Source organism: Amblyraja radiata, chromosome 6 (assembly GCF_010909765.2).
Source record: "Amblyraja radiata isolate CabotCenter1 chromosome 6, sAmbRad1.1.pri, whole genome shotgun sequence".
Taxonomy (NCBI): Eukaryota; Metazoa; Chordata; class Chondrichthyes; order Rajiformes; family Rajidae; genus Amblyraja; species Amblyraja radiata.
The window spans coordinates 24890466-25012361 of NC_045961.1; the positions used below are offsets into that span (position 1 = coordinate 24890466).

At 40.3% G+C, this 121896-nt stretch overlaps 1 protein-coding gene and 2 long non-coding RNA genes across 6 annotated transcripts; 1 reads left to right on the top strand and 2 right to left on the bottom strand.

Annotated features, from left to right (window-relative positions):
• Nucleotides 1–4321: 4321 nt before the first annotated feature.
• LOC116974148 lies at nucleotides 4322–23122 on the bottom strand. Its single transcript, XR_004412293.1, has 3 exons — nucleotides 23007–23122; nucleotides 5594–5730; nucleotides 4322–4639 (listed from the first exon to the last, which is right to left on the bottom strand). It is a non-coding gene; the product is annotated as an uncharacterized LOC116974148 (long non-coding RNA).
• LOC116974149 lies at nucleotides 15309–22272 on the bottom strand. Its single transcript, XR_004412294.1, has 3 exons — nucleotides 22260–22272; nucleotides 15537–15540; nucleotides 15309–15341 (listed from the first exon to the last, which is right to left on the bottom strand). It is a non-coding gene; the product is annotated as an uncharacterized LOC116974149 (long non-coding RNA).
• A 15899-nt stretch (nucleotides 23123–39021) lies between the features above and the next one.
• tpp2 (tripeptidyl peptidase 2) lies at nucleotides 39022–120074 on the top strand. 4 transcript variants are annotated; one of them, XM_033022320.1, is made up of 30 exons: nucleotides 39022–39244; nucleotides 46910–47038; nucleotides 49380–49475; nucleotides 50240–50344; nucleotides 50799–50923; nucleotides 51208–51371; nucleotides 52786–52940; nucleotides 54109–54185; nucleotides 55862–55989; nucleotides 57524–57623; nucleotides 63126–63274; nucleotides 64116–64231; nucleotides 66138–66309; nucleotides 71546–71703; nucleotides 72589–72665; nucleotides 74249–74355; nucleotides 75205–75359; nucleotides 75464–75580; nucleotides 77097–77197; nucleotides 79136–79232; nucleotides 83259–83405; nucleotides 85319–85563; nucleotides 87517–87595; nucleotides 88672–88710; nucleotides 104570–104721; nucleotides 108210–108306; nucleotides 110429–110559; nucleotides 111111–111318; nucleotides 115492–115611; nucleotides 117190–120074. In XM_033022320.1, the coding sequence occupies exons 1-30, from the start codon at nucleotides 39083–39085 to the stop codon at nucleotides 117277–117279; spliced, it is 3798 nt and encodes a 1265-aa protein (XP_032878211.1). In that variant the 5' UTR covers nucleotides 39022–39082; the 3' UTR covers nucleotides 117280–120074. The 4 variants fall into 4 exon arrangements, with proteins under 4 accessions (XP_032878211.1, XP_032878212.1, XP_032878213.1 ...); XM_033022321.1 differs by having other exon boundaries at nucleotides 83259–83396; XM_033022322.1 differs by lacking the exon at nucleotides 88672–88710.
• Nucleotides 120075–121896: the final 1822 nt, after the last annotated feature.

Sequence of the window (121896 nt, forward strand, 5' to 3'; positions counted from 1 at the left end):
GATGATGAAACAGCAAAGTCTAAAGAAACACCTGGTGAGATTGCCAAAGAGACAGGAACACAGTTATCAACTTCTGAATTGTGTCTCAGTAATAGTATGCAAACAGCTAAAACTACTTACAGTAATGTAACAACAGTGAATGAAAACCCCTGTGTTAATGCAAACAAGCTGACACCTCATTCAGTGGTACAAACTCCAGTTTTCTCTTCACTTACTCCAATGTTGACACCAGAGGTGTTTGAATCCATTTCATTGTCCAGTAGTGATGGGTGTTCAGAGAATAAACAAATAGAATCATTAATACATTTGAATGACATCTATCACTTGGAGGAAAAAATTGCAGAGATTAAAAATACTGATTTTGACGCATGTCCATTAGATCAGGAAGTTGCTTTTTCACAAGAAAATTATGAAAAAATTGAGTTCATCCAGGTCAAAAATGGTTTTCAATCAGTTGTGCCATTGGTTGCAGAACATTTGGAAATTACCAGAAGTAATCAGGGAATAACTGATAAAGATTGGCAGACAGAAAGTGGGGTTTATCAAACAATGAAATCTGAAGCACCATCATTCGATGAAAGACAGGTTACTTGCTTCAATATAAATTTGGGGAAACATGTAACTCACAAATGGAATGGTCTTGTTCAATATTCTGCTGAAACCCAGAAATCTCCAGAAGTTCCTCTTGACGATGATTCAATTGAATTAGTTGAAATTAAAGCATACGATGTTGAAAAATCATCAATATATCATAATCAAATGTCTCGCTTTGAAGTGAAACTAGCTGAAGACAAAGTAAACTCCTTTGAAGACATTAAAAAAATTGGTAAAGCAAAACTCAATGAAAACAATGATTATCAGGAATCCCATTTGAGAAGGAAAATTCTGCAGAACGGATCAAACATTTTTGGGATCAAACAACAATTTGAAGAGTTGTCTAATTACCATACTGCTCAAACCATTAATGAAACTGATGCACTGCAACAACAATCGTATTCAGCACATCAGCCAGCAAAAATAGAGTCTGAGCTGTTGAATAAATCTGTTATACAAGAAATGGATATTTCAAATAAGACTATTAAGATTATTAGACCAGGAAGCTTACCATTTATTAAGAAAGATGCTATTAAATATATGGAGAGGAACTTTAAGAACAGACTCATTGCTAATTTCTGGGAATATTCAAGTAATACTGAAAAATCAGCAAGAGCGATAACTTCCCGAGGAGCCTTAACTGTAAGGAATGTCCAAAGCGACCCAGTTGTCATGGATGAAAAAATGAGAAACTGTCTCAAATGGCAGATCGCACAGAGAGAGTTTCAACACAGCTGGGATTTATCCTCCGATTTTGAGAAACCTACAGAGGAGCTTGTTTCGTCTTCACCAAAATGTATTCCTATGCAGTTAATTGATGGTGGTATTATTAGCAATGAATTGCCATTCATAACTGTAGAACATAAAAATATGATTGAAGGAAATGTGAAGAGGAAAATTGCAAGTAATAAATTTGATCTCCAGCAATCATTGGATTATATTATTGCTGCACCACCACAGTCAGAATACCTGGAACAGAATAACTCATTGTTGGGGGACACTGATAAACAATACCCTTTTAAAATGATTCCTCATCAGGAAGATATTAAGGGAAGGGAAAAAATCTTCCCATCTCCTGATGGTGGTACTAGGGATGGAGAGAGAAACAAGTTAAAAGAACTATCTGTTACCACATTAAAGCCAAAAGGGACAAGTCAATTAGATATATGCTTGGCAAAACAGCAGGTGGAACTTGAATTAGATGGTTTACTCAATGTGGTTAGGGAAGCAGATGAACAGTTTGATTGTCCAGTAACAAAGCAACGTTTACCCAAGTTAATCTGTGTTGGGAATGGATATAAAAAATCAAGACCTTTGTCTATACACTTTATGGAACGTGATGCTGTTGATCGTATAGTAATTAACTTAAGACAAAAACTTATTTTGAGTGTGTGGGATTATCCCAATTCATTTGAAAGGTCATTGGAAACAATGATCCCGAAAGCACCACCTGTACCTCCCCCAATTAAAGCAAGAGCAACTAAAATCGAGCTCATTGGTATGGAAATAGATTTCATTGAAAAGAAAACTAGAAATCATTTGGAAAGGCACATTGTTCGAAGAAAACGTGAACTTAATGGTGCTGTACCATCAGCAATTCAAAGATCAAGAGATATATTCATGCCTCCTGCCCCCAAATTGATAGATTCTCAACAAAAGTCACCAACTGAACAATCATTCAATAGTAACGAGTATATGGAAATATTGGAGGTCAATTTAAAGAAGAGGATAATTAATCATAAACATGGTCTTCCTAATGGTGGTCAGGAGTCTATAATAAATGTTATGGATTCTCATTCAATGAAAGATACCATTGCATCTTCAGACTTCATAAATGGAAGAAACATATTAGCCGGCAACTCGGATTATTCTAAGAGGACACTAAGAGACGATAACAGAATGAGTACTGAACAAACCAAAGTATTTACAGATAAACTGGAAATGTGCATAAGGAAACAATGCTTAGAAATCAACATGGGTTATTTTCCAGAAATAGTAAGAGAGATGTACAATGTCACATATTCTTGCGAATCAAAGAGTACATTACCAAAATTAATTGCACCCGGTAGAGGTTATAAGAAATCACGACCACCTTGTATACATTTTATTGAGCAAGATTTAATTGACCGTTTGCAGCTCAACTTAAAGCATAAACAGATTTCCTATTTGTGGAGGCTTGAAACCTTGCATAAAAGGTCATTCGAAATGATGACTTCTAATGGACAATGGATTCTGCCATCCAACAAGATTAAGAAAGTAGTACCTGTAGCTCTAAAAACACATTTCATTTCTAATGATACTAGATCACTTTTAGAGCAGCACATGACACAGAGAAAGCTTCAACATAACTGGAGTGTGCCACTGCATATACAGAGATCCCAACAGGCATTCATTCCACCTGCTCCAAAACTGATTGTTTCTCAGCTGAAGCCACAGCCTGATTTTGATATAAATGTTATTCCAATTGAACCCACATTTTTATCTGCTGAAAACAAGAACAAATTGGAGCTGACTGTAAAGAGAAGGATAATAAATCATCATTTTGGTCTCCCTAAGTTTGTTCATTTGTCAATGGAGAGCTTTATTCCTCGTGCTCCATCTCCAAGCCCTGTCAGGCCACAATTAGGAATAGCAGAAAATGAGTCATTAATCAATGATATATGTAAAACTGTTTGTTTGCCAAGCAAGCATCTACAACTCAAGGGGGGGAAATTGACTGTGCCACAATGTGAACAAAGTAGCAAATTTGAGAAGACAAGTAAAAACAGAATCTTGCCAAGCTTTGATTTCCTTAAATCGGAACATAAAGATAAATTAGCTATGTGTTTAATTAAACAATGTCTCAATATAAAACTGAATTATTTACCATCAATTGTACAAGAACACTGCAAAAATACATATGCTTCAGAACCAGAAAAAACCTCATTCAAACTTCTCAGGCCTGGTGAAGGTTTTAAGAAAACAAGGTCAGCATATATCCCATTTTTTGAATGTGATGCTATTACTCGCTTGGAAATGAACATGAAGAATAAACATATTTCCCACCTTTGGGGATTTCAGACTTTACATGAGAAGTCAATGGAAATAATGATCCCAAAAGGTCCACCTGACTTCCCAGCAATCAAAGCATATAAAGCCCAAATAGAGGCTGCATCAATGGGAACTCTTTTCATTAGCAGAGATGTCAGATGTCAATTAGAATGGCAGCTAACTCAAAAGAAACTTCAACACAATTGGGGCTTCCCACTTCATTATCAGAAATCAATGGAAACATTCATTCCAGCTGCTCCAAAGCTGGTTTCATCACAGTTAAACTCACAAGTTGATTTCATGGTGGTTAATACTCCTTGTAAATTGCCATTTGTTGATTGTGAAATTAGTAAAAAAATTGAGTTAAATATAAAGAAAAAGATCATCAATCAAACATGGGGACTTCCAACCCTTATTCAATCATCGTTAGAAACCTTTATGCCTTGTGTACCACCAGTGAATAAAAAGCCTTCAGAAGCTGTGCCAAGGAAGAAGTTAAAGACTGATAACATTAAAATCAAAGAGCCTTGTAAATCTGAAAATCTACAGAAAACAATTGTGCAACAAAAACGAAATAAGTTGACCTCAGCACATCATGAAAGAAAGAGAAAGAAATCAAAGACAAAAAATTCAGGAGGGAAATTTATTTTTGCTCAACTCAAACAAGAAGATAAACATAAACCAGATGTCTGTGTGACAAAACAAAGTCTAGAAATTCACATGAACGCTTTGCCAAAATGTGTGACAAAGTTTTATAAAAGCACATATCCTCCATTATCAAAGAGATCATTACCACGCCTTATTATGCCTGGAAGTGGATTTAAAAAGCCAGTACCATCACATATATCTTTCATTAAACAAGATATTGTTGATCAACAGGAACTTAATTTAAAACACAAACAAATGAACCATCTCTGGGGACTTGCAACTCCTTATGTTGAATCTTTGGCAATGGTGATTCCTGCAGGACCACCTGTACCTCCATCAGTCAAAGCAAGTGGAGCTCAAATAGAACCTGTAGGGAGAGAAATGAATTTTTCTGCTGATGTTCGAAAAGATCTTGAAATGCATGTTACACTGAAAAAACTTCAGCACAATGGTGGCTTGCCATTACTTATTCAAAAATCTGAATATATATTTATTCCACCTGCTCCCAAGCTAATGTTGTCAGAGTTAAAATCCCAGCCTGATTTTGAGTTTACCATTTCTGTACCTGAACTGACATTCCTAAATGAAGAACATAAAAGAATATTGGAGTTCAATATAAAGAAAAGGATTGTAAATCATAAATGGGGCCTTCCTAAGGTTGTTCAATCATCTTTGTGTAATTTTATGGCTCCAGCTCCATCAATGAAGGATCTCATTCCACAACAGAAAATAATTGAAAAGAAGGACTCCTTAGGTGGCAGCTCTTGCATTGAGAAAAAAAGCAGCAAAATGTTTCCTCAAGATAGACATTTGTTACTTCAGAATGCAAGTAGCAACAACAAAACATATAAAACTGGCTTTTCAGGTCTCAAACTAAAGCATAAAAATAAGTTAAATGTATGTTTAACCAAGCAAAGCCTAGAAGTTAAAATGGACTATTTACCCGATGTGGTAAAAGAGTTCCACAAAAATACCTATGGTGTACCATTAAAAAAACCTCTTCCAAGATTAATTGCATGCAATGAAGGATTCAGGAAACCAAGACCCGTGTGCATACCTCTCATTGAACAGGATGTTGTGGATTGTATAGAATTGAACTTAAAACACAAACAAATTAACCATCTTTGGGCACTTGACACAAAGTATGAAATGTCAATCAAAATGATCATTCCTAGAGGACCTAATGTACACCCAGATATTAGAACAAAAGGAGTTCAAAGAGAACTTGTCGGTGTGGAAACAGTTTTCATTGAAGTGGAAACAAGGGACATGTTAGAATGGCATGTAACACAGAAAAAACTTGAGAACAACTTGGATTTACCATTACACATTCAGAAATCAATTCCTTCTGCTCCAAAACCAGTTTCTAGTCAGTCAAAACAGCATTGCTTTAATGCTGTGGCAGTTGCATCCGAGGAGCCAGCTTTCATAAATTCTGAACATAGAAAATGCTTGGAACTGAACATAAAGAAAAAGATCATAAATCAGAAATGGGGGCTCCCAAATCGTATTCAGTTATCCCTGAAAGAATTTATGCCTTCACCTCAGCCTTTGCAAAATTATGCTCTAAAATCTAAAACCATGAAACGATGTGAAGAATTTAATTCCAAAATGATCATGAGAGCTAAGAAAGAAACGTTACATTCTAAAAACGCAAACATTAGGAAGATAAGTGCATCTCCACATTCTGTCAAACTCAAGAAAGAAAATAAGTGGAAGCTCAATACCTGCTTGTTGATGCAAATTCTCAATAGTAAAATGCATTGCTTACCAGAGATTATACAGGAATCTTTAAACAATTCTTATCCTGCAGTATTGAAAAATACATTAACAAAACCAGTTATGGTAAATGAAGGATTTAAAAAACAAAGACCATGGCACTTACCTTTTGTTGAGCAAGATGCCATCGATCATTTGGAACAGAAATTAAAGCACAAACAGATTATCCATCTTTGGAAACTTGAAACTCAACATGATAAATCTATGGAAGTCATGATTCCTAAAGGACCACCCCTGCCTCCAGCAATCAAAGCAAGTGGGGTTAAAATAGAACTGGAGGGTACAGAAGCATCTTTCATTGCCCGTGATAGAGACAGACTGGAGTGGCATATCACACAGAAAAAACTACAACAAAATTGGGGCTTACCACCGCATATTCAAATGTCAGCAGAATGTTTTATTCCGTCGGCCCCAAAACTGATTCCACCTCACCTAAATCTAAAACCTAGCTTTGGAGTAATGGTTGCTATAAATGAACTGCCATTTATGAGTAAAAAACATAGGAAATTATTGGAATTTAATGTAAAGAAGAAGATAATAAATAATAAATTGGGCATCCCAACACTTATTCAGTCATCATTAAGAGACTTCATGGGTCTAAATTGTTTGAGGAATGATCCGGAGCATCAGTCAGGTATACAAATAGCCAGAAAACCAGGGTCCTGCGGCATAAATATAGAAAATAAAGTTGAAATCCCTTCACAGAAGACCGAAACGAGAACATGTTTACAGCATAAAAAGGATAGCCAAAACACAAAACCATATAAAACAAAAGTAGCAGATATTTTTGGCAACTTTCAACGAGAAAGTATTGATAAAATAGATGTGTGCATAAGAAAATCACATCTAGAAAATAAGTTGCATGGTTTGCCAGAAATGGTAAAGCAGATGTATAAGGAAAATTATCCTTCCGTATCAAAGAAAGTATTAAAGAAGATTATTGCACCTGGGGAAGGATGCAAAAAAATACGTTGCTTGTATATAGCTTTTATTGAACAAGATGCGATTGATCGCTTAGAACTGAATCTAAAACATAGACTGATTCTCTCTCTTTGGGGGCTTGCTACACCATGTGAAAAATCAATAGAAATGATGATTCCTGAAGGTCCTCCTGTGTTTCCAGCAGTCAAATCTGCTGGAGTTAAAATAGACCCTAAGGGAATGGAAATACTTTACATTGCTAGCAAAGTGAGGGAAACCCTTGAAAGTCATGTTATGCAGAATAAACTTCAAAGAACCTGGGGCTTGCCAATATATGTTCAAAGGTCAGAAGAAGCATTTATACCAATTGCTCCAAAACTAATATCATCGCAGCTAAAACCTCAGCCTGCATGTTCAGTGGTTATTGTTCCAAGCAAACTGTCATTTCTTCATGATGATCATAAGAAATTATTGGAGAAGAATGTAAAGAAAAAGATCATAAATAGCAAGTTTGGTCTTCCCACACTCATTCAATCATCTTTGAATATGTTTACAGCTGCTTCCTCAGATTTATACAATCTCACCAATATGGACAAGGAAAGACAAATGATTCCTCAGCATACATTTCCAATCATCAAATGTGGAGAATTATCTTCATCACAAGAGAAAAATTATGATAGAAGCAAGAAATCTAAAAAAATAGATGATCTTTCACGTATTCGCCTCTGCCCAGAGACGAAACATATCTTGGAGAACTGTGTACTAAAGTTATGTCTGGAAAATAAAAGTGGTTACTTTCCGGAAATGGTAAGCAAGTTCTACGAAAGCACTTATTCTTCACAACCAAACAAGCCTTTGCCAAAGCTTATTGCACCTGGCAGAGGATTTAAAATATCAAGACCATATTACTTACCTTTTATTGGGCAAGATACTGTTGATCAAGTGGAGTTGAATTTAAGGCATAAAAACATTATCCATCTCTGGAAAGTTCCAAATTTATATGACAAATCCAAAGAAAGAATGATTTCTAAAGGACCGCCTGTTCCTCCAGCAGTCAAAGGAAGTGGAGCTGTATTCTACTCCGAGCATTTGGAAATAGGTTTAATTGAAGATGAGGTGAAGGACAAACTAGAATGGCACATTACACAGAAAAAACTTCAGCATCACTTTAGATTGCCATTACCAATTCAAAAATCACAAGAAGCATTTATTCCATATGCTCCAAAGCTAATTCTGTCACAGCTAAAAGTACCTCTTTGTTTTACTTCAGTTCCTTTTTCATCTGAACTGTCGTTCCTAAGTTCTGAACATAGAAAAAATCTTGAGTTAATGACAAAGAAGAAAATTATAAATGCTAAATGGGGACTGCCCAAAGCTGTTCAGAACTCTCTCAATAATTTTATGCCTCCACTTTCTCTGCAGTCTGAAATGATGGAGAGAAATGAGGAATCTTTCTGTAATTCTCGTTCAAAAAAGGGAAAAGTCGATATTCCTAAGAATACAAATGAAAAGCTATCATCAAAACAAAATCAAAAATGCAACAGCATGGGAGAGGGGGGGTTTTCTGCTAAACTCCATCCAGAATGTAAGGCTAAGCTGGAAACATGTTTAATAAAGCAATGTCTTGACATAAAAAGCTGTTTTTTGCCTGAGATAGTGTACAAGATGTATGAAGCAACTTTCACTCCAATTTCAAAAAGGCTATTTCCAAAACCAATCGCACCTGGTAAAGGATTGAAAAAACCAAGATCATTGTACATATCTTCTATTGAACACGATGTTGTTGACTGCTTGGAGTTGAACTTAAAGCATAAACACCTTACTCATCTGTGTGGAATTACAACACTTTTTCAAGAATCAGTAGCATTGATGATTCCTAAAGGACCACCGGTTCCTGCAGCAATCAAGGCAAGTGGAGCTCAAATAGAACACATAGGTATGGACACAACATTCATTTACTGTGAAATTAAAGATAGACTGGAATGGCACATTGTGCAGAAGAAACTTCAGCACAACTGGGACGATCCATCTCTTATTCAAATATCACAAGAAACATTTATACCACCAGCACCAAAATTAATTGCATCTCAGCTAAAACCACAGGTGGATTTTTCATTGGTCATCTTCCGAGCAGAAACAGTCTTCCTTCCTGCTGCACACCGGAAAGTTCTGGAACTGAATATGAAGAAACGCATTATAAATTGCAAATTGGGTCTTCCAAAGTCAGTCCAGTTATCTGTGAGATGTTTTATACCTGCTGCCCCGCAAATGAAGGATTTCATACCACAGTGTCAAAAACAACCTGCTCCAGTTACAACGATGTCTACTTCTACACTCACTGTTCTCTGTATGAAAAATGAAAGACTGCTGTCACCAAAATTACAAATAAACATAAAATCAAAAGAGAATCACGGGGTCTCTTTTGATAACTTTAAGGTTAAATATGAAGATGTTATAGGTCCCTGCTTAATAAAGCAAAACTTAGAAATAAAAATGGGCCATCTACCCGATTTGGTAAGGGACTCCTACAGTGCAACTGATGTTCAGGCATCAGAGAAAACTTTAACAAAGGCTATTTTACCAAGCCATGAATTTAAAAAATACAGATCATCAAAAATGCCTTTTATTGTACAGAACACAATTGATTGTTTAGAATTGAATTTAAAGCACAAGCAGATTATTCATCAATGGGGATATCTAAGCCTGCATGAAGAATCAATGGAAATGATGATTCCTAAAGGACCACCGTTACCTCCAATAATCAAAGCTAGTGGAGGCCGAATAGAACCTCTAGGTACGGAAATAATCTTCATTTCATGTAAAACAAGGGAAACGCTGGAATGTCAAATAAGCCAGAAAAAACTTCAATACAATTGGGGCTTACCAATACATATTCAGAGCTCATTAAATGCATTCATTCCACATGCTCCAAAACTGATTTTATCACAGCTCAATGCCATACCCGACTTTAGAACAGTTGTTGTTACATCTGAAGCTGCATTTCTTAGTGATGAGTGTGAGAAAATACTGGATCGGAATGTAAAGAAAAAGATCATAAATTGCAAATTGGGTCTTCCCAAAGTTATTTACTCATCATTAATTCAATTTATGGGCATTCCAGGTGAGAAAGACTTAATTCTACCATCTAAAGGTAGTAACAAATCCAAAATAATACATAGTTATAATATGGGTCAGAGTGAGGGTACAAACTTGTGCCTCAAAGGAGGAAAATTGCCTCCACAATGTGAGGACGTTGAGATGACTATGCATCAAGCAAAAGAAACATCTTTCAATTCACACCTCAGGCCAGAGTGTCAATATAATCTGAATATAATCATAACAAAGCAGAGTCTGGAAACTAAAATGGATTGTATTCCTAAACGAGTAAAAGATAGTCACAAAATTGCCTATCCCCCGGTGTCAAAGAAACCATTAGCAAAGTTGATTGTATCCAGCACAGGATTAAAAAAGACAAGGCCACAGTATATTCCTTTTGTTGAGCAATTTGCTGTTGATCAGATAGAGATGAACTTGAAACACCGAGAACTTTTATGTGTCTGTGGACATGAAACATTATATGAAAAGTCAATGGTAATGATGATTTCCAAAGGACCACCACTGCCTCCATTGATTAAGGCGGGCAGAACTGGAATAAAGCCTGTAGAAGGAGTAGCATCCACTTTTGCTGAAGAAGTTACCAACGTTTTAAATTGGCATATTTTGCAAAAAAAAATGGAACATATTTGTGGAGCCTCATCACATTTTCAGAAGTCAGCTGAGGCATTTATTCCTCCTGCTCCAGAGCTGACATTAACCAAGCTTAATCCTCAGCCCAATTTTGAAATAGAAATTGCAGCAGTTGAGTTAACATTTGTAAATAATGAACATAAGAAGTTATTAGAAATTAATACAAAGAAGAGGATTGAAAATCATAGATGGGGACTTCCTAAGGTTATCGAGTCATCCTTAAAGGAATTCATGGCACCAGCTCCTTTAATGAAGGATAAGACAATGCAGTTTAATATTAAGGACAAATGCAGATCAAGATTCATTGACATATCAAAGAATTATAAAATGTTTTCTGCTCAGCGCACCTCTCATTTTAGCAAAGGACAGAAGAATACTTTAGATTGTGAATACTTTAAGGAAATTGTTGGAGTGAAAACAAGAGAAATTACTGTTTTTTCAAATTTTTTACCAGAAAGCAAAAATAAGCTAAACATGTGCTTAATGAAACAAAACGTATCTAATAAATTAGATTGTGTACCTGAGCTTGTAAAAGAACTATACCAACAGTCTTACAGTTTTTCTTTGAAGAAACCATTAGCAAAACTCATAACAGCTGGCAAAGGATTTAAAAGACCAAGATTATCGCATATTCTGTTTGCTGAACAGGATATTATTAATGGCTTAGATATGAATTTAAAGCATAAACGGCTTAACAATCTTTGGGGTACAACAACTATATTTGACATATCAATAAAAAAGATGATCCCTGAACCACCATCTATGTTTCCAGCAATAAAAGCAATAGATGCTAAAGTAGAGCATGTTGGTATGGAATTAACCTTCCAGTCTGCTGAAACCACTAAAATGTTCGAATGTCATATTAAAACAAAACAATCTCAGCAGAATTTGTGCATACCATTGCATCTCCAAAGGTCAATTGACACACTCATCCTACTTTCTCCAAAACAAGTACCATCCCAATTTACTCAGCATCTTAATTTGGATACTGCCCTTTCTGTAAATGATCTAAGATTTATAAATGAGGAACATAAAGAAGGCTTGGAAAGAAATACCGGTAATGAAAACATAAATTACAGCCGGGGTGTTCTGAGTATTATCCAAGCATCTTGTAATAGTTTTATACCTGCTGCACCAACAATAAAAAAGGATCTGCAACTCTTAAGGACTGACAAGAGAAGCACAATAGAATTGGAACAATCTGAATTGAGCAAAATTGATATCATTGCACCTGCTGATCATAGCTCAATGACAAGCACAAATTGCAGAGATTTTGATAAAAGCACCAATGTTAATTGTATGGAAGAATCTTTTACCTGTCCAGAACCGGAATCTAGTGATAAAGATGAGGTGTATGTGGCAAAGCAATCTTCAGAAATGAACACAGTGGATGAATGTATCTGCTCAGCCTCAAGTAAGCATTTTCTGAATTTGAATACTCCGCATACAAGTTTCAAAAAGCAAAACTTAAAAGGCAAATGCGATAGTCATCTTGTAGATTATTCCATTGATTCACCTAATTACAAGCCAAAATCTGTGAAAACTGTTGTTTCTTCAACTTGGATATCTAATCAGAAGTTGGTTGATTTGACATATGATCCAATGGCAATTGGAGGATTCTGTTTAAGTCAACCAATACAAGGGGAAAGCGTGGCTTCGTGCCCCTTGACTATGCAAGAGGATTTGAACTTTTATAAACAAAATACAGATTCTGTTTTATTGCCACTTCCTGGTCCTTATGTGGATTGTGAAGAAATGTTATTAAAAATCGCAAGTGACATTGAGAATGATGAGTCCTGTTCAAAACAATTGACTGAGGAGGCAACAATTCATATTCAGCAAGATGAAGAACATGCTTATGTTAAAATAACTGCAGGTGTCGTTATTAATCAGAATGAAGAAAAAAACATGCAAGTTGATTTATCAGGAAGGATCTGTTCACAGCCGCCACCCACAGCATTTTGTGATTCCGTGGGGGGAAAAATGATAATTGCATCTCAGATTCATGATGATGGTAATTACTTAAATGTTTCTGATGAAGAATGCAGTGCGTGTTATGAAACCCTTAATAAATCATACCATACATCCAAAAACCCAGTTGTGAAGAAAAAATGCAGGAAAGCGTATCAAAATTGCAGTTCAAAACAAACCCAACCAGATAAGATTTTGGCAAATTCAAAGACTAAGTTTTCCAGGCAAGGTTGTCAGAGATCAAGAAAATTTAAACACAATGAAGAAGGGAGAAATTCTGAGTTAGGAAGCCAAAGCTTTTGTTTTGCTGGGACAACTAAAGAAATGCAAAACACAATTAAGATGACGTACAGTTCAGACACAGATCAGAAAGGAACATCATTAACACAAGAGACTTCTCAGAATCATAAAGATGATAAGCAGTCTTCACAAAGTTCCACACTCCGTAGTCCAGAACGTCAACAAGTATTGTCAATCAAGCATCCTCTGTTTGCAGTAAATGAAAACTTCGAAGGTATTGCAAATTTCTTTTTCAGATAATAGTTTTGTAAACTGAATAATTGCCATCAAAATATTTTACGATTAATTTCTATTCTAATAACATATTTTAAGGTTAATGATGATAAGCAATTTTTGTCTAATTTGTCCACAAATTAAACAAAACTTAATTTTTCCATATGGTTATGCTATTTTTGATATGTGTATGCATGAAGATAGACACAAAATGCTGGAGTAACTCAGCGGGATAAGGCAGCATCTCTGGATAGAAGGAATGAGTGACGTTTTGGGTTTGAAGAACGGGTTTTGACCCGAAACATCATCCAGAGATGCTGCCGTTCCAGCATTAAACCTGCAGCTGCAGTTCCTTCCTACATTATATATTATGCATGACCTGTTTCACTTTATAAGCTTAAACCATCTTAGATGCACAAAATCATTGAAAGGAAATATTAAGTTCTAAAAAACAAATACAAAATGTTATTATAAACCATTATCAACTAGTCCCAAATTTGCACGACTGATGATGTTTGACTGAGATTTTGAATATCCTTACCTATTAAAGAATCTTCAACTGACCAAAGTATAGTCAGTTGCATCAGAGGGCTGGTGGATATAGTCCCAAGTATTATATTTCAAGGGTGATAAATCCATTAAGATGAGGATCACCATAAGTGGATGTAATAGAAGTTTCAGTGTATAGGAAAGAACTGCAGATGCTGGTTTAAATCGAAGGTAGACACAAAATGCTGGAGTAACTCAGCGGGACAGGCAGCATCTCTGGATTATGTTTCGGGTTGGACCCTTCTTCAGTCTTACTCCAGCATTTTGTGTCTACCTGTGAAAAATATACATCTTCTAGATGCGCTGGGACGCATCCTCAGTGATGTGACCTGGGGTCATTGGGTGTTTCTGGTCTCACAACATCAGACACCCTCGCCCAGGCGACCCAGCCGGGGTTGATCAAGCCCTGACTTGCGTCCCAGCAGCAACCGCCCATGGATCAGCCATCTTAATAACTACTCTGCAGGGGTTGGGAGACTCTAGTGCATGGAGGGACTGGGCTCTGTGGGGTGAGTCCCGGCCGGGCTCCTCCTGCGTCTCACCAGGTTCAAGGACTGTGCGCTGCACCTCGTTCTCCTTCTCCGAGCATTTCATTCTCGCTTGATGGATTTTTAGGCCACGGTGGTTCATTAGGCCTTTCCGTGGCTTTGTTGGGTGTCTTTCTCACGAAAGACACAGACTGGGGTGCTATCTCAGCCTGTGCCGTGTGCCATCTTTCCATGCCGTCAACTGTCTCTCCAGTAGTCACCAAACTATTCTTGGTTGTCACCTATTAGAAGTTCCAGGTTAGTAAAGGTAGCAAATGGCTGGGAGGGAAATTTGTTCAGCTCAGGAATAGAAATAATGCCACTAGAAAACTATCTTTGTAATTCCGAATTTACAAAGTCCAGATAAAAGTACCAAGGAGAATGTGCTACTCTTCAGTTAACGGCAGCACTCCCAAAAGAGGGTGAGGACATTATGTATCCAAGAGCTATTCAAGATTTGTGTACATTATTAGTATAGGCCATTTAAGAACATATGAAATTGTGTTCTCAGCCCCTTTTACAACTTGTACACCCACGACTGTGCAGCCAAGTACAAATCCAATTCAATTTACAAATTCACAGATGACACCACCGTTTTGGGCCGGATTTCAAATAATGATAAGACGGAGTACAAGAAGATGATTGAGAACCTCGTGACCAGGTGTAGAGACACCAACCATTCTCCAAAAGGTCGACACAAAAAGCTGGAGTAACTCAGCGTGACGCAGCATCTCTGGAGAGAAGGAATGGGTGACGTTTCGGGTCGAGACTCTGCTTCAGACTTCTCTCCAGAGATGCTGCCTGGCCCGCTGAGTTACTCCAGCTATTTGTGTCTATCTTCCGTTTAAACCAGTATCTGCAGTTCCTTCCTAATTATTCTCTCAATGTCAGCAAGACAAAGGTGATATTGATTGACTTCAGGAAGCGAAGCAGTACACATATCCCGGTTTGCATTGAAGGTGCCAAAGTAGAGATGGGTGAAAACTTCAAGTATCACCAGCAACTTGTCCTGTACCACCATATAAAAGCAATGCCAAGAAAGCACAACAACGCATCTACTTCCTTAAATTGCTAAGGAGGTTTGGCATGTCCCCTACAACCTCTCACCAACTTCCACAGATGTGCCGTGAAAAGCATTTTATCGAGGTGTATCGCAGCATGGTTTGGGAACAGCTCCATCCAAGACCACAAGAAATTGCAGAGAATTGTGGACGCAGCCCAGACCATCACAGAAACCAATTTCCTTTCCAATTACACCTCACTCTGCCCCACAAGGCCAAGGACGAGTCGCAGTCGGGCCTCTCCCTTCTCTTTCCTATCAGGCAAGAGGTACAGGTGTGAAATGCACACATTCAGATTCAGATTTTTTCCCAGTTATCAGGCAATTGAACCATCCTACCAACAACTGGAGACTATCTACTATCTATCTCATATGGAGACCCTCGGACTATCTTTGATCAGACTATACTGGACTTTATCTTGCACAAAACATTATTCACGTTATTCCCTTTATCATGTAACTGTACTCTGTGGAAGGCTCGATTGTAAGCATGTATTGTCTTTCCGCTGACTGGTTAGCACAAAACAAAAACTTTGCACTGTATCTCGGTACACGTGACAATAACTAAACTCTTCTACAGTAGGGCCTGAACGACAAATGTGCCAACCTTGGCAGCTGTCGCCTTGGTTAGGCTTAGAAAAGGTTTGATCAATGTGGATTAAGCCTTCCACTGCGCGGACCAGGGTGCTTCACTTGGAGAAACGCTCAATTCTTGAGGGATTCAGCACAGTAAGGACCTGTATGGGGTTAGTTGCAAGAGGACGGATCTCGCTATCTAGATCTGGCTCAATGACCTCAAAGGTATCTTGAGGAAAGGCATTGCGGGTACGTGGTCTCTTGAGAAACGCTGGACCTAACAGCCAGATGGTTGTGCGGAGAAGAGCTGCTGGGACAGACCGTGATCCGTAGTCGGCTAGGTTGTCATCCGTGGGAACAAACCTCCACTGATGAGGTGACGAAAACTCATGGGTACATTGGACACGGCTGTGGACATATGTGTGAAACCGCCTCAACCAGTTACAGATGTACCCCAGCACCACTTTGCTGTCCGTGTGGTAAGTGATGTTGTCAAATGTCAAGTCCATCTCCTTCACAATCATCTCTGCGATTTCAACAGCCAGGACCGCTGCACACAATTCCAGTCTTGGAATAGTGAGCTCTGGCTGGGTTGCCAGCTTTGCTTTCCCAAAGATGAAGCCCACCTCCATTTTTCCATCTTTGGTGGAGACCCTCAGATAGGCAACTGCGGCAATGGCCTTGACTGATGCGTCTGAGAACACACAAATCTCCTTTTGTAACATGCTCAAATTTGAGAATGTGGTGTAGGGGTGTTGAATCTGTAGCTTCTGTAGTTCCTGGAGCGAGTCCCTCCACTTGATCCACTCTGCCTCCATGTCTTGGGGGAGAGGAGAATCCCAATCATTAGCCTGCTTGGAGAATTCCCTGAGTAACAACCTGCCTTGTATGGTGACTGGAGCAAGGAAACCTAATGGGTCATAAAGACTTAACCTAGTTGATAACAGTCCTCTGCGAGTATAGGGCTTCTCCGCAGAGCACTGGAATGTTAATGTATTTGCAGTGATATTCCAGGACACACCAAGACTGCGTTGGAGAGGGAGGTCATCTGCGAACAGGTTCAGATCTTTGATGCCTTACCCTCGATCTTCAGGAGGAAATGCCTCAATGACTGCAGTTCTGTTCGATACGACCTTATGCAGCCTGAGGTTGGATACTGCGAGCATCTCCTGATTGAGGACACTGATGACTTTTGCTTCCTTAGGGAATGACTACACCCCATCGTCTACATAGAAGTCATGTTCGATGAACTTGCGAGCGTCATTGCCATAGGTTGGCAATGTTTCTTCCTCCTTGGCATCTCTTCGGAGACCGTATGTGGCGACAGCCGGTGAGGGGCTGTTGCCGAAAACATGCACGCGCATCCTGTAGTCGATGATGTCACTATCTGGATTGTTGTTACGATACCACAGGAAGCGTAGAAAATCTTGATGGTATTCTCTCACGATGAAACAGTGGAACATGTGCTGAATGTCAGCGATGACTTCACTGGTTCCTTCCAGAATCTCATGAGGGCTCCTAGTAAGCTGTTGTTGAGATCAGGCGTTTTGAGCAGCATTCAATAAATTTGATCTTGCTTTCTGGGATGGTAGACTCCAAATGAGGGAAGCTCCCAACACTGTTGATCAACTCTGAGTGGTGGGGCTACCTCTGTATGCTGACTGCTGAGCATTTTGTCCATGAACTCCAAGTAGTGTGTCTTCATCTGTGGTCGTTTGTCCAAGGTCCGACGGAGAGAGGTAAATCTGTTGTTAGCGTACTCTCGATTATTGGGCAAACGCTACCTGGGTGACTGAAACGGCAGAAGTGCGACCCAGCTATTTGAGTTATCTTGGTAACACTGGTCATCCATAACCTAGAGAAACCTCAGGTCATCAAATTATGGTGCTAGGTCCTTATCACTAGCAGTTCGACGGAAGACTGACTGCCCCAGGTTCTGTCCACATGTGGTCTCCTGTAGACCGGCCATGGACATCAACTCTGGTTCATCCTCACAAAGAGGTGAGTAGGTGAACTTCTCCTTCACCGTAACCTGACTTGTGCATGGTGTGAGGTAAATAGGTCGACCGTTTCCTAGAATGCAGGTCTTGTAGGTGTCCACTTGGGTAGGTCTATGTGCTCCACCAAGACATACATCACCAACAACTACCCATCCCAGATCCAGCTTCTGGGCGAATGGGGCATTGTTGGGACCGTTATATAATTAATTAATTAATTCGAAAATCTGCTTCTTCACTTTATGCACCTGCAGAATATCTCTTCCCAATAGGAGCAGTATTTCGGCCTTTGGATCCAGTGGAGGAATCTCATTTGCATGCGTCTGAGATGGCTGTGGTGACGCGCAGCATTGGGAGTGGGGATCTTGGCACGGTCGTCGGGCACTTGATTGCATTCCAGGATCGGAGGAAGAGGGAGCAATGTCTTCTCATCCACAGACTCCACCATGTAGCCACAGGCTCTTCTACCTGCAGTCTGCTCGAGTCCGGCACATGTCCGCAGTGAATATGGCTTAAGATTTCCTTTGATCTCAAAGATATTGAAAAACTCATGTTGCAAGAGAGCGGTTGCTCTGTTCATCTAAGATGGCGTACATCCTGCGTGCCTCTTGGCGACGTCCTTCTGGATAGACTGAGATGAGACATATCTTAGCAGATGCTCTCGCGCTGACCCCATCACCGCACACCTCTGTGCATTTGGAGGTGACCTCCTGGTTTACTGCTACCTCTTCCTTCCCGCCATGCTTAGATGCGGGGGGAGATGGCTTGAACTTCCAAGGGGCTGGGCCTGGATGTAGAGCAGAGAGGTGTCTGTCACAGTCGCACTCAGTACTTTTCACTTCTGCTTTACAGTTCTTGGCGAAATGACTTGTGGAGGAGCAGCAGCAGAAACAAATGGAATGTTCCTTAAGGAAGTGTTTGCGGTCTTCCAGGCTCTTTTCTCTGAAAGCTCTGCACTTCTTTAATGGGTGAATCTTAGCATGAATGGGACACAGCATGGCTGGGTGTAGGGATTTCTGTATCTTAGGAGTTGGAGATGCTTGTGTCCTGTGGATGGAGATGAGAGTTTTACCATGTCTCTCTATTTTTTCTCTTTTGACAATTGGTGGATGAGAGAAGCAGCGATTGAAGCTGGGGTCCGTTCTTTTTTTTTTTGTACTCCAAGCGGATAAAGTCAGCAAACACTCTAAATGGGGGAAAACAGGTTGTGCTGGAGTTTATACCTAGATCCAAAAGTGGTCCACTTTTCCTGGATGTTATAAGGAAGCTTCTCAACAATCGGTGCAACTCCCCTGGAGGTATCAAGGTAAGACAAACCAGGTAGATACCCATCCAACTTTGCCGCTTCGATTTCTGACAGAAGTTCCCCGAGCTCACGTAGCTTGTATGGCTCTATGATGGTGATCCTGGGAAAGTTCACAAGCTTGGTAAAGAGGGCATGCTCAATAGGCTCAGGTGAACCATAAGTTTATTCGAGCCTCTGCCAGACCATCTTCAAACCTGCTGATGAACGTCTGATGTTGAGAGCCTTAATTCTTGTTGCCTGCTCCGAGGATTCTCCAAGCCATTTTATCAAAAGATCTAGCTCTTCTCCAGGTGAAAGGCCCAGGCCTGCTATGGCGCGTTGGAAGTTGGACTCCCAAGCCCAGTAATTCTAAGGCTTGTCATTAAAGGCCATCAATCCCGTTGTAACAAGCTGGCTGCGGGTGAGGTATTTGGCGAGGTCTATGGTGGTGGGATTGATATTGTTGTTGGCTCGTGGAGAGTCGATAAAGCCACTGGCAGAAAGGTTGAAGTTGGCTTTCTATCCTCCAATTTAGGCACCATGTTTCCTTGGACATTGCTGGGATTGTGATGCCTATGAAATGAACTGGCCAGATTAAACTTGGTCTGATGGACGGGCGGCAATGAACCAAATAGTATGCTTTCACTCTCGATATCATGATTGGTGACATGTTAGCTGGACTTTATGCTGGCCTGCTCTATGATGTAGTCCAGAATACGCTCGTGTTGGTTTTGAGGGTGAACAGGGCTTGGTGATCTATTACGTGACCCTTGTTCTGCTAATAAACGCGCTTCGATGGTGTCGGCCTCTGTAATGGCTGCTTTTATCTCTTTATCTTGCTGCAAGGCCTCTAAGGTCGCCTGAAGCCGAGCAGCCTCGAATTTCATCTCTATCTCTCTCTGAGCGAATGCGGCTCTGGTTTCGGCTGTATTAGCCCGAGCTCTAATGGCGGCAACGCTGGAACTGGAACTGGCTGAAGTGCGGTAAGAATGGACGCTGACAGACTTGCCTTCATTCTGTGAAGCGTTGTCTTGGTTGCCTGTTGCCATGGCGTTGAGGTGTTGATGGGCAATGTGACGATGTGAGCCACCTTGTAGCACAGCTTGTTGTGTTGCTATCTTTTCACTATACTGGACTCGCTGAATGTCCCTATCCAGCTATCCGGCAAGCTAAACAATTGATCCAATAGAGACCAGTAGAGATGAGCTATCCTTTGATGCTTTACTGTATTCAACTGTGAAACTATACTGGACTCGCTGAATGTCCCTATCCAGCTATCTAGCAAGTTAAACAATTAATCCAATAAAGACCCGTAGACACGAGATGTCGTTGATGCTTTACTATATTCAACTGTGAAACTGTAACATACAAGCAGAAAAGGAAACAGCATATTTAGTTACGTTATACACTTGGTATAGGCACATAAACTATGATGCCACCACTAAATACACCTCTGTGCATTTGGAGGTGATTTCCTAGTTTACCGCTACCTCTTCCTCCCCGCCATGCTCAGATGCGGGGGGGGGGGGAGATGGCTTGGACTTCCAAGGGGCTGGGCCTGGATGTTGAGCAGAGAGGTGTCTGTCACAGTCGCACTCAGTACATTTCACTTCTGCTTCACAGATCTTGGCGAAATGACTTGTGGAGGACCAGCAGCGGAAACAAATGGAATGTTCCTTAAGGAAGTGTTTGCGGTCTTCCAGGCTCTTTTCTCTGAAGGCTCTGCACTTCTTTAATGGATGAATCTTAGCATGAATGGGACACAGCTTGGATGGGTCACTGGATTTCTGTGTCTCAGGAGTTGTTGGAGATGCTTGTGTCCTGTGAACGGAGACGTGAGTTTTACCATGTCTCTCTATTTTTTCTCTTTTGACAATTGGTGGATGAGAGAAGCGGCGATTGAAGCTGGGGTCCGTTCTTTTTTTTTTTGTACTCCAAGCGGATAAAGTCGGCAAACACTCTAAATGGGGGGAAAACAGATGTTGTGCTGGAGTTTATACCTAGATCCAAAAGTGGTCCACTTTTCCTGGATGTTATAAGGAAGCTTCTCAACAATCGGTGCAACTCCCCTGGAGGTATCAAGGTAAGACAAACCAGGTAGATACCCATCCAACTTTGCCGCTTCGATTTCTGACAGAAGTTCCCCGAGCTCACGTAGCTTGTATGGCTCTATGATGGTGATCCTGGGAAAGTTCTCAAGCTTGGTAAAGAGGGCATGCTCAATAGACTCAGGTGAACCATAAGTTTATTCGAGCCTCTGCCAGACCATCTTCAAACCTGCTGATGGATTCCTCATGTTGACAGCCTTAATTCTTGTTGCCTGCACCGAGGATTCTTTTCCAAGCCATTTTTTCAAAAGATCTAGCTCTTCTCCAGGTGAAAGGCCCAGGCCTGCTATGGCGCGTTGGAAGGAGGATCTCCAAGCCCAGTAATTCTCAGGCTTGTCATTAAAGGTGTCAATCCCATTGTAACAAGCTGGCTGCGGGCGAGGTATCTGGCGAGGTCCATGGTGGTGGGATTGATATTGTTGGTGGCTCGAGGAGAGTTGATAAAGCCGCTGTGCAGAAAGGTTGAAGTTGGTTTTCTATCCTCCAATTTAGGATCCACGTTTCCTTGCACATTACTGGGATTGTGATGCCTATGAAATGAACTGGCCAGATTAGACTTGGTCTGATGCACGGGCGGCTATGAACCAAATAGTGTGCTACCACTCTCGATATCATAATCGGTGACATGTTGGCTTGACTTTATGCTGGCTTGCTCTTTGACGTAGTCCAGAGTACGCTCGTGCTGGTTTTGAGGGTGAACAGGGCTTGGTGATCTATTACGTGACCCTTGTTCTGCTAATAAACCTGCTTCTATGGTGTCAGCCTCTGTAATGGCTGCTTTCATCTCATTTTCTTGCTGCAAGGCCTCTAAGGTCACCTGCATCCGCGCAGCCTCGACCTTCATATCTATCTCTCTCTGAGCGAATGCTGCTCTGGCTTTGGCTGCGTTTGCTTTAGCCCGCGCTTTAAGGGTGGCCATGCTGGAACTGGAACTGGCTGCAGAGCGGTAAGAACGAACGCTGAGAGACTTGGCTTCATTCTGTGAAGCGTTGTCTTGGTTGCTTGTTGCCATGGCATTGAGGTGTGGACGGACAATGTGATGATGTGAGCCACCCTGTAGTACAGCTTGTTGTGGTGCTGTCTTTTCACTATACTGGACTCGCTGAATGTCCCTATCCAGCTATCTAGCAAGTTAAACAATTAATCCAATAAAGACCCATAGACACGAGATGTCGTTGATGCTTTACTGTATTCAACTGTGAAACTGTAACATACAAGCAGAAAAGGAAACAGCATATTTAGTTACGTTATACACTTGGTATAGGCACATAAACTATGATGCCACCACTAAATACAATGCTGTTATGTGAGAAACCAACCAGGGTACATGAAACATTCTTAACTTTGTTAATAATAGCAATCCTGCTCAATAACGTTTATAACTATTGGCAGAGGTGAATTGTGCAGCGATTCTTGCAGCCTACCCAGTGCTAGACCGAAGATAATTCAGAGGAGTAAAACACACAGTGGGGCATCCATCTTGTTCAAACTGGAAGAGGAAACTTTATTGACACACATGCGCACACATCAATTACAGTACCTCTCATTGGCTGTCATCATTGTCAGTTATTCACTACCTGCATCAAGTTTGTCTGAGTAACAATACAACATTAAGATTAACTTCTTTACAATTGAGAGCATATTTTTCATATATGTCAACAATAACATATAAAGATGCTGTTAACAAACATGATTACTCACAGACATTGCATCTAACAAATTCGATGGGGTAGGATGGCGATAGATTACACACTGGAATTACACTATCTACACCATGCGGTACTTTCTCTGAGCTGGACTTCCTAGTTTATGATAACTTCCTGTATAACAGGAAAGGTAACTCAAAGCTGTAGGAATCGGAATATCCACCAGGTGGCATTAATACGTGTAAACAGAATGTGGCCCAGCACAGAAACTAACATATAAGCAGAAAAGAAACAACATAGGGTTTAGCATTTAGTATAGGAACATAAACAAGATTGCCACCGCCAAACACAGCGCTGGTATCCGAGAACCAACCAGGGTACATGATATATTCTTAAACTTTGTTAATAATCACAATCCTGCTCAATAGCATTCATATAAAGATGATGTCAATAAACATAATTACTTACAGACATTGTGTCTAACAAACTCTGTGAGGAAGAATGGCAATGGATTAAACACACTGTGAATTACACTGTCTAAACACCATGAGGTACCCTTTCTGAGCTAGACTTCCTTGTTTATGACAACTTCCCATCTAATAGGAAATGAAACTTAATGCTGCTGTACCAGAACTTCCAGCAAGTGGCATTAATGCATTTAAACAAAATACAGTCCAGAACAAAAGTAATCCTGTCTCTAAGAATCTGCTTCCATTGTTTCAACAGAGGCAATTAACAACTTTAAAGGTGCAAGATGGGCTTCAATCAGCACCTGTACTATGAGCTGTTCATAAAATTGAGTTTGTATGTTTGCCCGAAAACAAGCATTTGCTAAATGCAGTTTATTTAGCATTAACTATAATCATAATGGGTAGAAGCAGAGACATTCTTTGTGTCAAATCAAATGGGCAGCTAAGTTGTGCATCATGACCCCACTTCATTTTGGTTCCTATCCAATTAAGCCATCCTATATGTTTTAAATTTAGATTATTTACTTAATGGTGCATCTTAATTTTCTTTTCAAATCCTTTACATTAATTAGATACAGAATGAAATATAACTAGTGTGCCCTATTGTGAGATACACATACATTTTGGGCTTTATTTGAACAATTTAACAGAATAAAATTAATGTTAGCAGTCTATCTAAAATTTTAGGTAAATAAATATTTGTTACATTTATCCAGACATATAGTGCACTCATTAGAATTGTTTAGATATATAAAGATTGAATGACAAAAGTTGACATAATTGTTTTCTATATTTTTCCTGGTTTTAGTCTGTACCACTGTGAACGTCCATTATTAATAGATACATTGCTCTAGGACAACAAACAGGAGAAGGTACTGTGAATAATGTATGTTAAGCATTCAGCATGAATGACTCTCGATATTTCACAAACTTAAAACTACAATATTTCTCTTGTATTGCAGATTCATCAGTAGGATAACGTCAAAGTCAAGGTGTTGATGAAGCAATTACCTTATTACCTGCTGCTATGAAATGGTTACATTATATGTAACATTTCACTTGCTTATATAATCATTATAGCAAAGTGAATAATCTATGATAGTTATGTAATTAAATGCAAAACTGATATGGAGATAGGTTGTGAGTGGGAAATTTTTTGAAGTCAGCGATACAACATCTGTTAATTTAATTAGTTAATAATAAATTTCACATTTTGATTATAAATTGGGACTCTTGTGTGATTAGAAAATTGGATATTCTCTCATGTGCTACATGATGTCTGCTTCCAGTTGTGGGTTCAAATGGAGCATTTAATATGTTAAGGATCATACTTATAAATAGTTTGGTGATAATTCTGCCCTACATATCATTAGTTTAGTTTTGAGAAACAGTTCGGACACAGGCCCTTCAGGCCACCGGATGTGCCTCGACCAGCAATCACCTATGCTCTAGTTCTATATTACACACTAGGGACAATTTATAGTCGCTAATTAACTTGCAAACCCGCACGGCTTGGGAATGACGTCAAGAGTACTGGGAGAAAACTCATGCGGTCACAAGGGAGAACGTACAAACTCATACAAACAGCACCTGTAGTCAGGATTGAACCCAAGTTTTCAGTGCTATGACAGCAGGCCTACCTCTGCGCCATTGTGCTGCCCTAAATCTAAAGGTGGAAAAATATGAGTTTATCCATTTTGAAACAAAAAAGAAAAGTACAGACCCTCCGTAATTTACTTTATAAGATGACATGTAAACTCTGAATTACCTAAACAATTCATGATAGGCGGTCCTTTTTCCTGAATGACCTATGTTATGGCAACGGGGAGGGGCTTCCTGTCTGCTTCATAGATATGTGTTGCCCAGGGTTGATGCGACGCTGGGAAGGTGAGTAACTCCCGGCCTAGTCACTAATGTCTTCCACAAGACGCACCAGCGAGCCCTTCTTCACCAGCTGCTGCATCATTAGGTTGATGGGGCTATTGTTGCGGCTCACATTGTAGCCCTTCGCAGACGCGTAGTGATTCCAACGGGTAAAATCGGTCTTACATAAGGGTAGCTCTTACCTAAGTTTGGGAGTATCTTTTTAAAACAGGAGAGACCAAAACAGTTGATGTTCAAAGGGACTTAATGTCCTATATTGTCATCAAAAGGTAACAAGCAGATATAGCACGCATTTAAGAAGGCAAATGATATATTGGTCATTATTTTAAGTATAGTAGGATCTCTTGCTATACTGTAACTGTGATGAGCCTTGATAAAAGGATAGACAATATAGAGAGATTGCAGCAGAGATTCACCACACTCCATCCTGGAATGGCAGACCTAACAAATGAGGAAAGGCACAGATGCAAAATGCAGTTTATTGCATGAGGACATTTGGCATCAACCCTAATCAGGATTATGGGTAGAAGCAGACTAACTCTGTGCACGTTGCTGCAAGTCAAATGGGCAGTTACGCTGCATATCATGACTCTACTTCATTTCCAATGAAGCCATCCTTATTTTTTTTAATTTTAGATCATTATCTTAATGGTGCATTGTATTCTCCAAATTTAGGTGATCCTCCCTCCCCACACACACATACACTTTTCCCTCCCTCTTCCGCCCCCATCTCCTGGCGTGCTCCTCTTTCTCCACCCGTGTTCCCTTCTACATCTGTTTGGCTTTACATTTCACTTCTCTCCTTATCTGACATCCTTTGGTCTCCTTTTCAACTCTGGCCTTGATCCACCCCTCTGTCAATCAAGTCATCCCCATTTCTATCCACCTAGTTGCCAGTCTTTATTCCACCCCCACGACAATATGTCTGAAGAAAACACAAAACGTCACTTATCAACAACCTCCAGAGATGCTGCCTGACCCATTGAGTTATTCCTGTACTTTGTTTTTTTTGTAAACCAGCAGCTGCAGTTCCTTGTGCCTCCTTAAGGTCATCATCTTTTCAAATGCAAATATATGGACGGACAATAAATGGTGATCTTGTCAGTGGTGGATATTTTAATAATTCCCAACTTGAACGTGTGGCCAGATTGGTTTGGGTCTCTGTTGATGCTGGCTGCCTTTTTGAGGCCAACTTCGATGGATGGTGGGGAGGTGGGAGGGGATCAATGTCCGTAATGGACTGGCCAATGTTCACCACTATTTTGCTATCTTCTTCGTACCTGGGCATTTGAGTCACCAGGTTGTGATGCAACCAGTCAATATGCTCTCTACTGCACACCTGTAGAAGTTCAAGAGTATTCATTAACATACTAAATCTCCAGCTTCTAAGGAAGTAGAGACATTGATGGGCTTTCTATATGATTACATCAATCTCCAGAGATTCTCCCTGGCCTGGGTTTTTCCAGCATTTTGTGTCCAACTTTTATGTTTGATGTTTTATGTTTAATAATGATAAAGAATCTGGCCCTATATCCATAGTCTGATTGGGAAGAGCTTTTGTACACTGGAGAGTACATACATAGTCTTATGGGATGATGCAAAAAGATCTATGTGTGAAAGTCACCACTTCAGTAGTCAATTAACCAACATATGATATATGACATGATGTGGATGATCAGCCATGATCACGTTGAATAGCGGTGCTGGCTCGAAGGGCCGAATGGCCTACTCCTGCACCTATTGTCTATTATCTTAATTGAGGATTTTAAGTTGCCATAATCTTGCAAAACATTGTCAATGGCTATTGCACAAATTACAGGCATAATTGAATCTTCTTCCCATAACTGTGTTAGATATTATCTGGGACAAATCACCTTGATTGACAGGAGCCACCACAAACATTTACTACTACCAAACCGTGTCAATCGTGGCTGCAAGATGCACTAGAAAATCACACTCGGGATTTGTAAAAAAATAATTGACCAACATAATCTCAAAGGATAAGTGCAGCACATGCTACGAAGCTCACCACTGCAATGTCCCCTCCAAATCACACTATATTTTCCGATTTGGTAGTGTATGGAACATTACTGCATAAGAACAATGTCCGTGCCGATTGTTATGGCATATCAGCCTAATTTTCTCTGCCTGAACGTGATCCATATTGCTTAATTCTCTGCACATCTGTGTACCTATCCAAAAGCCTCTTAAATGTCACAGTCATATCTGCCTCCACCACCACCTCCGGCAGTCCATTCCAGGCATCAACAACTCATCTCCTTTAAGCTTTGCCTCTCTCACTTTAGTTATGCCTTCTATTCTTTGACATTCTGGGAAAAGATTCTGACCATCTATCCTTATGCCTCGTATAATTTCATATACTTCCATAAGGTGTTCCTCAGCTTTTGACACTCCAGTGAAAACAATCCAAGTTTGTTGAACCTGTCGTTGTTAATACCCTCCAATCCAAGCAGCATTCTGGTACACCTCTAATGCATGCCTCCACATCCTTCTTGCAATGGAGCAACAAGAACTTCACATATTACTCTAAATACGGCCTAACCAAAGACCTATGAAGCTGCAACATGAATTCCTGACTGAAACTCAAACACTGACTGATGAAGGCAAAAATAACATATGCCTTCACCACCCTATCTAATTGGCTTGCCATATTCAGTGGGGTGTGGACTTGGATCCTAAGATCCCACCACATATTAATGCTTTTGAGGGTCATACCATTAATTGTATATTTTTCCATTACGTTTGGGCTCCCAAAGTGTAACACCTCAATGACACAATGGTTCAATTATGCTTTCATTGGCACATGTGCGCTGGACAGTGAAATTATTTTTACAAAGATCACACATGCACAAATCGCCATATTTTGGCACCATTTACATCACCATTTATAAAAAAATCCAAAGTCTGTTCCACGCGCTTGATGTACTGGAGCAGCTCTCGATACAGGTAAGGCCTGGGCTGCTGTAAGACCTCCTCCATCGTCCTCGACGAGCACGGCCCACAAACTAACTCTCTCTCCTCGCCTGACCATCTTTGTGCCCAGGGATCGCTTCCTGCAGCTGATCTTGAAGCTGCTTCTCGGTCTCGCCATCTGATGAGTCTTCATGTGGGTTACGGATTATGTCCCCACAGGAGCCTTCGGGTGGGTCCCGCCGACGAATGAACCTTCAGGCAAGGTCCCAACAACCAAAGAGCTTTCCGGGAGGCTGTGGCATCTCGGGAAGGCTGACAGAATAACACCTTTCCCCCAGAGCCGTTTGTTGTACTTTCGTTATTATATTATTACACCTTCATTGTTACCGAGCCAAAAATCTGCATTTGTGTACCTAACAGCACTCTATGAATACCTCAAACACATAAGCTACATTGATTGAATATGGCCACTCACCACCACTTCTGAGGAGCAACTGCAGATGAACTACTGAATATATCGATAGAAAAAATGAATTAACAAAGCAAAATTGAACAAAGTTCAATATTTTTCATTGATAATACCATATGAAATTTCTACTTTGATGACTAACTTTATAAATTTTAGAGGGCCACGATATTATTGATAGAAATTTCCAGATTTCCTCATTTAACTATAAATTGCTGTCAGGTTTCATGAACTCGCTGAAATTAATGAATCAAACAACTGTTTCACAATCTGTTGACTTTTTTCTTATTTCTCAGACACCTTTTCTGTCAAAACATTGCTCAGTATATATGTTCAATAAAAATGTTAAACAAATTCCAGCAATACACTTATCGCACATTTCAGACTAGTTTTTTCTACCTGATCTTGATACTTTCAGTGGCAAAATATCTATCAATCTCAACCATAAATATTCTCATCAATTGAGTTTGCGCTGTACTCGATGAAGGAGACAATTCTATAGAGCAAAACTCTCCAGAAATAAATTTCTCAACAGTCCTAAATGACCAACGCCTTGTTCTAAAGTTATTCCACCTGGGCCTAAATTGCCAGTCGGGGGCAATAATTTGTTTACTTCTATCCTATTAATCCCCTTCACAATCTTACAGGACAGTATATTTTCGATATATATAGCAGCAGCAACATGAATTTTGTTTCTGAAATTGAAGCCCATTGACTTGATAGGAAACAAATGGAAATTCTAAAACATACAATGTATATCGTGCAAAACTGAAACACAATGAGTAAAGGCACTGTTCCACTTGCGTGTCTTTGACACGTAAATTACGCGACCTCGTCGTTGTCGCGTTGAGGCGCACGGGCATCGTGTGGCCGCACGGGGCCGGTCCCACTGAGAAGCACGGATTGGTAAGGAGTTGTGCGCGATATCGCGCGGAGGTCAGAAAATTTGTAGCGAACAAAATCTTCGCAGCCACCGGCCTAACGCGTAACTGACAGCCAATGTGGGATTGGCCCAAGACCCTGGCACGACGCAACGTCTCACCTCCAACAGCAGCAGATGCAGGCAAACGATCGTCGAACTCGGCCTGGGGCTCATGGCTGTCGTGGTCCGGATCCGCCCCCACTTCTACTCACAGAGCGGGGCCAAGAAAATTGAAGATAGACACAAAATGCATGAGTAACTCAGCGGGACCGGCAGCATCTGGAGAGAAGGAATGGATGACGTTTTGGGTCAAGACCCTTCTTTCAGACTGAAGAAGGGTCTCGACCCAAAACGTCACCCATTGCTTCTCTCCAGAGAAGCTGCCGGTCATGCTGAGTTACTCCTGCATTTTGCGTCCATCTTCAAATGACGTCACACGCTCCAGACGGCTGTGCGGACGCATCAAGTCGCACGCGACCTTCGCGGGACCGTCACGCCTCAACGCGACCACGAGGTCTCGTAATTAGCATGCCATGGACACGTAAGTGGGACAGGGGCATAAAGTTGGGAATTACTCACATGATAGGGAACATCTGTTGAGAGTGTAATAAGTTTCTAATGGAAGGTTATGGATAGTCTGATGGGACTGAAGGCTGATAAATCCCCAGGGCCTGATGGTCTGCATCCCAGGGTACTTAAGGAAGTGGCTCTAGAAATCGTGGATGCATTGGTGATAATTTTCCAATGTTCTATAGACTCAGGATCAGTGGATTGGAGGGTAGCTAATGTTATCCCACTTTTTAAGAAAGGCGGGAGAGAGAAAATGGGGAATTATAGACCAGTTAGCCTGATATCGGTGGTGGGGAAGATGCTGGAGTCAATTATAAAAGATGAGATAGCCGCACATTTGGATAGCAGTAACAGGATCGGTCCGAGTCAGCATGGATTTACAAAGGGGAAATCATGCTTGACTAATCTTCTGGAATTTTTTGAAGATGTAACTCGGAAAATAGACAAGAGAGAGCCAGTTGATGTAATGTACCTGGACTTTCAGAAAGCATTTGATAAGGTCCCACATAGGAGATTAGTGGGCAAAATTAGGGCACATGGTATTGGGGGTAGAGTGCTGACATGGATAGAGAAGTGGTTGGCAGACAGGAAACAAAGAGTAGGGATTAACGGGTCCCTTTCAGAATGGCAGGCAGTGACTAGTGGGGTACCGCAAGGCTCGGTGCTGGGACGACAGCTATTTACAATATACATCAATGATTTGGATGAAGGGATTCAAAGTAACATTAGCAAATTTGCAGATGACACAAAGCTGGGTGGCAGTGTGCACTGTGAGGAGGATGCTATGAGGATGCAGGGTGACTTGGACAGGTTGGGGGAGTGGGCAGATGAAGTTTAATGCGGATAAATGTGAGGTTATCCACTTTGGTAGCAAAAACAGGAAGGCAGATTACTATCTAAATGGCGTCAAGTTGGGAAAAGGGGAAGTACAACGGATCTGGGGGTCCTTGTACATCAGTCTATGAAAGTAAACATGCAGGTACAGCAGGCAGTGAAAAAGCGAATGGCATGTTGGCCTTTATAACAAGAGGAATCGAATATAGGAGCAAAGAGGTCCTTCTGCAGTTGTACAGAGTCCTAGTGAGACCACACCTGGAGTATTGTGTGCAGTTTTGAGGTTTACAAGGTTAATTCCCGGGATGGCTGGACTGTCATATGCTGCGAGAATGGAGCAGCTGGGCTTGTAAACTCTGGAGTTTAGAAGGATGAGAGGGCATCTCATTGAAACATATAAGATTGTTAAGGGCTTGGACACACTAGAGGCAGGAAACATGTTCCCGATGTTGGGGGAGTCCAGAACCAGGGGCCACAGTCTAAGAATAAGGAGTAAGCCATTTAGAATAGAGGCGATGAAACACTTTTTCTCACAGAGAATGGTGAGTCTGTGGAATTCTCTGCCTCAGAGGGTGGTGGAGGCAGGTTCTCTGGATGCTTTCAAGAGAGCTAGATAGGGCTCTTAAAAATAGCGGAGTCAGGGGATATGGGGAGAAGGCAGGAACAGGGTACTGATTGGGGATGATCAGCCATGATCACATTGAATGGCGGTGCTGGCTCGAAGGGTCAAATGGCCTGATCCTGCACCTATTGTCTATTGTCTATTGTTGTTACATTTCAACATTAACTCTCCATAGATGCTGCCTGTCCTGCTGTGTATTCCAACACATTCTGTTTCTCTTGTGACCGGTGAATTATGTTCTCTTTCCCACATTATGCATCATCTACTGAGCTCCTTCAATTCAGTTCACCATCCGTATCATTTTCCAGACCACCGCTATTCCCCACCATTCATACCATTTATGCCTAGCTTTGTATTATTATCTAGGCATTACCTTTTAATTTTTCATTAATTTCAACTAAATACATCTTTCTGACACCCACAAGCACCACCTTGCAAAGTTCAAGATGAAATTTATATTTATAGCCAAATATTTTCTGTCTTATTTCACAATTTCAACCATAGCCATACTTGTGACTTGTTTCAATAACACAAAATAATGTTTAAATGCTTTCTTCTCACAAGTACGCAACTTATCGATTAAAATATGAGATGTGGGTGTACAAATATGTTTACTTTAACACCCATTCATCCAAATATCTCAATAACATATGGAATGTTTGACTTACAAAGAAATTAAAAACGTTTGTACATGTGTACTTTTTATTTTCTGAGTTTGTATACACCATATGTGCATCACAACAAAACACTTTGCTTCTTTCGTCCCTTCCCACCCGAACCACCCCCTCTCCAGGCACTTTCCCTTGCAACTGCAAGAAATGATACACTTGTCGCTTTACCTCCCCCCTTGACTCCATTCTTCTTCTTCTTCTTCTTTGGAGTTTTACGGCAGCATTGCTGCCACCTTCTGGCTTCACTCCACAGTCCTCATGTCTTTACATTATATCCTTTTTATAAGGCCAGAGGCCCTCAAGAAATTAAACAACACCTTTACTCCTTTTCCTTCCCCTCCACACTCTAGAATGTTCTTTTCTGATATATCTGTCATTCCAATTTTCTTCATTTCACTGATCATAACTCCTCTTTCTGTTTCATATCTTCTACATGCAACTAAAGCATGCTGAACTGTTTCCGGCTGATGGCATTCCTCACACATCCCAGTAGGATGTTTTCCCAACATTTTTAATGTGCTGTTCAGGTGAGTGTGTCCTATCCTCAATCTTGCTAATACTACCTGTTCTCTCCTGTTCCCCCCTCTTCTTGCTGTAATGCCCACTCTGTTTTGTAGCGAATAGAGGTGTCTCCCCTTTGTCTCCTGTTCCCAGTATTGTTGCCATTCCTGATTTATTTTCTTCCATACAATGTGTCTTCCTTCAGATTTGGATAATTGTAGGTTTACCTCTATGTTCTCTTTTTTAACGGCCTCTTTTGCTAATTTATCCACTTTTTCATTTCCTAGCACACCAATGTGTGCTGGGACCCACAACAAAGTCACGTCACTGCCCTTCCTTGTTACTTGGCTTAATAGTAGTAGAATTTCATACACTAGGTCAGGCCGCCTATGGGATGCACCAGACCCAATACTCTGGATTGCAGACAATGAGTCGCTACATATTAATACTTTGCATGGTTGCACCTGTTCTATCCACCGAACTGCCATCAAAATAGCGTACAGTTCCACTGTATATACTGCCAAATAGTTATTTGTTCTTTTACAAATCTCAACATTCATCCCTTGCACTACCACAGCTGCCCCTGTTGTTTCAGCTACTGGGTCCTTTGATCCATCTGTGAAAATTAAGAGGTGTTCCCTGTATCTATTATATATATGGTTATGGTAATCTGTTTTTAGGTCCGAATTTTTTTCCCTCCTTTTTGCCTCCCATGTCTCCAGATCAACTTTTGGGATGTTTAGTAACCATATTGGGACAGATGGCCACAATACTGCAGGGCAGAACTCTTTGTCCTCTACTTCCATGTCCCTTGCCACACCTCCTCCAAACCAGCCGAAGCTTCCAGACTGAGCCACCCCTCTCTCCCAGCACTCCTGTACTACCTGTTTTGTTGGGTGTTTCTCTCCATGACCCTTAAGGCTTAGCCAGTAATTAGCCATTAGTTGTCTGCGGCGCAGTCTCAACGGCATCTCCCCAGTTTCCACCTGTAGTGCACATACAGGTGACGTCCGCACACCTCCTATACAGATTCTTAGAGCTTGCGCTTGGACTTTGTCCAACTCGGACAACACTGACTTAGATGCTGATCCATAAGCTATACTGCCATACTCTAGTCTGGATCTGATCAGTGATACATAGATATGTTTAAGAGATAATATATCTGCTCCCCACTCTAAACCTGCTAAGCATCTCATTACATTGATGGCTTTTTTGTATTTTCCAATTATTTTTGTAATGTGGACCCTCCATGTTAATCTGGAGTCAAAATGGACTCCCAGGAAACGGAAATCTTTGACTCTTTCCAAATTGTTGCCGTATAGTTTTAACTGGACATCCTCTTTAATTTTCTTCCTTGTGAAAACCATTGTCTTTGTCTTCTCTATAGAGAATTTAAAACCCCATTTCATTCCCCACTCTTCCACCTGGGCTATCCCTTGCTGCATTTTTTCCACGATAAAATCTATATTCTTCCCCTTTCTCCATAGGCTGCCATCATCTGCAAAGAGCGATCGCCCCATCTCTGGTTGAATGTTTGCAAATATATCATTGATCATGATTGAGAATAGGATCGGGCTTATCGCACTTCCCTGGGAAGTTCCATTCTCAACTACACATTTACTAGAGATGTCTGACCCTATTTTAACTTGGATACTTCTACCGTTAAGAAAATTCATTATCCAGTTAAAAATATTTCCTCCTACTCCCATTAAATGCAGCTTTATTAGAAGACCTTCTCTCCACAACATATCATAAGCCTTCTCTACATCAAAAAATACGGTAGCTACAGATTCTTTTTTAACTTGTGCTTTCCTTATATCATCTTCCAAGCACAGAACTGGATCATTAGTACCTCTCCCTTTTCTAAAGCCACTCTGATAATTAGCCACTATACCGTTTTCTTCCATTAGATGCCTTAATCTTTCATTTACCATTCTTTCCATCAGTTTACATATGTGTGCTGTTAAAGCTATAGGTCTATCATTTACTGGATTACTTGCATCTTTCCCTGGTTTCCTAATAGGCACAATGATTGCTTCCTTCCACCTCTCTGGTATTCGCCCTTCTTCCCACACCTTGTTATATAGTGCAAGTATCTTTTGGAGTCCCTCCTCACTTAGATGCTTTATCATTATGTTACAAATATCATCCTTCCCTGGGGCTGAGTTCTTACACTTGGCCAGAGCACTCTTTAGCTCCCCCAAATTAAATGGAATATTGTATTTGTCCTCTGTGATACCTTTCCTTTGTAAGGCCTCAACATTTTCCTCTCTTGTTCTTTCCCTACCTCTTCTTCCTTCATCTGACAAGTTGCGGGAGCTGTGAACCCTACTAAAAGTGTTAACCATTAGTTCTGCTTTGTCTTTATTTGAGACTACAGTTTGATCTCCATTTGTTAAGATAGGATAACTCCACTCTCTTTTATCACCTTCCATTTTTTTAATCATCCCCCATATCTCCCCTACCTGTGTTGTGTTTCCAATTGAATCACAATACTTCCTCCAATATGCTCTTTTTGTTTGTCTTATAGTCCTCCTTACAATTGCCTGAGCCTGTTTGTAATTAATCATGTGTTGGTAGTTATGAGTTCTTTTTAATAATCTGAATGCTCTGTTTCTATTCACCACCGCCTCTTTACATTTATTGTCCCACCATGGCACAGCTTTCCTTTTTGATCTTCCTTTACTTTTAGGTATGGAAACTAATGCTGCTCTTTTGATACCTTCTGACAATTTATTCTCAAAGTTTTCTATATCTGTCTCTTCTTGTATCGATTTTACATATCTATCACTTTCCTCCTTAAATTTCTCCCAATTAGCCTTTCCAAACACCCATCGTCCACTTCTGTTTTCTTTACTCATAGTTAAAGTAATATTTATTTTGTATAGCACAGGATGATGATCACTTCCTATGGTACCCTTTTCATATACTTCCCAGTTACATTTAGCAGCAATCCTATTAGAAACAAGTGTAAGGTCCAACACAGACTCCTTCCCTGTCCTAACATCTACCCTGGTCTTCTTTCCATCATTTAGACATACTAGATTACCATCATTTAATAATTCCTCAATTACCTGTCCATTATTATCTGACTTTCCACTGCCCCATAATGTATTATGTGCGTTAAAGTCCCCACACCAAATAACATTAGATTTGCTCTGGCCTTCTACTTCCTGTAACTTATTGACCTCTAATCGCTTACATAGATTATAGTAATTTATTACCACTATTTTCCTCCTCTCAGACCACACTTCTATTACCACATATTCCTGTTCCTGCCCAATTCCTAATACCTTGTATGGTATCCCTTTTTTAATGAAAGTGGCACAACCCCCTTCTCCCCCATTTCCCCTATCACATCTCACTGCAACATAATCATATAGAACAAAATCTAAACTTGGTTTCAACCAGGTTTCCTGGATACATACGACATCTGGTTTTTTCTTCCTACTGTCTATGAATTGCTTAAAGTCTTGCCCATTGGCTAACAAGCTTCTTGCATTCCATTGTAGGATTAACATTAATATTATTAACCCACACATGTTGACTCTTGGCTTGCCTGGATACTGAGACCATCATGTATTTCCTCCCACTTCAATCCTGCCATACCCAAGTGGTGGACTGCAGCCTTTACAATGATTTGGATCCTTTCTGTTTTGGATTTTACTTCTGCTGTCGCATTTATTACTCCTGCTATAAATATAACCAGGTTTTTCTTTTCTTTCCATATACTCTTTTCTTTTTCTTTTATTGTTTCCATTATGCCCATATCTTGCTCCATCCTGATCCTTCTTTCATTCATCTGTTTTGTAGGGTCAGCCCTTTTTGCTGCCTCTGCATAGGAGACCTTTTCCTTCACTCTTATGTTTTGTACTTCAGCTTCACGTTTCATCACCTCACAGCCCCAGTAAGCCACACTATGCTCTCCTCCACAATTACAGCACTTTGATTTGATCCCCTCTCCACACTGACCATATTCATGGTCCCCACTACACCTTGCGCATTTCCTCGCCCCCTTGCACATTTTAGCTATATGCCCAAATTTCTGACATTTGAAGCACCTCATTGGTTTGGGTATGTACTCTCTTACACTATATCGCATGAATCCAAAATGGACCACTTTTGGAAGGGATTCTGTCTTGAATTCAAGCAGGACTGACAGTTTCCTCTTTTTTTGCTCCTTTGGTCATTCTTTTGGCATTCATAATTAATTCACATCTCTTTCTGAGTTCCTGAACCAGTTCACTCATATTGACTTTGAGAGGGATTCCATAGATAACCCCTTTACATACTGCCCTCCTCCGTTCTCCCACTCTCACTACTTTGATTATTTTGATTTTGTCAATCTTGTTCATTTTCATTGCCTTTTCAACTTGAGCCTCACTGTTGCACCCTATTAGCATGTTTCCATCTTCCAGCACTCTTGCATACTTTACTTCCCCAACCTGGGCTCTGATTATTTTTGTCAGCTTCATTGGCTCTATCTTCTTTACTCCTCCTTCTCCTTCAAACCTCACCACTACATTTAATGACATTTCCTTTTCTGGTTCCTTTTCTGGTTCCTTGTCTTCACTCTCTGATCCACCAATATTGCTTTTCCTTCTTTTACGGCTGCTCTTCCTGGGGCTACCCCGTGTTCCCACGGTTTCCCACTCCTTCTCAACATTTCCTTCATTATCCTCTCCTCCACTGGCCTCCATACCACTAGACCCACTCTCGCCTGTCATTTTGTAACAGCAGGGAATATTCTGCTCCGGCCTGCGAGTTGCGTGCGTACCGCCGCTCCTCCACCCACTCCTCTCGAACCTCCTTTCCTTGACTCCATTCAAGGACCCAAGCAGTCTTTATAGGTGCGGCAGAGGTTCACCTGCACCTCCTCCAACCTCATCTATTGCATCCGCTGCTCTAGATGTCAGCTGCACTTACTTCCTGTTTGCACTGTATATTGATTTTAGATAAAACGCTACCACATACGGCTGTGATTTTTGGCCATCTTACTCAGTCCCCCTCCGCTGAGCTGGTGCAGAGAATTCTTCCCAGCAATGAAAAATAAAAGTGTTATTAGTTTTTAAAAAAATGTTGAGAATCTCTCTCCTGTCAATCACTCCATGAAAGCCACACCTTTTCCGGTGGGGGGGAGGGGTTATAAAACCCGGAAATGTGGGTGTGACTCAGTCTCTGCAAGATGGAGGAGGGAGAGGTCACGACTCGCTGTCTTTAGTGGCTTTGCACCCTACTTCAAATGGTATGAAACTGCACTTGAATTTGGTGGCCTTGCACCCTGCTAGAAGTGGTAAGAAACTGCACTTGAATTTGGTGGCCTTATACCCTGCTTGAAATAGAATTTCAAGGATTAGCCGTGAGTCAACTACCAGCCCACCAGCCGTGAGTGAGTTGCCAGCACAACAGGCTTGATTGACTGAGACGCCAGCCCAAGAATCCATTTGGCGCACAATTTGCATACTAGCCCTCTGGAAACCAGTCGCTTCAGCCCATAACACCCATACTAGCGCTCCAGAAAGCCCCCCCCCCCCCCCCAACTGGCCACCAATATTAGAATTGGAGGAGAGGTGGAATATTGCGTTGGATGACCAGCCCTCCTGTGTGATGCTGGGACCCAGCGGGTCCCACTTAGTCTATAATATCTGGAAATTTCTTTCAGTTCTCTTAATTTTTAATAAAGTTATGGCTATTTGACTGTACTTGATCACAACTTTTGAAAATCAATAGGGAACAAGATGCTAATTTCCGAGTATGAAAATTGGCATCACTTTTTTAATACTGAAGATATGAAAGTGAATTAGGTGTCAAATTAAACTTCTTTTTATGCTTTATCTGATGGGATAAATTGCAGACTTGATTTTTTAAATCTCAAAATTTTGTAACATTGCTACATTCACAAAGCATATATTACTTCTCTGTTCTCTCTACTGATCGCAAATCCAAATTAGTTGTCCTTAAATTGAATAAAGCCGATGTTCTGCTTGTTTAAGACAGGGTCATACAGTTCCAAAACACATTACTACTTTCCATTGGCATGTTTTTTTTTAATGGCTACTTTTTGAAACAGATTTGTGATGATGGTACTGAATTTCTGTGATGACCAAAGATTATAGAGGAGCCTGGTGATGACTTGAGATTATCAGCACGCAGGTCCTTCACTCACTCACTCCCTCCCTCCCTCCCGGCGGGTGCTGCCTGGTGGAACGCGGCCCGGAGCTCGAGCTGTGCGGGCGTCACTCTTATTGAGCCCAGTCATGGCCGCCTATCCGGACGACTCCTTCCCTTATCAGGGACTTTTACCGAAGAAAGAGACTGGCGCTGCATCTTTCCTCTCCCGATACCCAGAATACGATGGAAGGGGGATTCTCATTGCTATCTTAGATACTGGAGTGGACCCCGGAGCACAGGGACTTCAGGTAAGGCCGTGCACTTGATCAGAGGCCTTGCAAAGCCGCGGGCTCTCGTTCTCATCTCCTCGGGTCAACTCCTCGCGTTGAAGCCTCCGCAATTGCAGCTACTGCCAATGCTCTACTTCAGCATTTACTGAACCGTCCGATCATTTCATTCATTTACTGAGAACAGATTTTTATTGGTACATGTTTAATATATTAAGATGGTAACTAATTATTTTATTGATTAGCTTTGAGTGGTCAACACTTTGAGTCGTGCACCTTTAGAATTGAGATTTTAATCTTCTCGTTGATGACTTGGAAAAAAATCTGTTTTGCACAGTCACAGTCACATTCAATGAATAGGATCGACCCGAAACGTCACCCATTCCTTCTCACTAGAGATGCTGCCTGTCCCGCTGAGTTACTCCAGCATTTTGTGTCTATGGGTAAATCAGCATCCGCAGTTCCTTCCTACACATTAGAATGACTGCATGATCCAGATACAGTTACTAGAGATTTTGTAATTATTTTTTGAGTTTGCAGATGGAAACATTTGTGGTTAAAAAATGTTGTGAAGAATTATGCAGTGAAATATGAGACTGTTGTTGCATGATAAGGAAGGGCTTTGATTGATTAGGGTCAGTAACAGCAATGTCCTTAACGAAGCGCTGACATCTGATTCAAGCTCTTCATAATTCACACACTTCTATTAATTCATCCCTCTAGCTACCTTGTGTTCCAAAGCAAACAAACTCGGCCTATCCAGTCTTTCCTCTTAGTGACAATTTTCCAGTTTTGCCATTTTTCTATAAACTCCTCTATGCCTTCTCCAGAGCAGTCGCATCTATCCTGTCATGTGGTGACCAGGACAGTACGCACTAGTCATGCTGTGGTTTACTTACCATCGTATGCATATCCAGCATAACCTCACCGTTTCTATAGTCTATTCCTCATCTTATAAACAAAACCATTCCCAAATCCCTTTTTAGTCACCCTTACCAGCCTGATAAGGCTGCCATTGGAGATCTATGACCAGGCACTCCAAGGCCTCTCTCTTCTCCACACCCCATGGTACATTTTAATTTATTATTTATTTTCTTGAATTGCTGCACATTGTGCATTGCATCACTTCATGCTTTTTTAAATTAAATTCCATTTGTTGCATGTTTATCTAACTGATCATTCCATTTACATCTTGCAATCAAAAGCTTTCCTCCCTATTAATCTTACAGTCAATATTTGAATCATCCACAATTTATTCAGCGTTTTCCCTACATTGAAGTCTGAATCATTGGCATCCAACACTGAAAGTTTTAAAACCAAGTACCGAGCCCTGTGGAACTTCATGAGCAATAGTTTACTTGTCACAAATACACTTGTCAACTACATTAACCTTTTCTGCTAATGAGTCACTTTTGCATTCCGTGAGTCTCCATCTCATGGATCTCATAGGATTTAACTTTTATCACCAGCCTTGCTAAAATCCGTGTAAACTGCATAGAGCACATCGCAAAACTATGAATCATTAGTCCTGACTTTTCCTTACCAAGTTCACACTTGACTAATCTGTGCCTTTCTAAATGGAGGTTTATATTGCCTGATTTTAACAAACAACACCATTAAATAATCCTCCAGTACTTTGGGACCATTTGTAGTCATGGAGGATTAGCAAATGATGGTCAACTTCTCTGCAATTTATTTTTTACAATTGTATCACCCTGATGATCTATTTGTTTTCTTTCGTTCTCCCATCTAATATTTTAATACTCTTATTTTGCAGCTACAATGCTGATTTATATCTTTCTTTTGTGGAGGTAGCAGCAAAATATTCAGGTCCACCTTCTTTCTCTTAAAGGTTACATTTTTACCCACTGGCTATGCTCTTAGTTATTTTTTGTTCTTTCAGTACTAAGCTGTCCAGGGTTTTCCTTTGGTTTCTCATGCATGCAGTATACAAAATAAAGTGGATGAGCTTATGGTGCAATTAGAAATTGGCAAGTATGACATTACGGGCATTCTAGAGTTTTTGCTGAATGTGGATCAGAGCTGGGATCTGAGCATCCATTGAAAACATGGGGTGTGGTGGCTCTGTTGGTAAGGAATTAAATCCATTCCTTAGCAAGAAATGACATAGGATTAGAAGAAGCAGAATCCTTGTGGATAGAGTCAAGAAGCTGAAAGGGTAAAAAGACCCTGATGGGTCTTGTATACAGGCCTCCGAATAGTAGTCGGGAAGCAGCTTGTGGTCGAGGCCACTTGGTAAAAGGCAATTCCAGATTTGGTGCTGTCCAATTAACCGGATTTGATTAGTGAGCTTAATGTGAAGGAACTCTGAGGAAAAATGATTGAATTCAACCTGCAGTTTGAGAGGGAGAAGCTGAAATCTGATGTATCGGTATTACTGTTGAGTAAATGCAACTACTGAGGTATGAGGGAGGAGCTGGCTAAAGTTGAATGGAAGGGGACCCTAACAGGAATGACACTGGTGCACAATGGCAGGAGTTTCTGGGAGTAATTCGGAAGATGCAGGATCTTTTCATCCCAACGAGAAAGAAACATGCCAAGGGGAGAATGAGGCCACCATGGTTGACAAAGGAAGTTAAAGATAGCAAAAGAGAAGGCATATGACATGGCAAAGATTAGTGGGAAGCTAGAGGATTGGGCGATATTTAAAAACCAACAGAAGGCAACTAAAAAAAGTGGTAATGGGAGAATAGATGACATTTGCGGGTAAGCTAGCCAATAACCTAAAAGAGAATAACAAATAAATGTTCAGATATATAAAGAGTAAAAGGATGATGAAATACTACATCCTTAAGAAGGAAATCAGGAGGGCAAAAAGGGGATATGAGATATCTGTGGCAGAATCACTCCCTGGAGCTGGACTAACTCTTGCTTCTGGTTTCCTGGTCCTCCAAAAATATTCCAAATGGAATTTAACCCACCACCACCAAACGCCAAAAAAATTATAGCCTATTGCACTTTATCTGTTTATTTATTGTGTATATATTTAGCAAGAATTTCATTGTCCTATCTGGGACACATGACAATAAAACTCTCTTGACTTGACTTGAACTTAAGCAAAAAAGGGTTCTTGGGGAAACAAGAGTTACCTTAAATTTAGTTGTGTCTGGTTGGATAACTATGGTAGGGTGAAGACTATTCCATGCTTTAATTGTGCGGGGGAACTCCATGGAGCAGCCAGCATCTCTGGATAGAAGAAATTGGGTGACGTTTCGGGTAGAGACCCTTCTTTACATTTCGTCTGGTTTTAGTGTTTTTAGTTTAATCTAAAGATAGTGTGGAAACAGGCCCTTCGGCCCACCGAGTCCACGCCGACCACCGATCACCTGTACACTAGTTCTATCCCACACCTTAGCGACGCAAGTCAAGAGTGTTTTATTCTCTCGTGTCACAGTTAGAACAATTAAATCCTTACTTGTAGCAGCACAACAGAATATGTAAACATAGTACTCTGTAAACAATGTTATAAACGAGATAACAAAACAGTGTATATTTATATATGAATATATATATCGAATTTACCTCCTGGGATTAATAAAGTTCTATCGTATAGTATCGTGTATGTAGGAAGGAACTGCGGATGCTGGTTTAAAATGAAGATAGACACAAAAAGCTGGAGTAACTCAACAGGTCAGACAGAATCTCTGGACAAAAGGAAAATAGTACGTTATGGGTATGGTCTGAAAAAAGTTCCTGCACAACTTTGGAATGTGGATGGAAATGAGCACCCGGAGAAAACCCATGCGATCAAAGGGAAAAGGAGCAAACTCCATACAGACAGCACCCATATTCAGGATCAATTCCTGGTCTCTGGCAATTTTAGGCAGCAACTTTATGGCCAATGTGCTGCTCCATTGTCTTGAACTGAATTAAAACATACAGTAGCTGTAAAGGGGGGACATTGTGTCACTTAGAGATTTAAGACTGAAAATGGATAGTTTCTTTTTTTTAGTAACCAAAGTTATCAACGTATAATTTTGTGTGTGTGTGTTGGAAAATAAAATATGGTGGCACAGCTGGTGGACTTGCTGCCTCACACACCAGAGATCTGTCCTCGGGCACTGTCTGTGTTGAATTTGTACATTCTCCCTGCAAGCGTATAGGTTTCCTCTCGCATCCCATTGGCTTTGTAGGTTAACTTGTCTCTGTAAAATTGCCCCTAATGTGTAGGGAGTGGTTGAGGAAAGTGGGATAACAGAACTTGTGTGAATGGGTAGACAAATATGCTGGAGAAACTCAGCGGGTGAGGCAGCATCTATGGAGCGAAGGAAATAGGCGACGTTTCGGGTCAAGACCCTTCTTCAGACTGATGTCGGGGGGGGGGGGGGGGCAGGAAAAAGAAAGGAAGAGGCGGAGACAGTAGGCTGTGGGAGAGCTGGGAATGGGAGGGGAAGGAGTGAGAAAGCAAGGACCACCTGAAATTGGAGAAGCCAATGTTCATACCGCTGAGGTGAAAACTATCCAAGCGAAATATGATGTGCTGTTCCTCCAATTTGCGGTGGGCCTCACTCTGGCCGTGGAGGAGGCCCAGGACTGAAAGGTCGGATTCGGAATGGGAGGGGGAGTTGAAGTGCTATGGGGGGGGGGGGGGGGGGGGGGAGTTAAAGTGCTGAGCCACCGGGAGATGAGGTTGGTTATTGTGAACTGAGTGTAGTGAAGCGATCGCCAAGCCTGCGCTTGATCTCCGAGATTGATCATACGCTGAAGAATCCAACCAGATTTTTGTTTGGAAGTGGAAAGAAATAATAGAAATTGCATTTATTGCAACGTGTAAAAAGAGATGAGATACTGTATTATAATTTTGCTGCATGTCATTGTGGTATATAGTATGTCTTGATTGGTGAACATGTTTAATTTGTGAGTTATTTGAAGCAGAAATAATATGTGACTGCTTCATTGACCATAATTCCGACTGGTAACTACGCACTTCGTCCGAGCACATAATCACATGCGTCATGCAAGCCATCTTAAATGACCACCTAAACTGTCATTTGGCAACTGAAAAAGCTGCCAAGGTTGCCCGGCTGGCAACAGGGGGGAAAAAAGTTAAGCGAGAGCCCTGCTTAGAGACTGTTTTATGAAAAGCGGAAGGAATAAACATCTTGATTATTGTAGAAATTTGTAAGAGTGCCCTGTGAGACATGCCCCAAATACTGAACCTGCTGCTCTTTGTGCACTCTCCATGGAGACGGAGGACACCACATTTCTGGCCACGGCAACAAGAAACGCTGAATACGATCATTATTTCAGAAAATAAAATCATTCCCAATTTTATTTCAGTCCCACTTTGCTTTTGGTCATCTCATTGGTCACTTGGCCACAGTTACTGAAAACATAAGATCTTTCCAAATCAGCATTTTAGTCGGAACAAAATCCAGAGAATCTTCAACTGAATAACTTTGTGAATTGCTCAATGTGATTTTGCATATCCTAGTTCACCAAGGGTTGAAACGTGCCGGCTGAAACAACAGTGTGGCTGCTGCCTGCCATAACCTCTATGGCAGCTGTTCCATAATGCCAGTAGTCATGGAACATATGACAAGCAGTACCACACTCCCCCACTCTGGTTTGTTTGTGCTGATGCAGATTTCATGCCATTGCTGGCGAGGTGAAGGTTTGTTAAGGGCCTGTCCCACTTGGACCGTCATTTACGCGACAGGCCGGTAGTGACTGATGCCCGACGGTTGCGCGCATCATCATGCGTCCGCACAGCCGTCTGGAGCGCGTGACGTCATTTGAAGATGGACAAAAAATGCAGGAATAACTCAGCGGGACCGACAGCATCTCTGGAGAGATGGAATGGGTGATGTTTCGGGTCGAGAACTTTCTTCAGATTGAAGAAGAGTCTCGACCTGAAACGTCACCCATTCCTTCTCTCCAGAGATGCTGCCGGTCCCGCTGAATTACTCCTGCATTTTGTGTCTATCTCCAATCGTCTTGGCCCCACTCTGGGAGTAGGAGTGGGGGCGGATCCGGATCCACAACGGCCGTTAGCCCCAGGCTCAGTTCGGCGATCGTTTGCCTGGTTCTGCTGCTGTTGGAGGTGAGACGTTGTGTCACGCCAGGGTCTTGCGCCTGTCCCACTTTGGCCGTCAGTTGCGCGACAGGCCGGTGGTGCGCCAAGATTTAGTTCAGGACGAAGTCCACACTCCTCCACGCCACTCCACACTCCTCCACACCACTCCATGCGCCCGTCCCGCGCTATCCACGCGCTACCCACACGCTATCAGGACGTGTAAATGGCGCGCGAATGACAGCCAAGTGCGACAGGCCCTTTAGTAGGGATTTTGTAAAACGTTTGGGTGATGTGGCTGATATGGTTAATATTTGACATTTATGAGTAAACTGCAAGGTCTGGGTGTGAAGCTGATACATGTCTGAGTGGGTTATTTCATGTGACTATTGGGTTATTTGAATGATAGATCCCAGCCCTGACCTATAAGGAATTATTGTTCGATACGTGAAGGGGACAATGCAGTGCATTTCACCGTGGCTGATGTATTGTTGCAGCAGTTGTGATATAGCATTTGAGCACACTGTCATTGATTTATGTGGTCATTAAAGCTTTTCTTATTTATGTTATTCCATGAAACCTTTCTCCGATTTTTGTCACAGATTTAAGCAACAGTGCACATTTCTTTTAAGGGGTCAGTTTATTGTCATGTACCAATTAAGGTTCAGTGACATTCAGATTGCCACTCAGTCATACCAATAAAGAGCAACAAGACACCCAAATAATTTTTAACATGAACATCCACCACAGTGATTCCCCCACATTCCTCACCGTGACGTAAAGGGGACAATGCAGTGCATTACACAGTGGCTGATGTACTGTTGTAGCCGTTGTGATATAGCATTTGAGCACACTGTCATTAACTTTGATTTATGTGGTCATTAATGCTGATGTGTTGTATTTATGTTCTTGGGCCTAACTTCTCGTGTGCATTTTAATTGTTGTCTCTTTCCATTGCTCTACCTATTGGTTTCCTGGCTTCCTGGAGGTAAAGGCTCCAGAGATATAGACTTTAGACTTCAACGGTACAGCACGGAAACTGGTCCTCTGGCCCACCGAGTCTGCGCCAACCAGCGATCACCCCATACACTAGTACTATGCTACACAATAGGGACAATTTACAATATTACCAAAGCCAATTAACGTACAAACCTGTACGTCTTTAGAGTGTGGGAGGAAACTGGAGCACCTGGTGAAAACCAATGCAATCACAGGGAGAAGTTAGAATGTACAAACTTCATACTTACAGCATCTGTGGTCAGGATTGAACCTGGGTCTCTGGTGCTGTGAGGCAGCAACTCTACCACTGTGCTGCCTCAACCCGCATGATTCAAACAAGTCATAGCTGGCCACTCATTAAAATTTATTTTATATCAGCAGTGGAATAATTGCATTAAGATTTCAGTATGAATTGCTCTGAATTAATTGTTCATGTGATTTTGCGATGCATTTTCATGTACTGTCCAATTTGTGTTTTAATATTAGTTCTTTCAGCCTGGCGGTACCAACAAAATGAGCTGTATCAAATTTTAAAGTTCATTGTGTCTAAGAATAGATAGCAGTTGATGATGTGGACTTTGAGAGTAGTTATTTTACAAAGTATTATCTTTGGTTATGGTGATGCTAAAATGGATATAAACTTTTTTTTACAGGTCACAAGTGATGGCAAGCCAAAAATAATTGACATCATTGATACCACAGGGAGTGGGGATGTGAACACATCCACAATAGTCAAGCCAAAAGATGGGATAATTACTGGCATTTCAGGAAGAACCCTTAAGGTAATTATAGAGCATTTTCAAAAGTTATAATTTATGTGCCATTTTAATTTGCCATGATAGTTGTGTGCAGTTTTAGATTTTAGCTGTTATGTTTCCTGACTTAAACCGCATGGTTGGCCAAAAAAAGGGTCTCAGAATTTAATTGTGTCCAGCAAAAATGTATTTCCATGGTATTTTGCAGTGTTTTTAAAGAAAACATTGATAGAAGTTGGCACCATTCACAAAACCATTCACATTCTGAAATTGAATTAATAACCATATGCTAATAATACCCACCCCCTGGCTTTTGAGATGGCTTTTAAATCTATATTTTGTTGTACAAGCAATAAGGCCTTAGAATAATTGTGGTATTAATTTTGTAGTTCATTTAGAAACTGATTACGGTGCCATAATATGGTTGGCAGAATATTACCCACAGACTATAAAGTGTCATTTTAGAAAATGGTGATTGTCATGTGAAGTCCATTTTCAGCTGTCTTTATAGAAGCATTAGGTAATTATTCTTAAAATGTAAAGAATATTTTTTGAAAGACTTCTAAATCATTGTGTATTGCACATTTAAGTTGGCCTGACAACTTCAATTAAGTGACATTCAATCTGGTGTTGCTGCACCTGATTTGCTTGTTGTGACCATCCAGGAATCTTTTTGTCTTTTTTTTCTTTATGGACTTTTTGGGGGTTCAGCTACCCAAACCTAGAGGAATCTTTTTTTTTTATAATTCACAACCCCATTCTACTGTTTATAGAAGATGGACACAAAGTGCTGGAGTAACTCAGTGGGTAAGGCATCAACTCTGGAGAAAAAGGATTGGTGATGTTTCGTGTCATGATCCTTCTTCAGACTGTCGGAGTTCTCCTCCTCGTGCCATACATATGGAAGATAAAGATTCCTCACCAACATATAACAGCCACCTCACTCTTTCCCTGGGCAAATGAGGTCATGACAATATCCTGGTCAATGTGCAACTAATGTCAGAGTTCTCACCCAGGCCGGCATCAAGGCTCTAATCGCAATGGACCATTTGTAATGGGTTAGCCATATTGTTCACGTGCCAGACTTCCAAAGCAGGCACTCCTCTGAATTCCTCTGATTCCAGTGATTTCCAGGGGGTCAGTGAAAATGCTTAATGGCCATTCTCAGTACCTCTTTGAACAGATGTAACTTTCACACTGAACATTTTTTGAAACTACTTGAGCTGGCAGAGAATCATCCAGGTAGACTCCACGCACTTTGAGATTCTTCCTTGCGAGGCCAAGGTCAAACAACAACAGAAGAAGAGTGGGATAACTTCCAAGTCTATCCACATGGTGACCCTCTTCCTGGATCTATTGTGTTTCTCCCATGAATCTTTTTTTTCCTTCTTGTATATCAGGCCATTTCTAGTTATTCACACGGATGGTATATCAGGTCATTTCTAGTTATTCACATTGATTGGTAGTCAATTACGCATTGGGACAGAGAGGAACTTTAGATTGAGATTGAGAATTATAGAATAGGGCCTGGGCTGCTATTTTCTAATTTATCTTATCATGTTTAATATATCTTCATCATCACCCGTATTTTCCATCCCCTTCAATCTATTTATTTGCTTCCGTTGCTGTCTTTACGTTCTTCTGATTCATTTATTTTACACCATTGCCCTTGTTTTCTTGATGTTTGCTCCTTCCCAGCCATTTTGCAAACTAAATTTATTGACAATAAAGTAAAATTACAATAATGAATTGGCTTTTCTTCTTCAGCACCCCTCTGTGATTGAAGACTTGCTTCCACTGTGCTTTTGGTAGGAGGTGACCAATGAGACCCATGTAGGATTCTCTGATGCACATAACTATCTGTATTTGTTTAGTTTCCTCATCCCACCCCCACCAGAGATTATTATATTATAAATCCATTTATTAGATTGTGCTCCCTGTGCATCTTCAATGTACCTAATATCTCAAGGTGCAGTGATATTATTCAGTTTGTTCCTACTTGTTTTTTAGCTAATGCTACTGTATTTTCTGCTCTTGGTTTTCTTAAACTAATTTTGAAATAACAAAACCGATTTTAAAAGCTTCAGTTAAATATTTATATATTTATTTAAACAATTAATGCACAAAGGAGACAACACAATTATTTTTTTGCATTTGGTTCTGTGCAAATGATTACAACCTTTCCCTACATTGCTTTAACCATATTCCAACATCCTTCATTGGATATTGGTGTTTAATGAGTAAAAGACAGTGTTAAAGAGAAGGCAAGGAAGCAGATTTTTTTTTCTCATTCCCATTAAATGTGTAGGTGATTGTTTTAAAGTGTTACACATTAGCATGCTTTATATATAACATTTTTTTTTTAAAGATTCCTGAAAATTGGATAAATCCATCTGAAAACTATCATGTTGGTCTCAAAAATGGATATGAAATTTTCCCTAAAACACTTAGGGAAAGAATACAGGTAAGGCTATAGTGTGCATTATTAAAATTCAGTTAAGTTCTTTGATTCATTTCTCCTGTTATTTATTTTATTTTAATGTGTGAAAAGTGAATTTAAAAAAAAAGTATATTATGCCCTGATTTATCTGATTGTTACATTTAAAATATTAGGAATATTTAGCAATTTCATACAGTTATTTGTAATATATAAATTTCAATTTGGCGTGCAAATTAGATGTGATTTTGATCAAGTCTTGTCTCTTATCAGTCTATAATAGAGCAGGCTAAGTACAATCCCTCACATGTTTATGTAGCAATTGGTTTTAATGTGTTTCAGAAATTGTATTTCTCCCATCTATGCACCATGTTGGATCAGAAATACGTTTCAAATGTCATGAAAATTAAGTGTGAAAATAGCTTTATAGTTTATTTATACAAAGGGCAGTGCAGTTTTAAGCTGAATAGCACTCACATCTTCTTTGACTGTTTGGCATTTGATGTGATCATGAATATAGCCATTCATATGATTTATTTTCATTGGATGTTATACTAATGATGTTTAGCCTTAAAATATAAAAATAGTGTCAAACTGTTATTTAAAAGAGTAAGGAGATGGTATGGTTTGACAATCTATTTCAAGGTATACATGCAGAATACTGGTGTGTGATGTGCTGTAATTTTTTTTAACAGTACTTAGACAATAGGCATATACAATTGACGGCCCTCCCAATTCCCCATGCATGCTGGATGGCTGGGAGTATACTGTACTGTCATTTTACTTTGCAGAAAGAAAAACGTGAGAAACTCTGGGATCCAGTTCATCGCAATTGTTTGGCAGAAGCTTGCAGAAAACTTGATGAGTTTGATAATACTCATACAAGTTTGTCACAAGTTAGTATTTTTTAAAGAATAAAGTTATGGTATGATCTCTGAGTAATTCTTAAATTGATGATGTAAAATAAAAAAGTAATTTCTTAAATCTAAAATCATTTTTTAAATCTTAAATTATATATTAAATCAACACCTTCACTGTCATTAAGTAACTGGCTGATTTATAACTTCTTAAATTTGCAATAATAGTTATTTTGTAGCACTGTTGTCTATCCAATACCAGGATAGTTCATGTGCGGGGATCGCTGCGGACCTGGCGCGGACCCGGTGGGCCGAAAGGGCCAGTTTCCGCACTGTATCTCTAAACTAAAAAGCATCACATGCTTAAAAATCCAAGGTCACTCAAATTGTTTTTGAAGTATTTTAACTGCGGAATTACATTTAAAAATATTTAAGAAATGTTACCTAATGGAAGCATTGAATGTAATAGCAGTTTTGTCATTTTTTTGTGAAGGTAGAAAAGATAGAGCGAGAAGAACTGCAGACTCAAGTAGAAATGCTGAATTCTATGGAGAAAAAATATTGTGATTCAGGTCCTTCCTACGACTGCCTGGTATGGCATGATGGTGAGACTTGGAGGTAATTTATGAATTGATTTATAATTTAAAAGAATGCATATTCATATTAGAAATATATTACAAAAATGATTTGGATATTAAGATATCAGAATTTTTTCTGCAATGCAACCTTTTCAGTTATGCTTGTTTGTGTAGTTGGAAAATGTTACATTTCCGTATTAAATATTGCCTTGCAACATTGTGGTAACTTGGAAAAATCTGCTACATTAATTGTGAATTTCAGATTTTTAAAAATATTGTTCCAATTTCTTTCAAATGTTTCTCCATGATTTATTTTGTTGACAGAGGCTGTGTAGATACAAGTGAATTGGGGGATCTCAGTAACTGCAGTGTACTGAGAAACTACAGTGTGGCCCAGGAATATGCATCGTTAGGATTATCTGAGATGCTCAACTACTCCATCAATGTGTACGATGAAGGCAATACACTCTGTATTGTGGCAAGTGGAGGTAAGAATTGACCTTGTGGGCACTCACACATCCTCTGTTTGGTAAAAATGATAGTTTGGCGGCACTGGGCCTATATTTGCTAGCGTTTAGAAGAAAGAGGGGGATCTCATTGAAACATACAGAATAGTGAAAGGCTTGGAGAGAGTGGATGTGGAGAGGATGTTTACACTAGTGTGAGAGTTTAGGACTAATCATAGCCTCAGAATTAAAGGGCGTTCTTTTGGGTAGGCGATGAGGAGGAATTTCTTTAGTCAGAGGGTGATGAATATGTGGAATTCTTTGCCACAGAAGGCTGTGGAGGCAAAATCAGTGGATATATTTAAGGCAGAGATAACTAGATTCTTGATTAGTACGGGTGTCAGAGGTTATGGGGAGAAGGCAGGAGAATGGGGTTAGGAGGGAAAGGTAGATAAGACATGATTGAATGGGGGAGTAGACTTAATGGGCACAATGGCCTAATTCTACTCCAATCACTTATGATTTGTAAATGGAGTAAACAGTATTGAAGAAACAGAAATACTGAATGGATTTTGAAGATTGTTTGGCACTGTAGTATCACTCTACAGAGAAACTATAGCGATTATAGATTTGTACCATTCTATGTCACTTGGTTTTGAAATTGTCCTTCATCCCAAAAAGTTATTAAATTTTGATTGAACTCACCCAGCAATTATTTTAACAAGCAAATAGGGTTTCCATTACTTTCTAAATACGTTAGAAGTACAGTCTTAACCAAAGCTGTGTGAATTTGCTATTTTTACTGATGTGTTAAGATCTTTTGCTCAAACATGATTCTATGAGAATTATTCGTGATTTTACTTTGTTTGTTCGGGATCATAACGGACTTGAATCTCAGGTAGACAAAAATGCTGGAGAAACTCAGCGGGTGAGGCAGCATCTATGGAGCGAAGGAATAGGCGACATTCAGTCTGAAGAAGGGTCTCGACCCAAAACGTCGCCTATTCCTTCGCTCCATAGATGTTGCCTCACCTGCTGAGTTTCTCCAGCATTTTTGTCTACCATCTGCAGTCCTTTCTTAGACTAGAATGTCATGTACCTTTCATATTGTTATTAGTTATTTTACTATCATTCATGTCATAATTGAGTCCCCATTTCCCTTCTGATTTGCAGTTTTTTACACAGAATTATTTCTGCTTTGTTCAAACAATTTGATTTGATATGTTTGTCTAACATATTCTGACCTTTTTTTCCAAATGATTATTAAGATCTCTTAGTAAGTATTCGCTTGTATGACCCTCGGCAATTCACAGCATTAAAACACTAAGGGGTAAATTATTGCCTCTTAAACATTGGGTAATTGATTCAGTGTAACATAGACAGACTACAACATTGGTCTGGCATCCAGATATTGAAGAGCTGCTGTATCTATAGTGTTGGGATTTTTTCTCAATAGGAGCCCATGGGACACACGTAGCTAGTATTGCTGCTGGCTTCTTTCCAGATGATCCTGAACGGAATGGTATAGCACCGGGGGCTCAAATTCTTGCTGTGAAGATTGGTGACACAAGACTTAGCACCATGGAAACTGGTACAGGGTTGATCAGAGCTGTGAGTTTTTTTCCCAAATTAATCTTGTTATCAACTAAGATTTAATGTTTAATACTAATGTTTCCTTGATTTTATTTTTGTTACATTTTCCTCCTATTCTCTCGTCTGTTCCATGTTTTGAAACGGGGAAGATAAAATGTTCAGGATTTGCATTTGATATTCTATAACTTATTGCATGAAGTTAAACATTTTAGTTTTAACAGATTAATTTCCTTCCAAAAAGTCTTTGTTGAATATCCATCACTGAAAACTTGCACGCTACAGGATGTTTCTTAGTAATGACCTGATGCCTTTCTACATGGAGGAAATAATGAACGGAGTAGCATCCAGGGTCATTTTAATGTGCCTTTACACACCAATCAAAACAGTAGATCCTATATTTTTATTTCTAAAACTATAATTCGTGAAGCTATCACAATCTATACACCTGAAATAATTGCTCTGCTGTCACGCCATGAGCATTCATCTGTTTGGTGCTAGACACAAAATGCTGGAGTAACTCAGTGGGACAGGCAGCATCTCTGGAGAGAAGGAATGGGTGACATTTTTCGGGACGAGACCCTTCTTGAGACTCGACCTGAAACGTCACCCTTTCCTTCTCTCCAGAGATGCTGCCTGTCCCACTGTTTTACTCCAGAATTTTGTGTCTACCTTCGATTTAAACCAGTATCTGCAGTTCTTTCCTACACATTTGTTTGTAGCATTGGACTTGGCTTCATATTTTGAGTCAGATATGAAAAGTATATCAGTTATTTTAGCTGCAATTTGATACAGGTTCCACTTGCGACTGACCTGAAATGTGTCACTGACAAAGTGCACTGAAGCAAAATAGTAGAAACAGTAAAACAATATTGGCTTATCTGAAAGTCAGCACTGTGCCAAGATATCGGTCTGCATTGCATGGAATATCTTACAATAAATGTCATTATAATAGTATGATTTGTTAAAATGATCAAAAATAAATGATGATCAAATTATAACTAAATTTGATATCATTTTAGAAAATTTAATTGAATGTTTAAAATGCCTGTAATGGGGAAAATATTAATTTATTCTTGATCCTGTTTGATAAAGGTGGAAAATTTGACAGATATTTGCGCTTGATATAATTTTTCTCATAATGCCCTATTTCCATTACCCAAATTAAATTTAAATTTGTTTGTCACAGATGATTGAAACAATAAAATACAAATGTGATCTTGTTAACTACAGTTATGGTGAGGCTACACATTGGCCCAATGCTGGGTGAGTATAATTTAGATTTTTGTCAGAACAGTGTTTGACAGATCAAATTTGAATAGTGGAAAGAAAAATTGCATTGCTATTAATGTGATTACTGTAATTCATGTAAGATATCATGGTTCTAAGTTGCCAATTGACTTTTAGCAGATAAAAGTAGTCACATTTTGAAAATCAGCCATTATTTATCAGCCAAACAAAACAAACATTTGCCATTTGCAATAATGTATTTCATTATTTCTGGTTAAAGTTAGAAGACTGACTAGCATCTTGACAGGTAGAAAAGATCCAACGGAGTCAGTCAGTGATACAAGCTTCGCAGTGATTAGGTAGATGATCTCTTGGGCGAGTAGCAAACTTTCTCACGGCATGCACAATTACACTCACTTCCTGCTTTACATGTAGGCTTCCACTTTGTAGAACTTGTACCAGTTCTGTCAGAATAATTGCAGCATGCTTCTCCAGTTTATTTTAAAGAGATACAACATGGGAACAGGCCCTTCAGCCCATCGAGTCCATGCTATTCACACTAGTTCTATGTTATCCTACTTTCTCATCCACTCCCTACACACCAGGGAAATTTACAATGGCCAATTAACCTAAAGCCCGCATGTCTTTGAGATGGGATGCCAGTTGCCACTGAGAATGGAAAATCCTTGAAGATTTTACTTGATATTGTCCAATGTTTTTTGAGCTTTATTGTTGCTTTGTCTGAGGTGGTTCTTCAGTTGGTGATAGAGCAACTGATAATCCTAATGAAAACATTCTAACCTTGGTACCTGAGCATTTGAGGCCTACAAGCATCCAGTGCATTTTGACTTGACAATAGGCCAGTTATCATTGGGATCTTGTTACTGATGATCCATTGGATCCTTCTCAGGTCACTTCAAGGATTGTTCTGAACAGGGAGGGTGGAAAGTATATCATTTCCACTTTTGCATATATCCTAGCTTTCACGGGTATAAATTAAGCTACAGGGGACGCATGTTTTGTAAATACCTCAGATCTATCAAGTCTGAAGGGTTGAATGTAATCTTTGCTCACTGCTTTCCATGGTTCAATATAAGTATTTTGGTATATTGGTGTGCTGCTCAGTTTTTGTATCACTGGAAGTTGGGTAATAGTGGTACCCTTCCATTCTTTGTAATGCTGATAACATGAAGTTGTTCTCAGCATTACAAAAACCTGAAAGAATGTCATTAATTCCCCCCCCCCCATTTGCTCATGTTGTGCAAGAACTGTGGAGGAGTTACTTGGATAGAGGTTTAGCAAGGTGACTATTAAATCCTCTGCCAGTAACCTTTTTTTGTTGTTGAAGCCTGACCAAAAAATATTGAAAATATTCACAAATCAAAATCAAGCACATTTTTTTGGACTATCACTGATAGAGATTGATTATAGTGTATGATTTTAATTTTAGAAGTGGCGTATATTGTTGATCTACTGCATTTGCGGATAAAGAATGGAAACATTAAATAATGATATTTCTCTGGTCATTAATGCACTTTTTAATGACATAATATTGATAGGCTATTAGTATCAAAATGGATTTTAATACGCCAAAATGTATATCATAGTTTACTCTGCAGCCTGCACCCAGTTGAGATTCTTAACTAGCAAGCGATTGTTATTGAGTGTTGCATAAATTGTTTCAAATCTCTTTTCTTTTTCAATATTTGTAGATGCATTTGTGAAGTGATTAATGATGCAGTATTGAAACATAATGTGATCTACGTGTCAAGTGCAGGCAACAATGGACCTTGCCTTTCCACTGTAGGATGTCCAGGTGGAACGACTTCCAGTGTCATTGGTAAGAAGTGGTTTATGACTCCTGTCAGACCAATTATAATTATACCAATGTTTTTCCATTCCTTGAAGATGCTGACAGTGGTTCGAAGTGATTGCTACTTGTTTCGTGCCATTGAACCTGTGTAAATTTAGATAATGACTGTATAAAGCTATTTGAAAGCAAAATACATTGCTATCGGGGATGTAATGCTGAGGCTTTAAGGCACTGGTCTGCATTTGGAGCATTGTCAGCAGTTTTGTGGCCTATATTTGAGGATGGACTTGCTGGCGTTGGAGAGAGTCCAGAGGATGTTTACGAGAATGATCCCAGGAATGATTGGGTTAACATGTGATGAGCGTTTGCGACACTGGGCCTGTACTCACTGCAGTTTAGAAGGATGAGAGGATTGAAACTTACTGAATATTGAAAGGCCTGAACACTAGTGGGAGAGTCTAGGACCAGAGGCCATAGCCTCAAAATAAAAGGAAGTACCTTTAGAAAGGAGATGAGGAGGAATTTCTTTGGTCAGAGGGTGGAATTCATCACGACAGGGCTGTGGAGGCCAAGTCATTGGGCATTTTGAAGGCGCAGATTGACTGATTCTTGATTAATAAGGGTGTCAGGGTCATGGGGAGAAGGCAGGAGAATGGGGTTGAAATGGAAAAATAGATCAGCCATGATTGAATGGCAGAGAAGACTTGAGGGCCAAATGGCCAAATTCTGCTCCTATAACATGACCTTTTTTACTCTATTGTAAGCCATAGTTAATTTCCTCATCACATGTAACCAGGCAATATAGATATCATTTGTGGAGGGTGAATGAAGATGGCAGTGCTAGTGGTAGGTCTCATCAAGTCGTCAGGTTTATTGTCAAATGCACCAGTACAGTGAGGTGCAGGGACAATGGAAAAACGTGCTTGCAGCAGCATTGCAAGCGCACAGACTCAAACACAAAAACATAAATTCTATTTGCATTATATACAAAATTCTGCAAGGCAGTAAAAAGAATGAAAACTGCAAAAAAAAAACATTAGTGCCAAACGCAATTAGGAGGGGACAAAAGACCATGGTAGGGCACGAGGTGGTCCGTAGTGTTCTGTGGCCAAGGATTAGGGTTGTGTGGGTTGTTTCAAGAACCTAATAGCTATTTAGTTTGGACATGCAGTGCGGAAACATGCCCATCAGCCCACTGAGTCCACACCGACCAGCGATCCCCGCAATTAACACTATCCTACACACACTGGGGACAATTTTACATTTACACTGTCAATTTATCAACAATCCTGTACGGCTTCGAAGTGTGGGAGGAAACCGAAGATATCCGAGAAAACCCGCGTAGGTCACGGGGAGAACGTGCAAGCTCTGCATGACGGAACCCGTATCAGGATCGAACCTGGGTCCCTGGTGCTGTAAGTAGCCAATAGTATTAAGTGGATTACTTTTCATAATAAATGGCCTGGATATGATAAACTGACTGGTCCGCAAGGTTTAGAAGTAATTCTACTATAATTTGTTTCCAACCACGAGTTCTGTAATGTTATTTTGAACTCCACAGGTGTTGGTGCATATGTCTCACCCGACATGATGGTTTCTGAATACTCCTTGCGAGAGAAGCTGCCTGCCAACCAGTACACCTGGTCTTCAAGGGGGCCATGGTAAGCAACGTCTGTCTGTGTTGGTGATCTTATTAGTTTATTGAGGAAGCATTATGGTGATGCATTGTGGATAGTCCAATGATTCTTATTAAACCCTGAACAGTACAGTAACAGTATATTCTGTTGTCACCTTTATACATCCTTATCAGCGCCGTAGGTGGCTGCTATTTGTATACATTTTGTATGCAAGCAAATAATTTATTGGTGCTGCTTCCTGCATTGGCACAGAACTAGAAAATATAATTGCTTTGGCTAGTAATTGCCATCCTGTCCTAATTTTACCTTGGTTTATATCTTACTCTTCCATTCCTTGAATTCTCTATCCCCATATCAGCAAACTATTATTAATACATACCTGCCAACTCCCATTACTTCCTCGCACCCAGCTTCTGCAAGAACCCTATTTTGTTCTCCCAGTTTATTTGTTTTTATCATGTCTGTTCTGATGACAAGACTTTCAACATTAGTAACATTAAAAAAAATTGTCACCTGATCCACAGCTTCCCCACAAATCATTGGCAACACTACTATCATCTGCATCACCTCTATTTGTCATATTTCTGCTTTCATCCCACAATGGGATAGATTTTCTCTTCCGCTCATCTTCTGCCTTGCCATCCTCCACATTCAATGGTTCACCATAATTATCATCACATTCAATGATGTCCACAATTGGACACATCCTTCCTGTTTCCTTTTCTTTCAGTAATCCAATACACTTTCAAATGAAAGCTGTGTGTTCACTCTTCTATCTCCACCCACCACTCTTATTTTCATTGTACTTCCCCGTGCAACCTCGGGAGATACAATACATCTTTTACCCAGCCTCCTCCCATTTTCTATATACACAACTGGTCTCCCTGGTAGAGATTTGTTTTCTGTTAAAATGCTGTTGTTTTCTCACTTCTGCAGTTTTGATGAGATCATTAATCTTGATTGTTAAATCTGTTTTTGTCTGAGCATTTCCAGCATACCCTCGTTTTATTTTAGATTTCCTTGTGCAATACTTGGATTTGGTTAAACAGAATTATTTTTAATATGTCGTAGCATTGAAATAGGCCCTTCAGCCCAGTGAGTCCGCATTGACCACCGACCATCCATTTACACTAATCCTATATTAATCCCCTATTTATTCTCCCCAAGTTTTCACCAATTTCCTGATATTTTGCCACTCATCTGTATACTGGTGACCAATTGACTTACCAGTCTGCCTATCTTTAAGACTCCAGTGGAAACTAAAGCCACATGGTCACAGGAAAAACCTTTTGATTCAAGTTTTTGAAAGTAAATACCATCTGAAGGGATGATTTAATTTGATTCTTGCATACGCTGGCTCAACTAGTAGGTGTTATGTTTTAGTCTACAGAAAATTGTTAATGGAAGCAGGAAAAGTTGAATTATACTGCATTATGCTGTGGGATGTTGGTTCTACCACTGTAACTCTTGAATATTTTATGAATCTGGGCTGTTGCCAGGATTTCTTAACTGCAATCCATGCCCACATTATTTGGGCCAGATGCGGCGAATTAAACTAGACAACCATCTGCAACTAGAAGGCGTCATCTGAAGTCTTTCAAGGCCTCAGAGGCAAGTAAGTCTTATGAACATAGTGCTGAAGCTCCACTTTGGAACAGTTTAACAGGCTTGGACAGGAGACAAAGCAATCGATAGAGCTCCTGTCGAAACTTGAAGGTTTTTTAATTATATATCTTTTAAATGTCTTCTAATCTGAGGAAAGACATTCTTGTCATAGAGGGAGTATAGAGGAGGTTCACCAGACTGATTCCTGGGATGTCAGGACTTTCATATGAAGAAAGACTGGATAGACTCGGCTTGTACACGCTAGAATTTAGAAGATTGAGGGGGGATCTTATAGAAACTTACAAAATTCTTAAGGGGTTGGACAGGCTAGATGCAGGAAGATTGTTCCCGATGTTGGGGAAGTCCAGAACAAGGAGTCATAATTTAAGGATAAGGGGGAAATCTTTTAGGACCGAGATGAGAGAAAAAAAATTCACACAGAGAGTGGTGAATCTCTGGAATTCTCTGCCACAGAAGGTAGTTGAGGCCAGTTCATTGGCTATATTTAAGAGGGAGTTAGATGTGGCCCTTGTGGCTAAAGGGATCAGGGGGTATAGAGATAAGACAGGTACAGGATACTGAGTTGGATGATCAGCCATGATCATATTGAATGGCCGAATGGCCTACTCCTGCACCTATTTTCTATGTATTCAGAAAATATTTTTTTTAAAATGTTTTTTAATTCTTTAAACATTAGTTTAAATGCATTAAAAGACCTCAGGCATGTGCCTTGAGTAATTACTCAGGGTAGGCAGGCGGCTTTAAAAAAAAAATCTTAAACCGCGCATGCGCAGATTGTTCTCTCCTTAAAAATAAAAAATAAAAATAAATAACAATTCAATTTGCCCAAGGCTTCTAAATCTCCTTCATTTTTTAATTACTGAATGGGTGGGGGATGAAGGCAGGTGGAGAGATAGTGGGAAAAACGGGAGCACACGGGACGTTGAATCAGTTCTCATCTTATTGAATGACAATACTAATTCAAGGGTCCAATTGGAGGGAGAGTTCCTTTCACAGCGTGTGGAGAGTCTGTGCCAGGGGTTAAAGTTGCGGGGAGGGCGGGATGTTGAGAAGGAGGGGGTCGGAAATCATGTCAGACTCACTCACCGCTGCCGCAGTGCTCCGGGCGCGGACAGCAGAACTGGCCCTTACTTCCGGGGAAGGAAGCAGCTCGGGTGGCTGCGAGCGGCCGTCGGGACCCGACAGCAGAACCGGCTGCCACTTCAGCGCCTTCTGCTGGCCCGCTCACCTCTGGCAGTGCTCTCCGTCTGAACACCTCTCACCTGCCGCTCGCCAGCCTGAGTGAGGCCGGCGAGCGGCAGGAGAGAGGTTTTCAGACGGAGAGCACTGCCAGAGGTGAGCAGGGACCGGCTGAAGGGGCTGTCCGGTCCCGGCGGCCACTCGCAGCCACCCAAGCTAAATCACTCCCCGGCCACAATGCGGTGGCTCCGTGCCCGGAGCGTCGCAAGTGGATTACTGGCCCCGATCCCCTCCTTCATAACGCTCCTGCCCTCCCCGCAAATTTATCCTGGGCCAGACTCCCCAAACACTGTGAAAGGAGCTCGCCCCCCACCCCGGGAAATACAGTATTTAAAAACATAAAGCACCAAGAAATGTACATACCACATTATTGGTACACAAACTCCATTCTTCTCTCTTTGCTTCCTAACATACCCTTCAGATAATGGCAATCCATATTTGAAAAACCCACCAAGAAACTCGGGCTGTGCATGCGCAGTAGGCTGTTGCGCATGCGCAGTACAGCAAAGGCAGAATTTCAGCTGCCTTCAGCACCGCTTGAAATTGATGGCTTCAAGCAGCGCTGATGACACGTGGGCTGCACAGAGCTTCCCGTGTTACAAGTGCTGCGGTTGAAAGGCACGGAGAATTATGCCTACCTAAGAGATCGAACTCTTAGATAGGCATAATTCTCCCATGCCTTTACTATTTATATTTAATGATAACCATGTTATAATTTTAGTCAGGGTAGGCAGTGCCTACCCTGCCTACCCTGACGGCACGTGCCTGAAATACCCTACAGATCATTAAAAATGTGAAACTAACATAAGAAGCACCTCCATTCTCTTGGTTAGAAAACCCCATTAAAATAAAAAGAGATCCCTAATCTGGTTTTGGGTTGGAGAGGCAGGGTATCTGGAACAACCCTGGATTGAGTTCAATGTCGAGTCTCTGGAGCAGCATGACACATCAGCATCTGTCACACAACATAATGCAGACTTGCAATGACTAAACCCTGGCACTTCCCTTCAGAAAAGCTGGCCACAGCCAGCACAACCCACTCCAATCTGAGCAGGGAAGGATTTAAAAGGGACCTGAGGAGCAATTTCTTCAGACATAGGGTGTGAATATATAGAAGCTGCTGGGAGTAGTAGTGGCGGCAGGAACAATTATGACGTTTCAGAGACACCTAGATAGGTACATGGATAAGAAGGGTTTGGAGGGACATGGGGCAAGGTGTGGGCAATTTGGTGGGCTTGACCGAAATGGACCAAAGGACCCGCTTTTTCTTTTGCTCTTTTGCGTGATGATTGTAAGACCAGGAAAATCTTCACGCTTTTACAGACATTACCTTTGTTCTCTGCAATGTAAAACTCACTTCTATTATTTCTCATTCAGTCCTGATAAAAGGCCATTGACCTAAAAGGTTTCTCACAGATGCTGCCTGAGATGTTGAGTATTTTCTGCTTACTTAATTTTTATTTCATTGCTGAGAGGTACTCCCTTCTTTAGAAGATTCTGTGCAGCAAGGCTGCAAAGTTCACTGTTGAATGAGAGTTCGTATAGGTTATGCATTTTCAAAATAGTAAATAATATTGTTTTCTGAGCAGGAGGATGGTAGTGGAGGATTATTTTTCTGATTAGAGGCCTGGACCAGTGTCGTGCATCAGGGATCTATGCTGGGTCTCCTGTTGTTTGTCTAAAACATGAAGCCATAGAAGTAGACATTTAAAGTGAGGGTAGAAAGATTTAAAATAGACCTGAGTGGTAATTACTTCAAACAGAACATGGTGCATACAATGGAATGAGCTGCCGGAACAAGCTGTAGATAAAGGTATAATGGTGACTTTTTAAAGGTGTTTTAAAAGGTATATGGAATGGAATGGTTTAGAGAGACACTGGCAAGCATGTCTAGCTCTGTAATAACACCTGGTTGGTATGAATTAATTGAATCAAAGAGCATGTTTCTGTCCTGGACGTTCCTATGATTCTTAAGTAAAGAACATTTTAAAAAGGAAATAAACTTGGTATACATTGAATACTTAAACCATCTGGAAGTTTGCTCTTTATCTATTAATAAGAAACATAGAAAATAGGTGCAGGAGTAGGCCATTCGGCCCTTCGAGCCTGCACCGCCATTCAATATGATCATGGCTGATCATCCAACTCGGTATCCTGTACCTGCCTTCTCTCCATACTCCTTGATCCCTTTAGCCACAAGGGCCACTTCTAACTCCCTCTTAAATATAGCCAATGAACTGCCTCAACTACCTTCTGTGGCAGAGAATTCCAGAGATTCACCACTCTCTGTGTGAAAAATGTTTTTCTCATCTCGAAAAGATTTCCCCCTTATCCTTAAACTGTGACCCCTTGTTCTGGACTTTGAGGATCTTGAAGAATTTGAGGAACTTCCTTGCATTAACACTATCCTGAATTTATTACGTTTCTGCTGCAGATGAATGTTAAAGTGAATGATGACGTGATTAACAATTTTTACCACTAGCCAGATGATTAAAATTACGGCAGTGAATGAACATTCAGTATTTGGGTCTCAGATGGATGAAAATTACTGTTCTGTATTTTAAAAAGTTTGTGAAGTTACTTTACCTGTATTGCAAGCACGTTCTTGCCTATTTCTTGATCTTTGCAGTGTAGTATATCAATTTTCTTAATGTTTTTAAGTGCTGATGGAGCTCTTGGAGTGAGTATCAGTGCGCCTGGTGGTGCTATAGCTTCTGTTCCAAACTGGACTCTACGTGGAACACAACTGATGAATGGGACCTCAATGTCTTCTCCTAATGCATGTGGAGGAATTGCTCTGCTGCTCTCAGGTAATAAATTGTCTGGTAGTGAATGGCTGAAAATGAGAAATAGAGTAATATTTTTGTATCTATAAAAATTTAATATCCTTATTGTTAACAAGACGTGACATTTTATCGCATGGTTGTAAATGTGAATCATTTAGTTGCTTGTTAATGCAGTCTAACCTTGCATTGAAATGTCTATTCCTTATTGGCCAACATTGGCATTTTAGTAGTTGGGATTTTAAACAATAGTGTTAAATGTGGCAGAATTATTGTGAAAACCTTGTTTCAACAAAATGTCTGTTATTTCACACACACTGATTATTCCAAGTTTCTTCATCCTGTGCTACAGAATGCATACTTGTATGCCATCTTACACTGGCACCATTTTCTGAGCATTATTAATATTAATTTTAATATGGAATTAGTCATATTCTGAGGATTTTTAGATATTTGTCTCCGTCTGTCACTTATTTCAAAGCAAAAGTTGATGGTGCCAGAACTTGAGATTTATACATCAGTGATTGGATATTTTAGACAAGTCACTGGATTCCTTTTTTAAATTTATAGAAAACAGAATATGAACTAAAATTGTTTCCTAAACATGCATCTTAACATTTAATTCTGTGTGTGCTCACAACTTTTACGTAGCTGAGTAATGCCTTTCAGCCAATCCTGGTGCCTGCAGGCACTAAAAGATTGTAGGTCCATTCATACAGCTTCTCTGCATTAGTTCCATGGTTTGATTGTTCTCTGTAACTTGGTGATCAATACTCTGATTATCACTTCTTCTGACCCATGCTGTATTGTGCTGTGTGTGTAATTTAATTTATATTGTATGCGTTTCTGCTTAAATACATTTTTCAAGGCCTTAAAGCTAATGGTATTGGCTACAGTGTTCATTTCATTCGGCGAGCCCTTGAAAACACAGCCATGAAGATTGAAGACATTGAAGTATTTGCACAAGGACATGGTATAATTCAGGTATGTTTGTAATATTCCCGTTTTTATAAACTTGGCTTACAATATTTGAGTGCTTTGATGAAATTAACTATTGTATTAATTAACGGATGGATTTAGATTCTTTGCCAGGATCTAGCAGGTTTTGCGAGGTACAGTGAAATGCAACATAATATAGTTTGATCATTGGGAAATAACCACCATATCATATTATTTAGTAATATCTTCATGGTGTAACAAACATATAGCTAAATTATGTGATATGGCACAATTTAATTTTGTCTGTATCGCAGTTCCATCTTGTGCTCAGTTTTATGCAGCAAAATTATTTGCCTTATTTTTTCTGTTCTGCTAAGGGATGGATACAGATAGTATTTTAGTTGTGGTCTTCCAAAGTTCTCTGCTCTGGATAGATACCAACATATTAGATAACAGTACTTGTTACACTTCCATTCAAAAGAAAAGAGGAAGAACCAAGAATGCACATTAAAGTCTCTACTTCCTCAGAATACTCAGGAGGTTCGACATGTCTCCACCGATCCGTACCGATTTCTACAGATGCACCGTACGATGTATTCTATTGGGATGCATCACAACTTGATTTGGCAACAGCGCAAACCCGCATGTCTTTGGGATGTGGGAGAAAACCGGAGTACCTGAAGAAAACTTGCACGATTATAGGGAGAACGTGCAAACTCCGCACAGACAGAACCCGAGGTCAGGATCCCTCCCATGTCTCTGATGGTGTGAGGCAACAGCTCTACCAGCTGTGACACTGTGCCGCCCCAATTAATTATCCATCACAATTCATGCCTAGATGTGGTAGGATTGCAGAGTTTTGATCTAATCCCCTTATTGTTAATATGCTTAGCTCATCTAAATTTAACTTTGTTGTTCCCCATACGACAACCTTTAATTCTTGGAATCTATCTGATGTATCCAGACTGTAGTTCTTCCTAAGCAAGTGTATTCTTCTTTGTATAAGGTGATCAAAACAATTTTCAATACTAAAGATGGTTTCAGCTTAGCCCCTTTGAACTGTAGAAAGATTTACTCTTCAAATCCATGCCTTTGCTAAAAAGCTCAATGTTCCATTTGCTTTCCTAATTACTTGCTGTAACTTGTATGTGAACTGTCTTGCAAAAGAATAGAAGATCTCTTTGAAAAGTAACATTGAATATTCCCCACATTATTTAGTAATATTTCACCTTTGTACTATGTGCAGAGCTCTACATGCCTCCACTATGCAGAATCAATTTTAGTGACATAGGTGAAGAGACAAAGTGTAAAAAAGATAAGAGTAATCTGTCTGATTTTATTTATTTTGTACTTGTAATAATGTAGTAGTGCATCAAACAACGGAGTAGATGCTAATCTTTTAAGGCAGAGATTGGGAGATTTGTGATTAGTATGGATGCCAGGGGTTATGGGGAGAAGGGAGGAGGATGGGGTTAGGAGGGAGAGATAGATCAGCCATGATTGAATGGCGGAGTAGACGATGGGCCTAATTCTGCTCCTATCACTTATGACCTGATGACCGAATCCACTTCAGAGGACATTTATGAGTTAGCAACATGTATATCCCGGCCTCATGGGATTTATGAGTGCATAGCTGTAATGTGTTAGCTGTAATGTGTTGGCTGTTAGCAATAATTGGGAGGTTAGAAATTAACCTGCATATATCACAGGGCCACTTTATGCTGCAGAGTAAGTTAGGTATAATACAGATCTGGAATCATCCCCCTCAAAATTTTGCTAGGCATTTATTTCTTATCTTAATACTTTCAGTCTGCTTTACTGGTACTTCCAGGCCATATTTCCACATGCTGCAGTGCTGTTATGTCATGTTTTGGTGTTTTTATTTGGTAAATATTACCCTTTACAAGTTTCAGAATTCATGATATGAAATCTATTTCTCTTCTCTTATTAGGTTGATAAAGCTTATGAATACCTTGTGCAAAATTCATTAATGCCCACTCGTAATTTGGGTTTTAATGTTTTTGTTGGCAACCAACGGGGAATTTACCTGCGTGATTCGCCCAACCAGGCTTCACCTTCAGACCATGGGGTAGCAATAGAACCAGTGTTTCCAGAGTATGCAGGTGAGAGCAATTTACTGATCGCATGTTTTTCCAGTAAAGGGTTTAGTTTGTTTGAAGGTGGAAATGGGCAGATTCTTGACAATTAACCTTTTCTGTGGGTAGCCGGGAATATGGAATTGAGGTTATAATCATTATCAGCATGACACTGGGCCTCTTGGTTGGTTGGGAATGGTGGAATACATCAAGCGTCTTTGAGACCCTGGGGTGTTAATGGAGATAAGAGGGTGATGGCAAATTGGTACATTAGGTTATGCTAAAACTTAAAAAATACTTTCATTATAAAATGGTAAGGAGGATGGGAAAGAATAATTAGTAAAGTAAAACATGATAGAAAACCATTTGAAAAGAAAGATGTTCTATTAATCCATCAGAGAAGATGAATGAATACTTGATTTACACTTTCCTGAAAGAAAATGTCCAGCATTGGAACAATTCCTCATTCTTTGCTAAAATAGTGTTGGAGTAGCTCAGTGGGTCAGGCAGCATCTTTGGAGAACGTGGATAGGTGATTATTTGAGTTGGGGCCCTTCTTCAGACTGATGTCTGAAGAAGACGACCCATCTGTCTGAAGAAGGGTCCTGACCCAAAACGTCACGTTGTGTATGTGCTGTTTTACTTTCCAGCTCTTTGTGTGTGTTTTTGTAAACCAGCATCTGCAGTTCCTTGTGTCTCCTCATTATGTGTCAGCTGGGTTAATATATTAAGACTTCAGCAAGGCTTGAAACCCACAACACTGACTACAATTTAGAAAAGGAACAAAGCTGTTGGTTAAGAGAGTTATTCCTTGTATAATTTCTATAAAATAGTATATTCTGTTACAGTGCAATATAGTTTGGGAGATTTTCCAGAACTATTATAAATAATAAAGAGCAGATTTTCCTTCTCATCACTATTTGGAAGTCTAACATGTGTCATAGAGAATAGGTGTAGGAGTAGGCCATTCGGCCCTTAGAGCCAGCCTGATCATGGCTGATCATCCAAAATCAGTACCCATTCTGGCTCTCCCCCCCCCCCTTCCCCCCATATACCTTGATTCCCTAAGCCCAAAGAGCTAAATCTAACTCTCTCTTGAAAACATCCAGTGAATTGGCCTCCACTGCCTTCTGTGGCAGAGAATTCCACAGACTCTCAACTCTTTGGGTGATAAAGGTTTCCCTCATCTCAGTCCTAAATGGCCTACCCCTTATTCTTAAACTGTGACCCCTGTTCTGGACTCCCTCAACGTCAGGAACATTTTTCCTGCATCTATCCTGTCCAATCCTCTAAGAATTTTATATGTTTCTATAAGATCTCCTCTCATCCTTCTAAATTCCAGCGATCACAAGCCCAGTTGATCATTTTTTTAATCATACGTCATTCCCGCCATCCCAGGAATTAACCTGGTGAACCTACGCTGCACATCCTCAATAGCAATAATGTCATTTGTCAAATTAGGAGACCAAAATTGCACACAATAGTTAGAAACATAGAAAATAGGTGCAGGAGTAGGCCATTCGGCCCTTCGAGCCTGCACCACCATTCAATATGATCATGGCTGATCATCCAACTCAATATCCTGTACCTGCCTTCTCTCCATACCCCCTGATCCCTTTAGCCACAAGGGCCAAATCTAACTCCATCTTAAATATAGCCAATGAACTGGCCTCAACTACCTTCTGTGGCAGAGAATTCCAGAGATTCACCACTCTCTGTGTGAAAAATGTTTTTCTCATCTCGATCCTAAAAGATTTCCCCCTTATCCTTAAACTGTGACCCCTTGTTCTGGACTTCCCCAACATCGGGAACAATCTTCCTGCATCTAGCCTGTCCAACCCCTTAAGAATTTTATAAGTTTCTATAAGATCCCCCCTCAATCTTCTAAATTCTAGCGAGTACAAGCCGAGTCTATCCAGTCTTTCTTCATATGAAAGTCCTGACATCCCAGGAATCAGTCTGGTGAACCTTGTCTGTACTCCCTCTATGGCAAGAATGTCTTTCCTCAGATTAGGAGACCAAAACTGTACGCAATACTCCAGGTGTGGTCTCACCAAGACCCTTTACAACTGCAGTAGAACCTCCCTGCTCCTATACTCAAATCCTTTTGCTATGAATGCTAACAAACCATTCGCTTTCTTCACTGCCTGCTGCACCTGCATGCCTACTTTCAATGACTGGTGTACCATGACACCCAGGTCTCGTTGTATCTCCTCTTTTCCTAATCGGTCACCATTCAGACGCAGTCTCACCAGGGCCCTGTACATCTGCAAATAATGTAAGAGCACAGGCAGTTGGTTGATACCGGAGCCAGAATGTCTAAGTTAAATAATCTCCAAACCTAAATCAGAATTTAAAAAAAATGATAATTCAATCTAAGTGACAATTAAACACAAATGTTTTCTGTCAGCACAAGAGACTGCAAATTCTGGAATCTGGATCAAAATTTTAGTCTGCTGGAAGAACTCAGTGGGTCAGGCAGTATCTGTGGAAGGAAATGGGCCAGGCAATGTTTTGGCTTGGTGCTCTTCACTCTGATTGAAAGAATAGAGAGAAGTAGCTGATATAAAAGGGTGGAGGAAATGAGTGGGGCAGGAACTAAAGGGGAGGAGGTGTTGATTAGCAGATAAGAGTTGGATGGGGTGGAGATGGTGACAGGCTGGGAGATGAGTGGTGAACAAATCTGATAAGAAAGGAAAGTGAATCGTGGAACTGAGTCAGTGGTGAAGGGAACAACAAGGGAGGAGATTGTGGGTTACACACAATTATACTAAACATTGAGTGAGTGGGGTGGGGGTGGGGGGTCCAATGGGAGGAGTTTATGGGTTCCACACTGATGTAGGCAGGGAAAGAAACAGGGTGACAGGCTTGGGATTATTGTGGGAGGAATAGGATGTGTGAGAGGCGCAGGATAGATCAGAGGAGAGAGAAAGGAAGGAAGCGAGGTGGATTACATGAAATTAAAGAATTTGGTGTTCATGCCTTTAGGGTGCAGACTACCCAAGAGAAATATGAGGTGCTGTTCCTCTAGGAACTCGGATCGTACTGGTGGAGGCCTTGCCTTGCCCCCCTATGGCCACACCTCAATGAGTTGCGGGCTTGTCATTGTGTAGAGCTCTTCTTCCGTCACCTCTGCCTCCTGCTTTTTTCCCTGGTCAGGAGTCCTTGTCTACAAGACTCCTCCCGTCTCCAATATTCCTCCTCGGCTTCCCGCTGCCGGCCTTCTACCCTCTCTGGACTTTTTCATTTCCAACTGCTAGCGCGACATCAACCGTCTTGACTTCTCTGCTCTCTTTACCCACTCTTAACACACGACCCTCTGCTCACTCGGCAACAGCTCCAGCGTTGTTATTAAGCCCACCCACGAGGGAGCTGCCATTGTAGCTGACCTCTACCATGTTGAGGCCAGACGCCAGCTCTCGGATACCTAATCATACCTACCCCTTGATCATGACCCCCACAGGAGAACACCAGGCCGTGTCTGCCAGACTTGCCAATCTCATCACTTCTGGCAATCTCCCCTCCACAGCTTACAACCTTATAGTTCCCCACCCCCACACTGCCGCTTCTATCTCCTTTCCAAAATCCACAAACAGGGCTGCCCTGGCAGACCCACTGAACTAATTACCAAATACCTTGATTCCATCCTATTACCCCCATCCCCACCTTTGTCCACTCCCTTCCTACTTACTTATGAGACTCCTCACACGCCCTTCAACGCTTCAATAGCTTTAGATTTCTCAGCTGCTATTGCCTCACCTTTGCCATGGAAGTCCAGTCCCTTTCCACCTCCATCCCCCACCAGAAAGGTCTCAAGGCCCTCTGGTTTTTTCTTGAACAGAGACCCAATGAGTTTCCCTCTACTAACACTCCTCCTCTCGGCAGAACTTATCCTTGCCCTCAACAACTTCCCTTTGATGTTTCTTCCTTTCTTTGTGAAAAATGTAGCTATGGGCATGATTCCCAACTATGCCTGCCCTTTTGTTGGTTACGTTGAACAAACCTTGTTCCAAGTATACACTGGCACCATTCCAGAACTCGTTGATTTCATTAACGTTATCAACTCCATCTCTGCTGCATCTGCTCCAAAGTTGAGGCTTTCCATTCTGGAACATCCTTTCTTTAGTAAACATGATTTCCCCCCCCTGCTGTCATAGATGGATCCCTCTCCCGCATCTCTGTTCCCCTAGTCCTGCTCCTGCGCTCATGAAACAAGGATGGAGTTCACCTTTTACCCCATCAGCCTCTGCGTCCAACGCATCATTCTCTGACATTTCGGCCATATTCGATGAGATCCCACCACCAGTCACATTTTCCCATTTTTACTCTTTTCCGCCCTCCACAGAGACTGCACCATCCACAACTCCTTGGTTCCCATCCCTTCCCACCCAAACCACCCTCTCTCCAGGTACTTTCCCCTGCAATTATCGGAGATGTAACACCAGTCCCAATACCTCCATCCTCGCATCAATCCAGGAACCCCGGCAGTCTTTCCAAGTGAAACAGAGATTCAGATGCACCTACTCGAACCTCATCTACTGCATCTGGTGTTCTCCCATTACATTGGCAGGACCATACATAAACTCAGATGTTGTTTCGCTGAACACCTGCGCTCGGTCCAGCAAGGCCTATTGGATTTCCTAGTTGCTAACCATTTTAACTCCCCTTCCTATTCCCATAATGACCTTTCTGTTCTGGTCTTATCCATTTCTAGAGTGAAGCCAACCAACCAATGAGATCTTCCTCCAACCATCTGCCTATCAAAAACCCTCCTTCACCTGTATCTACCTATCACTCGCCAGCCTTTGTCCACCTCTCCTCCCTTCCAGTATTCTTTACCCATCTCTCTCTACCCCCCCCCCCCCCCATCCCCCAACACAATCAATCTGAAGAAACATCCTGGCCCAGAAATGCTGCTTGACCTGCTGGAGTTACTCCAGCACTTTACCAGTATCTGCAGTTCCTTTTTTTCTTTACATTTTATCTGTTCTGTACCTGGGAATAATTACATTTTGGACCCTTGAAACACAGCTTCCCTTGGGCAAAAGAATAAGACGTTATCTGATATTGCAAATTCTTGTAAAGCAGATGATTTAACTTGATCAATATCGCAGGAGCTTACTCGGTTTTTTACCTGTCACATTCCAGATGTCAACAACTTCTTATAAAAAAATTATACATGGACTGCAGGTGAAGATCCCAAATGTGTAATTATTTAATTGTATAGATGCTTTACGTGATATTTTCTTACATTTTCCACCAGTAAACTCTGAGCGGATATCTCTGCAACTTCACATAGCCCTAACCTGCAATGCTTCATGGATTAATTGCCCCAGTCATCTGGAGCTAATGAATCAGTGTCGACATATAAATATTCGAGTGAATCCATCTGGCCTTCGTGAAGGGGTGCATTTTACTGAGGTACCTTATTGAAAATGATACATCTAATAAACGTACTCGTTGTATACTATTAAAAAAAAAAAAAAAATTTAAAACTTTCATTCGAATTTGCAAAGGGATGTGCAGATTCAGCTTGAAAATAATCTAATTTCTGTATTGCCTGTGTTGTCTATTCTGTTGTAATTCTTTTCATTATTTTCAATTAATTGTCTTGTATTTGAATCTGGCTTCTCTGTTGCTCTCTCCACCTTTCACCTTTGAATTCAGTTCCCCTTTCAGGTGCAGTATAATCGCCTCTAATTGAATAGTTTTTGTAAATACCTAGTTTCCTGATGAGATATAGATCACTGCTCTGATCATTTTTAGAGCCATCCCACTTTCCTGAGACACCCATAACCATGTCACTTAGTGCTTTTGCCAAGTAACCGACAAATGAGATCCATTCTCTGGCGTTTGAGAAGGAACTGTAGATGCTGGAAAATCGAAGGTAGACAAAAGTGCTGGAGAAACTCAGCGGGTGCAGCAGCATCTATGGAGCAAAGGAAATAGGCAACGTTTTGGGCCAAAACCCTTCTTCAGACTGATGTAGGGTCGATTCTCCATTCTCTGGTGTTAATCCACTGTTCATGTTTACATTTGTACATGGTTGCCATTATCTTAGTGTCATGCACATGTACTGTTTATTACAAGCCATTATTAAATCGGTTAAATTGTTTTAAGTCTTGACCGTAACAAATAAAGTTTTCTGAAATTATTCAAAGAATAATGTTAAAGTTTCTTTTTTTGAAAGGCTTGGTGTAAATCTCACCACACGTTTGAGGCTAGATTTGCAATATTTTATGGTACTATATGTAATACTGCAATTTTTGGTTATTGTTCTTGCATTAATTTATTTATTTATTGCAGGTTTGTGGTTATGATACCACAGCTCCTGACGCAGGGCCTTTGTTTAGACTTCCAATTACAGTCATTGTACCACTAAGGTTAGTAAATCTATCAATTGATTTATTTTTCTGTCTTGATTTCATAACCTTCTGTTTTCATACCCTTCTATTGTGATATGACTGATTTCTGAGGCAAGATTAACTTAGACTATTAGTTATTTCCAGAGTGCATATCTAAACTGATTAATAAGTTACACTAAGGTAAACACAAAATGCTGGAGTAACTCAGCGGGACAGGCAGCATCTCTGGAGAGAAGGAATGGGTGATATTTCGGGTCGAGACCCTTCTTCAGACTGATGTAGTTAGGATTAACAATTTCCTATAGCTTTCTTCTTTTCCTGCCATGACCTTGCCTGATGTGTAGTAATTCCCATTCATTTTCTATTGAATTTCCCAATTCATTGCCATTATTTGTCATTAGGGTAAAAATCTATTTTTGTTCTTTGATCGTTAGTGGTTCAATTTAATGGTTCGATGGTGGTTTATTCAAGTGCAAAGTTGAGCGCACTACTGTTAAGCCAGAGTGGTTGAGACCTCATGGTTAAAATGGGAGTATAAATATGTTGAGTGTGGGCATGCAGTTGGTAGCTCATGTTCCTTATGCAGCAGAGTTGCCTGCCGTTTGCCTTTCAGAACATTGCTGGATCTTCTGTTGCATGGTGTTTTTACTCTGTGTCATCTGACCCGGATCACATGATATTTACTAATGTTAATAGACCAACCTTTTTGTTACATTTTACTAACATGCTATAATTGAGTCAATCCAAACTTACTCCTTCTTTCTAGTTCCCTGCATGGTGCCCTGAAATATCTGTTTAAAAAAGACTTGGGTTGACATTCCTTTTCTGCCAAGCTCTCATCTATGTGTACCAATATTGAAATTCTGATTAACGCCTTTTCACATTCTGAAATCTTATTAATTCACTTCTGGTTTTGGTTGAGTTCACTTCAGCTCCTTGCCGGACCTTCCCACCATTTTTTAACTTTCACTTTTTCTGACATTCTCTTGCCAAGTTATATTACTCTAGCTGTTCAAAGTTCAGGTGTCTCTGGCTTGCTCCAAAGAGTTCTACTTGTATCAAATTGCTTTCATTTCCGACTCCATGTTCATATCTTCAGTAGCAACAGCAAAAGGCCCATGAATATATTGGGTTTTTTTTGTTAGAGTAATGTCTTCCACTTCTGTTCATACCTTCACAAGTTATAGGAATAGAATTAGGCCTTTCGGCCCATTGAGTCTACTCCGCCATTCAATCATGGCTGATCTCTGCCACCTAATCCAGTTTCCTTCTCCCCATAACCCTTGACACCCGTTCTAATCAAGAACTTGTCTATCTCTGCCTTAAAAATATCCACTGAGTTGGTCTCCACAGCCCTCTGTGGCAATGAGTTCCACGGATTAACTAACCTCTGACTAAAGAAGTTCCTCCACACCTTTTTAAAAGAGTGCCCTTTAATTCTGTTACATCAACCCTGCACACATTCCCCAATCCTGCATTGTGGGAGCATATTTTCTCCCAATCTTTCTCACTTTTTCGAAGTTTTTTTTTTCTTTAGACTTAAGACCATGTTTCCTCTAAGACTAAACGCTCGGTTACCTCTCCTGTATTCTTCATTGTAGGGTCCATGAATCATCGGGTTATGAGCTTGTGTGCAGTGATGTTCACTTCAAACCTGGCCAAATCATACGGCATTTTCTTGAAGTGCCTTGTGGTGCTACTTGGGCTGGTAAGAGCACCATATTTTAAACTGTTTTCTATTCGGTAGATTACTTTCCAAATGGATTCTGTCATTTCTGCTTTAAGAGTACATGCATGATATTTTAGTGTATTAAATGTACTTGTGAAATGTAGAAGTGCTGACACTATATACATATTTTTTTTCTAAGCAACCTTGTTTTTAATTGTTTACTTTTGTAAGTGGAATCAACTTGTCAAATTTAATAGTACTTTCCCACAAAATAATATTTTCTGTAAGGCACCCACTTGATAACAATTGCATTGAGCAAAAATCCATAGGTTTATATTTTTAGCTCAGCTTGTTTGACTAAGCATGGTTGGTGGCAGAGGTGAAATGGAATGCTGGTTAAAAAGGTGGGCAAAGATAACATTTTGATATGGCTGTGCAGTAAAAAAAATGTTCACCTCTGGTATGTGATTGGTTACAATAACTGGGAAGGTATCCTAAACGTGTGCAACCAATGTCTGTTTTACTCTGAGGGGTGTGGAGGTGCTGTGTCTGCCATCTTTGGTTAGATGGAGGCCTAAACAAAATGGTCTCGATGCTTTCTGTGGTACTGTGCGTCAGTTTTAATGTATTGAATAAGGAGATCTACACAAAGTTGTACACAATTTCAAATCTGACAACAATGCAGGAAAGAACCCGAATTTTTCACTGCATTTTTTGGAGTCCCTTTCTCCTACTTCAAAAACCACATTTGGTTATCACCACAGAGGCTAAGTTTTCACATATGAAAATAATCTTTGCCAGTTCTGTCAAAATGCGTAGCTACCATTTCCACAAAGGGAGCAGTGCTATTGCTTATTTATTTTTGTGTGTTTTAATTTTTTTTTACAGAGGTTACTGTTTCTTCACTTTCATCTGATGTATCCTCAAAGTTTGTCCTTCATGCAGTACAACTAGAGAAACAAAAAGCTTATCGCACCAATGAATTCTATAAATTCATATCACTTTTAGAGAAAGGATCTTGTTCGGAGGCATTTCCAGTTTTGGTGAGCATAAACCTAACATAAAACCATTTAATTACTTTTTGCTTTAAAGTCGTAAAAAAATAATTTTGAAAGTATGTACTTTTTTTTAACTTTACTGTTATTAGCATGGCAAAACGCTAGAATTTTGCATTGCTCGTTGGTGGGCCAGCCTTGGTGACGTCAGTGTCAAGTACACCATTTCTTTCCATGGAATCCTTTGCACTCCCTCTCAACTGCACATTGTAAGTTTTTACTTTATATTTATTAAATATATTTGATTTTTATTAATTGAATACTATTCCTGGTGCAAATTTTTAATTAAAACTATGTATTTGAGAGTAGTTACAAAATTAGGTCATATGGCAGCTTTTATTTGTTTTATTTATTATGAACCATTGCAAACACCAATTTTGATTCAAGGCCTTTTAAGGAAAAGAACCGATTAATATTTTAAAGAGGAGATAGATGACGTAAGACGGTGAAAGGTTGCCACAAATGCAGGTCCTCTGCAGGTTATGACAGAACTGATTATAACCCATGTTCTTGCATGGCAGAATATACCTGCAGGCTGTTAACAGTCGGCAAATCCATCTGCCAGTGTCCCAAACATTACTCATATGTACGTGTTGTACATCAGCTGGCATTCCTAACTGGGGAGAACCTGTAGGTGGAAATATATTGTTGAACTTGTAATCAATTCAGTTATCGTCCCATTGGCAGATGGAGTAGGCTTGAGGTGCCCACTCCTGCTCCAAATTAACACATCGTATGTATGTTGGATTTTTTTTTTGTTTAGAAGTAGGTACAATAATTAAAAATAAGTAAATCGCAACTCGTATCAGGAGAGTTAATCATAGATTAAATGTGCCAATTATATTTACAATAAATCTTTTGAAGTTTGCAAAGAAGTAAAATATTTGGAGGTTTTTAAACCATTTACTGCAACAATACATAAAACCTACAAATATATATTTGTTATGAAATTTGATGTACAGATAAAACATTGGAATTCAAAGATAAAGTTGTAATTTAACACTAGAATATCATTAGGCATACTTAAAGGTTTTAGAAAAGGAAATATAGGAAATAATATTTTGTTAACTATCCTTGGCATAATATTGTTTACAAAACTATTTGTGTAAATACTCCAACTCTTTGTACAAAAGAGAAAATATAATCATTTCAGTGATTTTGTTTTCTCTATTGAGTTGGGCAACAGGGTATAGCATTCTAGCAGCTCTTCGAACATGTGTGGACATAAACCATGCTAATACATTACTCCGATCCCAAAAGAGTGGTGGTGGTATCACCCTCTGAAGCGCTTTCAAAACAAAATCCTATTGAGTGGATGAGGAGGGTAACTATGCCCTCAATCATTGTAAGAATGTTACTCCTGTGTCATGATCAATGTTTACAAGGAAAATAGTTTATTTGATCGTCGTGCATCTTGTATAACTGCACATTGTCTCCCAGATTAGTGGACACAGTTTCAGAGCTAAATAATTGGAAATGTTTTGAATCTTCTGAAATGCTATGTAAATGCATGTTCATTTGACCTTTGTTTGTAAGGATATTTATGCTACAAAATTCAGTAAATATGTCTCTCAGGTACCAGATGTACTTTTGATGTATTTAATATCCAAAGGGTTAATTTCATTTGGTTAAATTTGTTTTATAATGCATGTCTGGCTATTCCAATGAAAACTCATCATTATCCGAGCCTGCTTTTAATTTCTCCTAATGTTTTCTCCAATGCAGAATGCTGCAGATGGAATTACTCGTTTTGATGTAATATCTACAATGAAGTATGAAGAGGTTGCTCCCTTAATTAGTCTCAAATGCTGGATTCAATCCTTGAGGTAAATAATGATTGTTGTTTAAGTTAATTGGTCATCTTAATAGATAGTATTCATTCTCTTTTTGGCTTTGAGGGTATATGTTTTGAAGATGGTACTTCCTGTTGCCAGTTTTGTTTCATGTATAATCCTGGCAATAGAAAAATTGTCATCCGCTAAGATTTTCAATATAATCCACTAAGTAGTTCCTCTCAATACTCTTCTGGAAGCAGTCAAGTTGAGTTTATTGTCATCTGTACAAGTACAGTGAGATACATTTACAATAAACATCTTGCTTGCAGCAGCATCACAAGCATGTAGACTCGGATAAATACGCAAAGCATAAATTAGACATAAATTGTAAAAAAATTGTAAAAGAAAGAATACTATGCAAAATAAAAACAAGACAATGGTGCAAAACACAGTTAGAAGAAATGGCATGTCTGTTTAGTGCAGGTGGTTGTCCAAAGTGTTCTGTTGTCACGTTAGGATTCAGGCAGTGCAGGTTGGTTCAAGGACCAAATAGTTTTAGTCTAGAGATACAGCGCGGAAGCAGGCCCTTCGGCCCATCGAGCCCGTGGCGACCAGCCATCCCCGCACATTAACACTATCCTACACACACTAGGGGCAATTTACACTTTAACCAAACTAATTAACAAACAAATCTGTACGTCTTTGGAGTGTGGGAGGAAGCCAAAGATCTCTGAGTAAGCCATGCATTCACTGGGAGTACATACAAACTCCGTACAGACAGCACCTGTAGTCAGGATCAAACCCAGGCCTCTGATGCTGCAAGGCGGCAACTCTACTGCTACGCCACTGGGCCGCCCTTCTAAGGAAGTAGCTGCTGCTGAACCTGGTGGTGTGCGACTTCAGGTTTCTGTACCTCCTGCCCAATGGTAGCAGTAAGAAGAGGGCATGGCACTTGATTTACTTAAACTATGTGATTGGTTTAATTTATTACCCATTTCATTTTATTAGGTGTAACCAAAATGGTTAACATTTCAAAGAATATAGCGATGGATTCCTAGAAATTGATAAGAAATTGGAAGCTGATTTGTGTTTTTGCCTGTGGATTGATGATCCACAGGTTATTGTTCACTATAAGGCCATTGGCAGTGCTCTGATTTATGTTAGAGTTGTGGGTTCAAGTTCCACAATATAGACAAGTAAAGTTTCAGCTGATATTTTGGAGCAATGCTGTGGGAGTGAATTTGTTTCAGTGGTGGGTGTTGACTCAACTTGTCCTCCTTGTGGATGTAAACAACATCTCGTGCTCTTATTTCAAGAATTTTGCTGGTGCACTAACATTTATACCTTGGCTAACACCGTGAACAAGATCTGCCTGTATCTTGCAAGGAAATGTTGGCAATCACCCAAGTTAACAATAAGCAACATAAGGATTTCACATGAATGTGAGGTTAGGGTGACAAATTAAAAAATAAAACCAATAAGCAACCTTCAAGGTCGGCAGAGGAGCGGCAGGTGAAGGTGTGAGTACGGGCGACAGTTTAAGAATAAGGGGTAGGCCATTTAGAACTGAGATGAGGAAAACCTTATCATACGGAGAGTTGTGAATTTGTGGAATTCTCTGCATCAGAAGGGAGTGGAGGCCAATTCACCAGATGCATTCAAAATAGAGTTAGATGGGGCTAGCAGAATCAAGGGGTATGGGGAGGAGGCAGGAACGGGGTACTGATTGTGGATGACCAGCCATGATCACATTGAATGGCGGTGCTGGCTCGAAGGACCTAATGGCCTACTCCTGCACCTATTGTCTATGTATCTTCACTATAGTATAAAATACTAACCAGAGGTGGAGAGCAGATGCATTTCCGCAGTCGTTTTGAAGGATAACAATTTTATTTTTTCTGGCTCTGCTTTTATAAATAAACTGTTCAATGAAATATCTAAGCACCAATTTCTAATGAATTGCTTCTGTAATTTGTTTTTAAATTTCAGACCGATAAGTACAAAAACAAGGCCTTTAGGACCACGGGATACGTTACCAAACAATCGTCAATTCTATGAGATTATTTTGATGTACAGCTTCCATCAAGTAAGTATTATGAAGCAGTTCACCATTTCATTGTGGACGATAGCTAAAATAAAACAATTCTTCCACTTTGATGACCTCGAAAAGATCATCCACACATTTATCTCCTCCCGCCTAGATCACTGCAACTCTCTTTACACTGGCATCAGCCAATCTTCCCTGTCCCGCCCGCAACTGGTCCAAAACGCCGCAGCGAGACTCCTGACGGGCACCCGAAAAAGGGACCACATCACCCCGATCCTGGCCTCTCTCCACTGGCTCCCTGTGCGGTTCCGCATACATTTCAAGACCAACCTCTATGTCTACAAAGCCCTCAATGGGCTTGCCCCCTCCTACATTAAAAGTCTTCTCACCCACCACTCCACCTCCAGGTCCCTCAGATCGCATGACTTGGGGCTGCTGAATATCCCGCGGTCTAGGCATAAGCTTAGGGGCGACCGCGCCTTTGCGGTTGCAGCTCCTAGACTGTGGAACAGCATCCCCCTTCCCATCAGAACTGCCCCCTCCATCGACTCCTTTAAGTCAAGACTAAAATCTTATCTATACTCCCAAGCCTTTCCTGACGTCCACTGAGCGAGGGCTAAATGTATATATGTATGTAGATGGTTTGTTTATACTATTCTTATAACAAATGTAAAGCACTTTGGCCAACGAGAGTTGTTTTTTTAATGTGCTATATAAATAAATGTGACTTGACTTGACATAAGAAAGTCCAGAGATTCATTATTTTATAACAATGACCTTGTAGAAATCATTGCTCCACTGTACTTAGAATTTTAATATCAGGTAGGCCAACATTCTGTGAAGCAAAAGGTAAAAACAAACATGCTTCTGACAAGTTATCATCTCATAATTTGCATGAGTCCATTCTTGAGTCTTTTGATATTACCCAAATTCCGGAAGAACATTTTACTTAAAATGACTGGGATTTAGCAGAGGGATCTAGAAGTACAAGTGTGTAGTTCATTGAAATTGGTGTTACAGGTAGATAGAGTGGTGAAGAAGGCTTTTGGCACATTGGCCTTCTTCAGTCGGTATAAATGTAGAGACATTATGTTATAGTTGTACAAGATGTTGGTGGGGCCAAACTTTGAGTATTGTTTAGTTTTGGTCACCCTTCTTCAGAAAGGTGCCTTTAAGTTGGAAAAGGTGTAGAGAAGATTTACAAGGCTGTTGTCAGGACTGAAGGACCTGAGTTATAGGGAGAGGTGGGGCAGGCTAGGACTTTATTCCTTGGTGCATAGGTGGTTGAGGGTGATCTTATTGTGGTGTATAAAATCATCAGGGGAATTGATATGGTGAATGCATAGTATTTCTCCCAGGGTAGGGGAATTAAAAACTAGAGAGCATAGGTTTAAGACGAGAAGGCAAAGATTTAATAGGAATCCACCAGACAAAGTTTTCACACAGAACGTTGTGGGCATATGGAACAAGCTGCCGAGAATGTCTTTGAGGTAGGTGCAATAACAACATTTACAGACTTTTGGGTTGGTACACAGATGGGAAAGGTTTGGAGGGATACGGGCCAACACGGGTAAATTGGACTAGCTTAGATGTGCAGCAGTTTCGGCACCGGCAATTTTGACCACAGAGTCTATTACCATGTTGTATGATTGCTTCGATCAATTAATAGCTGAGCATCTCTCACTTTGACAAGATTCTGCCAGGTACTCTGCTCTGGAAGATTAGATTGCATGGCATCCAGAGAAAGTGAGCTATCTGGAAGGGAACAGAGTGGTGATGGAAGGTTGTTTTTTAGACTGGAAACATTGTATTCTAATTGTATTGTATTCAAATTTATTGTAATTGTCTCAATTAGAGACAACGAAATGAATTTTCCTTACAGGCAGTATCATAAAAATAAATAAATAATAAATAATAAAACATATTAAAAATAAAATTGAATGACTGGAAACATGTGACTAGTGGTGTGCCTCAGGGTTTGGTATTACTGTTGGTCCTCTATCAATGATTTGGATGAGAATGTACAGATGCCACAAAAGTGGGTGGCATTGAAGATAGTGAAGATGGTTGTGAAAAATTGCAGCAGGGTCTTGGTCGGGTGGGCTGAGGAATACTTAATAGACTTTAATGCAGAGAAATGTGAGGTGTTGCTATTTGGAAGCACTAACATGAGCAGAACTTACACAGTGAACGGTAGGGCTCTCTGGGGAGCTTTATGGAGCCGAAGGATCTAGGAGTACAGGTGCATAGTTCAATGAAAGTCGCATTGCAGGTAGACAGGGTGGTCAAAAGGGCTTTTGGGACATTGGCCTTCAGAGGATTAAGTATACAGTGCCCTCCAAAATGTTTGGGACACAGACCCATCATTTATTTATTTGCCTCTGTACTCCACAATTTGAGTTTTTATTAAAAGCCATTTTTATACATTTTGGTTTCACCATGTAGAAATTACAGCTGTGTTTATACATAGTCCCACCATTTCAGGGCACCATAATGTTTGGGACACATGGCTTCACAGGTGTTTGTAATTGCTCAGGTGTGTTTAAAAGCCGCCTTAATGCAGGTACAAGGGAGCTCTCAGTACATAGTCTTTCCTCCAATCTTTCCATCACCTTTGGAAACTTTTATTGCTGTTTATCAACATGAGGACCAAAGTTGTGCCAATGGAAGTCAAATAAGCCATTATGAGACTGAGAAACAAGAATAACACTGTTAGAGACATCAGCCAAACCTTAGGCTTACCAAAATCAACTGTTTGGAACATAATTAAGAAGAAAGAGAGCACTGATGAGCTTACTAATCATAAAGGGACTGGCAGGCCAAGAAAGACCTCCACAGATGATGAGAGAAGAATTCTCTTAACAATAAAGAAAAATCCCCAAACACCTGTCTGACAGATCAGAAACATTCTTCAGTGTGGATTTGTTAATGACCACTGTCAACAGAAGACTTCATGAACAGAAATACAGAGGTTACACTGCAAGATGCAAACTACTGGTTAGCTGCAAAAATAGAATGGCCAGGTTACAGTTTGCCAAGAAGTGCTTAAAAGAGCAACCACAGTTCTGGAAAAGGGTCTTGTGGACAAATGAGACGAAGATTAACTCATATTATAGTGATGGCAAGAGCAAAGTATGAGGAGAGAAGGAACTGTCCAAGATCCAAAGCATACCCGGTGGTGGGGGTGTTATGGCCTGGGCATGTATGGCTGCTGAAGGTACTGGCTCACTTATCTTCATTGATGATACAACTGCTGATGGTAGTAGCATAATGAATTCTGAAGTGTTTCGACACATCCTATCTGCTCAAGTTCAAACAAATGCCTCAAAACTCATTGGCCGGCAGTTCATTCTACAGCAAGACAATGATCCCAAACATTTAGACAGGTACATGGATTGGAGAGGTTTGGAGGGATATGGGCCAAACACAGCCAGGTGGGATTAGTGTAGATAGGACATGTTGGCCTTTGTGGGCAAGTTTGGGCCGACGGGCCTGTTTTTACGCTGTATGACACAATGACTCTAGCTGGGTAAGTGAATGGTAATGCACTGGGGAGAGTTGTGGAGCAGAGGGGATCTCGGGTAGGTTTTTCCACACAGAAGGTGGTAAATATCTGAAACGAACTGCAGAGGAAGTATTGGAGGCATATACAATTGTAATGTTTAAAAGGCATTTGGATGGGTGCTTAAATCAGGCATTGAGGGATACAGGGCTAATGCAGGACTGGCAAGATTAGTGTAGATAGGCATCATGATTGGCATTAACAAGTTGGGCCAATAGAGCCTGTTTCTATTCTGTACAATTTTATGATAATTTGGTTGAACAGAGCAGCTGTTGATCTGTAGGGAATATAATCCCCTGGTTACCATATTTAAAAAGTTCCATCTTGTGAATTTATTTAGATTCTTTATTTTTTAGTATTGATAATAGCTATAATTAATATAGTAAACATGCCATTTTAGTATATCTTATTGTAAACCCATTTTTTCCTTATTTGTGTGCTAATGATTTGAAATTCTTTTAATTCTAAAGAGGCAATAATATTCTCTTTCTTCCTGACTATAGACAAAGAATGGAGAAGTAACAGTCAGCTGTCCCTTGCTTTGCGAGCTACTGTATGAATCTGAATATGATAGCCAATTGTGGATGCTGTTTGATCAAAACAAAAAACTTATGGGATCAGGAGATGCTTACCCGCATCAGGTAACTAAAGTACGAACGTGCACAACTTTAAATCCAATACAAGTGTTTGGTGTATGATAACTAAATGATTTTTTTCTCAACCTTCTTGCTGTTGCAATTTCAAATGTTGCCATACTATGAACATCACAGTTTTGTAGCTTTTTTTTTTGTTGCTTCATTTTGGTTTTTATTTTTACACCTAGATCTTCAAGTCTATAGCTTTTTGAAATAATTTGTGTTCAAACTAGGCATAATTTTGTTTCTCGGGTTTGTTCTCAATATCTACTTCTTGTAATCCCCACCTTGTCAAGTAGTTTCCCCTCCAGTGCTGTTTTTACTGAACTGGATAAGGGAAAGAATAAAGATAAATTAATGAACTAAAGTCCAAGCTTTACATTTTTGCCTAAATTCTTCAGTCGCCACAATCTTAAAATGAAAAATTCCAATTTGAGTTGTCCCTCTCGTCGATTACTTAGTAATTAAATTACACAAATACCCTTTTTGAGTATCTGGAGTCGGTTGCTGGGAATTTTACTCCTGATTTCCCTTTATTTGCCGTTATAATATTTACACAGTTGGTCTCAACTAAGGACTGCGAATGACGATGATCAGGGATTTAGCCATAATGTACAGACTACCTGTTATTGCAGATGATCATTGCCCTGGCTCACTTTTATTTGCGCCTTAAATTTACTGTAATTCAAAGCATTTTAACCCAAGTTCTGTGACCCAGACGTCCAAACACTGCAGTTCCTGACTGGTGGTGTGGAAATACAAAAATGTATTTCCCTATTTAAATATACGAGGAAACTCCACCTCTTACTAGAGTAAACTTGATATTAATTACAGCTTTCTTGCATTGTGTTTGTATATCCATGACTGATATCACTAGACTGTTATTTTATTTGGTGCTCATCTATCCTAAACTAGTTTTTCCACAACTGTATTAGTGATTTATTAGCCCAGCTATGAAGTGCTAATGATTTCATCCTTGGTAGTGTAGCTACTCACTTTGCAATAATTTCTCATTGTTTTCCATTTTCTACTTTGTGCAGCCAGGACAATGTGTTGTATAACTCATTGTGTCTTTCCCATCGAGTATTCTCATTGAATTGAATAGCTTGGTTTGTCATACAGTTCTTTAGCTTAGAGATACAGCGCGGAAACAGACCCTTCGGCCCACCTAGTCCACACCGACCAGCAATTTCCGCACATTAACACTATCCTACACACACTAGGGCCATTAACCTACAAACCTGTACATCTTTGCAGTGTGGGAGGAAACCAGAGATCCCGGAGAAAACCCACGCAAGTCACGGGGAAAGAGTACATACTCCGTACAGACAGCACCCATAGTCGGGATCGAATCCGGGCATTGTAAAAGCAGCAACTCTGCACCCTGTCACATGTATTTTGGGATCCTTCATCAAAACATAATAGGCAATTTTTCATATTTCAATCTGGTTTTAACCACGTGTACCATAATGGGAAGAAAACAATTGCATAATAAACAAAATATTTATCTTTAGCAAATACCGCTTTTTTGATCACCCCTTTGTATTGATTTTTATGTGTATGTGCACTTGTATATATTTTAAAAAATGCAGATTATTACATTTTGATTCAAATAAAACTGAATGATTAATTGCAAAATTCAATGAAAACCTGCAATAAGCACTTCACTAAGCATTTCTACTGTGCAATGAAATTTGTGTTTCAACTCGATAAATATTTCTCTTAGATTTACAGTGAATTAAAAATAATATTTGATTCCTACATCCATGGTCAATTGAAAATGAATTTACAGCCTCCAATCAACTTAAGTAGTGTTATTTATGTGGAAGCCAAGCATTTACTTGCTCATTTACACGTACAATTAAAATTACAACAAGTTTCCAAAGACAGAATGCTTTAATTGCATTGTTTCCTTTTTTGTGTAACAGTATTCTCTGAAGTTGGATAAAGGAGACTACACCATCCGTCTCCAAGTACGTCACGAACAACTTAGTGAGCTGGAACGCCTTAAAGACCTTCCAATTATTGTATCCCATAGAATCCCCAATTCTCTGAATTTAGATGTTTATGACAATCACGGGAATGCATTAATAGGCAAGAAAAAATCCACCAGTTTAACTCTACAATCAGGTTGCACACAACCATTCTTTGTTACTTCTATTCCCGATGATAAGTAAGTAGTATTTTTTTAGTGTTTACATTATAATTACAAATCAATGACTAGTATTTATATTGTGCTTATCATAAAATAAAAACTCACGAGATATTTTACAGGAGCTTTGTCGTACAAAATTTTAAGCTGAGCCATATAAAGAAATATTAAGACTGTGGCGGTCCCGGAGGGTTAGGCCACTCCTTGGGTCATCCCCCTCAGCTATTGAGCAACAGGGACGTTGGTCTGCCACGGGGTTTCCCGAGGTCCCTCTCGGGGGCGTGTGTGTTCTCGCTGTCACATTAAATTACTGTTGAACCTGCCTGACGTCTGGCCTTTGGTTCAAAGTTTGCCAAAATGAGGAGACTAGGGATCATTGGGTTTTGGAGAAGGAATTTTAGCATTTAGGAACTTGGCTGCTGAAACACAGTGACCATTGGTAGAGTGTGGAAAATTGTGGTTGCCCAAGGCCAGAATTGGAGGAATGCAGGAAGATGAGTATAGCTTAGAAATAGGGTGGCGAGAAATCATATAAAACTGAAGCAGGGAAAATCATTTTTAAATTGCAGCATAACTTGACCAAGAGCTAATGTTGTTCTGTAAGAGTCTCTAGTTTGAGTGATAGGATGGATGTGTCAAGCCAACAAGCTCTCCCTCCAAGTCATCAAAATGGAGGAGCTGGTCATCATCTTGAAGTATTGGGGTGGAATATATGCCCCAGTCTGTATCAATGGTGCTGAAGAGGAGATGGCTTCAAGCTCCTGGGTGTAAATATCACCAACAATTTGTCTTTGACCAACCAAGACATATGTGTGCTATGGCCAAGAAAGCACTCATATCCTCTACTTTTCAGAAGACTAAGGAAAGTCAGCATGTCTCCAATGACTCTTACCAATTTCTAAGGAAACCAAGCTAATTTACCTACATACCTGTACGTCTTTGGAGTGTGGGAGGAAGCCAAAGATCTCGGGGAAAACCCACGCAGGTCACGGGAAGAACGTACAAACTCCGTACAGACAGCACCTGTAGTCGGGATCGAACCCGGGTCTCCGGTGCTGTAAGGCAGCAACTACAGCTGTGCCATCATGCCGTTTCTCCACTCAATATATTGTCTATTGACATAAAGGAAATTAAAGTGTGGTCCATTTCCCTGTAAGACAAATTTAGGATGAAGCATTATAAAGGAATATATGTTTTGGGATATAATCTAGAATGATGGAAATGTGAAATGCTGGAAAAAATGTTTCTGTTCCCTGCTACAATAGGTCATAGGTGCAGGAGTAGGCCATTCGGCCCTTCGAGCCAGCACGCCATTCAATGTGATCATGGCTGATCATCCCCAATCAGTAGCCCATTCCTGCCTTCTCGCCATATCCCCTGATTCCGCTATCTTTAAGAGCCCTATCTAGCTTTTCTCTTAAAAGTATCCAGAGAACAGAGAATTATCCACATACTCACAACTCTTTGTGTGAAAAAGTGTTTCCTCATCTCCGCTCTAAATGGCTTACCCCTTATTCTTAAACTGTGGCCCCTGGTTCTGAACTTCCCCAACATCAGGTACATGTTTCCTGCCTCTAGCGTGTCCAAACCCTTAATAATCTTATATGTTTCAATAAGATCCCCTATCATCCTAAATTCCAGAGTATACAAACACAGCCACTCCATTCTCTCAGCATATGACAGTCCTGCCATCCTGAGAATTAATCTTGTAAACCTACGCTGCACTCCCTCAATAGCAAGAATGTCCTTCCTCAAATTAGGGGACCAAAACTCCACACAATGCTCCAGGTGTGGTCTCACTAGGGCCCTGTACAACTGCAGAAGGACCTCTTTGCTCCTGTACTCAACTCTTGTTATGAAGGCCAACATGCCATTCGCTTTCTTCACTGCCTGCTGTACCTGCATGCTTACTTTCATTGACTGATGAACAAGGACCTCCAGATCCCGCTACAATTTAATCTTGCCTGATTCTAGGATTCCTAAAGGTGCGGGACCTGGTTGTTTCCTCTCAGGAACTTTAACTTTGGCAAAGAGTGAATTGGGAAAGAAAGCAGTGAGTATATAATTCTTCCATACTGCCCGGAGATGGCCTTTCTTTCGATCTGCAGCAATGAAATGTAATTCATCCATTTCTTTCTGAAGCTGCTTGACGTAAGCATTTAGCCCCTGCTTCTGGAAGTCTTCCATTCTCCACTCTATACAGCTGTTTACTGACCTGTGCTCTGCATGTAGATTAACACAATTAACTCAAAAATGGTTTTGTTTTAAAATTACTGTGTAGAAAATCATTTATTACATTAGATTTATAGTTGTGAATACAGTGTAATGATTTTTGGAAACTGCAGTTCAGCCCTCTGTAATAATATAGCTTACCGTTTTTAGAGAGGCATCTTACAAATATGGCCCACTATTAATATATTAACAGCATGTCTTAAAATGCCCTCAAAACAGTATACTCACAGGCTTTGCCAACAGCTGGTAAACAATGGGCAATGTGGGTAAAGAGATCAATTACAAATTGTAAGAACAAGAATTAAAAAATGTCTGATTGGGGCATAGGTAATTTAAATATGGTATTTTAATACTCTAAAATACCTGTAAGGAAAATAGTTATTAGGTTTACCTTTCATTTGCTTCTGTAATAACACACCTGCTTGTACATTCTGTAGATACATAATACTTTTGCATCTTAAAGCCACCATATATTGCCATAGATCATCAGATTTGAATTGTGAATTATCTCAGCCATCTTTAAAAGGCTAATAGCAAAATATTTGACAATTTTTTTTGTGAGACAAGATAAAATGTTCTGGTTAAAAAAAATACTGTACAGAATGTGATAGAGATTTGGGGGGTTTATCATAATTTGATCTGAAATTGATCCAAACTGTTGTGAGGAGCATAACACAATGTTTCCCATTCCTCTCCCAGTTGTATTTAAATTGCCATTTAGATTAGGCTCCTAAAACATAGTGGTAAGCAAAAGTATGTGGATTCTTATAGATTTTAAGAGGGCGGATTTTGCCTTTCAATAAAAGCATAGAAAATGCACCCCAATAAGATTGGAGAAGGTCTCCAAATTGTGCAGTGTCTGCATGTTTTCTTACAATGTGTTATTCTGACTCCCAGGGGCAGGCTGCGTCAAAACGTCAAGGAAAGTTTAAAAAGGTACTGCATTGTCATATATCATTATGTTACTTATTGTGTTTCTAATTATTTTTGCATTCTGATGAAATTTCTGAGATCTTTCAATGACATTGGGATTACACGCACGCTCACACAGGCGCGCGCGCGCACACACACACACACACTTTGTTTTCGTATTATTTCTCAAAAATGAAAGCATAGAAACATAGAAACATAGAAATTAGGTGCAGGAGTAGGCCATTCGGCCCTTCGAGCCTGCACCGCCATTCAATATGATCATGGCTGATCATCCAACTCAGTATCCCGTACCTGCCTTCTCTCCATACCCTCTGATCCCCTTAGCCACAAGGGCCACATCTAACTCCCTCTTAAATATAGCCAATGAACTGGCCTCAACTACCCTCTGTGGCAAAGAGTTCCAGAGATTCACCACTCTCTGTGTGAAAAAAGTTTTTCTCATCTCGGTTTTAAAGGATTTCCCCCTTATCCTTAAGCTGTGACCCCTTGTCCTGGACTTCCCCAACATCGGGAACAATCTTCCTGCATCTAGCCTGTCCAACCCCTTAAGAATTTTGTAAGTTTCTATAAGATCCCCTCTCAATCTCCTAAATTCTAGAGAGTATAAACCAAGTGTATCCAGTCTCTCTTCATAAGACAGTCCTGACATCCCAGGAATCAGTCTGGTGAACCTTCTCTGCACTCCCTCTATGGCAATAATGTCCTGTTTCTAAAGCCCCAGTTTCTAATTATTATCTTTGCATTCTGGATGAAATTTGTGAGATCTTTGAATGACATTGTGATTAACGCACGCTCACACAAAGTAAACACACACACACACACACACACACACACACACACACACACACACACACACACACACACACCTCATTTAATTGTGTTGCTCAATTGTTATTTAGCTTTAGATACACACTCACCAATTGATCCAACTCATAATTAGAAATCAGCATTTCCTGAGAAAATAAAGTGACGATTTTGTCTTTTGTTCTCTTGTCAGAAATGCTAGAGACACTCACATGGCACATTGACTTGAAATGTTAACTTTGTTTCTCTTGATGTAGGCTATCTAACCTGCTGAGTGTTTCCAGGATTTTCTACTTTTATTTCAGTTTCTTTATTTTATTTAGCATAATATTATTTTGTATATATCCTTGAGAATTGTTATTGATGGTGTTCAGCATGATTATGGATTTAACATCACTTGATTATTCACTAAATCCTTTGTTTCCATTCTTATTTAAAAGTGAAATAATTCACTCAACAATTGTTGAAGTACGAGTTTTATCTACAATTTGACTGTACAAAGTATGTTGACGGGAGTGGTTTCATGTGTTTCTGGTCCAGAGTTCTGCCAGTTCATGTTCTAACATATTGATTGATTGGAAACAGTCTGATAACAAGCCAGTGTTGACTTATTATTGATTATTGCCTGATGCTTAAACTCGGCCTCGGTAAATGTTTATTCGTTTTTGAAAAGGCATAAATACAAATGGATTCAAATATTTGTTTTTATAGGATGGAAACTTTGAATCTCAATGTTATTGGTTTGCATTACCATTTTTCCCCAAATGTAGATTATTACCATACAGCACCTTTAATTGGTATCCAGTCCATTGTGATGCTCCAACAAAAACCTGAAATCATTTTATACAAATATAATCTGTCCTTCATTCAAAGTTAATATAAATATGTGATGACATATTTATTTAAAGCATTTCACTTAATTGCTTATTTCTTTCTTTAGATTCTTGAGTAATTCATTCTTTTGGTGTAGTACACATTTGATTTTTCAGGGGTAGACTATATAAATTGCAGATCTTTGTATACCTTTATATGATCTCCATCAGTACCAGATCAGATGTCAGTAATCTTGATCCTATGTCTGCACTTAAAACATTTTCTTTTTGGCTGTGTGCCTTAATCAATAGCTTGACATCTTAACTAAGTCTACAATTGGAACTTAAAGGAACTATTTCTATTGCCTGTTGTAAGAAATCATTCTGCTTAACCTCTCAATCAATTAATTAGTAATGATACCATCTAGTGTGCTATCAATTGGCCATTATAACCAGCCGGACCTAAAATTAATTAGTCACCTGATCCAGTCTCCGCTACTGTAATAATTAAAATGGCATCTTCTCTTCTGCTAGACTTCATCTTCTTTCTTCCTTCTTGGGATTTCCCTCGGGATCGAGGATCATTTACTACCAGCATGGTAGTGTTCCCTATGGTAATGAGGTCTGTGTGGGAACTGTGGATCATTGGGTGGTTGTTAACCGGGCAAGTGATGGGTAGTTCATGAAATTGTCTGCTCCTTCTGTCAGTTTTGTAGGGTTTCTGCATGATCCCAATGTGTATCTGTGAGGATCTCAATGCCATCCCAAACACTCCTTAACGTTGGGTGATTGTGGGCCAGGGATTCCCAAGTGGTAGTGAGGTGTTGCATTTTCTACAAGGAAGATTTGAGCATGTCCTTGAATATTTTCCTGTGTCCATCTGTCCCTGTGAGAGACCTGTGAACAGTGTGTCCTTTTCAGGAGTCTCACGTTGCCCATTGTGGCAAAATGAATGTAACTAGGGCCTCAATCAGGGAGAGGTTTACTTATCTTCCTCGTGGATATTGTGGAGGGAACGGACAAGTGTTTGTCATATATACCAGAAATGGAACAATAAAATTCTTGCATGCTGCAACTTAACATGTCTGTTAACATAATAACACACAGATGAATATATATAATAGTCAATAACACAAAAAAACCCTGAAATACAGGTAACCATAATGGTGCAACCAAAGACACAACCCATCCCTGGCTTTCTCTTCCTGAATTTGAGTCTTGAGAACAAAGCCCGTGGTAATACTTTAAAAGGTATGGTAAATTTCCTCATTGATGTCTGCTTCTCCTAGGTATGGCAAGTGGTCCTCGTTTTCCATTTGCTGGAAGCTTGTTTTGTTGGAGGCCAGTTTGATGGGGCTGGGGCAGGTTGGTAGAGGACCTTCGTCTTCTACATGTTGAGTGCAAAGTCTCTCATGTTGCATTGAAAACATAAATGATAGCTTGGTGTCTGCACAAGCATGAATATCGTCTGCATACTGTAGCTCAACTAATGAGGTTTAGGTAACGTAGACACAAGGAATTGCATTTGCTAGTTTACAAAGAAGATCTCAGCAGATTAGATAGCATCTCTGGAGAACATGGATAGGTTATATTTTGGGTTGGAACCTTTCCTCAGGCCAGAGATGCAAGGACAAAAAGTGTGAGATAAGGATAGAAAATCAGTGAATGGTGAAGCCAGTGGAAGGACTATAAGTTGTTGGGGATGGAGAGAAGGGAAACGAGAAATGGATGAGCATCAAGGTGGGACACATGGAAGAGAGGAAGAATAAGAGGGGTGAATGGGTGATGTTTCGGGTCGAGACCCTTCTTCAGACTGAGATTCAAGTGGAGAGGGAGACACAGAAATGGAAGGGTAAGGTGTGACAATGAGAGATCAAAGGGGACAAAGATAAAGGAAAATGTAGAATAAATCATTGTTCGCTAGGGAAAGGTGACAATGAGGCATACAAAGATAAAATTTAATCTTATGAATATGAGGTGCTGTTCTTCCGGATTGTATATGGCCCCACTGGCAATGGAGGAGGCCCAGGACTAAAAGGTCAGTATGGAAATGGGAACTAAAATGGTTAGCAACTGGAAGGTCCAGTAAACGTTGGTGGACCGATCCCAAGTGTTCTGCGAAACAGTTGCGGAGTCTAGGCTTGGTGTCCTAGATGTAAACTTCGGCAAAATTTTGATAACCTTGGTTCTGAATATTGCCACTATAGTTGAACAGCTTCTAAATCTACAGGAAATCATCCACATCTCCAGTCCTCCTCAACTCTCAACTATGCCTCTTCTCTTTTCTTCCCTTTGTCGTCTCTTCCTCTCTCTCCCCCTCTTCCTTCCCTATCTCCTCTTATTCCACTCCCCCTCTCTCCTGCCTTGCACTGCCACATGCTTCCTTCCTTTTGGCTGTCTTTGTTTGGGGAAAATGCACTGAATGGTATGACTAAACAACCAGTGGCTGAGATTTGAGGAATTGGAACCATTTACCATTAATGTATCTCTTCATGCTACTAAAAAAAGAAAAAAACAGCCATGGGTAAGGAGAAGTTAAAGATAGAATTTGATTAAATTATTTTAATATGTGCAAGGAATGGAGGGATATGGACTATGTGCACTTGGATAGTCTTGGCATCATGTTTGGCATAGACATTGAGGCTGTTCCTTTGCTGTACTGTTCTACGTATTCTATGTTATTCAAGTTAGCCGAATGCCTCGGAGTTCTGAAAGAGAAATTTTCATGATTTACCAAAGGACAAAAAGGCATCAATAAGGAAATGGGAAGTACAATACGTCACCCGTCCTTTTTCTCCAGAGATGCTGCCCAACCAGCTGAGTTACTCTAGCACTTTGCATCAATCTGTGCCATATATTCTTTACCATCCCATCAATTTGTGTTGCCAGTTTCAGGAATCTATGGACTCGGACCCCTGCTTCTCTTTGTTCATCATCATCATTCCTTAGGATCCTACCATTTATTGTACATCTCTTACTCCTATTTGGCTTCCCAGAATGTGATACCTTGAGCATGTTGGGGACTTCCTCCCTAAAATTCTCTCTGTCCAATTCTTGTGTTCTCTTACAAGACACTTTTTAAATCATACATGTCCCGTTTCCAATTGATATAGTTTGGTATCAAGTTGTATTTGATTATGCACTTGTGAAACACCCTTGGACAGATTATTAAGTTAAATGTCCTATGGTTTACAAAAGGCATTTTATAACGGAGACAAAATCTCTGGCTTTCTGTCTGCCTCCCAGGGATGATATTGAAATGAGTAGGAGGTGAAGATGGATTTCCATGTCCATAACTGACTGTTTTAAGATCTAGATGTGAGATATTTCAGATGATATGTGTTTAGTTGATGAAGAGGAGGGAATTTTTCTGCTGAGGGATATCATTGGACTGGTCATATAGGCAAGAAATGGCATTGGATTTCAGTCCAGGGAACTGCAAGTTAATTAATTGAAGAGAGCAAATGGGGAATGGAACAGACAGTAAATGGAAGGACAATAATTAGTTTAGAGAACCAATGATGTGAAGAAATAATCTTGAGTTCAAATCCCTGAAATGGCGTGATTTATGTTAAAAAATAAACAAGATTAATTCTGTAAAGTTTAGCACGTTGGGTGAAATACTTTGCACTAAGAATCTTGAAGCTGTGGAATGCAATTACAAAGATGGTGACAGAAGCAAAGAACAGGTCAACATTTTAGAATAAAATAGGTTGATGAAATTGTCGAAATTAAAGGATGATGATTTATAGGATTATAACTCCTTGTGTGTCAGGAAAAACACCGTCAACAGCTAGATGCACCAAACATCCTACTTCATTTTATTTTTTTTCAAATCTGGAATGCATTTACTTTATTAAAGCAAAATCTTAGATTTGTTATCAGTATCTTACTGAAGCAAGCTTCTGGTGCATGGGATACACCAGGTTATCTCCATTTCTTCCTCTTTGTGTCCAAATTTATATGGCAAAGCAATAAGTAATTTTATTTAATTGCTATCCCCATTTTAAAAGTTATTTTTACCCCCTTTTAGGTCCCCCACGCATGCATTATTGCCCAGCTGAGGAGGTAGGAAAGCGACCTGCTCCCAAGCCTCTTCTATTGCTGCTCTGTAACTGGTGCTAGGAGGTGCAGGTAGTGGCATGCCACTTTTTTGTTTAAGCTCGGTATTGTCTTTTTTTAACCCCTCCTTTCTTTCTTTCTTTGTTCTAAATCTACAATTTCACCCCCTTTAAAGTTTACCTGTCATCCTCCATGAACAGCTTGCAATATGATTGGACATCTAGGAGATTACCGATCTGAATTCTGACCCCAAAATTATCACTACACACAGATTATAGGTCGGATGCCAAATGAAGCAAATAATGCAGTTTACATTAATGGCAACAATGTTCCCTGTAAAACGTTTTTCTAAGTGGGAGCAGCGGTCTTTGGCCGTGCTAAGTCAGAATCTGAGACTCCACAATTCAAATAAGGTCCAAATAGGATGACGGGTTCAGAGCAAATTTTAAGAATATTGAGAAACCGAGGAGCCTTGGTTATGTCCAAGGACCTTGAAGGTGGCACCACAGGTGGATAAGGTGGTGACGAAGGTCTATAGGGCACTTCCCTTCATTAGACGAAGAATAGAATATAAGAACACGGATATTAGGGAACTTTATAAAACATTGGTTAGGCCACATGGAGCACTATTTCGAATGCCACACTATGGGAATTATATGATTACACTGGAAAGTTTCCAAAGGAGATTATCCAGCATGGTGGCTTGCATGGAGCATTTGTTTTATGAAGAGAGTCTTAATAGGTGGGGTATTAAGCACATACTTTTTTTAAACTCACCTCAGCAGCTGGTTGCCATTAGTACTCGGTTTAATTAAAGTTTAATATCTTACAATAAAAGGAAAAAGATCTGTGGCAAGTCTATAGGCTGGGGCTCTGATCAGGTGAAGGGGGTGACGTTAAAAATTGATGACCACTGTGTCACCAATCTTTACCATAACATCCCAATGCCATTCACCAAACTCTGCTTTCATATCGAGTTTAGCCTCGGCATGTTTTGGCTCGGAATATTTGCGCCTTGAACTTCTGAGGTTTATGAATTGCTTTAGTTTGGAAAATAGATGGAATAAAATTTGTACTTGCAACAATAGGTACCAAGATTTATTTCACAACATCAAGCATAATAATTAAGTTTATTAATACATTTAATTTTTTTGTTACTGACCTTTTGTTTTTAATATTTTGCAAAATGTAAATTTAACCCCAGGAATTGTTGTTTCTAGAGTTATTCAAATAATTGCCTTTCATCAAAAAAATTTGACAATGTATATAATACAAAATATTCCTGCTGGCATTTTGACAGAAGTCTCGTCATCCATTTACATTGCAATAGTATGACGTTGGCCTTCTATTAGAAGTGTGCCAGTTTGCAGTATTCGGCTGCAAAACTACTGCATAGGAAGACAAGTGAATTTCAGGCAGGCTAGCGACAGTCTTTCACCAAGTTGACGATTGTCCAGCAGCCAGGCCCGTACGAAGCTTTTCAAAAATGGGGGTGGCATGACAGGATTACAAAAAATTGAATGTGAAATAATGTGCGCACTGCGCACATCACGAGCGCGAAGTGTGAAGTCCCTCGATGCCGGGGTCCACGGCCCGCTTAAGGGCCCTGGAAGTTCAGGCGTTTTAGATGCTCTCTGATGCATTCTGAGCCTTATTTTGGAGTATTTTTGCATCAAGTTTGTGACCAATATTTCAGAAATTAACAGGAATCAGAGAGGTAGCTTTTTCACACAAAGGGTGGTTGGTGGGTGTATGGAACAAGCTACCAGAGGAGGTAGTTAAGGCTGGGACTATCCTACTGTTTAAGAGACATTTGGACAATTACATGGATAGGACAGATTTAGATGGATATGGGCCAAATGTGTGTGAGTGGGACTAGTTTACATGGAACATGTTGGTCGGTGTGGGCAAGTTGGGCTGAAGGGCCTGTTTCCACACTGCATCATTCTATGACTAAAAAGTTAAAAAGAAAAATGCATGTAGATAGGTAGAGCAGATTTGAAAGAGGAGTGAAATGTAAAGGCAGAGAGAGGTTTATGGGTGGAAAGGAACATAGGAAAGGAGGGGGGAGGGTGGGCTTGGACAGATGGATGAAGGGAAAATAGACACAAAGTGCTGGAGTAACTTAGTGGGTCAGGCAGCATCTCTAGAGAAAGGTATAGATTATATTTTGGGTCAAGACCCTTCTTCAGTAATATTCATGATGTGGCATGCATAGACATTCCTGAATGTTACCCAAACCATCGTGAGCTACTTTGTTACAGTGCTTGCCCTCTACTATAATGTCTCTGCTGCCTTGGGTGATGCAGGAGAGGACACAAGCTTTTGGACACGGTGTGAACCTGTTGCCATCTGTCCCAGCCTGGTAAAAAACCTGGATGGAGTGGATGTGGAGAGGATGTTTCCACTAGTGGGAGAGTCTAGGACCAGTGGCCACAGCCTCAGAATTAGGAAGGAGATAAGCAGGAATTTCTTAAGTCAGAGGGTGGTGAACTGTGGAATTCTTTGCCACAGACAGCTGTGGAGGTCAAGTCAATGGACATTTTTCAGGAGGAGATTGATAGATTCTTGATTGATACTGGTGTCAGAGGCAATGGGGAGAAGGCAGGAGAATGGGTTTGAGAGGGAAAGATAGATAGGGTCATAATAATAATAATAATCAATTTTATTTATGGGCGCCTTTCAAGAGTCTCAAGGACACCTTACAAAAATTTAGCAAGTAGAGGAAAAACATGTAAGCGGAATGAAATAAACAGTAGAGACATGACTAGTACACAAATTAAAGACAGAATTCAATTCAAAACACAATATGAGGCAATTCAAGCACAGATGAAAAGGGAGGGGGACGTGGGGCTAAGGATAGGCAGAGGTGAAGAGATGGGTCTTGAGGCGGGACTGGAAGATGGTGAGGGACACGGAATTGCGGATCAGTTGGGGGAGGGAGTTCCAGAGCCTGGGAGCTGCCCTGGAGAAGGCTCTGTCCCCAAAACTGCGGAGGTTGGACTTGTGGATGGAGAGGAGACCGGCTGATGTGGATCTGAGGGACCGTGAGGGTTGGTAGGGGGAGAGGAGGTCAATGAGATATGGGGGGGCCAGATGGTGGAGGGCTTTGTAGGTGAGGACCAGGATTTTGTAGGTGATCCGGTGGGAGATGGGGAGCCAGTGAAGTTGTTTGAGGACTGGAGTGATGTGATGCCAGGATTTGGTGTGGGTGATGAGTCGGGCGGCTGCGTTCTGGACCAGCTGGAGTCGGTTGATGCAGGTGGAGCTGATGCCAAGGAGAAGTGAGTTGCAGTAGTCCAGTCGGGAGGAGATGAAGGCATGGATGAGTCTTTCAGCAGCGGGAGGTGTGAGAGAGGGTCTGATTTTGGCGATGTTGCGGCGGTGAAAGAAGGAGGTTTTAATGACATGGGGGATGTGAGGCTCAAGGGAGAGGGTGGAATCAAAGATCACGCCAAGGTTGCGGGCCTGGGGAGATGGGGAGACAGTGGTGCCGTCGATGGTGAGAGTGGGGTTATTGATTTTGCTGAGTGTGGATTTGGAGCCTCTGAGGAGGAATTCTGTTTTATCGCTGTTGAGTTTGAGGAAGTTATGTTGCATCCAGGTTTTTATAGCTGACAAACAGGTGTTGATATGGGAGAGGGGGGGGGGGGGGGGGGTTGTGGGGGGATTTGGTTCCGAGGTAGATCTGGGTGTCATCGGCGTAACAGTGGAAGTCCAGGTTGAAGTGGCGGAGTATCTGACCAAGGGGGAGGATGTAGATGATGAAGAGGAGGGGGCCGAGTACGGAGCCTTGGGGAACGCCTTGAGTGACTGTGGCTGTAGCAGAGGTGTGGTTATGGGGAGAGATGAAGTGGGATCTGTTGGAAAGGTAGGAACGGAGCCAGCTGAGTGCAGAACCTTCAATGCCGAGGTCTTTGAGCCTGGTGAGCAAGATGTTATGGTTCACTGTATCGAAGGCTGCGCTCAGGTCGAGGAGGATGAGGATGTTGAGGGAACCAGTGACAGCAGAGGTGAGGAGGTCGTTGAGGACTGAGGAGAGCAGTTTCTGTGCTATGGAGGGGGCGAAAGCCAGATTGGAGGGGTTCAAATAGGTTATACGCAAGGAGGTGGGAATGAAGTTGTGATACAGTGTGGAAACAGGCCCTTCGGCCCAGCATGTCCCATCTACACTAGTCCCACCTGCCCACGTTTGATCCATATCCCTCCGAACCTGTCCTATCCATGTACCTAACTGTTTCTTAAATTTTGCGATAGTCCCTGCCTTAAATACCTCTCAGATTCCTATTAAATCTTTTGCTCTTCACCTTAAACTTATGTCCTCTGCTCCTCGATTCACCTACTCTGGGCAAAAGACTCAACCATATATATTTAAATCATGATTTTATACACCTCTATTAGATCATCCCTCATCCTCCTGTGCTCCATGAAATAGAGTCCCAGCCTACTCAACCTCTCCCTATAGCGCTGGCCCTCCTGTCCTGGCAACATCCTCGTAAAACTTCACTGTACCCTTTCCAGTTTGATGACATCTTTCCTATAACATGGTGCCCTGAACTGAATACAATACTCTGAATGCGGCCTCACCAACTTCTTATGCAACTGCAACATGACCTCCCAACTTTTATACTCCGCCTGACCCGCTGAGTTACTCCAGCACTCTGTGAAACATCACAGAACAGGGCAAGATTAGCAATTTTTCTGATGATACAGAAGTGAGTGGATTTGCAAATAGTGAAGATGGTTGTGAAAGATTGCAGCAGGTTCTGGATCAATTAGCCAGGTGGGCAGAGGGATTGTTGCATGGTTCCTTGAAGGTCGAGTCGCAGGTATATCAGGTGGTCAAAAAGCATTTTGGCACTTTGGCCTTCATCAGTCAGAGTATTGAGTATAGAAGTTGGGAGGTCATAATGCAGTTGTATAACACATTGGTGAGACCGCATTTAGAATATTGTGTTCAATTCTGGGCACCATGTTATAGGAAAGATGTCAAACTGAAAAGAGTACAGAGGTCCCCATCCTGGATCAGGCCAATCAGGGTTGTGTCATCTGCAAACTTGAGAAGCTTGACAGAGGTGTCTGTGGAGGTGCAGTCATTGGTGTGGCGAGAGTAGAGGAGAGGGGAGAGTACGTTTCCCGCCTCACATGCTGCTTCCTGTCTGTCAGAAAGCTGGTGATCCACCGACAGAGGGGTTCAGGCACAGTCAACTCAGAAAGTTTGGAGCGTAGTAGCTCTGGCACAATGGTGTTGAATGCAGAGCTAAAATCAGCAAACAAAATCCTCGCATAGGTGGTCTAGATGCTGGAGGTTGAAGTGCAGGCCCAGATCGACTGCATCATACACAGATCTATTGGCCCAATATGCAAAATGCAGAGGGTCCAGCAGGGGGATTGTGATATTTTTCAGCTTGGCCAGCACAAGCCTTTCATGGGTCTTCATGACTATAGAGGTCAGTGCGACAGGCCTGTAGTCATTAAGACCAGTAATCCTTGCCTTTTTGGGTACAGGGACAATAGTGGAGACTTTGAGGCAGGCAGGGACAGTACATCTTTGCAGGGACTGGTTAAAAATGAGTAATTGGGTGTGAAGTGATTGGAGTGGGGTGTGTGTAGAAGGGCCCAGTCTTTACAGACTGAAGTTAGGCTGTGAGTGGTTGTGCAGTGTTGGTTGGGGTGGGAAAGGATCCACTCTTTTCATACTGGAGGCTTGCCTTAACTAGGTGTGAAGTGGTGAATAGGAAGGAGAGGGTACAGGGTCTGTGTTTGTTGGGGAGGGGGTTTCAGGGTTACGTTTCTGATTTTTAAACCTGCAGTAAAACTCATTCAGGTCGTTCGTCAGCTGACAATTGTCCAAAGAGCGGGGGGCTTTCCTCTTATAGCTGGTAATTTCTTGCATGCCCTTCCAAACTGAAGAAGAGTCACCAGCTGAGAACTTGCTCCTCAACTTCTCAGAGTACCTTTCCTTGGCAGCTCTGATTCCTCTTCTCAGCTCTTTATCGATTCGGCTATCTTTTAACTCTTTAACGATTAGGCTATCGGCTTGACGCATATTTGCCCCCCACCTCAGCAGCAACATCATCAATAGACTGCTTCATTACTGCGGTCAGATCCATGATGGCCCTGAAAAAATGCAGATTTTTGTAATATTCAAATTATATTAAAAATATGCTGCAAAAAGAGTCACAAACTTTGGAACTCATATTTTTCAGTATTGTTATCAAGGCAAAGAAAGCAGTTCCATTTGTTTGATATTATTTGATATTATTCATGAGGAAAAAATATAATAGCTCTAAAACCTACCTCAATTTTACAATCTCATTAAAGATATTCCCTCTTTCCCTCTCCCGTCCCCCATTTCTCTCTCCCTTCCCTTCCCCTCTCTCTCACATCCCCCCCCTCTTTCTGGAGGGTGGGCGAAGATGAAGGTGGCGTGGGCCCAGCAAGGGGGGGGGGGGTGAAGGTGGCGTGGGACCAGCGGGGGTGGCGTGGACCCAGCAGGGGTGGCGTGGGCCCAGCGGGGGTAGCGTGTGCCCAGCGGGGTGGCATGGGCAGAAGATGGCTTGGGCCCCGGATTCAGCTGCAGCGGAATCTGGTGTTGGGGATTACAGCCACTCCCGCCTGGCGGCGGGGGGATGGTCCCCTGGTCGCCAGGCTGGCCATTGGCAAGGCTCCGACGCCGCGGATGGAAAAGCTGGACCAGGCGAGCAGACACCGCACCGCCCCCCCCCCCCCCCCCCCCCCCCCCCCCCCCTCTCCCCTCTCCCTCGGGCCCAGAGAAATTAGTTACTAACTCATCCCGTGGGCCGGATTAGACTACCTCACGGACTCCCCCTCCTGCAGCGCGATATTCCATACTTACCTGCAGTAGACGCGAGGCATCGAGCTGAGTGGGTGCAGTACAAATGGCAGTCTGATCCTGTGCGGAGAGACGGTGTCATTTGCGTCGCTTCCACAACTGCGCAGGCGCGGATGGGTGCATTTATTTCTTCTGAATCGTCCAGCGGCCGGATCCAGAATTTCGGGCGATTTCCGACAAAGTGGGAAGGCTGATTGTGCTCCGATTTATTAAAAAATAAATTAAAAAATTCTGGGGATTTTTTCTTACTCTGGGGGAAAAAAAGGGGGGGGGGGGTGCGGTAGCACCCAACGCACCCTCCCTTCGAACGGCCATGCAGCAGCAGTTGATATTTGTTTTGTGTTGTGGCTCGATTTAGTTCTTCAGAATAAACCTGGACAAAGACCACTGCATGTCTTTGCAGTAGGAGATGGATGATTGGCTTGTCCCCAAGGGCAGTACGCTGTAGCATGGAGACTCAGATCATACATGCATCATCCAACAGGAGGAATCTTTCTCTTCACTGGCCAAGCAAGGTCTTGCCATCATGTCACTTATGGCATTGTCTCTGAATACATAAATCCCAAGTGCTGAGGTACGGTCTGCCCGTGGTGTTATGAGAGATATGTCTGGTTATGTTGCTGCACAATGGCCTAATTAACTAGACTGTGCTGTACCACCTGCCCCTTGGAGACGTCCATCTCCAGAAGAACGCATTGGATCACAGTCAGTTCAGCAGTGATTTGATTGATATATCTTCTAAATCTTGCCGACAAAGCATATGGTACATCAGAACTTGTTCCCTTTCAATAATTAACTTTTTTGGGGGGAATATAGTAATTAAATCTTCTTCTGTCACCTTTTCAATCAGTGGGGTGGTTGGCTGCTTTTAACTTTGACGGCAATTGAAATTGACCTAAATAGATGTGTTAGGATGATTGAGGATGGCACAATGCTGTCGCAGTGATGGTATGTTGACATAAAATGCAGCTAGTGTTTGTTAACACGTGCAGAGGCTATTCAGCAGCTTTAGTATGAATAGATCCAGTTAGGCTTAACCTTAACCCTATAAAAGTTCAGTAAGACTTTATAACTCTGTAAGCTAAATTTAAGTATGGAGATAGATACAAAATGCTATAGTAACTCAGCAGGACAGGCAGCATGTCTGGAGAGAAAGAATAGGTGACTATTCAGGTCGAGACTCTTTTTCAGACTGAGTCAGGGGAGAGAGTGTGGAAATTTTTTCCAGTGTTTTATTTGTTTCAGTATAAACTGAACAAAAGTATTTATCAGGATTTGTAACTTCATTTTATGATTCTTGTTACTCTTTTGTTGAATGTAAATTTGTAGGTTTGCTTGGCACAACCACTTTCTAAAATAAAGTTGAGATTATTTTGCCTATTTTCTAAATGAAATCATTTGGTCTTTCATTTGAAGGCCTTCGGGGATTGCAGAATTTTGTATATGTTAATAATCCTAGATAGCACTGTTAGTGATGACAGTGATCGTTTGTGATAACTACTCTTGACAGATTGAGTGGTTGTATCTCTACTCATTAAGAACGGCTAGAAATTCAAAGAATGGATGGTCTTCCTTTATCTATTTAATACTGTCAGTAACTATTTGTAAATTTATTTTAACGGGCTTGTTTATTCCTATTTTACCCAGATAATTGAAATTTAATTATTTGCAGTCATCAATACTGGCCCCACATTTTAAAGGACCAGATGGCATTCACATCATGGCATGCGTTTAAGCTTGCAGTTTTGTATTTGCAGATCATCATTTACAGAATGAACCGATAATTTTCCTTCACAAAGTTCAACACAGAAATCACTGAAACGTTACGACTTATTGGCCTATTTCCCTTGCCTCTGCCTGCTGAGACCCACCCTGCTGAAATTTACCGATCCCATTACCAACTTCATGCTGGGAAGATCCGTGTACCCCCATCCCACTCACCCCCCGTTAGACTGCAATCTCATCCAAATAAGAGGGGAAAGAACATGCTCGTAAAGAAAATGTTTATTACTTTCTTGGGCATCCCACGTTATTTCAAAATCAATTACCTACTTTGTAATGGAGTCATACAGCATAGAAACAGGCTCTTCAGCCCACTCGTTCATGTGAGCAAGATGCCCTTCTTAAGCTAGTTCCATTTGACCCATATCCCACTAAACCTTTCCTATCCATGTATCTGTCCAAACGACTTTTCAACGTTATTATTGTATCTGCCACAACTACCAAAACCAAACACAATACTCCAAATGCAGTCTCACCAATGCCATGTATAACAGTAACATAACGTCCCAACTTCTGCACTCAATTCTCTGATTGAAAGCCAACGTGACAAAAGCTTTTTACCACACTATCTACCTGTCATGCAATGATGCAGGGTCCCTCGTTTTAGTCCCTTTTATCCTTCTCTCCTCTCTCTTTTTCTTCTTGCTGCTCCTATATCCAACTCTTCGTTTAGTCAAAGGTTTGAAATTCACCTGATCTTAAAACCATAATTTCTATTGCAACCCCTCCCCCCCCCACCCTCCATTCCCGTGTCACATTTTGAAAAACAGTGGGGGAAAGGAAAGTGAAAGAAGCAGACGGAGAACGGGTAGGCAATGATTAGAACCTTAACCAACTGGTTAACCTTAACCAACCCCAGAATTATAATTTACATTCGCATCATGTCTTTAACACAAAAAAATCATTCCCATAGATGCTGAGATAAAGACGTAGATGATACTAACTTTTGTCAGTAGGGTAATTTGAAAAAAATGCTTGAAGATGGATGGATTTAAGAAGGAAATAGCAGTTGTAGGTTAATAAGTAAGCAACAGTGGGGTTCTGCAGGGGTGAAAAGGTACCAAGAACACAAGCAGATTTGCGGAGGAATAGGCCGCCTGGCTCCTCAAGCCTGCGTGCTATTTGATTATGATTATGACTGATCTACCTTGGGCTTCTATTCTTCACTGTGCCAGATCCCCGCTGACCCAGCCTCTTCCCATCTATCAATTTCCCAAAATTGTAGCTATCTCCACTGCAAATTCTTCTAATGATTTAGGCTCCATGACTTTCTGGAGTAGAGAATTCCAGAAATTCACCAGTTTCTGCAAGAAGAAATGTTGTGATGCTGTGGTTTTAAATGTCCAACCCTTTCATTGTTTGAGTCCTAGAATTGTAGAAAGACAGAGGAATGGAGAGTTAAGATATGACTGCTTTGATTATAACTTTTTATACTGATACCATCTTTCAACTTTTATAGATTTTCGTTGTAGTGTCTTCTTTAAAGGTTATGGTTAAAATGTGGACATTTTACTAATTTATAATTTTTCTTTTGTTTGCACAATAGGATATGGTGTCTGTGCAATATCATCTTATACCATCGCCAAATAAACAGAAGAATGGAAACAAAGATAAAGAAAAAGATGCTGAAAAAGAGAAAGATGTGAAGGATGAGTTTGCTGATGCGCTAAGGGACCTGAAGATACAGTGGATGGCCAAGTATGTATTTGTTCCACGGAATGTGTGGGTAGACCCATAAATCTGTCTGGGAGTATATCCATAAATGTTGATGCTCTCTTTAAATTTATAGTTAACTTTCAGTTAAAATTCAAGTCACATGTTTTTAAAAAAAGGCATCTTTCATGATGAGAGACTATGTGAAGAACAAGTATAGTAGACCAAAGATAGACACAAAATGTCCTCTCCATCCTTCCCCCACCGTAGTCATCCTGCTAGTTTTAATGTTCATATTCCCTCGTTATCGCGTCCTCCACTGCCAACAATGGACCATTGTAGGCTCTTTGATCATCGGTACCAGCTCTGATCTGTTCCGTTACCTCTAGTTACCCTCTCCCCTGAATGTGAAGAAGGGTCTCGACCCGAAACATCACCTATTCCTTTTCTCCAGAGATAATGTCTGACCCGCTGAGTTATTCCAGCATTTGTGGGGGGTTTTTAATGTAAACCAGCATCTGCAATTCATTACTACACAAGTCTAGTAGAGCAGATAATTTCAGTTGTTTTGGCAGTGTTTCGCTTTAATTCTTGATGACCTTTCTTCATAATCAACTAGTTCTGATAGTAACAGCAAAGTCTGGTCTTCAGAAATTGTGGAACTGTTTCAGTCATCAGCGTTGCCTTTTTTGGAGGATGAGATGATCTTTACTTGTGTTTGGCTTCATTGCATGAGGTCAGAGATAGCTCAGTACGCAAATGGGACTGAGAATTAAAATGACAGACACCAGAACCCCAGGATCATTCTGCAGAACAATCATGCAGTGAGCATTTAGTCTATATTGTAGAGGGCACTGCATCTAAAGCACAAAATGCAGTGGAAAAAGTACAAGTGAATCATTGTTACACTGGAAGGACTATTTATTGAATGGTGAGAAAGAGAAGGTAATAGGGAATTGGATTGTATGTGGCTTCATTATGGTAATTAAGGAGACCAAGTATAGAGGTTGATATGGGAAGAGGAGTTAAAATGGTTAGCAAATGGGAGATCAAGCTGACCAAGCGCATGTTTGGCGAAATGGTCGCTAAGTCTACATTTGGTCTGCCTGATGTAAAGGAGGCAACATCGGGAACCACATAAGCAATAGATGTGCTTGGAAATGTGAACTTTATTGCAAGTCTATCTCACCTAAACATGCAGATCATAACTACACACAGTATTCCAGATGCAACCTCACTATCGCCTTTCAAATTGCATCAAAACTTCCTTTCTTGTATACTCAGTAGCCTTAACCAATAAATGTCACGGGACGGTGCAGGATGGGAATTATTGTGGTGAAAAGGATGTGGGAGAAGAATAGAGGGTGAAATGGAGACAGGAAAGAGAATATTCAGAGATGTACCATGTGAAAATGAGAGCAGAGGAAATTGGCAGCTGATACCACCATAATTTTGCTTGGCTTCCATCCTATTGAAGATGTCCATATGTTTTCTGCACCTTTTCCTCTTCTTTGCAGCTTAAAGTATGTTAGAATTCCCGCTGTTCTCAGTTCTGAGGCATGGCCAACAGCCTGAAACATCCCAATGGACTTAACTCCACAGATGTTTCTTGTAATACTGAGTTTTTCAAATATTTTCCATTTTTATTTTAGTTTTTGCGATTTGCAGTTTCTCTACTCTCCTTCTCGCCCAATTTTCTGTGTTGCATGCCATTTTTAGCTGCATAGGTAACAGGGAAGGTGTGAGCTCACACACAGGCCTTTGGTTGGAGACTCTAGCAAGTGTTTGAAAAGTTACACATTTGGCATAGTTTTGATTATACTCTCTGGGGAAAACATTTGGCCATTGCTCTTTTTAGCCACAGTTCGTTTGAGCTGAGTTCATATACAAGCTGAAATCCTCTATAGGCTTTCAAGTTGTCCTACTTTGTACCTGCTTAATCTGAAACATATTACATATTGTTTTTTGTTTTTTTTGTTTTTTTTAATATTTTTATTAGAAGTACGGTAAGTTACAATAATACACAACACATATGTCTTAATACATTTTTTTTTGTACCGCTTCATTTTTTAAGCTTTAAGAAAAAGATAGAAGTAAAGAAAGTAAGGAAAGTGCGCAAGAGTCGTGAAGGTGCAAGAGAGTGTTGAGAAAAAAAAGCCCCTTAGAAAAGAAGTTAGAGAAGGAAGTAAAGAAAGAAAGAAAGTAGACCCTAGAAAAGAAGGAAAAAGGAAGGAGAGACAATTGCTCTATTATAACATTAAACTCCGCAGAAAGGGAACTACCAACCAAGTCTGTTTTTGTCGTTGTTTTTGTTGCCTGATCCTGGCACCATTTATTTATTTATTGGTGCACCTGTTGCACCTCGTGCTTGTAATAGTTCCAAAAACGTACACCACGTCTTTTGGAATTGGTCTGCTTTGCCTGCTAAGAGGAATCTCATCTCTTCCAGATGTAGTGTTTCAAACATATCTGATATCCACATTTTTATTGTTGGTGTGGGTGCATTTTTCCAAAATTTAAGTATAAGCTTTTTTCCCATTATTAGCCCATAATTGAGTACATTCTTCTGAAACACGTTTAGTTCAGGGTTACCCATATTACATATTGTAACGTATTTTTGTTCTTCAGAGTGATCTTCCAGCGCAATAACTTGTAATTTGCTGATATTCTCAATGTTTTTTTAAAATGCAATATTAGCCAGAATTCTTGTTTGGAGAAACAATGCATTTATGATAGCATATGTAGGTGGAATATTCAAAGGAAGCTCTCATTAAGGAAACGGGACAGTTAATTTAATTTTTGTTCATTCCCCACAAGCTAATTTAGAGTAGAGTTTTTCAATGGAGCAGCTCATCTGATATTTACGCGATCAGATCTGCAAGCGTGAAACTGCAAATACTTCACAGTTCTACAGTTTTTTGGGTTTTTTGACTAATGTGCAGATTAAGGAAAAAAGGGAACATTGGTGTATCTTAACAAAATGTAAAATACAGCACTTTAAAATTCATGCGGAAGAATGGGTATCTATTGACAGAGATACCTAATTAATACTGTTGTGTTAGGTTGCTTTACATTCAGTTGCTTTGAACTTTTATTTTGCTACATTGTGCAAAGCAGTACATTAATGGTTGCTAATTTAAAGGGAATTTAGGACTATTTACAATGCTGAGACAACAGACACAAAATATAGATATACATAGATCACGTGATAATGATATCACGTGATGATGCATCATAGTTGCATTTCATGTCTCTTAAGCAGCTTAATGTCACAAGATCTGTGGGGAGAATGATTTGATTCCAGGGAAGAGAATCTGCTGGATTTCAGGCGATCAGCTGAGCTGCTCCAGCGATCAACTGAGCTACTCCAGTTTTCTTGAGAAGCATTTGATGTTACTTATTGCCATTTTCAGTGCTTTTTCAGAAATGGTCTGGAATTTAACTATTTCTGGTATCTTGCTACTTTAAGATTGTGCAAAATAATCTTTATAAAATTTTCCAGTAAATTCACCAAATGAAGTTTTTATTTGTAGGTTGGACGAGAATGTATTTTATGAAGAATTGAAAGAGTCTTATCCTACCCATCTACCTCTGTATGTTGCAAGACTACATCAGTTGGACACTGAAAAGGTAAGATTCATCTGAATGACTTATCAATGAGCTGATTTTTTTTTTAGTTTAGTGTAGAGATAGAGCATGGAAACGGGCCCTTCAGCCCAACGAGTCCACGCTGACCAGCGATCCCCGTACTCTAGCACTATCCTATACACTAGGAACAATTTACAATTTTCATCAAAGCCAAATTAATCTACAAACCTGTACGTCTTTGGAGTATCAGGAAACCCGGAGCACCTGTGGAAAACCCACAAGGTTACAGCGAGTATGTACAAACTCTGTACAGACAGCACCCGTAGTCAGGATCGAACTCTGGTCTCTGGCACTGTAAGGCAGCATCTCTACTGCTGCGCTGTGGCACTGCTGCTTGCAGCTCCAGTGAACAGGTTTAATGGTGAACCACAGTGCTGTCCATGTGGAGGATGTACATTCTCCCTGTTACTTCATGCGTTTCTCCAGGGTGCTCTGTTCATAGAAATGTAGAGAGACAGAGCACAGAAACGGACTCTTTGGCCCACCAAATCTGTGCTGACCATCAGTCCATCATTTTCACTAAACCTACATCAATACAGTCCCGTGTAGGAAGGAACTGCAGATGCTGCCTGTCCCGCTGAGCTACTCCAGCTTTTTGTGTCTATCTTCAGTTTAAAGATGCTGCCTATCCCGCTGAGTTACTCCAGCTTTTTGTATTAATTCAGTTCTCCTTACATTGGGTCAACCCTTCGCAGATTCTAACATTCACCTATACACCAGTGGGCAATTTGCAATGGCCAATTTGCAATGGCCAACTGACCCGCATATCTTTGGGAGGAAACTAAATCACCCTAAGGAAGCCAATGTAGTCACAGGAAGGAAGTACATGCTCCACATAGGCAGCACTGAGTTCACAATTAAACCTTTCGCTAGATCTGAAAATCAGAGAACATGCAAATTCCACACAGACAGCATCCCCGAGGTCAGGATTGAAGCCGGGTCTCTGGCACTATGAGATAACAGCTCAACCAGCTGCTGAACTGTTCTGCCCTTAATCCCGCATTTTGTCCACATCCTAAAGACACGCTGGTTGGTGGGTTATTTGGATTTTGGTAAATTACTGCTGTAGCTGTGTAGGCTTTCATGTTGTCCTGTCTCTGTCTCTCTGAATCTCTCAATGGTATCCTCTGGAGAAAAATGAAGGATTTATCCTTGGCTTCTTTTTCCTCTATATGTTGGTTCAGGATATTATCTCCAGACACAGCATCAATTTAAACTAACTCTGCCAATCACATCCTTAGACTGATAACCATACCAATCCTTCCAAACTATCCAACATTATCATAAACGAGTCAAACCTTTCCTGAACTGAATATCAGACGACTGAAATCCACAATATTAATTTCCTAGTGTAAACATTCTTCCTAAGCCACACTTCCAGGCTGAATTTGGCTAGATGAGACCTTGACCTGTTGTTCCACCTATCTTTGAATTCTATAACCTCACAACCTGCTTATTTTTCCATCTCCGTGTTAACAGGCATCAGCTCACTTTCATGTGGCTGATTTAAAAAATTGAGAGGTAGATGCATGTTGCGCCAGCTACATCATCTTTAATGGCCCACTTGTCCCAACAAAATGAATTGAAAATAATTTGATTTGTGTTAAAACCTGCCAGAACCCCACCTCATTCTACTTCTCCAATTTCTTACAATCTTTTTATGTCCTTCAGACTTCTACTGTGACTGTTTATGCTTTTCAGCTCTTTCACTGGTATCAAAGCCTCCAGATGTCCTGGTTCTGGAAATCTTTTCTTAGACTTTCCTACTCCCCACTTAGAAATAATCTCCATATGTGCGTTTGACGGCACTGGGCCTGTACTCGCTGGAGTTTAGAAGGATGAGAGGTGACCTAATTGAAACTTACTGACTAGTAAACAGCTTGGGTAGAGTGGATGTGGAGAAGAGGTTTTCACTAGTGGGAGGGTCTAGGACTAGAGGTCATAGCCTCAGAATTAAATTATGTTCCTTTAGGAAGGAGATGAGGAGGAATTTGTTCAGTCAGAGGATGGTGAATGTGGAATTCTTTGCCACAGAAGGCTGTTTTTAAGGCAGAGATTGGTTTGGTATTACATTTACGATAAGAATCTAACCTCTTTCATTTAGGACCGAATGAAAAGAATGGATGTTATAGTGGAAGCAGCAGATGATGTTATATCTCGCATTGATCAGACTGCATTAGCAATTCATCTAGCAATGAAGACTGATCCAAGGCCTGAAGCAGCTACTGTCAAGAGGTGCACAACTAAACTTAGTCTGCATTATCATTGTTTAACCTGCAGAAGAAATGGTACATTGATTATCTATGCAGCCCCTGGTTTTTATTTCTCTGGCCAGATTTTGCACATTTACGTTGCACTGCAATCTTTAAAATTTCTTAGATAATGTTGAAAGGATTTGACCGATTTACAACTTCAGGCATCTCGTGTTTTACGCAGGGGTTGTGTTCCTGAAAAGTAGCCCGTTATTCAAAAATGTGTTAAATTAAACAGATATTTGTTTAACATAAACCTATTTAAACGGGCGTAGAGCCTGTTATTTGAAAAGTGTGAGGTACCTGTACTAATCCATAACTTCAAAATATAAGAATAAATTATTACTATCCCAGTTCATTTTGTACATATTTTATGGCATAGGGTGTAGGAATAAATCTTTTTATTTGAATGGGAATAACTGTACTGTTTGACAGACATTTAGATCAAAGAAAGGGCAAAGTTGATGAATTCATGCTACTTTGAAATGCTTATGTGTTGTTCTTGGGTTAAGCTTAATCTTTTCTCGTGTTTAGTGACATGGAAAAGCAGAAATCATCCCTGATTGATGCATTGTGCCGAAAAGGCTGTGCTTTGGCCGACACAATTCTCCAGTACAATTCACAGGATGGGGCAACCTCGGAAGAAGTAGACAGCACAGGAGATGACACAAAAGACAGCTTGGCAAACTTGACTGAAACTTTTTGGGAGATACTTAAATGGACAGAACTTACTGACGCTAAGGTAAATTAATTTATTAATTATTATTGTGATGGCAAACTATATCCTTTGTAGAATTAAGTGCTTAATCACTATCTGTTATTTAGTTTAGTTTAGAGATACAGCAGGGAAACAGACCCTTCGACCCACCGATTCCACACCGACTGGCGATCCCTGCACACTAACACTAACCTACACACACTAAGGACAATTTACCATTAGACCAAGCCAATTAACCTACAAACCTGTACGTCTTTGGAGTGAGGGAGGAAACCGAAGATCTCGGAGAAACCCACACAGGTCACGGAAAGAATGTACAAACTCCATACAGACAGCACCCGTAGTCGGGATCGAACCCGGGTCTCAGGCGCAGTAAGGCAGTAGCTCTACCACTACGCCACCCTTTATTTCCCTTTATTGCTACCCTTTATTTCCAATTGATTTAACTGAGAACAGCAAGCCAGAACTTTGGAGATCCTTGGGTCTAAAACAATGTGTATACAGACGGAATTTTTTTAAATCATATTTTTAGGTCATTAAGTTCCTAGACATAAAATGTTACAGGCTAGATGCAGGAAGATTATTCCCGATGTTGGGGAAGTCCAGAACTAGGGGACACCGTTTAAGGATAAGAGGGAAGACTTTTAGGACCGAGATGAAGAATTCATTTTTTACACAGAGAGTGGTGAATCTGTGGAATTCTCTGCCACAGAAGGTAGTTGAGGTCAGTTCATTGGCTATATTTAAGAGGGAGTTAGATGTGGCCCTTGTGGCTAAAGGGATCAGGGGGTATGGAGAGAAGGCAGGGATGGGATACTGAGTTGGATGATCAGCCATGATCATATCAAATGGCAGTGCAGGCTCGAAGGGCCGAATGGCCTACTCCTGCACCTATTTTCTATGTTTCTATGTTTTTGGCGTCCAAGCAAAAAATACTACCCATTTTATGACAATAAGTTGTTATTATACTGCCTTTTCAGTAGTTATTTGTGTCCACTGGATAATACATATTGCCATGTCACAACATTAACCTCACCTGTAGGAATGACTTGTTCATATATAATAATAATAATGGATGGGATTTATATAGCGCCTTTCTAATACTCAAGGCGCTTTACATCGCATTATTCATTCACTCCTCAGTCACACTCGGTGGTGGTAAGCTACTTCTGTAGCCACAGCTGCCCTGGGGCAGACTGACGGAAGCGTGGCTGCCAATCTGCGCCTACGGCCCCTCCGACCACCACCAGTCACTCACACACATTCACACACATTCACACACAGGCAAAGGTGGGTGAAGTGTCTTGCCCAAGGACACAACGACAGTATGCACTCCAAGCGGGATTCGAACCAGCTACCTTCCGGTTGCCAGCCGAACACTTAGCCCATTGTGCCATCTGTCGTCGTCAGACCTGTTTTTTTTTCAAATTTGTGTTTGGTTCTTTTTAATGTATTGGTAGGTAAATATTACCAGGAATGGGTTGTAATTAAAATGAAAGCTTTGACTTACACAGCTCAGTCGGAATCATAAGGTAGCAAAGCAGATTTGAAGTTTCATGAGAATTGGAAATATGAAATACAAAACAAGTTTAAAGATGCAGGGAAAGGTTGTGAGCAGTGCCCTGTATTGAGATGGAAATTAGGAGAGGTTGAAAGGGATGATGGTCAAATATAAAAGAGGATAGTAGAAAGGCAACCCATGGTTTTTTTTTTACAAAATGAAGATAAAGTTGGAACAACATAATTACACCTGGCTGAGTATTTTATTGTTTATTACTGTAGCACCCAACCTATCAAGCCCTTCAGTATGGTTTATGTTTCAATGGGATAACCCTGCATTCTTTAAAGCACTAGAGAATGTAGGTTATATTATTCTCCCTCGCTCCCTCACAACTCCATTTTTAGTTCAACGAGCAATGCCCATTGGAGGAATAAAAATGATTGATTTACTGCATCTGCACTGGACGGAGATTGATTGGCTTCTTCCCATCCTTGGCAGCTAATTTCCACTGCAAAATGGAGATTGACTTGCGACCTACCATCCTTGGCAGCTAATTTCCACTACAAAAATGATTTACCGTACCTCTCCCTGTACAAACCTTTGCATTATGGGTTCTTTAGGTTCTTAACCCCTTTGTTAAATAGAGGTGACCTACATGCCAACAGCTGTGCAGTAAAGGATAACATGATGTTAGTTTTACCTGGATGTTAGTTCAGTACAATATATAGAACAGTACAGCACTGGAAAAAGTCCTTTGGCCCTAATGTCTGTGCCGAACATGATGTTAAATTAAGTTGATCTGCTTTGCCAGCACGTGATCCAAATCCCTCCATTCCCAGCAAATCCACGTGCCTATCTAAGAGCCTCTTAAATGCCCCTGTTGTATCTGCCTCGCCCACCACCCTTGGCAGCATGTTCGAAGCAGCCAGCAGTCTGTGTAAAAAAACTTGCACCACACATCTCCTTTTAAAATATGCCCCTCACATCCTTAAACTTGTGCCTTCTATTTTTTGAAATGTCCATCCTGAGGAAAATATTCTGACTGTCTATTGTATATATTTCTATCAAGCCTTCCCTCAGCCACTGACGCTCCAGAGAAAACTATACAAGTTTGTCCAACCTCTCCTTAATGCTAATTCCCTATAATCTAGGCAGCATTCTGGTAAATTAATGTTCAAGAAGCACTAAATGTATCTGCATATCAGTATTTAGTGGTATCTCATTTAAAAAAAACATATATTCTACACTTTCATTCTACTGAACTGGTGATTTTTGCAGGACTCCATATTTTATGGCATTTGATTCCTTTCTGCTCTATCATTTAACCAATCTGTAATCAGCATCTTTGTTTTTCTCAACAGCTATCTTGTCTATATAATAGTCATAGTTACAAATTATTTACTTCATGACTACACAAAACATTTCTGAAATCTGTCAGGCTTATCTTGGGAATGTTATGGAATTTGCTTGGATGAGTCATTCTAGCAATACTCGAAGCTTAACAAAATCCTGGAGAAAACAGCGTGCTTGACAATAATCCTATCAGAACCCCATCAACCGCATAAAAAATTCACTCCCACCACCAACTGTAGTGTTCATGATTTATCAGCTGTACTTGACATTCCCATCCAAAGCCCATACTCTTTCCTTCTAAAGGAACATGGGCAATAGGCTCTTTTAGCTTAAGGTTTTACACAAGTTCCTGCCATTGGTATTCTTTCATTCACACTGAATCTAAACCCAGGAACTTGGTCCCCAGTCATACTGTAGGAATACTGTCATCGGGTAGAAAGCAGCATGAGAGATGGGCAATAAATGCTGGCCTTTCCACCAGTGCCACATCCATATGTAGCTTTTCATTTATAATGAGATTACACTTGCTTTGTTTAGGAAAAGGACAAAGTGCTGGAGTAACTCAGCAGGTCAGGCAGCATCTCTGGAGAATATGGATAGGTGGCGTTTCGGGCCAAGATCCTCCTCCCGTCTGAAGGCAGATTTTCCATTTTATTGGAGTATCAAAAGTTGAATTAGCAAATCATTGCCGAAAAATCCGAGATGCAGAATAAACTACGCTTTTATGGAATTTATATCAGAGGAACAAATTTGGTCTCTTCAATTTTTTCACCTTGTAACTTGACGTGTGCACAATATGTTGTTTTTAGTGGGTTAGTCATACTTTGCTGTATAGCTGGTCTTACATTTTAAATACATTTCCATATTGATTATCTTCAAGATGTTTGAAACGGGACCGGCAAGTTTAAATGAAATTTGTAAACCTAAAGGACTGCTGTTACTTGTTGAGAATAATATTATTAAACTATCTTATCTATACTGTTATGTATTTAAAAGTGCACATCTCCTTTCAGACTGGAGTATCTGCTGTCACTTGGCTCCTAACAGAGCTACAAGCCATGTGAGAGATTTGCTTTGGAGTAGAAGCTGTGGTATTTAAAAGGCATTGAGAAACAAACACCCATGATAATGCATTTCACATACAACATTGGATTCAATGGGAAATAAGGTTTTACATGATGGAGAATAGCAATACGGATGCTTTTCTTGGAAGGCAATCCCTCTGTAACCTGGGTTGCATATATGGGTTATTTTCCTCCAAATGTAGGCGATCATGGAAAGTTTACTTTGACATATTATTCTTCCCGCCTGTCTCATCTTTCTTCTGTCGCACACCTGAATAGGTTTTAACTTTTGCATACAAGCATGCATTAGTGAACAAAATGCACGGCCGTGCACTCAAATTTGCAATAAAACTTCTGGAGGATAAACCAAATAAGGAAAACTGGAAGAATATTATTCAGGTAGGTTCTAGTTTCTATAATGAAAATCATAAAGAACTGCAGATGCTTGTAATCTGAAACTGAAGCAGAGAAGCAGAGTTACTATTTCGATTCTAAGCTCCTGCTACCTAAAATTTTAATTTTGTTTCTCCTTAAGTGGATGTCGATGGATCATCTGAGTCTTTTCAACTTTTCCAATAATTTATGTTGTTCTGTGGAATTAATGTGTTGGAATGAGAGACAAAGGCTTTTTAAACAAATGCAAGGAGTACGATGGGTAAAGGCAGAGAAATAAGAATGTTTCCATGTAAATCTCCACACTTGTTTACTTATTTAAAATGGTGGTAAGCTCTCCATTTTATCTACATGACTTTAATAGCTCAAGTTAATCTTCATGAGTGAAAAAATTAGCCAAGATCACACAATTTCTTTAAACTGTAGATTTGAATAGTATTAAACCACATCAATAAACTACAATGATTTATTTAACTCCCATTCTGATTTATATATTTGCTTAAACACATAGATTCAGATTATGCAAGGAAAGTGAACCCTTGCCCCCTTTTTCAATTATGAGCAATTCAGGGTATCTTGCGGTCTTGACTGTTCTGACACATTTTGTCAATCTGACGACTGATGCATGGTTCCCAATTCTGCTGACATCCCATGAAGTGGAGCAGGCTGCCAGCACAACTAGACCTTAGGCTGTGGATCCTAAGGTCTAGTCCCTGATGATGAGAGTTGATTTAACATTTCAAATAAATTCAAATGCATTTATATAAGAAATTAGATAAAAATATTAAGAAGTTTTCAGATAAAATAAAACAAACCAATGAATCTCCCATCTTTGGCATGAGGAAACCAGCACTTTGGAGGAACCTGTGCTACCACAAGGAGAGCATACAGGTTCCATTTCAACCAGGCCAGAGGTCAGGAACAAAGCAGGATCACTGGAACAGAGAAAATGCATACTGTGCCGTCACACACGAGTTAACTGTTGAGAGGATGCTACATCTATTTATTAGTGTCCCAGCCCGCTGCTTGCCGGCAGTGTCCCGTCTAACTTGTGCAGCAGAAACTGGAACTGAAACTATTCAGTGGGCAAAAATATTAGGATTGAACGTTTCAGACAGTTTACTCACTCATCTGATCTCTTCTAGAAGAGTGCTATCTGACAATAATTTAAAATGATTTTAGCTTCCATCTAATACAGTGTTAAGCTCTGTGAATGTGATACTGAAGATGCATTGTTGGACTTGACTTTCATATTCAGCATAAGCTAGTCTTCTTAATTTTTTCACTATAGAGAATGAAGTATTGATCCTTAAATGGATTATTAGTGAAATTGAGTAAAATTTGTTCAGCATTTTAAAGTGAGATGAACAGTGGATAAATTGAGCAGTTGAAATATGTCTTCAGGTAGTATTTTGGACCAGAGCTGCTGTAAAGATATATTATTGGTGAAATCTATCATGATTTATATCCCTTGAATAATTGTCACATTTTGTAATAGTTGACTATATAATTTAAAGTGTGCGGTAGTGAGTTAGTGATTGTTATTGAAATGAGCATTCATATTTGTTTCTATCTTTCCCTTAGGTAATGAAGTTACTTGGATGGAAACATTGTGCATCATTTACAGAGAGCTCGCTGTCTATAATGTTTCCACAAGAATATGCCCCATTCTAGAATAAATGTTACAGGCGTCACATTCAATGAAGAACATAAATTTAACGATTTTTATACTGTTGTCTTTTTCTGAAAAGGCACTTTTTTAAAGTTTGGACTTTTATACAGTATGTTTCATTCATTATGGATGCAGTTAATGTATGACATGGCTGTTATTGTTTGCCATGACTCTACTCTATTTAAAAATAAATTGTGCTTGTTCAATTTTCCACAAAAGCATGATGAAAAATAAGATTCTGTTATGCATGATTTTAGGGGTTCCGTAAGTTGAATTGTTACTGTTTTGAAATATATTTATATATTTTTTAATTTATTGAGTATATTTCGGTTTATTGCTTTTGCATGTTTGGAAAGAGTGACATGTTTGACCTAAAGTGGTCTGAATATGTGTATGATTTATGAATCTTGACTTTGATCTCAAAATTTCAGGAAAATATATTTACTTTTAATATAAATATAATTCATAGGCACTTTGTTTGCACAACCTATAATTTCCAGAACAAAATTGAGTAATAATGGTAATCGTGCTTCATGTATATTTTCATTTTATTATGCCAGTGGAACTGAAAGTACACTCATAATATGAAAGAGGCAAGTTTTAGATGCTTTGTCCTAAATATGTTTACTGAAGGAAATATACTTGACATATCTAATTATTTTCTTGGGTAATTTACATATGCCTTATGCATTCTTATACTATAAAAACATTTTTGAAAATGTTTAGTGCTTTTCTACCTTGTTTGCCTAATGGGACAAAGTATATGTGCCTAGAACTTCAGTTGCATAACAGTGTTTCTGCCGAATTTATGCAATTGAAAATTAATTTTATTTTATGGAAAGAAACTGAATAATGACCATATTAGGTCGATTTGCATCACTCTGGAAATTCAGCTGAGCTATTTGTACTCTGGTGCAATATCTGGAACAGGTACACAAGATAACACCATACCCTTTTTACCACCATTTCTTTTGGAGCATTGTGAGAGAATTTTATGCACATTCTAGTGCGAACTTCTTGGACAACCTGGTCTTACAAGTACAGTGTTGGTCTGGAACACCCCTAGGTTAAAACCCTTATTTATTTGGTACCCTACCTCAACCACTAGTGACTGCCCCCTCTCCCAATCTGCAGAACCCAACAATTTGATCCCAAATGTCTTCATCCTCCGAACCATTGAAATCACCGTGACTTGAAATTCAATATCTTACCTTACTTGCTTATTTCTCAAGGCTCATGATTCTTAGCCTGATCTTCAGTGGCTACCATTTCCCCAACCCTGCACCTTACTTATCTCTAGGATCAAGGCTCGTGACCCTGTTTTCTTCCTCCAAATCACTGACTCGTGGAACAAGATCCCGATTAACTTAACCCACAGCAATAAGATTTCTTCAATGACTTGTTCAGCAGTATAATAACCTAAACAGAATTTATAATAAAGCAGAGCTATTATAAAGCAAGTGGTGGCACATTGCAAGTGTGAAAATTGAAGTCCACCATATCGCACTCAACTTGAATTTGGACCCCAATTTATAAAAAGTGATCAGGGATCAGATGGTAATATTAGTGCTCTGTGAACAGGAGTCTGTTGCACCGTTGAATGAGATTATGGCTAATATGTGAGCAGACTTCCTTCCCCCACCACCCCATTTACCTTAACATTTTTTTGGTTCTTAAAAAGAAAAATCTATTAATTGGAATTAAGAGCTTCTCTTTATGGGAGAGAAGCGTTCATTTATTTCAACTTCTAGGTGTAATGTTTCCAAATATCACTTCTGAAAGGTATGGCTCTGATTTTAAGACTGCATTCATTTACTGAGATTGTGACTCATGACTCCACATTGACAAATCTCTGCAAAATCTGAAAAAAGCCAACTAGATCACCGCGTAATCTTTTAAATTCTAGGCATTCTGTAATTCCTCCACTTTAACACGAACTTCAGATATAATTCGGGTAGAGTTATCTACATTCCGTCAAAAGTAGTGTGCTATTTGTAAGGAAAGAGTTCAGAGTTGCTCACAGTCTCTTGCTTGCTGTTTGACATAGTTAGTCCCTGGTTAATTAGGCCCAAAATTATTGACTACATATTTGCAGCTTTGAAATCCCTTTGTCTTTGTTTTGTTCATTTGGAGTTTAATGGTTGAACGCATTGGTTACAATGCTGCCATCACTGGCAAACCTTGGATAAGTTTATTTCTATTATCTTAAGTTTTTTGTGGTATATGTTGAATTGCGACGCCCTCAATATAGATCCATCTGCATGACCTCTTCACAATTTGACTTCTTTCTTAGGATCACTTTCTCGATTATGGTAACTCGATCAATAATTTTGTCATCAGTTGCTAACTTTAACTAATAATCTCTTATCTGGGAATTAATCAATTGTGGTCTGCAACTCAATACAAAGAACACTTTCTTAAAATCAGAATCATCAGATATGACCTTTTACAAGTACATGTCGGCTGTCAACCAAAAATTAAGATGTTCTCTTTCTTCATCCTTATTTTTAAAACTGACAACAGATTGGACAACGTGAGGGGGAAGGGGACTAGTGGTCATACTGTTCTAGTTAAGCAAATTTCCTCACAAGTAATCACATGTTGAAAATATACTGTAATCTATTCAGCCATTTCTAGCATTATTGGAATATGTGGTGTGACATTTGTTGTTCAGAAACCATGGAAACATGAAAACCGGTGCTTTGTGCTGGTGCCATCAGCTTCAGAATATATAAGCATGTGTAGTCCTTGTGTAGCAAAATAATTTAATAAAATGCCAAACCATGAAAATGCCAAACTATAGATGTGCACTGCTTATTATGACTGCATCAATTATAAGGCAGCGTCTCTGGTAAAAAGGATGGGCAATGTTTCAGGTGGGAACCCTACACTTTCTGATTTTTATGGTAAACCAGCATATGCAATTCCTTGTATATAGTTATTGTCGTTGAATATATCGATAGGTGTCATCAACTGCATTACTTGCCTTGTGCATTGTTGAATCCTCAAGAGCCTATAACTTGCCTAAAAGCAATTTATGGCAGTCAGGACTTTGACCTATCATTAATTTGCTCCATCATATGAAGTAGGAGTAGGTTCAATTCAGTTTAGTTTATTGTCACGTGTACCGAGGTACAGTGAAAAGCTTCCTTGCGTGATAACCAGTGGTAGTTGAACTACGACTGGTTATCACGCAACAAAGCTTTTCACGACCCTGCCCGTCGTTCATTAAGGTATTGGGTGATCTGATCCTGGCCTTAACTCACAGATTATAGATTCTATTAAGCGAGGCACCATTTTACTTTGTGTCTTTCTGATGAAACAGGAGTCATGTTATGCATTGCTGTGTTCCTAGCACCTCACCAGGATGAGGATTCCACCTCTACTCCCACCATGCCGATTACAACTTTCCAGACGTTCCTGCCCTCTGGCATTGAAGTCATCATGGAGGATCAGTTTACTTCTCATTGTTGGAGTAGAATTCTTACTTGGGCCTGAGCATTGTTCCCCAGCTTAGCACTATGCACACTGATGACTATAATGTGCTTATTCCACCCTAAAATGATCGAGACCTGAAATGCTCACATATTTCACAAGTAGGGCCATTAAGATATTAGCCCATTTTTCCTTGATGGCAAAACCCACCATATGAAGACTCTGTTGTTCCAGTTTGCTCTTCAGAGGCAGGTGTGGTCATCACATTATTCCTTGAGTTGGACATATCCTTCCTGCCACTTCTCACTTAGGAAAGCGATGGACAGATCAGAGGTTTAACTGTGCATTCAGAAAGTATTCAGACTCCTTCACTTTTTCCATATTTTGCTACGTTGCAGCCTTATTCTAAATGGATTAAATACATTTTTTTTATCATCAATCTACACACAATGCCCCATAATAAAAAAGCAAAAACAGGTGGTTGGACATTTTTGCAAAGTAATAAAAAAGAAATAACTGAAACATCACATTTACATAAGTATTCAGACCCTTTACTCAGTACTTGTTGAGGCACCTTTGGCAGCAATTACAGCCTCAAGTCTTCTTTGGTATGACGCTACAAGCTTGGAACATTTGGGTAATTTCTCCCATTCTCTGCAGATCCTCTCGAGCTCTGTCAGGTTGGATGGGGAGCGTCGATGCACAGCTATTTTCAGGTCCCTCTAGAGTTGTTCGATCGGGTTCAAGTCTGGGCTCTAGCTGGGCCACACAAGGACATTCACAGACTTGTCACGAAGCCATTCCTGCGTTGTCTTGGCTGTGTGCTTAGGGTCGTTCTTCTGTTGAAAGGTGAACCTCCGCCCCAGTCTGACGTCTAGAATGCTCTGGAGCAGGTTTTCATCAAGGATCTCTCTGTACTTTGCTCTGTTCATCTGTCCCTCGATCCTGACTAGTCTCCCTGTTCCTGCTGCTGAAAAACATATACACAGCATGATGCTGCCATGCTTCACCGTAGATATGATATTGGCCAGGTGATGAGCGGTGCCTGGTTTCCTCCAGTCGTGACGCTTGGCATTCAGGCCAAAGAGTTCAATATTGGTTTCATCAGACCAGAGAATCCTGTTTCTCATGGTCTAAGAGTCCTTTAGGTGCCTTTTGGCAAACTCCAAGCGGGCTGTCATGTG

Coding starts and splice junctions, on each gene's coding strand:
- tpp2 (XM_033022320.1), top strand. CDS start 39,083: ATGGCCGCCTATCCGGACGACTCCTTCCCTTATCAGGGACTTTTACCG. Junction 52,941..54,108: donor GTACAGGGTTGATCAGAGCT/GTGAGTTTTTTT, acceptor TGTTTGTCACAG/ATGATTGAAACAATAAAATA. Junction 75,360..75,463: donor CGGAGGCATTTCCAGTTTTG/GTGAGCATAAAC, acceptor TACTGTTATTAG/CATGGCAAAACGCTAGAATT.